Below are 140,418 nucleotides of genomic sequence, written 5' to 3' on the forward strand. Positions count from 1 at the left end.
CAGCTCCTGTCCTAGATCTTGTTTTCCTTGGTTTCCATCCTAATTTAGTAGAGCACACCTCTCTTACACCTCCTAAAAAATATGAGAAAGACACTGCAAGACCCCACATGTAGAGACATGCCTTGATTCTACCCTCACACTTGTTTACCAGTTAGCTGGAGAAAGAGTTATAGGTTGGAAATCCTTTTTCCTCTGGATTTGGAAAGCATTGCTCTGTTGTCTTTGGCATCAATGTTTCTGTGGAAAAGCCCACTTCTGTCAATAATCTAATCTTGATTCCTTGTCTATGGCATGTTTTTTCCACCCCACTTTGGAAGCCTTTTATTCAGTGTTTTGAAATGTCATGACTCAGCGACTTAACGTGGCTCTTTTTCATGCATTTTGTTGAGTACTCAGGAAGCCCTCTAAGTCTGGAAACCCATGTCCTTTAGTTCTGAGAAATGTCCTTTATTCATTTCTTCGATGATCTCCTCTGTCTTTTCCCTCTTCTCTCTTATAAAACAGATATAGAGCTTCCCTATTGAGCCTTTCATTTTATCTTCTCTCCCTCTTCCTATTTTTCTTCTTTTGAGATTTCCTCAATTTTATCATCTAACCTTCCTTTTAAATTTTTATTTCTGCTATCAAAACCTCAATTTCCTGCAATTCTTATATTCTAGTATTCATTTTTCTAAATCTGTTCTTGTTTCATGACTACAGTAGCTTCCACTAACACTTTATTTTCTTCTTTCCTTGCATTGTTTCTGTTGCTCCAGTTTTTTTTCTTTATGTTTGTTTTTATCATTAACGTTTATCCTCAGATATCTTTAGTATGGTGCTAAAAATTTTAGCTCAGCAGCAGCTGGGTGCGTGGTCAGCAAACTCTGACTGACTGATAGATTTCACTACAAATTAAACTAGTGGGGCCATTTTGTGTGGGTAACTCCCAGCTGTCACTATGTTTGGGGCTGGTCATTTTCACTAAAGTGGGATCCTTCAATTTGCTGCCTAAGAAATATGATCCTGGCTGCCAGCATTCACAGAACCGGCTGGAAGAAAGGAGAATCTCATACAGATTTTCAGTGAGCCCTCCGGTTTGCAGCCCACCTGCACCTCCACTTACAGAGGTCACTTGGGCCCTTGATGCCTGAGCCTCGGGGGCTCTGTGGTGCCCATTAACCTGCTCTGGGCTTCTCCCTCTGCCGTTGTCTACTTTCTAGTTACCACTTGTCTAGCTACTTTCCAACGTTCACATTTTTTTTTTGTTACTCTCACCTTCTCCTCTTTTTGTTCTTGTATGGTTATCCCATCATTGTCGTTTTAATTTTAGTGGGATTTCAGGAGGGAGCAGTAGGGTGTGTGTGTGTGCCATGTTTAGCAGAGTCTCAACACACTCTTTGTTCTTCAGAAATACATCTGTTCCTGAGGTAACAGCTGTATCAGGAACTGAATAACAAAAGAAAACGTGGTGACTCTGCCCTTCCCACATTTACCAAAACTCAAGAAGTCATTTCAGTTGAAGAATAACCCTTATGCTGCTTCTCTTTATTGGCATAAGGTTCCATCCAGAAGTACTTGGTATTTTAATTATAATGTTTCCTTTGGTAACAGATTGGTCTCTTATTTGTAATATGGTGATACAAACTGCAGTTTGTTTTGTTTTGTGGTTTTTTGTTGTTTTGGGGTTTTTTTTTTTAAATAAACATCTCATGTCTTCTAAAATGTTTAAGGGGAGAAGTGTATAATAAAAATAATAGTTTATAAGATGAATAGCCCTTTCAGTTTTTTTAATATAAAAAAATTAATTTGTATTTCAGTTTATCAGTGGTTTTTTACCCCACTCCTTTTCATTCATCATTTTTATGTTGTTTTGTGTCTTTGATAAGTCACTAATTCTATATGATATCTTTGGAGAAATACTTAATAATCTTGATCTGATTATTAATTAGCATTACTCAGCAGCCCATTAGGTAACTTTTTGGTTTTATGTTAAAGGAAAGTTTTAAGGGTTAATATTCAAATTATTTCCTTCTTTCATGAGTGTCACAATTCTACTTAACGGAAGTTTTACTTAGTCCTTTTAGAAACACAAAGAACACTTTTGTAGATGGTTTTATCATCTTAGGTAAATATTTTACTAGGATAAGGAAAAGCATTAAGTGTTTTTAAAAAAAATAGTTTTCATATTGAATTATCCAAACACTTGGGATTTAAACTAGTTGCATAATGGATGGTGGTGGTATTGTAGCCAAGAAAACAAAACTCCCAAATTCAGATTGTCTGGAATCAGGGAAATCAGATAGAAGTGGATTTTAGGCATTTTCTTGTTTGTGCTCATATCTTAAAACCAAGCCTGGGAAGTCTGAAGTGTGTTCCATGCAGTCTAGAAAGTGGGGTGTTTCATGTCTCAAGAATGAAAGCAAAACAGTGAAAGACTTCAGTGCTTTTCGAGACAAGTAAAAGCATGAAGTGCAGCATAGGCAGTGGTGCTTCTCTTTCTGAGTTTAATGCCAGTGAAAGGAAGCAACTGGTTGAGAGAATTTTGTAAAAATCCAGGAAAACTTCGAAGTCAGGATTCAAAAATGTTAAGGAAAGCAGATTCGACGAAAACGAAAGGGCTGAAGAGGAGCTTTTTAAGAAAGAGTCTTTCCTAGGTAGAAGGAAGGCTGAGCTGGGAATTCAGGCTAGAGATGATTTTAAGTGTATGTTAAAATGAGACAACGTATCTAATTCCTATGTATATATGTAGTTATACCCACGAGGCCTTTCAGGCCAGCCTAAACTGGCTTTTCACTTCCACCAGCTGCCAGTACTGTATTGGCCAGGACGGCATTGGGGAGGGGAAGAGGGAAGGCAGGCCACAGGGACCCCGTACTTAGAAAAGAAACCTTGATTCTTTGGCGGTAGAAGAATGTAATCAGGCAGCTCTAAAGTGACTGAGAACATTCTCTCCTAGTGCTTCTCAGGGTTCTGTTTTACCAGCTCTCTGAATCTGTTGAAAATGCGATCAGTTCTGTTTCTTGAGCTAGTTAAGGCTGGGATTTGAAAACCATCAATCTTGAACATTTCCAGGATTAAATTTTCTCTTGGAGCCCAGGAGGCCATTTCTACCTCTGAGAGTTTCTGAGTTGTGACAGAGACGCCATATTTCTCATTTATATGTTATGCAGTGACACGCGATGTTATATTATCTGCCTTGAAGCTCCTGAACTACTTTGCTTTTATTTGACCTTATGTTTATCTGGCCTTCACTTTTACAATATAAGCTTTTATATCTGCTGTGTAAGCTTCTTTAAAATATGCCAAGGTAGAGATTTAATTACACTCTATTTGTCTTTTTAAAAATAAACAGCAATGTATTTTCTATTTCAGGGCATTTGATGTAGAACTGCTTTACATAGCACAGTTCTTTAAGATCCCAATAGCAGAAATTGCTGTCAACTGGACTGAAATTGAAGGTGAGTATATTGTTTACACTACAGCTGATCTTAAGTGGGGGAAGACGTCAGACCATACAGTTGTCCAGTGAAGTCAGCTGGCTTTACTGTCACCCCAGCTCAGCTGTCCTAACTCAGAGGCAGTTTCATAGACAGTAAGCACTGCCTACTAATCCTTGCCACCCTCCTCCAGCTGGCTTACTGCCTTCTGTAAGCCCATAATTCATTCTGTAAATGCCTTCTTCTCTTAAGAAGAAGAAGTCTCTTCTTAGGGTCTTCATTAGGCCTACTGGCTTGCCTAAGCAATTTGATAAAAACTTGTACAGTAGACAGGATCATGGTGATTTCAGGCTAGAAGCAAGGTGAATAGTCTTCAGATAAACTTTATTGTTTGTAATACCAATTTTTTTTTTAGTATTATTTCATTACTCAGTGAGTTTTGAGTACCTACAAACCACTGTGCAAAGCTAAATGAGGAGTTAGTTGTTTTTACTCCAAATGTCCATAATCCATTCACAGCTGATTTTTAACTGGCATCTGTACGTATATCCAAAAATGTAAAGATTTCTAAGATTTAAAATGTGATATCTATCATACTTCCGAATAATTTCTATTCAGAAAAGCTTAGACAGCGCTCACTGTTTAGAATTTAAAATATATTCTATTTTTCTCCTTTGCTTACCTTAGAATGATCCTAAATTAATTCACAGTGTAGGAGCAGTTAACTGGAGACTTTTTAAAGTCACCTCTCCCCCAGGTAAGCATGGCCTCCTCTTGAAAAGTCACTGTTGAAGTAAGCAACTTCACATGTTTAGGGACAGAAAAAGGTTAAGAACCCATCTGGAAATCATACAAGCTACGTAGACCTCTTGGAGTCTTGCTGAATCATATTGAGTTTACAGCAGTTTGACTAATCTCCACAGTAGCAGCCTAGATCAAAGGGGATGGGAAGCAGGTGAAAGGATGCCTCAGACTCGTTAGGATCAGCTCGGTGGATGTGTCTGTGTTGATCTGTGCCCAGCATAGACTCTATGGGAAGCTGAAGTGGGGAAAAGTAAAAATATGTTTCATTTTATATCAGTTGCTCACTTGCATTTCTCAGAGAGTTGAGTGTTAAATCTCGATAACCAGCACTTAGCAGTTTTTCTGTTAATCATCCCCAAACCCTCAGCCATATACGATCGGTGCCTCCCCACTAGAGCAGGGCCATCTGAAATTCTCACGGTTTAGATCCTCCCAAGTTTTATTTCACTTCAAGGTGTTTTGTTTTTGTTGTTTTTAGAGAAACCACTCACTTTGGCTTTGAAGATATTTAAATCTCTTATCCATGATTTAAATTAATTACGGTGGATGTGTTAACTTCATTGTGGTAATCATTTCACAGTGTATACAGCTATCAAATCATCACGTTGTACACTTTAAATACATTTCAATTTTATTTGCCAATTACACCTCAGTAAAGCTTGTGGTGGGGGGGAGGGGTGGGAAGAAAGGAACAGAGAAAGAAGCTAGAGCATTTGGGCTTCAATCTGGAAATTGTCAGTGATCGTCCTGTGGTCTTTACCACTTCCCTCTACCATCCAGCATGCCAGTTACCTGAGATTGGAGGGCAGGGCAGGTCTGCTTCTGACTTACCAAAAAAACAATTCCAAGGGGTAAAATCAAGGAATATAAGCTTTTAAGACATGCTCAAGGAGGCAGATCTCATGCAGTCAACTGCACTTGGCATGTTGCCATTTGACAACCACTGGACAAGAAGATGGCCTATAGCTAAGGTGTATTTATTTTATCTGATTGAGAGCCTTTGGTAGAATTAGAATAAAAGTTGGGTTTTTGTCTTGGCTTTCTTATCTCAGATTATTAATCTGTACTTATGTATAGAGGTGTATCTGATTCTCTGTAGTACATGAGATTGAAAAGCAGTGTGTAAAACATGAAGATTTGCCCCCGAAAATCATTTTTAAATGTACAAAGGAATTGTTTAACAGACATACATATATAATATAAATAATGTAAGTTAAATTAAGGTGACTAGAAGCTCACAAAGGTCGTGACTTCTAAAATACAATTTTAAACTGTTATGTTTCCTGAAAATATATTTATTTTTAAATTGCAGGTTCTAAATTAGTTCCATTTTGGAGCTGGCTACAGATGGGCAAGGACCTACTTCTTATACGACTTCGATATTTGACTGGTGCCTGGAGGCTTGAACAAACCAGGAAAGTGAATTAGGTTATTTGCCATCTTTGGTTGTATTCTTATCCATCAGTGTCACATTATTTCACTTGAAATTAAAATTTTAAATAAAGCTGGAATAAAACTGTTCCATTGTATGCCTTTTGATAATTTTAAAGAATTTACTCCAGCAGTACAAATCTTTATACCTCTTTTGGACACAAAAATTTTTAAGGTGTTTGTAACAAAAGTCAGATTTTCTTTTGCTTTAGCAATTTTATTCATTTAGATTAGTTATCATTATGATTCTGAGAAATACAATTTTTAAACAGAAGACAGAAGCTATTATTCTTACTCTAAAGTGCCTTATTCTCATGAACTTAAATATAAACCACAATCATATAGGTGTTCAGGGATTTAAAAATAAATGTTTAAATATATATAAATTTATCAATATTAAACCCATAAAACTTTTTCATTCTGTAAAAGTCTAGGAAATTATGTTAAAGAAAGGATATAGGCTTGCTCACAAAGGTATCCACTTTCTCATACAGTCTTATTTATCTCCTTCCAAATTTTTCTTACCTCCTGGCAACGCTAACCTCTTGAGTTCATGTTAATAAAAATTGGAAATTCTTTATTAAAAAGAGAAAGTTTTGCGATATTAATAAATGTATTTACTTAATAACATCAGAAGCCTGTGTTTTTGAGAAACTAAAGACTAAAGAATAGCAATTATAAAACAATGAACTCCTAAAAATAAGAATTAGATTGTTTCTGATGTTTTAGAGAAAATAATAATACCTAACATTTACTGAGCGTTGACTGTCTGCCCACCACCGTTCTAAGCACTTAGTATATAATGACTCACCTAACTTTTACAATAGGAGAGGGAACTCAAGGCACAAAGCAGTCACTTGCCCAAGGTCACAGAGGTAGGAAACTGTAGAGTTGTGACCCTAGCCCACATAGTCCGGATCCAGGGCTTACACTCTTTAATGAGTATGCTACTTGAGTTTCTGACAGTATGATAACTGGGGACATGTAAGTAGAAAGTTTCAGAAGCACGTGAAATACAACATTTTAAAGACAAGACTTACGTGGAAAAGTAAATAAGCTAAAGATGACTCCTCTCCAGTAGTTTAAACAACAGTGACGCTGTCACATCTGCACTAAACAAGCGCCTTGAAAACAGAAAGCATTTCTTACTCAAATTAGTATTCCCAGTACAGTGCTTAGCGTAAACACTTAATATCGATCAAGTAAATAAACAAACTTCATTCACTACCAGGTTTTGAGAGCCTTTAAGTCACTTAAATGAACAGAACAAAACAAGGCTTATGCAAGTAGAAATGAGAGAAAACAAATAGTAAAATGACCGTGAGCATTAACAGAATTTAAAGTTACAAGCCTTGAGCCAAAAATAAGATCCTTAATGAAACTATAATAAGACAATAAAATAATTTATTGTTCTTTGTAAGCTAGTGATAAAAATGTATGTTTGAAGCATGAGAGGAATTTTTAGGAAAAGGGTCAATAGTTTCTTATGTAGTTCACCCATGAGCCCTATTAAGAAAGGTTTCTGATATCCTTGATGCCAGTTTATCTTCCTAGGCACAGGTTCACCTAAGCTAACAGCGTAGTACAGACTCGGGGGCACTCTGTAAGAGAAAACGTCGTTTAACTTGTTGACATTATAGAGCCTGCTAACAAAAAGAGGCAAGCAGCCATAGCAAAAGCAAAAATATCAGCTACTATCATTTTACTATGTGCAAGGAACTGTGATAAGAATTTCATGTGCATTACTTAGCTTAATCCGATGAAACAACTCTATCATACAGGTATGACTACCCACATTTCAGAAACGAAGAAATAGTGTTAGACAAGCGATTTGCCCAAGATCACACAAGTAGCCAGTGTCATGCTTCTACTGAAATAAAAGCAGGAAATAGGATCATGGGCCATGATTAAAACTGAGGGTACAATCTCATCACAATCAGACAACATGACCATTTACAGTACTTTCTACCTTCTGACTTGTTCTTATAGAATATGTACACATGGAGTTTATTTGACTCAAGATTATGTCTGGATGATGACATGTTTCTTGACATCTGTAATTCTATGTCTCCATGTAGTTGTGTATTTCCACAATTCACAGTTGATTCTCCAGTTCTGTTTTCCACTTTTTTTATTGTTATAATTTCCTCAAGAGCAGAAACCTTGCCTTTTATTTGTGTGTCTCCATAGCATCCTAAATTGTGATTGTTCAATAAAGGTTTCCCAAATAGTTAGATAATGCCAGCATTACAATTCATTTGTCCAAGAAAAAAATTACATGAATGAGGTTATCCATTTTATCGACAGCTAAATGTCCTGAAGAAGCAGTCTAATGGGTTGCTTTGTTTTTATGCAAACTCAAAGGCACCAAATCTACAAACTAATGATTTTATTATGTCCATCCAATATAGGACTTATTTGGAATTCACTGATTTTGAAGTAAAACTCATTAGTATTTTGATGGTCACAAAAAGCAATACCTTCCCAGATTTGATCCTCTAGACAACTACTGCCCTTCTACAACCAAACACTACAGGAAAGAATGGTGACCTCACACCTGCTGACAAGAGCCCAGGCTGAGTGGGGAGCCAAGATGCACACCCTCACAAGGCTGGAATCAGGTACCTAGACATCCTCACCCGGGCGATGTCAGAGACACCCAGCAGGGAGCAGGACTTTCCTCCCGCAAAGCCAATCCTGAGTCCGCACCAGGGGAAGCTGGCCTTGCACTCCCCTCTGCAGTAACAGCAGCTCCACCCCCTCCCAGGGATGGAGTCAGAGGAGGCACTTCCTCTGGTGGCCTCGAAGTGATGAGGCCACCCCGCTGCGGTGACAATGAAGACCATGTAGTGAGCCAGAACTCCTACCCCTGCCCAAGTATAATAAATAAATAGTCCCCCTTCCTTTGGGTGTCAATGGGGGCCAAGGGGAGAACCTGTACTTACACCTCCCCTGGCAATATAACAAGACGGTGCTCCCCCTTCTCAACCAGAGGAGTGTCAGGTAAAACAAGAGTTGTGAATAAGATCCAGAGTCTCAGAACATAATAAAAAAAAATGTCCAGGTTTCACAAGAAAATCACTCGTTAAAGCAAGAACCAGAAAAACCTCAACTTGAATGAAAAAAGACAATCAAGAGATGCCAACACTGAGATCACAGAGATGTTAGGATTATCTGACAAGGATTTTAAAGCAGCCATGACAAAAATGCTTCCAAGGAATTACAAACATGCTTGAAATTAATGAAAAAAGTAGAAAGCCTCAGCAAAGAAACAGAAAGTCTCAGCAAAGGACAATATCAAGAACCAAATGGAAATTTTATTTATTTATTATTATCCTTAATTTTTTTATTTCGGCCTCGCCATGCAGCATGTGGGATCTTAGTTCCCCGACCAGGGATACAGCCTGTGTCCCCCAGCAGTGGAAGCATGGAGTCTTAACCATTGGACTACCAGGGAAGTCCCCCAAATGGAAATTTTAGAACTGAAAAATACAATCACTAAATAAAAAGCTTGGTGGATAAGCTCAACAGCAGAATGGGGGTGGCAAAGGAAAGAATCAGTAAACTCAAAGATAGCACAATAGAAATTATTCTGATTAAGAGAGAAAAAACAGAAGGAAAAAAAAAAGGCTCAGTGAAACTATAAAAAGATCTAACAGTATCATCAGAGTCCCTGGAAGGGTGGAAAACATCCTTGAAGAAATACTGGCTGAAAACTCCTCAAACTTGGCAAGAGGCATAAATCTACAGAATCAGATTCTGTATAGGATAAACCCAAAGAAATCCATACCAAGACACATCACAATTAAACTTTTGAAAACTAAAAACAGAAAAAATCTTGAAAGCCGCAAAAAAAAAAAAAAAAAACCTGACACCTTACCTATAGTGAGGAAACAATCAGAATGACTGAATTTACCATCAGAAACTATGCCAGTCAGAAGGATGTGGCACAATATTTTTTAAATACTAAACGTAAGAAACTGTCAACACAGAATCTCATACTCAGCAAAAAACAAATCTTCAAGTATGAAGGGGAAATAAAGACAACCTCAGATGAAGGAAAGCTTAGAGAACTGGACACCCACAGACCTACCCTAAAACGATGGCTAAATAAAATTCTCTAAACAGAAAGAAAACATCAAAAGGAAACTTGGGACGTTAGGAAGGAAGAAAATACATGGTAAGCAGAATATTGACAAATACAAAAGACTTTATCTTCAAGAGTTTTATATTATGTTTGATGGTGGAAGCAAATACTAAAACAGTCTGATGTGGTTCTAAATATATGTAGTGGAATATATAAGACAATTTATTACAAATGAGGGAGGGAAAAGGGGCAAAAACAGAGGTAACAGGCCTTGCAATCCCCTAGGCAATCTTCTGACATCGCAGTTGGGGAGCTGTGACCCACAGTTGGAGAATCAATAAGCTAAGTATGCAACTAGTGCCCAATCTGTCTTTTTTAAGATAAAAGAAGTATTAGCAGGATCTGCCCAAAGCAAGCCCTATTCAGAAGGTGACAGATTCTCATACTAAAGTAGGTGGGGTAAGAGTTTGACCCATTAATGTTTCCAACTATGATTACTTTTCTCTTTCCACAGCCCAATTATTTAAAGAGAAATAAATTGAGATTTTAAAATTTAAAATCCTCAGTTTAATCAAGTCCCACAGTTTTTTGAATTTCTCGAATACCTGTACACTCACCATTTCTGATGATCAATCAGTGCATGACAGCTGAGTTTTACCTGCAATTTTATCACACTTTTCAAAAATAATCATTTCAGAAAAAAACACTTCCAACAAAAATAGAACCTTATTTGTATTTCTTTTCTTTTTTCTTAAATTTTTTTAACATCTTTATTGGAGTATAATTGCGTTACGGTGGTGTGTTCGTTTCTGCTTTATCACAGAGGAATCAGCTATATGTATACATATACCCCCATATCCCCTCCCTCTTGTGTCTCCCTCCCACCCTCCCTATCCCACCCCTCTAGGTGGTCACAAAGCACCAAGCTGATCTCCCTGTGCTATGCGGCTGCTTCCCACTAGCTATCTACCTTACATTTGGAGGTGTATATATGTCCATGCCACTCTCTCACTTCGTCCGAGCTTACCCTTCCCCCTCGCCATGTCCTCAAATCCATTCTCTACGTCTGCATCTTTATTCCTGTCCTGCCCCTAGGTAGAACCTTATTTATATTTCTTATAGGAAATATATGTTAGAAATTTAAATTTCAGACTTCCCTGGTGGTCCAGTGGCTAAGACTCTGTGAGTCCACTGCAGGGGGCACGGGTTCAATCCCTGGTAGGAGAAGATCCTGCATGCTGTGCGGCGCAGCCAAAAAATAATATATATATATGTGTGTGTGTGTGTGTGTGTGTGTGTGTGTGGTACGCAGGCCTCTCACTGCCGTGGCCTCTCCCGTTGCGGAGCACAGGCTCCGGACACGCAGGCTTAGCGGCCACGGTTCACAGGCCCAGCCGCTCCGCGGCATGTGGGATCTTCCCGGACCGGGGCACGAACATGTGTCCCCTGCATCGGCAGGCGGACTCTCAACCACTGCGCCACCAGGGAAGCCCTAAAAAATATTTTTAAAAAAAGAAGTTTACATTTCATTAAAAATGTGGTTTCTTGGACATCATTCTTCCCTCTGAATAGGCAACTGATGTGGAAGGATACTGTTTGGGTGAGTCAGGAGACTTTTTTCCAGTGATGAAAGCTGCGTGCATCTCAGTTTTCTTATCTATAAAACAGTAATACAGAGATAACACATGAGCTGCTGAATGAAATGAAATATACAAGCCTAAGCTTTAAAAACAAGAATTTTATGAAAATGTAAGATAACACATATGCTTATATCAGGGAGAATATTTTATATTTGGTAAATGCAGAATATTATCTTTTATTGGTTTACAACCTACCTTATTCTAAAGGTAACTATTCTAAAAGACTATTTCTCCACCCAAACTTCTCTCTTAAATAGGAGAGCAAAAAGTAATGGATTAAACTAACATACCATTGTAAAGCAATTATACTCCAATAAAGATGTTAAAAAAAAAAGTAATGGATTGGCTTTCTTCTATGCTTAACTATTTTCAATAGAGGCCTTAAAGCAGATCTAAGGCTCACTAAACAATATGTGATAATGATACAAGCACATCATGAAGACTCTTTATGAATCTTAAGATTCTGTATGAACATGAAACATTTGTACAGAAAATGCTTTTAGAGATGTTCTTTTATTCTCATTTAAAGTGTTCTGAATATTTCTTTAATTTCTCCTAGAATTCATTCTTTCAGAAGTCATCTATAAATTAAAGAGCAATGTGTGGATGAAAGAGTATAAAGTTTATTAAGCCCTTATAAAATAATGCCACAGAGAATGGCAAAAAGTCAACATACTGATCGCTAACAAATACCAGGGAGAAACTTGCATCTTCCTGCCAGGCAGCTAGTAGGCAGGGATCTTGGACTTCCAGCTTCTAGAACTGTGAGAAATAAATTTCTGTTGGTTAAGACACCCAGTCTATGGTATCTTGTTGCAGATACCTGAACTAAGACACCCATTCTTAGTAGTAAAGCTCAACCATAATTCTGTGATACCTTAGGATGTTGCCTTTTATCCCAGAATGTATTGCAAAGTTCCCATATCAAAATTAAACTTATCTTCATCTTAAAAACAAATTTCTGCTATTCAAAAGGAATGGGAACCCATTCAGTCCTGTGGGGATCAGATACCACAAAGTCAAGTACCCCCTACAACCCACAAAAATTATATTGAAATAAGTGGATAAAATTTAAATTAAAAAGTCATTATAACTGGGTTAGGGTTTGTGTTACATATACCATCAAATAATTAAATCCCACATGAAAATAAGAATAAACCTTAAACTTACCCTTACTGTTAAGGTAAGTTTTGTGGACCATACGACTCTCCAGGTCCTTTAACGTGTCTCCCGCTTCCCCAGAATGACTATGAATCACCCCTAACTTCACCCCACCTCAAAACACACACACAAACACACACACACACACACACACACACACACACACTTCTAGTTTTTCAAAAAGAAGACCAGAGGCAGGTGTTGCTTTCTCCTGCACTGCTAAGCCCTTGGCACACCAAAAGCCTGGTACGAATCCAAGCCCAGGATCCGTTACTCTATTCTCTTCCTCTATTCCTAATACACCTCCATACATTTAACAAGTATTTGATGAGCACTTACTATATGCCAGGCCCTTTTTAGGTGTTGGGAATAAACAAGAACAAAATCAGACACACTCCCCATTCTTTTAGATATTACAGATAATTAAAGGAGACAGACGGTAATCAAGTAATTAAATATAAGTCAATTTGGAACAATGGTGTTGGTTATGAATGAGAAATACATGGTCCTACAAGATAATAAACCAGAGAGTCTAACCATATCAAAGATGCCCAAGAAGGCTTCTCTGAGATGTGACACTTGAGCTGAGATCTGTAAGTAGGTGTTAATGAGACAAGGAGGGGAAGGAAAAGCCCAATACAATGGAGCCCAAGGGAAATGTGAATTGGGAGTTAACAATGGTTGAATAATTCCTGCCATTTAATTAAGTAGAATGTTTTCTTCTCTCTTCCTTTTATGTGTTGCATTCATTCATTTATATTTATTTATTTATTTTTGACTGTGTTGGGTCTTTGTTGCTGCGCACAGGCTTTCTCTAGTCATGGCGAAGTGGGCTACTCTTCATTGTGGTGTGCGGGCTTCTCACTGCGGTGGCTTCTCTTGTCGTGGAGCACAGGATCTAGGCACGCGGGCTCAGTAGTCATGGCTCGTGGGCTCTAGAGTGCAGGCTCCGTAGTTGTGGCACACAGGCTTTGTTGCTCCGCAGCATGTAGGATCTTCCCAGACCAGGGCTCGAACCCGTGTCCCCTGCCTTCGCAGGCAGATTCTTAACCACTGCGCCACCAGGGAAGTCTATATTCATTCACTTATTCATTTAATTTGTTAAAAAACTGTGGGTTTCTTAAAAGTAGTAGAGGCATCAAAGAATGAGGATCAAACATGACAGCAGAAGTATAGGCAACAAACGTAAAAACAGACAAATGGGATTACATCAAACTTTAAAACTTCTGGGCATCAAAGGAAACAATCAACAGAGTATAAAGGCAACATACAGAATGGGAGAAAATACTTGCAAATCACATATCTGATAAGGGGTTAATATCCATAATATATAAGGAGCTCCTACAACTCAACAACAAAACCAAATAATCAGATTTTTTAAATGGGCAAAGGACTTGAATAAAAAATTCTCCAAAGAAGATACACAAATGGCCAACAAGTATATGAAAAGATGTTCAACATCACTAATAGTAAGAGCAATGCAAACCAAAACCACAATGAGATGTCAACTCACACCCATTAGGATGGTCACTATCAAAAGAACAGAAAGTAAAAAGGGTTGGTGAGGATGCAGAGAAATTGGAACCCTTGTGCACTTAACATTCTGGTGGGAATGTAAAATAATGCAGCCATATGGAAAACAATATTGAGGTTCTTTACCAACTTGAAAATAGAACTGCCATGTGATCTATCAGTCCCACTGTTGGGTATATATCCAAAATAATTCAAAGCAGGATCTCAAAAAGATAGTTGCACACTCATGTTCACTACAGCATTATTCACAAAAACCAAGAGGTAGAAGCAAACCAAAGGTCCACTGACTGATGAATGGATTAAAAAAAAAATGTGGCCTATACGTACAATGGCAAATTATAAAGCCTTAATAAAGAGGGAAATCCTGCCACATGCTACAACATAGATGAACCTAGAGGACGTTACGCTACGTGAAATAAGCCAGTCCCAGAAAGAGAAGCACAGTATGACACCATGCATATGAAGTTTCTAAAAGAGTCAAAATCCGGGGCTTCCCTGGTGGCGCAGTGGTTGAGAATCTGCCTGCTGATGCAGGGGACACGGGTTCAAGCCCTGGTCTGGGAAGATCCCACATGCCGCGGAGCAACTGGGCCGGTGAGCCACAACTACTGAGCCTGCGTGTCCGGAGCCTGTGCTCTGCAGCAAGAGAGGCTGTGATAGTGAGAGGCCCGCGCACCGTGATGAGGAGTGGCCCCCGCTTGCCACAACTAGAGAAAGCCCTCGCGCAGAAATGAAGACCCAACTCAGCCCAAAAATAAGTAAATAAATAAATTTAAAAGAGTCAAAATCCTAGAAACATGAAGTAGAAAAGTGGTTGCCAAGAGCTGTGGAGAAGGAGGCGGGGGAATTACTTTTTAATGGATATGGAATTTCAGTTTTCTAAAGTGAAAAAGTTGTAGACATCTGCTGTATAACAATGTGAATATACTTAACACTTCTGAACTGGACACTTTAAAATGATTAAGATGATTAAAAAAAAAAAGTCAGGGACTTCCCTGGTGGTGCAGTGGTTAAGAATCCGCCTGCCAATGCAGGGGACACAGGTTCCATCCCTGGTCCAGGAAGATCGCACATGCCGCGGAGCAACTACGCCCATGCGCCACAACTACTGAAGCCCGCGCACCTTAAGCCTGTGCTCCGCAACGAGAGAAGCCCCCGCTCACTACAACTAGAGAAAGCCCGAACGCAGCAACGAAGACCCAACGCAGCCAAAAATAAATACAATTAAAAAAAGAAAGTCAGTCTCACCTAGTCCCTAAATAGCATGCTACCAAGCACCAATTTGAATGAATTCCAATATTAACATAAATTCAATTAAAATAATAAAGCTGTATCTCAAAACTTTTTAAAAATGAGGATCAAGAAAACTCACTGAATTACTGAAGTGTCATTGTTGACCTCTAAGAATGTTGGAACAGCACTGAAATCAAATAGTTTGACAATTCTCTACAAAAACTGAGATTTTCATACTCAAAACCTCATGGAATTCAGCACATTCTAGGCATTCTCGGCTGTCATTAAGATCGTGCAAGTTGTGTCTGCATCCAAGTGTCTGGCCAAGGTGGCTGGATGAAATCCAGGCTGCACTCTGACTCAAAGCCAGCACCCACAGGGCTGCATCCACCGAGGTGGGCGGGCGCACCGTGTGGTTCTTTGGCTATCTGGCTGGTAGGCATTCATACTCATTTCTCAAGGTGTAGCTGAATTTCACCTCTGTGGGGACCTCCCTGACACCTTCCATGTCCGTGGCCCTAAGCAACACATGAAGTTGTATGACAATCATCGGCATGTGGGTCTCTCTAGTGAGACTGAGTTTACTGAGGGCCTCTGTTCTGTGTCCATATGGTTAGTCCAGGCACCTGGTACTCAGGAAAGTGTTCATTGATGGTTATGGAGTTAAGATGGCTCTTGAAGGAAAATTCAAGGGGGAGGCAGGAAAAGTGGAGAGCTACAGATGAAATGTAGGAAGGAGACTGGAAGTGGGAGAGGTGTACAGGCAGCAACTCCAATGGCTCTGAGTGGAACCATTATAATGCTGGATCAAACATAAGGTACAACAGATGTACAAAGCAGGATCTTTGCATCGATGGACTACTGAAGACTTTCTCACAACCTTGTTCTATGTTGGGCACATGACAAGTGAAAAGAACCAACCTTCTCATGGGTAAGGAGGCTGCCCTTCCTACCACCTCTTTATGGGCTGCAGGAGCCCATGTTCAGCCAAGTTCTTGTAATTCAGAAAATTCAGCTTCGTTTTGCCATGGTTTTCAGGTCTTAAACCAAAATTTTACTGGTGTTTCTACCAAATCACAACCTGTGACTGAGTCTCAGCTCTCACATCATTCCCATTATGTACTTTTTTGGTGGAAGTTCTAACAAGCAATAAAACTGCAGCCGATCAAGAAATCAAGAGGGAAAAATAAAGCAAAGAGTCTGGATTTCCTATTCCAAGGATATTCAGCTTCTGAAAAATGGAGTGTCAGCTCTGAGCCTTCCTTCCCAGAGTGGGTATTTTCTCCTTGGAACTCAGATCTTACTGTTCCTGGGTATAAAGGATTAACCTGCTATACTAGGTTTGAGGGATAAGTGATAGGCATTGTATAAGTGACAGGCTAACTTCTCGATGCCAAAATTTCATGGTATGTAAATGAGAATGTACAGAAAAAGAAGACTACACACAAAGAATCTGCAAATCCAAGTCCTGCCAAGAGCCCAGAGAATTCTGTGAACTTAAAAAGACTGTGGCAGAAGCACCAGCCAGTACTGCAGAGGTTATAATTTCTTGCTCTGCGTTGTGTCCTCTGCATTGTCTAATGCACGTAAGCAAAGGAAACAGATAGTGGCTGGGCCATTTCTTTTCTTAATAACATTAATAAAAAGAAAAAGTAAGCCACATATAATCAATTGTGTGACCTCATTAGTTTACCTGCAATAAAGTGCCCAGGAAGTGCAACCTGTAGTTCTTAGCAGTCCAGAGGTTTCCTGGAGTTTCACACCCAGAACAATCTCCAACTTAACACCTAGCCTGGAGCAGAGGAAAATGGGCCAGGTGTAGAAAGATGATTTAAATTCTACTATAAATGCTGTTTTACACAAGGTCACTGCTCAACTGACAACACTATGATAATGCAAACATGGCATCTGCTACAGGAAGAAACCTCAGTGCTTTGAGAAGGAGAAAAAGCAGTTAAATTCATGGCTTTGCATTTCAGGGGTATCAGGACCTTCTGGAGGACTCATTTTTCTACACACAAGAGCAAGCTGAATACTGTCCCGTGCGGCTTTCTTCTACTTTCATCTCTACAGTAAATGCCTTTTCTATGAAGAGCTGCTGGCTGATGGGGAATCAGAGGCCATCAGTATGTTGGTGGCATTTCCTAAACAAATTCTGAGCTAGTTGGAGGAGTCCACAGTGACCTCCAAAGGCAGGCTATCCAGGGGGGGAGCCAGGCCATGAGCAAGGAAGGCTGTCCATTAACGTTGTTCACGGCCCATAAGGTTGTACCTTTATTAGATTAGACAAGAGTATATATTATATATGCTAGGCTGTTAAGCAAATAAATACGGGTAAGGAAATGACAACCCACACAATTATATGGCTTGTTTTAACCACCACTCACCACTCAGAGTGAGTAGCTTTTCTTCTGCTTATGCCAGGGCAAACCAGCTACTCTGGCGCTGTCGGTGGGAGTAATGACCCCCTTTACTCTGCAAAGCAAGTAAGAAACAAACAGCAAATAACAGCAACCCTCAGGGGCCAGAGACACGTCAGAAAGAGTCACTCGGGGGCGGGGGGGGGGAGTCCAAACCGATTTGTTGGCCCCGTATCTCTAGTTCTGGTAACGGCCCTCCGGCCTTGGGCTCCAGGTGGAGGCAGGAAGTCTCAGCGTAGCGGGGAAGAGACGCTAGCTGCCCCGGGCTAGAGGGAGCCTCGCCGCCGAGGGAGCTTGATCGCGGACCGAGTGGAGTCCAGGGTCTCGCGGGAGGACGCAGACGCAGCCCGGGGCTGGGAGCTCCCTCGCGCGGGCCTCGACGAGGCGCCCCCGCCGCGGGTTTTCGCGCACGTGGCTGCGGGCCGTGCTGCACTCCCCCTCCTCTTGGGCTCCCGGAGCGGCCCGGGCGCTCGGCGGCGGCGGCGTGCGGCGAGCGGCGAGAGGCGGGCGGCGGGCGGGCCTGCGAGCAGGGCTTCTGGCGGCTTTCCAGGTCGGCGCACTAATACGGGCGATGAGGCTTCACGGCTCCAGTCTGACTGACGCCGACTGGGGCCGCCGCTGCCGCCGCCGCTGCGGCCGCTGTCTCGGTCCCCGCCGCCGCCGCCGCCGCCGCCGCCGCCGCCGGGCCCTGCCGGCGCTGGACGCGTTCAGCCAGGCGGTGAGTGCGCGGCTTTCGGAGCGGGCGGCCGGGGCACTCACCGCGGGGGAGGGACGCGGCCGGACCTGGGTGGGGGGGGGGGGTAGGGATGAGCGGCACCGCGGGGAACAGGTAAGAGCTGCCCTCCCCGGCGCGCGCTGGGCGTGTGCGTGTGTGGACGCGGGTGCGGCGAAGTTTTTCTTCCACAGGGAAGTCTTGGAGGCTCTTTGGTGTGTGGCTTGGCTCTTTGTACTCTCCATCCCTGTATTTCTTGGTGGGGCCTGTTTGGGGTGGGTCGGGGTGGGCGAGAGGCCGGAGGGGGCAGCTCCCGGGAGACGGCCGCGCGCCTTCCTCTCGGCTGCGGCCGCGGGAGCCACCGGCACCTGGGACCTGTCAGAGGATGCTTGGCCCGCGGCGAGGGGCAGGGATGGGCGCTCGCCGTCAGCCCCCAGGCTGGGTACCGCGAGGGGCCGAGCACCGAGGACAGGCGCCGTGGAGACCCCGATTTGCCGCTGAGTAACTGTTTGCTGTGGCCGGAGGGGGAGGACAGTGGAGAAATCGGGGTGCGGGGTAGTATATGTGACTCCGCTGGCCTCCCAGGCCTTGTATCTCGTAGGGTTTTTTTACTCTGCTTACCTTTGAGACACGCGAAGTGAGCAAAAAGAAAAGTTAGGAATGTTGTTCAAGTGTCTCTGCGCTAGCGCTTGGATTGTGTTGGGAGCTGGGGCGTTTGTCTTTTCCTTCGCCTGCTGTTCGGTGCCAACTCTCCGCGGAGGGGAGGGGGGCGAGGTGGGGAACAGATACAGGAGACTTACTGACGCCAGCATTGTGATCGGAAGGAGCAGCGAGCGTGGGGCGGCGGCGGGGGGACGGGACACATTTTTATGGATGGCTAATCGCTGACAAGTCTTCCCGGTACTATGCCTTCCTCCTCCCACTCTTGACAGTGGAAATTTGAAATGATAGTTTAGAAATACTCCGTTGACTTGTTTCTGGGCTGGAACTGGTACGCGTGAGAAATATCGTACAAATGATGTAAATCGACTTTGGGAATAAAATTGCACGTAAATCCTTTGCCCAGTAATTCACAGTCGGATACACACCCACAGGACACTGTGGATTGCTTTTAATGGATCCAATTTACAAGTACCGTTTCAGTGGCTTGCCAGATTTCTCGGATAATCTTTTGGAAGCGTTGTTGAACAGGAATAATAGAGAATAGCTGTAAAGTCATAAGGCATTTAATAATCAGTGTCAGGGAATACCAATGGATGTTTACATTTTAGAAATAGTGGTCTATATTTAAAAAGGAAGTAAAAATAAAATCCAAACACATTCTCCTAACTCTAAATAGACAGTTCAATAAGTAAGTATCCCTATATTTGTAGGAAAACATGAGCAGGATTTTGGACCGCTCTCAAGTTTGTGGTTATCCAAGAAGGATACTGCAGATAAGAAAATGATGTAATCATTTATAAATAAGGAGCATTTAAAATATATTATGATAGAAGCTTCAAATAATATATCAGAAAAATAACTTTTAGTGGCAATGATCGCCTTCATTGATGGCAAGACTGCTGTCTTTAGCAGACAGCCTTCAGCTTGTTAATCTATTCTGACACAACCAACTCCCGTTTTTATGCTTCACTGGCTATCTTTGCCAAAGCTGTTTTTTGCTTGAACTCTGTGGTTTCAAGCTATGTTTAAGAGAATGCCAACGTATTCTTGATCTGAGCAAATTCATTTTTATCACTACAGTGTTTGCTAAAAGTCAAAGACATAAACAAATCTTAGGTTAAACCTCAAAGTACTTTGCCCTTCTCACATCTTTGTCATCAGTCTTATAAAGTCAGCATGAGCTATTTGACTTTTCTCCTTTTAAAATCTTTTTCCTTTTCTTATATATCCCCAGTTAATGAGTAATCAGAAAATATTCACAGACGTCAACTACTATATCTCTGATTGCCCAAGACCATGGAATGAGAAAGAGGAGGGGTTTTTGTTGTTAATGAAACATTGCTAAGGATTCTAGAAGTAATAAACAACTGGTAAATTTGTTTATCCTTTCTAATCATGTGGTCAGTTGGAGGAGAAAAAAAAAATCTGTCAAGAAATTATTTCATAAAGATTAAAATATTCAATTTCAATTTTACAAATAGTTTAATTCTTTTTAATGAGAGCTCAATTTCCTTTGCCACATTTGGAGAGTTGGTGTTTAATAAGTGGTCACTATAGCACTTAGACAACTAACTAGTTTATGTCTGACATTCCCTCTGCAATAAATAAAACAGCAATTTCATCATGTTTGGCTTTAATATGTTGGAAATAATATTTGTCCACAAAATATACTCTGACACAAGGCAAGCTAAAAGTTATGAAAATGAAGAAGTTTGTTTTTTTAATTCGCAAAACATACTACCTTGAATTTTAAAGTTCTAATGAAGCTTAGTGCAGATTTTCTGCTCATCACTTCTAACATTTAATGAGGAATTCAGAAACAGGGAATAGTCCAGAATAAAACAGTAAATGTAGCAGTACATTGAAAGCATGAATCTCTTCAAATAGTTGTAATTCTAGGCTGTTGGATTTATATTTCCTTGGTTACTGTTGCCAGTGAGTTGAAAAGTTATTCTGAAGGGGGAAAAAGAAAAAGCAAACAGTAAATTTGTAAGTAGTTATAACAGTATGAGCACCTTAGAATATTTTCTTTTCTGTTAACCTAGTAAATGTTCATGTCATGAGTAGGGGCATAACAAAAAATAAACAAATACCCCTTGGCCATAAACTAACATTTTCAAATAAATATTCTGATAAATGATGTCTCTTAAGAAACGTGAGCTAACTAAAGTTAAGATTTTAAGATGTTTGTTAACGTTAGAAGCCATCAGACCCGTGGAAGTTGGACGTTCTTCTTGCCAGTGGACCTCGGCTTGACACTTCCTACCCCAAACCATTCTGAACACCACCCACTACTCTCTTTTTGCATCAGCCTTGAGCTGACCCTAGACCACGTTTCCAGGCTTATCTTCCCACCCCTTCCATATTTTATGCTGCAATTAAAATAAAGAATTGTGATTTTCCCTGCATACCCTGGCTTTCCTCTCCTCTGCATGTTTCCTCATGCTAAGGCCTAGAATGCCTTCCCCTGCTTCCCGACCTCTCACCAAATCCACAGACCTATCAGCATCTTCCTCATCTTTAATGACCCTGTCCAGGTGTGTCCTCCTCTGATGCCCCTGGTCTCAGGTGTGTCCTCCTTTGAGCACCTGTGGCTCTTGACATTTTGCACTCTTGCCCATCTTGTCTGCTATTGAATTACTCATATACTAATTTGTTTCTTCTCCTCAGACAATCCTTTCAAGATCTGTGAAGGAACAGACTGTGTTTTTATCTATCGTTTGCATTCCCTTCTTGCCCACCACAGTGCCCTGCCTAGTGCTCAGTCAATAAATATTAATTAATTGACACGTCTTTCACTGAACCCATGGTCTCGTCTGGAATAAAATCTGCAAAGGAGTTTCCCCTAAACGATAGGTCTTAACGGTCCATCTTTCAAGAAGCCAGCGTTGAACTTGAGCTGAGGACGTGTTAAGAGGCTGTGGAGAATAAGCCCTCACCCCAGCCCAGCTGAGCCTCTTTCTCCTGAATATTGTGGCTGAGCATTACAGTCAGGAAAGCTTATATGATACTCTTATTGCATTAGCAATTTTCCATATCAGATTCACTAAATACACAATGGAAACCCTTTAGCAAAAAAAAAAAAAAAAAAGACCAGATTTTTAATGTGATATGGCTACCACAATGAAACTCTAATTCGATTCCACAGAAAATTGCTAACACGATATGCTGACCCCCTTTCCCCCAGCAATAGCCACAGAAAAATTGATACTGTTTTTATTGTACATGTTTCAAACTGTGCTCACCAAAGAAAAAGCCGACTGCTGCTGAGATGAGCTTCTGCTCTGGTCAGACTGGATGTATAAAGAATCTTGTTATCAGTCTTGTCAGAGAGCTGAATCTCCCTTCTGTGCCTTGTTCATTACATTACCAAACCATACTAACTCCCATGGTAACGTGCATCGTATTCTGTTCAGTGGTTCAGAGTGAATAGAGTTAATATAATGTAAAAAATATAATTTGTATATAAATATCATGCCTATATAATATAGTCCATTATACAGTTTTAGTTGGGAAATCTAATCAACTCAAACCAGTTTTTTAAGAACCAGAGAGACTATGACATAAAATTTAAATGCAAAACTTAAAATGAAAATGCATAAATAGAGACAAATTATAAATGTGTGTATACAAAGCTGTAGCACTTCAGAAGTCCTAAACACTGATGAAATGTTGGTTCTCCCCTTTCATTCCCTAAACCGTATTTAATTCAAAGATGAAAATTTAACCCATGAAATCAGTGTAAAGGAGTCCTACAAAGTTCTGATTTTTCCAAAAGGGCAGTTTTGATTTTCTTTTTCAGGGGGAAATACTAAATATCAAAGTCCCTCTCTTTCTCTCTCTCTCTGCGTCTCTCTTGATTATCTGATATCACTGGTGGGGATTATTTTTATATATGAATTTTCCCTTAGGGAAATTTAATATTTCATATCTGACCACTTCCTTTCCCCTTTTTCACATTTAACTTTGAGGGACTGTACGTAGGAAACGTGTATTCCTCAATCATGAAATGGGTTTAGGGCTGCGGTAGTGCAAAGCTGTCTTTGTTTACAAACACTGGGATCATCAGGGTGGCCATCCAGTTTTCTAGCCACTGGACAGATAATCTGCAGAGTTCATATGTTCCCTGGGGGCCACCCAGATGTGTTGATGGCCTTGGGGATTCGTTCTGAAACAACTTAGGGTTTGGAAGTGGTGGAGGTGTGAACATTCTGTGAGGGAGCAGCAGTTTCACCTGGCCGACTCCGAGAGCACATCCCCAGATAGAGGGGGCCACGTGCTCTCACAAACCCTTCTTAACCCATGGGGTATCTTCTTCCATGTGGCCTAATATTTTTCTTTTTTAATCTGTTAAACTGCTTAGAAGCTGGTCAAATGTAGGTTTGCTTTAGTTAACATGTGTGTGTCAGTTTGTTTTTACAAAATGCAGTTCATTGTGAAATAGGTAGTTGAGGCAATTTATCAAAAGCCTTTGAAGGATTTTGTCCCGAGCACTTAGGGGCTTTGGAAGGTTTAGAGCAGGTGTGCAGATTTTTTTTTTTTAAGGAGAGTTTGATGGATGGTAGAGTTCTGTGCTGTGAGTTGCTTTCTGAGTACTTGTATGTAATTTAATTGACTTGGTGGTAACACATTTCAGAAAATAACTCAGAAAAAAATGACAGATTCCATCAGGGTTCTCCATCTCTTGGTAGAATATTTTATATCTCCTATTATTCACACTTGATTATAAATCTATTCATTCATCTTGCTTTTTTTCTTTGCTAAGAATCACACATGAGAGAATTGGAGTTTGGTAGGAGGAGAAAGGAGAAAGAGTAGGTCATTTAAAAGTTGGTGCATTAGGACAGTTGTGAGGATTGGAGGTGCCTGAGCTCGGGCAGAGGGTGCGGCAGAAAGCAGGTCAGCAGGTGCCGAAGGTGGACGTCACCTATTTGGGCTGGTTTTAGCAGTATTAGAGGCTACCTGTACTAGGAGTGGAGAGAGTCTTGGTGGGCTGGCCAGGGAATTTATCAGCACTTGCAACATTGTTTCTGCGAGGAAATGAATTCCACTTTCCCGATGACCACACTGAAATGCACACTTTTTCATAAAGTGGGACCACCAGGGATTAATGATGTGAGTGATTATTATTAATGATATGAGTGACTATTAGAAGCCAATAAATGTGAAAAATGAGAAAATGTTATAAACTAAAAAGATTTTAGGTCCCAAGTGCTTTTCTTTCACTTGTTGATGCCTTTATATTATTCTTGCCTGAGTTCGTAGGGGTAGTAGGATTTCATTTTTAGGAGCGGAAGTTGGATCAGATGTTTGTCAGAGACAAACCCTTGTGTACATAAATGCTTCCCTTAGGATTTATTAGTTATTATGTGTTTACACAAAGCAGTCGTTAGGAGTTGGATGTTTGCAAACAATGGCAAGTTGGTATCTGGGTGTTATTTCAAAGGATGACACCTTCTTTGTGTCATCATTGATCTAAATTGATTGCAAATATTCATTTTAAAAAGTTTTAAAAAATACTGTATTGATTATGTTTTGGGGTCATGAAATGTGATTTTGTGGATGTAGTAGTTGCTTTAGAAAGTGGGACTGATACACTTGGCCATTCATTCAACATTATTTACTCTGTGCCTTTTGTACCTACACTGCCTGTGAGGCCCCAAACCAGGCCGTCTGGACTATATAAAAAGGTAACCATGGGCTTCCCTGGTGGCGCAGTGGTTAAGAATCCGCCTGCCAATGCAGGGGACACGGGTTCGAGCCCTGGTCCAGGAAGATCCCACATGCTGTGGAGCAACTAAGCCCATGCACCACAGCTACTGAAGCCTGCACTTTAGAGCCCGCGAGCCACAACTACTGAGCCCATGTGCCACAACTACTGAAGCTCGCGCGCCAAGAGCCCATGTTCCACAACAAGAGAAGCCACTGCAATGAGAAGCCCACGTAATGCAAAACGAAGAGTAGCCCCTGCTCGCCGCAACTAGAGAAAGCCCGGGCACAGCAACAAAGACCCAAAGCAGCCAAAGATAAATAAATAAATAAATTTTATTTAAATAAAAGGTAACCACATAAAGTAGCATAACAAAATTAAATCCCGGTATCCAGGATTTCTTAGCCTAATTAGAGAGAGAGAGAGGTCAGGAAAGTAGATATCAAATTGTTTATCCAATAGTTAAGTTTTTTATACAAAAAATTGACCTATTTGGATTTCTCTAATTTTTCCTGGTTAGAATTCCATTTTAGCTGTGTGTGAATTTTGAGTCACTCCTGACAAGGATAATTAGGACAGTATTATATGGGGTTCAGGACTCTAACCAGAGGTGAAATAGAAGGCATAATGGGAATAGAGATTCTGGTAGTAAGTCCCTGTGAGAATTTAAGGATGCTGAGGGCATCCCTGGGCCTGGAATTTAAGGATGCTGAGGGCATCCCTGGACCTTTACCGTTCTGATTTTCCCAGTTACCCTTTATTGGCTGAGGGAGTTTGCATGGCCCCTCCTACAGGAAACCTTCCCCAGCCTTTTTTTTTTGCTGTACGCGGGCCTCCCACTGTTGTGGCCTCTCCCGTTGCGGAGCACAGGCTCCGGACGCACAGGCTCAGCGGCCATGGCTCACGGGCCCAGCCTCTCTGCAGCATGTGGGATCTTCCTGGACCAGGGCACGAACCCACGTCCCCTGCATTGGCAGGTGGACTCTCAACCACTGTGCCACCAGGGAAGCCCCTCAGCCCTTTTAATAACAGTTATAATAATGCACCTGTCACCTGTCTGGTAATAATGTGTTTAGATTTCTGTTTCCTCCTGTAGACTGTAACAGGAAAGGGACTGTATTTTATCTTGAAATACCCAGTGCCTAGCACCATGTCTGGTTCATCATTGCTACTTGATAAATTTAGTCCTTCCTTCAACCATGTCCTTTTCTCTTCCCCTAGGATAGGTTGGTGTTTCATAGGGTAAGGAGGAAGGAAGGAGAAGCCATTTGGATTTTAATCTGTAGGCACAGGAGAGCGATTCCATTTTGAACTGTGGTCAAAAAAGAAACACTAAAGGATTTGAACAGGCAAATCACATAATCAAAGGGGTGTTTGAAGGAAGGTGAAGACCAGTTGAAGTGACACAGTGCATCTGAATGCCCACATTCGCATCCGGCGAGGATGGTGAGATGGTTGATACACCATGAATGCCTTTGGCCAGTAAAAATCTGCGCTTACCCAAACAGCAATGCATTACACAGCTCATTAGTGATCCTCCTCTATTGGTTTTTAATCTCATCCTTCAGGCAGCCTGTGGCCAGGAAACTCAACCTCCCACAATACATGCACATCAATAAAACATTTTAAATTGCCCACATCATTTTTAAAAACATTTTAAATTTTCTTCACAGCCATTGAACACTTTGCAGGTATTCAAGTACAGGTTGGTGTTCTCTGTAACGTCACCTTCAGTAGATAGATCGTTACATGCACAGGAAGGAGGGAGCACATTATGTAATTCTGCCCTTCAGAAGAATTTATCGTATCACGTCAGCAAATAATGGGTTTCAGGTCAGCAGTTAGACTGATTACATAGGGCTTGATAATAAAATAGTTCATGTTACTGATAAAACTGGATTTTACGTTTATTCATGCAACATTTGTTGTAGTCCAGACCTGGTGTTAGGCTGTACTGACCACCCCGTGGCACAGCCTGTGCCCTTTAGAAGGAGCTTGACATCTCTGGGGAAAGCAAGTAACAAATACAAGGAGTCAGGAGTGATGGTGCTACCGTGAAGGTCTGTGCCAGGGGCTGGGGAATCCCAGAGGAGCTGTGGAGGCCGATTCATGCTGCTATCTGGGGCCGCAGAGAAGGTTTCCAGGAAGCTGCCTTCCAGCTTGGTCCTGAAGGAGGGGCAGGAGGTGGCTGCACACAGGCCTCCTGGGCAGAGGGGAGGGAGTCAAGGGCAAAGGGGGCGAGAACTAGTGAGGCTGGGAATGTAGTTGGGGAGGCCAGGTTGTGAAGAGCCTGGTTTGAAATTGAACGCCAAAAGCATCAAATCATACCCCACCCCGCAATGATATTTACTGTTGTTTTCTATATAAAATATGCAAATACATACCCAGAGTAGAAATTTGGATAAAAATAATTTAAAGCACAAACAAAGCACATTTAATCCCCACCCCTGGAAATAGATACTGTCCGTTTGGCTGCAGACTCACAGCCAGGTGTCACTCAGGACTCGGAATGACATCGCGTGAGGACCCAACAGGGAGGGTGCTTTCTGGGGGGTGGGCTGCTGAGGGGGGAGGCACAGTTGAAGACAGCTGCCTGGAGTGATCCAGACTCACTGAGGACGTCCAGGGTGGGACATGGCTAAGAAATGTGTGGCAGGGCCCATCGCAGGATTCGGTGACCTGTGGGGTATGGGATGGAGGGAGAGGAAGGAATAGAATTTCCGTGGGATTGTTCTGGGTCAGGCGTAGCTCCTGGTTTCTAGCTTGGACTAGTGGTTAGAGGGTGGTGCTACCAGCACGAGGGGAACACAGGGAGAAAAAACGGTGCTTTAAGAGACGTAACAGGATCTATTTCTTTCTCTTCTTTTAAATTAGTAAACTTTATTTTTTAGAGCGGTTTTAGGTTCACAGCAAAATTGAGTGAAAAGTACAAGAGATTTCCCGTATACCTTCTGACCCCACACGTGCACAGCCTTCCCTGCTACTGAGAGCCTGCACCAGAGCGTTGGGCTCACACTGTCACCCCAAGACCAAATTTTACAGTAGGGTTCACTCCTAGTGTTGTGCGTCCTGTGGGTTTGGACAAGGTTATAATGACCTGTCTCCACCACTGTACTCTCTTGCTGAATGGTTTCACTGCCCTAAAAATCCTCTGTGTTCTGGGCTTCCCTGGTGGCGCAGTGGTTGAGAGTCCGCCTGCCGATGCAGGGGACGCGGGTTCGTGCCGCGGAGCGGCTGGGCCTGTGAGCCATGGCCGCTGAGCCTGTGCGTCCGGAGCCTGTGCTCCGCAACGGGAGAGGCCACAGCAGTGAGAGGCCCACGTACCGCAAAAAAAAAAAAAAATCCTCTGTGTTCTGCCTCTTCATCACTCCCTCTCCCCAACGCCTGGAATAGATCCCATTTCTACATTCGGATATACTGCTTTGAAGGATTCTGGAGTTAGTAGTAGTCAAATAATTTAAAAATCGTTTTAACCAGCAGACCCTTTCATCGAGGAAGCCTCAGGAAGTAAAGCCGAGTGAAGCAGGGCTGCTCTGGTGGACGGTGGTATCCACAGGGAGACAGAGTCCTGGGCCCCCCTCCCCTGGTGTCCGTCTCCCCCCGCCGTCCCTTGTTGCTGTGCCCGAGGCTCCCTCCAGTCTCCAGGATCCTGAGCAGACCCCTTTGGAAACTGCACATAAGCAGCTCTGGAGCTCAGAGGAGGGCATGGGAGTTACCAGATGCAGTGACCTCAAACTCTTGGGCTTTCGGAGATTTGGTGACTGATTCATAATAGATTTTTTTTTTTTTTTGATTTCCACTTGTTTGTTTGCTTGTTTGTTTTGGTCCCCTTCCTTGGCATCAGGCTGCCAGCTTTGATTTCACTTTGCTGTCCTACCTGCTAGTAGCACCTCCTCTTCCCTGTCTGTTTGCTGCTCTGATTTGCTGTAAGCTTGGGAATCCTAGAAACATGCTTGTTGTTTAAACTGGGTTGAAAATAGTTGCAAATAGATCCTGTGTGATCTTTGTTGTACAGGCTTGATAACACAATTGTTTTGGCAGGTAGAACTCTTTTTTGTTTGTTGCTTGTTCTCAATTATCAGCAATTGTACAGAGGCAATTGCTGGATAGTCAAATTTTATGCAGTTTTCATTCCATCTCTGTCAAGGTCCATCTATCTTCTCACCTTCCCTCTCTTTCTGTCTGATCCTGGAATTCTGGACTTACATAGAAAGTATATTATGGGCTCAGGAATTTCTTTTTTTAAAAATAGGTGTAGCATGGATATTTATTTATTTGGCCACACGGTGCAGCACGCAGGATCTTACTTCCCTGACCAGGGATCGAACCTGGGCCCCTCAGTGGGAGCAGGGAGAATTCATCACTGGGCTACAGGGAAGTCCCTGGGCTCAGAAATTTCTATCCATCAGCTCTACTGGGTGAATAGTAGCAGTTGAAGCTGGTTAGGAAGAAAAATATGTCATATTTTTAATTCCTAATGAAATGCTGATATGTTGAGATAGTTGAGACACTGTTTTTTTCCTTTGATGTGAACATTTATCCTCCCCTCCCTTTTTTCTCTTTCTTTGCCTCTGATCCATTCTTAGATTGTTTTTCTTTCTTTTTTTTCCCTTTTTTGGGTGGGGATACATTTTATTTGTACAGTGAGGTATGCATAAGGAATAAGCAGAAGTATAACTGTTAATAATAAAAAAAGAGTGTCCTTACATAGTTTACAGTTTTCAAATTGTTTTTGTAGAGTGTCCTTACATAGTTTACAGTTTTCAAATTGTTTTTGTACACATCCTCTCCGTATGAAAGGTAATGATTATTGTTTCAGTTTTACAGAGGAGAAAACAGGATTGAAGTGTTTAATTTGAAGGTCTCAGTTAATTAGCAGTGGAGCTAACATTCAGACTCAAGTCTTCTTCCTCCAGTTCCTGTGTTTTCAATCCATTACATTATGTAGTCTATTGTTCATGGAATCAGTAGTTAAATTGTGGGCCCTTCCAAACTTGAATAATAAAATATCACACTTGTGGGGTGGTATACAGTATTTCCGAGCATTTGCTGACAGTGTAAAGGATATAGATTGGAATGCTAGAAGCTTATGCCGTAATCTTCCCAAGGTAGTGTTGACATTCTCTTATAAGTGTTATGAATTGCTTCCTCTTACACAATGTTTAATCTTGCTCTTAATATTCAGAATACTACATGGAAAAAATATGTAGCATTCTAAGTCTACCTTAAAAGTGACCCACACGATTCCTCAGTCAATCTTTAAAACAAAAACGTGGGGCTTCCCTGGTGGCGCAGTGGTTGAGAGTCTGCCTGCCGATGCAGGGGACACGGGTTCGTGCCCCGGTCCGGGAGGATCCCACATGCCGTGGAGTGGCTGGGCCCGTGAGCCATGGCCACTGAGCCTGCGCGTCCGGAGCCTGTGCTCCGCAACGGGAGGGGCCACAACACTGAGAGGCCCGCGTACCGCCAAAAAAAAAAAAAAAAAAAAAAAAATGTTTCTTGTCTCTCTATTTTAAGAAATAATTCTAAATCTCCAGTAATTCTAATTCCAGAATAATTCTGAATCAGAAATTTAATAAATGATGTCTAACCAACATTGACATTCTAGCTGAAAAATCAAACTATATGAATGCCAAGAGAACTGTGTCTCAGGGATTTAAGTGAACATAGATTAAGACTTCTCACAGGCTTATTAAGCATAAGTTCCAATGATATCAGCTTACTTTAGCACTTCATATTATGAACACAAGGCTGCCTAGTAAACCATGTCTTGGTTTAGGCATAATATATCACTTGTAGTTAGGGCCTTTATTTTATGTGAAATTCAGTATTAATATAAAAAGAAACCAATCTGCTGTTGGAGGAGTTCTGTTTTAAAGTGAGATTGAGTGTGTGCTTTATGCATTATGAAGGTTTTGATATACCTTTGAGCTTTTTTTTTTTTTTTTCTTTTGCGGTACGCGGGCCTCTTACTGTTGTGGCCTCCCCCGTTGCAGAGCACAGGCTCCGGACGCGCAGGCTCAGCGTCCATGGCTCACAGGCCCAGCCGCTCCGCGGCATGTGGGATCTTCCCAGACCGGGGCACGAACCCGCGTCCCCTGAATTGGCAGGCGGGCTCTCAACCACTGCGCCACCAGGGAAGCCCTGTCTGTGAGCCTTTATCAGATGAGAATCAAATGATCATATGTCACTTCCTCTGGGCCACAGTATAACCAAATCCAGGAGTGATGATAAAAAATATATTTAAAAACTAACTGCAAATATTGTACTTAGTTGTGTAGTATAAGGTAAGGTTGTTTAACCCAATAATATTCCCATGCAGTAGATTCTATTATAGTTCTATTATAGTCCTATTATAGTCCTATATATAGATTCTGTTATATTCCAGGAAGGATTATAAAGTCAATTTTATGGAAGAATGAATTTCAAATTGTGTGGACCTTCCAATAGATTTGAAGTCCTAGAGATTCTGGAATATTAGTAGGTTTTAACACAACTTTAAATATCGTATGTGATAGTGCATGAAAAGGAATTTATATTTCTGCTTTCTTTCAAAATGCTCACAGCTGATGAATCTGTGGATGTTTGTTTAATTTAGTTATTTGTTTTGTATGAGAATAAGTGATTCCAAGAAAATAAAGCTCAATAATATCAATTAGCAGTATATAGACTTGCTCTTGGTTGGTTCTGAGATAGAAAGTAGATCTCATTTTTAAAAATAATCTCTCTAGAAATGGACTTGAGGATGTGGGGAGGGGGAAGGGTAAACTGTGACAAAGTGAGAGAGAGGCATGGACATATATACACTACCAAACGTAAGGCAGATAGTTAGTGGGAAGCAGCCGCATAGCACAGGGAGATCAGCTTGGTGCTTTGTGACCGCCTGGAGGGGTGGGATAGGGAGGGTTGGAGGGAGGGAGACGCAAGCGGGAAGAGATATGGGAACATATGTATATATATAACTGATTCATTTTGTTGTGAAGCAGAAACTAACACACCATTGTAAAGCAATTATACTCCAATAAAGATGTTAAAAAAATAAAATAAAAATAATTTCTCTAGAGATTGTTCCATATTTTCCCCTTTTTCTTCGTGTAGAAGGAAATGTTATTTTTAAAACAGTACTCCCCTCTTCCCCAGCCGCCCCAAACTACCACTGTCAGAGAAAATTGATATGTTTATATGATTCGGCATTAAGTGGAAGAAAAGATCTGAAAGGCAGGCAGAATGCCCGGACTGCACAAAACTATGATGGTCCTGCAGTGAGTGTGGGCCATTGAAAGGTGAGTAACCTACATAATTGGGCCTGGGCTGTGTGCGAAGATTTCCCAGCATTTTATGTTATTAGGGATTTTAGTTTCTTTCAAGACTTCCATGTACCAATGGCACATTATTTTCCATCTCAAAATTAGAGTTTTAAAAAACCCTCTGATTTTGGCAGAAGGAGACTTTATTTGTAAAATCCCTTGAAGGTAGTGATGAAGCAAATTATCATAACATTTGGAATAAGATTTTTCTTGTGGTAAAATATACATAAAAGTTACCATTTTTAAGTGTACAATTCAATGGCATTAAGTATATTCATGTTGCTATGCTTCCGCCACCACTATCCATCTCCAGAACTTTTCCATCCTCTCACTTGTAACTCTGTACCCATTAAACAAAAACGCCCCCTTCCCTTTCCTCTCAGTCCTGGTAGCTTCTATTATACTTTCCGTTGCTATGAATTTGCCTGTTTTATTTACTTCATGTAAGTGGAATCATACTTTTGTGTTTAGCTCATTTCATTAGCATTAACGTCTTCAAGTTTCATCCGTGTTGTAGTATGTGTCAGAACTCCCTTCTTTTTAAGGTTGAATAATAGTTCATTGTATGTATGACCCATTTTGTTTATCCATTCTTCTGTTGATGGACACGTAGGTTGTTTCCATCTTTTGGATATTGTGAATAATGCTGCTCTGAGCATTGGTATATGAGCACCAATCAGTGTCTGTGTACCTGTTTTCCTTTGTGTATATACCTAGGAGTGCAATTATTGGGTCATGTGGAAATTCTACATTTAATTTTTGAGGAGCTGCCAAACTGTTTTCCACAGCTGCTGAGCCATTTTACCTTCCTACCAACAGTGCACAAAGGTTCTAATTTTTCCACATTCTTGTCAATGCTTGTTAGTTTCTGTTTTGTTGATAACAGCCATTCTAAAGGGTATGAAGTGTTATCCCATTGTGGTTTTGATTTGAATTTCCCCAATGACTAATGATGTTGAGCACCTTATCACAGGCTTATTGGCCACTTGTATATCTTCTCTGGAGAAATGTCTATTCAAGTGCTTTGCCCACTTTTCAACTGAGTTGTTTGGATTTTTTTTGTTGTTGAGTTCTTTATACATTCTGGATATGAATCCCTTATCAGATATATGATTTGCGTGGAATGTGATTTTTAATGGAAAGAGTCTAAAAAACTACTATATGTATATATGTATTTTCCACCTATTTGTGTATATTACTTTTCACATTTAAGAATTCTGTGGAGTTTCATAACATACAGTCATATAAGTAAAAGAAAGCAGACATTTAAAAAGATTCTTTGTTTCTAAAACCCCACCAATCTTAGGTCACATTAATTTTAAACAAATCATGGTTAGATTAGAGGATATCTAGCCAGCAAAAGAGATGAGTCCAGTGTGTGATATAACATTCAGTGACACAGCAGTTGTTCTGCAAATGAAATTAGAAGGGCCATTTGGTCTTTGTAGCTCTAGAAAGTTGGATCACTGAAGAAAAATTAGCTGCCGTCCCCTAGAGTCTGTTTTTGGCCCCTCAGTGTCCTTCTCATTTAAAAGCTTTCGTTTGAGTTAAGAGAGTTGTAATGCAGGTAGATTAGAAATAAGAATTTTTAAAACTTGGTTCTAGTTCTGCTTTTGACATATTAATATGGTGATAGTATTATTGAAAATCCAGCAGCAACTCTTAACTGAAAAACAAAGATATTTTAAAAAGTGTAAGACCTTTTGAACAGGATAAGGACAATAAATATTTTTAGTCTCATTTATGTGTGGTATCAAAAAACAAAAACAAAAAAACCCCAAAAAAGCCAACCTCATAGATACACAGAACAGATTGGTGGTTGCCAGAGGTGTGTGTGGGGGAGGGAGCAGAAGAGTTGAAGGGGGTCAAAAGGTATAATTTATAACATAAATGAGTCATGGGAATGTGATGTACAGCATGGTGACACGTGATCATACTGTATAGTGCTGCATATTTGAAAGTTGCTGAGAGAGTAGATCTTAGAAGTTCTCATCACAAGAAAAAAATTTATGTAACTAGGTATGATGACAGATGGTAACTAGACTTACTATGTTGATTATTTTGCAATATGGACAAATATCAAATCATTGTCTTGCACACCTGAAACTAATATAATGTTATATATCAATTATACCTCAATTAGAAGAAAGGATTTTTCAGAAGAATAGATTAGAGGAGAGAAAGAGTAGGAATAGAGTAGAATGACCAGGAGTCAATTTCAAGAAATGAAAGCCTAGGTCAGCATTTCTCAGCTTTGACTCTACTGGTGTTCGGGGTTGAGTAATTGTGGGGTGCTGTCCTCTGAGTTGTAGGAGGTTTAACATTATCCCTGGCCTCTACCTGCTAGATGCCAGTGGCACCCACTCCCTCCAGCCCAGTTGTGGCAACCAAAAATGCCTCCAGAGTTGCCAAGTGACCCAAGGGGGGTAAAATTACCCCTCCTCCTTCCTTGAAAACCACTGGTCTAGGATGGTAAGAGCCTGAGTTGAGTTCCAACAGCAAGATGTCATAAAAAGGGGAAAACAAGTGCAATTTTGAGTAAAGAAAATTTCTGGTAATTAATACTTATTAAGCAGCTACCATTTCCCAGGCACCAGCACTAGGTGACGTAGTGCCGTCACACAAGTAATCATAAATATTTATTAAATGCAGATTTTATGGGAGGGATTGGAGCTACAGAGATGAATAAGATAGTTTCTGTCCTTAAAGACTGTCGTTTAATAGAGGAGAGACAGATGAACAAATAAATTACGATCCAAAGTGAAAATAGTAATGTGTATAAGCTACTGACTGAGAAGAGAATTCATCTGGGAAAGTCACGTGAGCTGGATTTGAGGGATGAACAGCAGTATTGCCTCCCGGAGTGGGTTTTGCAGATGAGGTGGTGAATTCTCTATGGTCTTTTAGTCGCTAAGTTGAAGACCAAGTTGAGGCAAAGCTCTCTCCAGACTGTCACCTCTGTCCAGGGAATAAAACTCCCAGAATATAATTAAACCTGGGATGACTCCCCGGGGAAATTGTACATTTTCCCTGACGGTTTGAGTGGAGCGATTAGCACCTGGCAAATCCCAGAGCTGTGCCATTTTAGTGACAGCTTATATACTTCACATATTGTTTTAAATCATTATCAGATGAGGAGATGCATATCTCACTCCCTTAATAAATCAGACTCTCTGCCAAACTACATCAACAACACCTTGTTGATTTTGAAAAAGTTAAGTGAGAGGCCTATTTGCATCCTCTGGTTAACAGGTTCTTCATTAGCAAGTAGGTGTGCTGTCTTGGAACCTAGAAACAGATGGGGCCATATGGCTTAATTTGTGGAGTGGCAATAGATTACTTCATCTCACAGCAGCAGTGTTTGCTGTTATGTAGGAAAAATGCAATTATTCAGTGGCAGTTTACATAATATACATTCAACAGTAGTGGTGCTCTTCATACTTCCTTAATTATTTACATTTTAAAAATTTTACATGGTAAAAGGAAGCAATGAGCATCAAAGAAAATTGCCAAAGCATTTATCTTAAACTACACCACATATTCTAGCGCTGCTTTTTCTTCACTGGCTTCTGTCCCATTAGTAACAATAGTGTTCAGGCTTGCTTATGTCACTGCTCACTCATTTAATTTAACTAAATGTGATAAATGTGTTTAATGAAGATTTCGTTTGGAACTTTTTTAGAAGGTCAGTATGGTACTTTTGCACTGCAGGGTATGTTTTCTGATATGATTGTAAAACTACATAAACTTATCAAAAATAATTATTTATGTATCCTAAAAGCTATGGAGACACTTGAGATAAGATGCAAAAGCTCTTTTCCCTCTCAGTTCAGAGAAGACAATTTATGGTTATTCAGCTTCATCTCATCTGATGGTTTGTTTTTGAAAAATATAAAATGTTCAATGTGATAGTAACGAAATGACTTTTAGCTTTAGTATGTGTGAATTACTAAACACTGACACACACCAGAATGGCTCCAGCTGCTCCTGCCCCACTGACAATATGACTTTGAAAGGGTCCCTTGGCACCAGAGCCCAAGCCTAAACCACCTGCCTTCCTGCCATTTCAACTCTTCTCTGACAGGAATTGCTCAACCATGGTATTATCTTCCTCTCTTTTCCTTTTCTCCTCTCACCCCCACCACTTTCTCTGAGCTGTGGACAACTCTGTCTTCTCAGGACCTCATTCATTCGTTTAGCAAATATAAGCACCTACTATATGCTAAACCCTATTCTAGGAGCCTGGGGTACAGTGGTGAACAAAATGGACAAAAATCCACGTCCTAATTGAGCCTATGTCATGGTGGGGGAAAAGAGACAATAAACCATAAAAATAAATAAAATACAAAACAATCTTGAAAAAGGAGAACAAAGTTGGAAGGCTCACACTTCCTGGTTTCAAACTTACTACAAAGCTACAGAAATCAAAAGAGTGTGGTATTGGCGTAAGGCTAATTAGATCAATGGAATAGAATTGAAAGCCCAGAAATAAAACCAACCATCTGTGGATCTGTGGCTGATTGAGTTTTGACAAAGGTGTTAAGAACACTCCATGGGGAAAGAATAATCTCTTCAACAAATGGTGCTGGGATAACTGGGTATCCACATGCAAAAAAATGAAATGAGACTCCTATCTCACACTATACACAGAATTAACTGAAAATGATCAAAGACCTAAATAAAAGCGCTAAAACCATAAAACTCTTAGAAAAAGACATAGGGGTAAATTAATTATGACCTTGAATTTGGCAATGAGTTCTTAGATAGGACTCCAGAAGCACAAGTGACAAAAAGTAAATAAATTGGACGTCATCAAAATTAAAAATTTCTGTGCATCAAAGAGCATTATCATGAAAGTAAAAATACAACATATAGAAAGGGGAAAATATTTGCAAATCATGTATCTCAGAATCTCTATATCCAGAATGTATAAAGAACTCTTACAGTGCAACACAAAAAGACTAACAATGCAGTTTTAAAATGGGCAGAGGACTTGAGCAGACTTTTCTCCAAAGAAGATATACACATCACCAAGAAGCATGTGAAAAGATGCTCAGCATCATTAATCATTAGGGAAATGCCAATCAAACTACAGTGAGATACCATTTCACATCCTCTCAAGATACCCCACATTCCTTAAGTTGATGCCAGTTTTCAAGCAGGTAAACATAAATATATTTTATCAGTAGATTTCCCACTCTGGTAGATTCCTTTGAATGGCAGGTTGGGCTTAAGCAGAAAAGGGCTTTGTCATAATATGGAATACTACATGCAGCATTTTAAAAGAATAAAGTAGATTTATATAATACTAACATAGAAAATACCCTCAGGCAAGTTGCAGAATGATTAAATATTTTTTAAAATTCAAACTAATACTATATTTTTTTGGTGAGGACCTATCTATATGTGAATATGAAGAGGAAAATATCTAAAAATAAGCCCAAAGAGGTAGTTATACCAGGAAGGACATGAGGATTTGGGAACTGTGGTTGATGATCAAATGAAATTTAATCTTATCTGTGTTTTAACTTTTGTAAGAATAATAGCTTAATGAGCAACTTACATAATTAGAATTGTAAAATGCTTTGACTGATTTAGATATGACTAGAGGCAAAATGCCTCTGGGTTTATTTTGGTTTTGTTTTAGCAATTAGTCTGAAACTGTTGACAACCAACTGTAAAATCTGTACAGGGAGTGCTCAAAATCTGTTTTTTTTTTTTAAATTATGGCACAAGAAAGTATTGTAAGTGAAATAAAAATGCAACTTAGAGTTAAAATTGAAAGCTGAATATTACTCTGACTATCACAAAACTTTAAAAACAAAATACTAACGTGAAAATGCTTACAATATTTCATTCATTGAAATAGGCAGAATATAAGACATATCTGTGAACTAACCCTATTTTACAATATTTTTATTTAGAAGAAAGAGTTTTAAGTTCATAAAAATGTTAACAATGGTTAGCACTTCTGTGTGAATGAACAGTCATTTTGGGACTCTCTTTTTAAGAAATTTTCCATATTTTTCTAGGTTTGTTTTTTTTTTCTTTCTTTCATGAACACAAAATGCTTTTAAAATCAAGGGGAGAAAATGCCCTCACTATTTTAATTAAAGAAAAAAGGAAGGGAGAGAGAAAGGAGGAAAGACTGGGCAGGGCAAGGCAGGAAAGATGGGGAATTCTTGTGCTACTCTTCTGCCTCAAGTATTAACAGCTTGAATTGTGTGTTTTCATTGCTTTGATCTTTAAAATATAATTTGATAACATGTATGTATCTCTGTGATATTTAATTTTTGTTTATCTGTTTTTAAACTTTATAAAAATGATTTCATACTCTGTATAGTCTTCTAGGCTCTACTTTGTTTTTCATTTAACATTTTATCTCTAAGATCAACCCTCAGTATAGTTAGTTATGATATTTCACTGTGAGATTATTCCATCATTTATCTGTTCATTCTCTAGTTGATGGATGGGTTATTTCCAAATTTGTGCTATTTTGAATAATGCTGCTATATAAGTATTACCGTATATGCAGTAGTGTCATTTAGGGCAGTGCCTTTCACATGGTTTTAACTATAACCCAACAGGACATATACACAAATCACTCTCTCTCTCTCTCTCTCCCCCCCCCCCTCTCTCTCTCTCTCGCTCTCGCTCTCGCTCTCGCTCTCTCTCTCTCTCTCTCTCTCTCTATATATATATATATCACTTCAAAAACTTCAAGATATAATACTTTTCCCTACTCTGAGCAATGACGCTGATAAAACCCAGTCTATTTTTTAAAATACTGATAGAGATCCAATAAGTTGGATTTTATTAACCATTTTTTTTTTTTTGCGGTACGCTGGCCTCTCACTGTTGTGGCCTCTCCCGTTGCGGAGCACAGGCTCCGGACGCCAGGCACAGCGGCCATGGCTCACCAGCCCAGCCACTCTGCAGCATGTGGGATCTTCCCGGACCAGGGCACGAACCCGTGTCCCCTGCATCGGCAGGCGGACTCTCAACCACTGTGCCACCAGGGAAGCCCCTATTAACCATTTCTACCTGAGGTTTGAAAACTAGTCGAGGACATACATCCGGTTGTGGAGTTGCTAAGTCTAAAGATATGCAAATTTCAACTTCACAAGATAACAAATTGTTTGCAAAGTACTGATCCACCTATTTCTATCAATTTTTGTTAATCACATTCTTATCAACACTTGGTATTTCAGACAAAGTTAGGTTTTCAACAAGAAGTCTATTAATTTAATAAATCAAGTGAGGACATATTAATGATTTTTACTTACATTCTACTCTTACAACTAAAAATTTCTAGCCAAATAAAGTGCCAGGATTTCCAGAAGACTGGAGAACACTGAGTTGTTCTGTATTCTGCTTGAAATCTTGCTTGGCAAATGTCTTCACATATTCTTTGTTTGAAACTACATCTCACTTATTACTCTGTTTGCTTTGCTGCTCAAGTATGCAAATAGTGATCTACCTCAGTTGTGGCTTCATGCTTGATTTTAAAGTTAAGCATCGCTGAGATATTATCTGCTGAGTAACAGTTTAACCAACTGAGAAAACAGGTACGTTGTCCCTGATGTGGTATGACACGGGTCATTCTAAAAAGACTGGAATTTTTATGGGCAGTGGTGATGTCAATTTTAAAGCTCAAAGGATCCGTTAAGTATAAGCAGGCTGTTTGATGAAAAGTTTTGGTTGATTTTGTCAAAATGTGTCCTTTTGTAGAACCAGCCTGACATCTAAGGCTTCATAGTAAGAACTCAGTTTAGCTAGTTTGTGGGTCTTGTCATCGTTTGTAAGGTTGAGAATGTCTTTCCTGCTGTTTTTACACTTGCCGGGGAGGGGAGTGCCTTTGTATGCTGGGGCACTTCCTCTTGCCTCTTGCTGTGTTTCATGGCTCCTTAGCACATAAAAATCTACTTGTTAGTCTAGATTCAGTGACTAAATCTACAATGGAAGAATTTTTGCTCTGCACAATGATTGACTTCATTATTCACAGCTATCCTCTTGGTTAATGGGCCATCAGCCATAATCTTATAAGACTCCTTCCTTATGTCTGTCTGGCCTGGGTGACTCCAATAGGAGGTGAACTTCCGTCCAGCTTAATCTTTCAAGTCAGTGGTACAATTAAGCCTAGTCACCCAATAATGCCATGTTGTATTTATTTCAATGATATTATCATCATAATTGACAAAAATTTTCCCAACACTGCCTTGCACCCTTTCATCCTTCTGGGTGTGAGTTTTTCTAGCTTGAAAATGTACAGAGCTCATTACAATGGGTGAGCTCACTTTGACTCCAGCACAGATTCCGTTTTTCGTTTTGTTTTGTTTTTAGTTTCTGGAATTCTTTCTCAAGGGCGAGAATCCTAACCATAGGTCTAAAGAAGTACTTGCTTGCACGGTGGGACAGTAGCAGTTAACAGATGCCCAGTGGAGCGGCAGGAGTAGATAAATTTACAGCACAAAAATGTTAGGACTCTAAATGGTGTCGTTTCCTCAGTTATATCGCATCTACGTTTTTAGAGATTCTACCTGGAGAAAAACCTAACAAGTTGGAGCAGCTCAAGTTCATGTCTCACGGTCCATCCACAGGTCTAGGGAACAGGGAAACTGTCCTGAGGGGTGCCAGTTACAGATTGGGCCTCACTGGGCCTGGCACAGTGAAGAAAATAGATTGCTTCTGGGCTGGCCCAGAGTTTTAGACTCTCTATGATGAAATCACTTGTTGCCACCTATGTTTAAAATAAAAATAAAATAAAACAAAGCAACACTTCCCCATAAACCATTTGGCAAAGCCAAAAATATCCCCCCAAATATCCCTCATTGCATGTTTAAGACTCTAAATATTTTGAAGCAGTTTAATGGCCTTGTGTCCTGACTTAGATTCTTTTAATTCCTTAGGTAATGAAGACTTTGAATCTGGGAAGCTGTTGTATAGTTTTAGCACACAGCACAGCACCTAACGCATGGTAGAGACTCAAAGGTTTGTTGACTGAATCAAAGAATGAATGAAAATGTACAAACTACCAGTCATAAAATAAATCACAGGGGTGTAAAGTACAGCACAGGGAATATAGTCAATGATATTATAACAACTTAGTATGGTGTGTAATCTATAAAAATGTTGAATCGCTATGTTGCACACCTGGAACTAATAAGTCACTTGTACCTCATAGAAAGAAAGAAGGAAGGGAGGGAGGGAGGAAATGAAGAAAGAAAGAAAGAAAGGAGGGAGGGAGAGGAAGAAGGAAGGAGAAGAAAGAAAGAAAGCAAGAAAGAGAGAGAGAGAGAAAGAAAAGGAAAGAAAATGTGGAGAATTACTTCAGGATGGCTTTGCAGGGTAATTTAGAGGCTGTGTAGAAATAACCCCTACTACTAGGAGTGCACCTAAGCACAAGGGAAGGTAACAAGATTCTTTGGTCATGCCAAGCAAATGGCCATTCACTCTGCTGTAGATCTGCATTTCTCAGAGGAACAAAGTGGAAAGGGGAAAAGTGAAAGATCACTTGTGTTTACCATAATTACAGGCTGGAGTTACAGAAATAAATTTAAAAAATCTTTTTTTGAGTAAGCCCCCTGCGCATTACTTGTGTGTTGATGTATGAGAAGTTCTGAATGAAAAATAGGGAGATTTGAAAAAACATGTTTCTGTCCTCTGCGTGGTGTGGCTGTCATGCTGTGTCACCACAGCACATTCCCCATATTTGGGCTGAACAGCATTTATTGAGAAACGTGGGTGCGGGGGCGGGGAGACAGAGAGAGAAGGAGGATGTACTTGTTGGAGGCAAACTCATTTCTATTGTTCCTAAACACTCATCAGGGTTAAAAAATGACATCCAAGGTGTCCTGGGGTGACTTTATAACAATGAGAAGGTGGAAATATACCTCCTTACCTACAAAAACAATTTCAAAACATCTATTTAGAATAAGGGAAATATCCCTTTTCTGAATTTGAGCTAAGCTATTCTACATGGATATCATCTGATATTTAGAATAATACAGTTTTCCGAAGGACACACTGGGAGCATTTTTTAAAAGTGGTTTATTGACTACATCAGTAAAATAATACCGTATTGCTTACAAAAAAGCTGGCAGGTTTGTAAAATTCTTAAAGTTTTAAGGATGTTTGGTGTTTTGATGGGCAAAGAGTTTAGAAGATAAAGCGTCCCCAAAGCTAATTTGATTTGCTCTGCAGTTTGCTAACAATGGGGTTCTTTACTGCCTAACGAAAATGTTTAGATGATAAGATGGCCAGAATACGTTTTTTTTTTTTGGTTTTTTTTTTTTTTTTGCAGTACGCGGGCCTCTCACTGCTGTGGGATCTTCCCGGACCGGGGCACGAACCCGTGTCCCCTGCATCGGCAGGAGGACTCTCAACCACTGTGCCACCAGGGAAGCCCTCCAGAATATGTTTTTAAAGTTAGAGTTGTATTTTAGAAGTAGCCATATAATGTGAACTCTCTTAATTCTACTAAGGAGTCTAGATTGTTTCTATTAGATATACCTTTAGAAGCAAAATATGTAAAGTTTAACAGTTAACTAAAGGAACTGCAACATAGACAACTTGGTAAATATTTATTGAATGAAAGGGTATTTATTCCTGAAAAAGCTGAATCAGATTTTTGTAAATTGCAGCATACTTTTACATTTATAATGAGTCATTTTGTAAGACAAATAATCTCTCCCAAATTTACATTTGTGGAAAAGCCAGATTTTCATAGATCAGAATTGCTTCGAGTAAGGGCACCTTTAAGATGCCTTGTGTTGTATCTTTTTGTGGTTGCTAAGGTACAGAAAGTTTGGGTTTTTTTAAGGGCAACAGTTATTCAGTTTATAAACAATTCAGTAAAAATAGATTTCTGAGGATCTTCAATTTGTAATTGATAAATCATCCATGCTGAAATAGTTGGCCTTGATTCTATTTTCCTTAAGAATGTGGAATGTTTTATAAACACACTAAGAGTTACAAATATAGGAGGGAGGAAAGAAAGAATTGCACTGTCTAATGTGATGATATACATTTGTGCATACATGAAATTTCAGTCAAAACATTCTAATACAAACAGTAAAGCATGTTAGAATTTGGTCTAAATTAAGAAAAGTCTCTAAGTAACACATAATCTCCTTTGTTGCAATCCTATTTGAGTCCTGCTGTGAGTTAAAGACCTATATTTTTTTCTGTTATCTTGTCTCTCTGCTGAGTTTTGGTGATATAATTCAAGTTTTAAGATAAGTAAGAGCTCCTGTTGAATGGGTTGTCTCTTTGTAAGATGTTCACTACCTATTGTCTAACTGGGAATGCAAGACTTATCTTGGGAATAAAGAAACATGGAGCCACATTTTAAATAGCACACTACTTTTTGAATGGATACTGGAAATCCAGTCTTCTTGTCATTTTAACGAGAGCTGAACCAAGATCTGTAGGCCTCTCAGAGAGAGTAATCATATGGTTCTGCTTCAAAATCTGTTGAGGAAAGGTGGGGGAAAAATCAATCTTTGGTAATAAAAGGTTTATACAGAAAGAAATTGAAGTATGAAGCAGAATCGATGCTTGGAAAAATAATGGGCAAAACATTTCCTAATTTTTGCAGTTCTTCTAGGTTTTTTATTGGGATTTTTCTGACTCTGGAGGTGTTTTTCAGTTGATACAGAATTCAAAAAGTACAGAAGTAACATGTCTTTCACCCTTCTCCCCAGCCACCATTTTCTTTCCAGAAGCATCTAATGTCGTCAGTTTCTTGTGCATCCTTTCAGAGTCATGAAAGTATTTACCCTCAGTCCCTGCCTTGAAACTATTATATTAAAGATTCAAAAGGCAATCAAGTAAATCACTCCTTTCTATAAGGAACATGAATCCTCTGTATTACCACTTCAGAGTTTCCTCTGACTTGCTAATTTCCAGGTGCTGGGTGGCATGATCATCACAAAAAAATATTTAGAAGTGTTATTTTTTCACACTTGAGGGCATTGCCTACTTTACTAGGAATGTGACCAACTTATATTTTGAGAGTGTGTTGTGATATTTTTGTGATTCATATAGATAAGTACCCAAGTACCATCTTGGCTGCCCTGCTTCTTTATCCAGCTCTGATCACCTCCTCGTATCATACAGGGAAAAGAGCCCACTGGTAGAGGGCCCAGGTTTCAGTCTGAGCAGTGAGCAATGCTTCCTTTCCGAGAGTAGGTTGACTTTTTCTGAAGCTCCTTGGAGTGGGACCCTACAACGGCTTTGTTGTCTGTCAGCCGTGCTGGCTAAGTGGCCCCTGTAGGAGATTGCCTTTTGTTTTGTATCTGTATTTCAGAACACACTCCTGTTTTCCCACCCTCTCCCTACTTCCCACCTTTTCCTTGCTCCTGAAGTCTGTCATCCCTCCTCCTCCCAGTCTTAACTCAAGCTTCAATCAAGACATTAGACTTTTTCAGAGGTAATGCTCCCATTCTTCCAGTGACCAGATGGACAAACCTACCTGAATCTGCCCTCATTCTCCCCTCTTCCCTTCTGTGGCCCCACTTCCTCTATCTTTTGCAACATGAATCTCTCCTTTTTTTACTGATTAATTTCTCTCAATGCGTAAGATGGTCTCTAGAATCCCCATCTTAAAAACACAAAACAACACTCCACTGATCCTACCTTCCTCAACAGCTACCGCCCTGTTAGGTCTCCCATGGTCTCTCACCTGTACTGTAGTGTGTTCTAGTTGGTCTCCCTGCTTTTTTACCATCCTGTTTTTCTCCACATAAGCAGCCAGTGTGATCATTTAAAAATGCATCAGGTCATTTAACTTCTTTGTTTTTTAAACCCATTCAAAGGCTCCCCTTTACACTTAAAATAAAATCCATTTTCCACACATTGCCTTCAAAGTCCATCGTGAGCTGCCTCCAGCCCACCCCTCCCACCTCACCTCCTTGCCCACTCCTCCTTGGCCACACAGGCTTTCCTTCAGCTACCCAAACTCGCCAAATTCTCCCCACCCTTACACCACCCTCTTAGAACTTCTGCCTGGAATTCTCATTCCACAGCTTCTGGAGAAGCTGGCACTATCGCCTCTTTGTTTGTTACCAAACCAGACTTTGGTCCACTCACCCAGTGTGCAGCAAAGCCAATCTACTGACACTAGGTTATGGTGAAGGAAAGTACAGTGTTTCTTGCAGGGCCAAGCAAAGAGAATGGGTAACTCATGCTCAAAAGACCCGAATTTCAGGGTCCCTTGAGATTCTGTATGAATTTTTCTATTCTGCCAAAAAATTGGGATTTTTTTGGGTAGTGTTGACATCTTAACAATATTAAGTCTTTCAATCCATGAACATGGGATGTGTTTCCATTTACTTACGTCTTTCATTTCTTTCAGCAGTGTTTTATAGTTTTCATTATACAAGTCTTTCACCACTTTGGTTAATTCCTGAGTATTTTATTTGTTTTGATGCTATTGTAAATGGGATTGTTTTGTAATTTCTTTTTCAGATTGTTCACTGTTAGTGTATAGAAATGCAACTGATTTTTGCATGTTGACTTTGTATCCTTGTGCTTTGCTGAATTTGGTTATTAGTTCTAACAGATTTTGTGTGTGTGGACTCATTAGGGTTTTCTACATATAAGATCATATCATCTGCAAACAGAGATAAATTTACTTCTTCCTTTCCAATTTGAATGCCTTTTATTTCTCTTTCTTGCCTAATTGTTCTGGGTAGAACTTCCAGTATTATGTTGAATAGAAGTGACAAAAGCAGGCATCCTTGCCTTGTTCCTTATTTTAGAGGAAAAGCTTTCAGTCTTTCACGATTGAGTATGATGTTTGCTGTGGGTTTTTTAATATATGGTTTTTATTATGTTGAGATAGTGTCCTTCTATTTGTAGTATGTTGGCATTTTCTCATGAATGGATGTTGAATGTTTTCAAATGCCTTTTCTGCCTCAGTTGAGATGACATGTGTTTTTTTTCCCTTCCTTCTGTTCATATGGTATATTACATTGATTGATTTTTATATGTCTAACCATCCTGCGTTCCAGGAATAAATCCCACTGGGTCATGGTGTATAATCCTTTTAATATGCTGCTAAATTCAGTTTGTTCGTATTTTGCTGAGGATATTTGCATTCATGTTCATAAGGGACATCGGTATGGTTTTCTTTTCTTGTAGTGCCTTTGTTGGCGTTGGTTTCAGGATAATTCTGGCCTCATGGGAGTGAGTTAGGAAATGTTCCCTCTTCTTCAATCTTTTGGAAAAGTTTGAGAACGATTGGTATTAGTTCTTTAAATGTTTGGTAGAATTAGCAAGGTCCCAGTGAATTAGCAAGTTCCGGATTCTTTGTCAGGAGATTTTTCGATTACTTGTTCAATCTCCTTCTAGTGATAGATCTATTCAGATTTTCTGTTTCTTCTCCAGTTCATCTAGGTTATCTAATTTGTTGGAGTACCGTTGTTCATGTTACTCTTTTATAACAGTTACATGTTATAAACTATAACATGTTACAGTTGTTCATACTACTCTTTTATAACATTTATTTCTGTAGAATCAGTAGTTTGGTTTCATTGATTTTTTTCTATTGGTTTTCTGTTCTCTGTTTCATTTATCTCTGCTCTAATCTTTATTATTGTCTTCCCTCTGCTAGCTTGGGGTTAGGCTTGTTCTTCATTCTCTAATTCCTTAAGTTGTCCTAGTCTTTAATGTCTGGCTTCCAAAAGGAAAAAAGAGAAACTTAAAAGGGGGTGAGGTGGAGAAAAAGTATCAGTCCTTTAAAGCCCCTGGAAGTCACTTCAGCCAGAGGGGAAGGGGCTTGCACCAGTGGGAGGTGCAAGATCAACACTTCCCTCCAGTTTGTCTGCATCTCTGTGATTGGATCAGCAGTCGGTGATCAGAGCACAAGTACCTGATGTTTGGAGGACCCAGTCCTTTTTGCCTACCTTGGCTCCCTGCGGAAGCCGTGCAGGCTGCTGCCAAGGGATATGGACTAGGTAACTGCTTCTTGTGCTAAGAACTGAAATCGGCCCAGATAAGCCACAATTTACCATCCAAGCCTTCCCCTGAAGTTGCCAGCCTTCAAATGACTCCAGAGTTCCAAAATAGTCACATTAGATTCTGATAGTGTAGTAATTGTCTAGGTGGGAAGACAGATTCCTGGTGCTTCATACTCTGCCATCTTCTTAGAATTCTCTTCCTAGTCTTTTTTAAAGACCCTTCCCCAGCACCCAATTTAGTTAGAATAGTCAGCTATTCTCTTCAGTCTCTTCAGCTTCTTCCCCTTCTCTCTCATACTTTCTCCTTTTCCTCTTCTAATTCAGTGGGTCTTTTTTGTCTTTTTTTAATCTTCTGGTGGTCACAAGTTCTTTTAAGAATTTGAAGGCAAATACCTATGAATTATCTCCCTAGAAAAATCTATATATGCACAATCACCCAAAATGAGCAGACAGTTCAGAGGTCCGTAGGTGCTCTGAAGTTCCACCATGGGGGCCCCTATTATAAGGACACATGTCTGTCATCTTCCTTTGACACTGTGGGCAGGAAGTATTCTACTCCTGCAACAAGACACTCTCTAGGAGATTGGTGAATGCGAACTGCCCCCTCACAGATTTGTAGGAAGTCTCTGATTACAGCTAGAAAAGCCTCTTTCCTGGCATATGAAATCATGACGCCATTTCCATGTTTATGCACCAACTGGCATGTTTATCCAATGACATTAAACTGGTATGTGTATGAGGTAGTTACTTACACCTTACAATACAAACTTGTGATTGCCACTTATTTGGAACATGTAGAGATGACAGGCTAGTTTAAGTGAGGACAAAGTTGAATTAATCAAATATACATCTGTGTATTTGTTTGTGTGTGTTTAATTAATTTTTTAATTTATTTTATTTATTTTTGGCTGCGTTGGGTGTTCATTGCTGCACACGGGCTTTCTCTAGTTGTGGCGAGCGGGGGCTACTCTTCATTGGGGTTCCGGCTTCTCATTGTGGTGGCTTCTCTTGTTGCGGAGCACAGACTCCAGGTGCACAGGCTTCAGTAGTTGTGGCACGCAGCTCGGTAGTTGTGGCTCGTGGGCTTAGTTGCTCCATGGCATGTGGGATCTTCCTGGACCAGGGCTCGAACCCGTTTTCCCCTTCGTTAGCAGGTGGATTCTTAACCACTGCACCACCAGGGAAGACCCTGTGTGTGTGTTTCAAGCCTGGTTTCTCTTCAAGCGTGTACAGTAATAAGACATGATATACATGTGCCAACAGTGATAATAATAGCCAGCTATTTTCTAGATAGCATTCTTTTGGGTCTCTTTTTACACTTTAAAAGCCATATCAATTACTGGTGTACAAGAAGTGCTGTAGAAGTAGTCAAGGAAACAGTCTCTTCTTTTAAGGAGGTTAAATGTTCTTTTGGCGGGGATTCCCTGGCAGTCCAGTGGTTGGGTTCGATCCCTAGTCGGGGAACTACAATCCTGCAGACCACGCAGCACAGCCAAAAAAAGTTCTTTTGGCAAGTGTGTTCAAATTCTAAATTTCCGTAGTAAACTGTTTTATGGAGGGGATACCAAGATATACTTAATGCTGGCCGTGGATTAGAGGGTCAAAATTGATAAGGTTGAAAATTTTTAAAACAAAACAAATAATGAAATAACAGTGTTCTGTCATGAATGTTTCTGGAGTGGCCCTTGCAACCATGGACACCCCGGGCTGACTGGGGTACACTGCCTGGTAGGTGATGTAGATTTTTCTTGGCCACATTGACCAAGAAGCAGTGCCCATGAGGGGTTGTTCAGTGGTTCCATATGCTCCTGAGCAGACAACCAATGTATGCATCTTAAACAGTATTTTTTGAATTATGTTTTCTTCAGGATTGAATTCACCAGTTGAATCTTCCAGTGAGGCCAAGTAAGTGGAAATAAGATTGAGTAACTGCTAACAGGAGTTGGATTTAAACAGACAACTTAAAAAATAGAAGGCTCATATCTCCCAAACTTTTATCCAGCCTGGCAAATTGGATTTTAGTGTGGAATCATGCACAGTTAGATCATGGAGTGTGCATGTGGCCAGTGCTGCTTTCTTTTAAGTGGTCCTGTTTATTTAAAAAACTTGAAAATGAGAAGTTGTTTTGCTCGCTCAGTTAGGGTTTATTGTAAAACTCAGATGCCAGAAAAAGAGAGTACAGTATTGTTTTTGTGCTGTGAGAGTGTGAAGTGGACCACGAGTGAACCGGAGAAGTCATGGTCGTGGTGCTTTCTTCCTTCTGCCCAAAGAAGGAAAGCTCTAATGGTCAACACATGGTGTTTGTGGATGTCTGGCGTTAACACTCATGGATGTCTGGCCGCATCAAGGCCTTGATGAAGGCGCTGAAAATGGTGGCAGACACAGTCACGCCAAGTGTACATTTTCACTCTTATTCCCCAGGGGTGATAAAAATAATGCTAGAAAGAAACAAAAAGGTGGAGAGAAAAGTGGGCGCTGTGCTGTGTTGGTAGATGGCATTTGTCATAAAAAGGGCCAGTTTGATAGCCTCGGAAAGAAGTTGTTCTGCCTGGCTCCGTGTAGTGTAGCTTCATGGGTGAAGGTGCTAACTTTCAATCTTCCCAGGAGTAGCAACGTAGCACCAACAGCTGAGGGAATACAGCTATTTTCCTTTTCCATTCTTGTGTTCCCCTGAAATAGAGGTCGAACAGATATTTTAAAGGTGCAAAATGCTATCAGAAACTACTATTTGAAATGAACATTACAGGAATATCTTGGCATAATGGCCGCAGAACACTCTATCGCTTGGCAGGAAACAGGTATAGAGGAAAGTAGCACATTAGCATTGCTTGTTTCACCCAGTAAAAGCAAGCGCAGTGTACAAAGAAGTGTATCCTGAATGTGTTATTTGCATTCATTTAGCACAAACAAATCATTTGGTTTCACTTCAAAGTGGAAAAAAAAATCCCATGTGTGGGAGGACACGTGGTTGTTGTGTAATCACATGTGACACGACAGACACAGAGTCATGGACCCATCGCCCAGACAGACCCTCCCAGTGAGACCGAGCCCCTTCTTGATCTACAGAGGAGGAAATGAGGTGCCCCGGAGAGATCACAGGACTCGGCCGAGATCACACAGTTGATCCATGACAGCAATACGCAATTTTCTTACAAAAGTGAGAATTTAACCACAAAAAACTTTAAAAAATTACCCTTATCTGCCAGGTGAGTTTATCTTTTAACTGTGACTTACATCCTTCTAAGTGCAGCTCAGTGATCATCTTTGGAACCCTTCCAGAACCCCGCAGGTTGGACCGAGGGCTCTTCCTGCTATACCACCTCCTGCCTCTCTCTTCCATAGCTTTTGTTATATTTTGTAGAAATCATCTGGTCGTGTTTTTGTGTATGAATCCACAATGTACATTCATCTTTATAGTTTATTTTGTTTCATTCTTCTTTGTGCTTTATAGAAATGGAGTAATGACCAGCATGAGTAACACCACCCCCCTTCCTATTTTTGTGAGTTTTACAATGACCCCCCCCCCAGGGGGTGCTCTGTGCTAATTATTACGGTGAGCCCTGGCCAGTGGTGTTTTCAGAACGTCATGCTAGGTTAGAGCACATAGTCTACGGGAACCTAAATTATCTGAGGATGGAAAGCCATTCCGAACCAGGTGGACACGACTGAACAAACAGGCGAGGTGGGGGCCCTACACTGTCGCTGTCAGTGTGATGACCGGCTGACGATAAACAGGGACCCTTTGTTCTACTAGTGGCTAAAACATTATAGGAATGTTTGATACTATGTATAAAATAGACAACTGATGGGAGCATACCATATAGCACAGGGAACTCTACCTAATGCACTGTGGTGACCTAAATGTGAGGGAAGTCCAAAAGGGAGGGGATATCTGTATCTATATGGCTGATTCATTTTGTTGCGCAGTGGAGGCTAGCACAACGTTGTAAAGCAACCATGCGCCAATAAAAATTAATAATAATAATAATAAACATTATAGTAATGAGAATGGGAGGATAACCTTTGTGAACCTTAAACCGCACCCCTGGACAAATAAGAACTATTAACATTGACGAGAACCGGAAGCCTTAGTGTCAGTGAGATTCCAAGTTTGATGCTTTTTTTTTTTTTACATTTAGTTTTTCTATTAAAAAATATATCAAACAAGTGTAGAGAATCATATTTTGAACATCTGTGGATCCAGTCAGCTTTACTAAACCTTAACTTTTTTTTATAGGACCTAAATATATGCATTTGTAATTTACTTTGTGTTTTTATTAAAATTTTTTATTAAAGTATATTTGATTTACAATATTGTGTTAGTTTCAGGTATACAGCAAAGTGATTCACTTATATATATGCACACTATATATATTACTTTATATGTACTATGTATATTTTCCAGATTCTTTTGCAGTATAGGTTTTAACAAGATATTAAATTTAATTCCTTAAGACTGTAACTTTTTTTTTTCTTTTTGCGGTACGCGGACCTCTCACTGTTGTGGCCTCTCCCGTTGTGGAGCACAGGCTCCGGATGTGCAAGCTCAGCGGCCATGGCTCACGGGCCCAGCCGCTCCGCAGCATGTGGGATCTTCCCAGACCGGGGCACGAACCTGTGTCCCCTGCATCGGCAGGCGGACTCTCAACCACTGCGCCACCAGGGAAGCCCAAGACTGTAACTTTTTGATATTTTGTATTCTTTTCCTTCCCTATCCAGTGGTCACTATTACAAATTTGACTTATTACTCTGAGATTCTAAATTTGACTCTCTGGGGCCTCCCCAATGCAAGGGCTCTGTGTAATGGGACAGGAGCTGTGTCTTGTAGCAGTAAAATCATAGTTTAGGAGCCACGGTGAGGCTCATAAAGATTTGAAATGTGGCAGAGAGATCAAACTGCAGAGCCAGGGTTCCCAGATCCTAGATTCTTGACTAGTTAAGATTTCCCCAGGGGACGAGGAGGGACAGTGGCCCCTGAAAGTCACTCATCAGGGTGAACCTCAAACAGACATGGTTTGAAGAAATGTATGGTTTAGGGATAATGCTTTTCAAACATTTTTTGACTGTAACCCACAACAACAAACAAACTTTGCTTGGTGACCCTCGACACATGCACATGTACACACACAAACACACACTCACACACAGACACACACAGAACACCTACCTCTGAATGAAACATTTAAATGGAATAATGCCTTTTCTTTCTTTGTCAGCTGCCCTGCAATATGGTCTACTTTGTTGTTTTTACAAAAGCTATGCGTTCCAGTAAGTTGATTTCCCAGGCCATTAATAGATAGGAACCCACAGTTAAAATGACAACAGCAGCAGCAAACCCTGGTTTAGAGAACTGTGATTTGTTTCATGGAGCAAAAGTTTTTTAAAGGATATATTTCGTTTAACTCTGCTGAACATCTTTATAAATAGCTGTTTTCTACTGCTGACCTGAGTTTACAGATTTATGCCACAATTTACTAATAACAAATCCTATGTAAAACTAAGCAGAATTCAAAGCTCTTTGGGGGGTCAGATTATTCTGTGTTGTGTTACTTCTCCTCTTTAGAGCTCCTGACCCTCTTCAACCATTGCTTTAATGCAGCCTGTCTCGATTAAGTAAACAGAGCTTGAACACAGTGTCTTAACTATATTTTATAAATTCATGATTGTTAAGCCACAGAATCAACCTTTCCAAATAAAACTGAGTGTAAGTCAAACTGCCAAGCGAAAAAGAACAGCTATCAAGCACTTAACGTCTCCTTTTCTTTACCTTTCTCCATACAGTGCTAACTAAAGTCTATACAAGGAATAAAGCGATGTATGTGTTGCTTCGTATTTATAGAATGTCACCAATTTTTGTGTAACCACCATCTTCTTCACAGAGCTGCCTGATGGCTATCACAAGAGCAGGCATTGTGATACCGCCTTTGTTCAAGATGTGCATGTAATTGTACTCAGAAAGGTGCAGCTTTCCCCCCAGGGAAGCAAAGGAGAAAATTATGTTTAATTCATATTAAATGAGCTATTGTTGGAGATTCTGAGCTAGATTGATTCCAAAATGCTAAAATGAGTCAGCTTTCTCCAAAATATTACCAGCAGCTACTTTAAACATTAACAAGGGAGCTGGTTTCTAAAATCTGGAAGAAGGAGAGAGTTTTGTTTAAGCCAGCTATTTCACAGAAGAGGAAGTGCAGTTCTACCTCAGGAAATTTAAATGGGACTGTTGAATAACTGGGAAAGAATGTCTCCTTTGGATGAGAGGGCAAAGAAGAATTCAGCTGATTTTCAGGGAGAATAACAAATGTGACAGCAGTACTTTTTTGTGTACATGTTTATGTATGTGACTATGTGTAACTTCTAGAACTTTCTGGTCTTATGACCCCTTTCTATTTTTTTTTTTTAAAAAGATTTATTTATTTAGGCTGTGCTGGGTCGTTGTGGCACGAGGGGTCTTAGTTGCGGCATGCATGTGAGATCTAGTTCCCCTACCAGGGATCAAACCTGGGCCCCCTGCATTGGGAGTGCAGAGTCTTACCCACTGGACCATAAGGGAAGTCCCATAACCCTTTCTACTTTTAAGAATTATTGAGAACTCCAAAGAACCTTTGCTGATGTGGCTCATACCTTTTTTTTTTTTTTTTTTACCATTTTAGTAATTAAAACTGAGAAGCTTATAAAATTTACTGACTCATTAAAGACAACAATAAACTCATTATATAGTAACATAAACTTTTTTTTGAAAAAACTAGATTTTACCCCCAAATAGTGAAAAGAGTGCTATTGTTTTATATTTCTGCACATCTGTTTAATGCCTGGTTTACTATACAACACTTGGATTCTCACATCTTCTCCTGAATACAGTCTGTTGTGATCTGTTGTTTGGGTCGAAGTACATGGGGAAAATCTAGCGCACACAGATGTGTAGTTGGAAAAGAGAGGGCTTCACAGCCCACTGAAAGGGACTCTGGGACTCCCAGGGGTCCTTGGGTCCCATTTTGAGAACCACTATCCTATAAATAGTTTGGAAGAATATATGAGTGGTGAGATGATCAGTGGTCCTCTAATTTTTTATTTTTCATTTTTATATCTTTTGTACAGTGAAGATGGATCACTTGTGCAAACTATAAATTCGAAAAGAAGAGGCATGAGCATGTTGAGAAAAGACCCTAGAAACCCAAGCAGAGACATTTATACTTGGGAAACCATGGAGCCACTGTAATTTCTCAAGTAGGAAAATGGCATGTTAAAAATTGTATTTGGTAGTACATGGATTAGAATTGGAAGAGAGGAGCTCCTTCAGAGGTGTTGCAGTGATCAAGGTGGGTGGTGAGGCGGGGCAGGGCTCAGATATGCGGAAATGGAGAGAAAGCTTCAAAATCTGAAAGACATTTCGAAGGCAGAATTACCAAGACTTGGATATAGGGAATAAAGGAGAGGGAAGAGTCAAAGGTGACTGAGAGTTTTCAAGTCTAGAACATTTGAAGAATATTTTCCCTCTTACATCCAACCTTTAACCTTTTCTGAAAATTATCCTGATTAAGTTCACTGAAGTCTTATTTTGTGTTTTTCAGAGTTGGCCAGCCCATCCCAGGGCTTAGGAGAAAGTCAACCCCCTTTCCAGCCTGCACTGGTCACAGTTACTTCCAGAAGAAAGGGAAGACCGATGACGTCCCTGGAGAGTTGGTACCTATGACATCCCGGGAGGTGTCCTTGCTCACTTCACTCGGGCCCTGCAGGCAGTGAAGGGCCTTGGGTCCAGCTCCTCTTTGCACTGGACGCCTGTGGTCCCTCTCTTATGCACTCCAGCACCCCCATCAGCTCCCTCTTCTCCTTCACCAGCCCAGCAGTGAAGAGACTGCTCGGCTGGAAGCAAGGAGATGAAGAGGAAAAGTGGGCGGAGAAGGCGGTGGACTCATTAGTGAAGAAGTTAAAGAAGAAGAAAGGAGCCATGGATGAGCTGGAGAGGGCGCTCAGCTGCCCAGGGCAACCCAGCAAGTGTGTGACGATTCCCCGCTCCCTGGACGGGCGGCTGCAGGTGTCCCACCGCAAGGGTTTGCCCCACGTCATTTACTGCCGAGTGTGGCGTTGGCCCGATCTCCAGTCTCACCATGAATTGAAGCCACTGGAGTGCTGTGAGTTCCCATTTGGCTCCAAGCAGAAAGAGGTGTGCATTAACCCCTACCACTACCGCCGTGTGGAGACGCCAGGTGGGTTTCCTTCATGGTTCATTGTAAGAGGTAAGAGGGTGTGTCTCAATTGGTGGAGTACATGGGGCACTGGCAGGAGAAGGACCCCCCTTCCCGCGAGAGAGGGAGAGAAGAGAGGGAGGTTCGATTTGCAGGAACTGATCCAAATTTTGTAGTCAGAACAATCTAGACAGAAGATATTTTCATTTCAGTATACGTGTAAGCTTTGTGTGATTTTGAAAAATGCAGTTTTATTTTGATGCATTTTGGAGTCATCATCCAGTTCTTGAAAGCTCTTAATATGGCCTCGACATGATCAACTGGAAGAAAATAAACATCCTCCTCCCCATCCCCCTTTCCTGCACTCAACTGTGCTGAGCTAAACGGGCTGCACTTTCCCCAAAGCTCAAGTAAGTGGACATATCTCCTGCCTGGGTCTGAAAACAGCCAGTGAAAGAGTTGCTGGAAACCCTTCCAAGACTGAACATAGTGGCGGTTAGGGGAGATTGGTGGCTGTTCTTAAATATGGCTTTAAATATAGGAAGGTGTTGTTCCTAAAACTCTTCACACACACACATGTGTATGTGTGTACCTATATTTCACACACACACACACACACACACACACACACACACACACACACACACACACACACACACACACCCTTTTGGAGAAGTCTGGTGTTGCTCTTCATTCCTTCACACTGGCTGTAACAATTTGACTACGTTTCTCTTTGGATGGAGTGTTCCTATGGCTTGATGGATGCAGTTTTTGCGGGAGCTTCCTCTCCCTGACTGGCCATCTGCCCCATTCCAGGAGACCAAAGGGCTGGCACGTGCACTCTGGGAACTGGCCCATGTCCATTACGAGGCAGTTCTAGGTAGGAAGGCAGGTAGTGGGGGGAGTCCAGCCTGCCTCCTGGCCCCCTCCCAGGCTCAGTTAACCTTGCAGCCGTCCTGGCTAAGTCATGCCCAGCCTATAGCAGTCTTAGTGAGGTGACCTTTCAGGCTCCCAAATCCCACTATCATACTGTTAAACTGTTGTCAAGGAAGTCACCTGCCTGAACGTGGATGCTTCTCAGGGTCACATCACCCTGGATACAGGGTGAGACTGTGATGAGAAAGGCCAACATTCCTGGTGAATGTGGTGTGCTTTCCCCTGGATCGTGTAGGTCTTTGCTTTCTCCTCTTCTTTCCTGCTTCTCTCTGAGCTCTTTGCCTACTTTAAAAAAAATGTCGTCAATGAGTTTATGACAGAAATGACTTGATTTCTCTTTTGTTTCTAAGATTTGAATTATATTAAGCATTCAGAATACATCCCATGAAAAATATTTATCAAGAAATCATTTTTCTCTTCCTGAGTAATGTAGTTATAAAATGTGTCTTGTAAGAAGTATCTTGTAAAATGTATCTGGCTTTCCTTTTGAACACTTGAAACCCTAATTTTAAAGGATTATTTCATGTTTTCATATTATGTGAGGTTCTTTCAGGAATGATAGTGTGAATGTTTTTACATATGGCAGGTAGATTTCATATCATCATGTTTTAGGTTTGAGTTTCCAAAATGAAAGATGGGCAAAGATTGTATTGATTTTAAGGTAATGTTTAAGCTATACCTTTTTTTTCTTAATTCCTAACTTTGATCTTTTAATAGAAAAAGGCATATTTTACATCTACCTTTCTGGCCGTGCTTAAAGTCAGTATTTGGAGAACAATGAAGATGCTAATGTGCACCAAGTTTGCTGGGTCCCTGATTATCATAAAGCTGAAGTTTTGCCTTTGAAATCTCTCATCTTTTGACCACCTGTTTTAGGAACCTTGAAGGCTGAATTCTGATTTTCTTTACACTCACACAACCACTTAAATAATCAATTTTAGTGCTTTTCAAACTATCTGTAGTGAAGGACCAGTTTTTAAAAAAATTTCCAATCCCTCAAATATCAGTATTTTTACAATACAAATGAATTACTAGGCAGATGAAACTTTTGAAAGACTTACAAAATACAAGCTCAATATTTTTTACTATTCATTTCAACAGATATAAAATTACTCTGTCAAGTGGCTATTAAAGTTTCTAAACACAGACTCTCAGTTTCAGTACTTGTATTTCCACAGACTGTTACCCAGCAGCTGGTAAAATCTCACCAGTCCTCAGACCTCACTTTGTGTGGCTTGCGTCTGGTAGAAGCCGTGCAAAAATGTTTTCATGGCTCATAATGATTTTTCTTCATGCAACTGGAGGTTATTTCAGGAGTATAGTTTCTCCTCCGTGTAAAATGCCCACACTCTATCAGAACCACATGACTTTTGAAAAAGATACAAAAGCTTTTCTCAGCTTTGCTCTGCAGTTCCTCATAAGCAGTAACTCCTTCCATTGTCTGCCCCCAGGGTAATGCTTAGATAGTGTGGTATTTAAAAGGTGGCCTCACATTGAGACCAGTGTCTGTAGGCTCACTAGGTCATATTTGCAAGCAGCAGTTGTGATGCAGAAATAGAATTGAGTAATTAGAAATAGCTATTACTATAGATTGAATGTCTGTGTCCCCCCAAAATTCATATGTTGAGAACCTCATGCCCAAGGTAATAGTATTAAGAGGCAGGGCCTTTAGATGACTAGGTCATGAGGCTAGACCCCCATGAGTGGGATTAGTGTCCTTATAAAAGAGGCCCCAGAGAGACCCCATTCCCTTCCTACCATGTGAGGACACAGTGGGAAGAAGCCAGCCTGCAACCCAGAAGAGGGCTCTCCCCAGAACCTGACCAGGCTGTACCCCTATCTTGGACTGCCCAGCCTCTGGAACTGTGAGAAATAAATTTCTGTTGTTTATAAGCTTCCCAGTCTATGGTATACCTGCTATAGCAGCCCTAAGGGGCTAAGACAGCTGTGTTTTGAGTGAAAGTATTTACAAATATGATCAGTGCAAACCTAAGGTAAACTGAGCTTGTCAGGCTGAATTACAACCAGGATGATACCATCAATTTTGCTTACAAATCTTCACTGCCTTTGGTTTTACCCAGATGATAGAAATACATTATCAAGATATTTGCCTCAATAAAGAAAAATGCATCCTTTCTTTTCTTTTGGTGCCTCAGACCTGCAGGCCACGGTGGAGTGAAAGTCTCTGCATTCAGATATGAGGGAGTCTGTTTATCAATGTTAAGAATACACTGTAGATATCTTACATTAGAACTGAAGTCACAGTGAGTATCTGAATTCTTCATCCAAAAAAGAAAAATGAGTGTTTATTTGATCTTTGTTAACACTGTGATCAAGAAGCATCACTGGAAAAGAAGTCATATGTCATTTACTATGTCAGCCCCTCACTTTCAGAATATTCATGAGGCAAGGCATTTTTGTATGCCTGTATATTCATGGATTACATAAAAGGAAATTGAATGGCTTATCATCCAGGTTATTTTTGCACGGTGATGTTGAGTATTTGTTCTATCATGTCAAAAGGCATGTACAAATACTGGCTTTTGAAGGAGGAAGAAATCATTGTTTCTCTGCCACCCTCATATCTGTAGTGGTTTCACTTAAAACTTTTCATCTACCTGTTGGAGTTTATATTCTACCTGTAGAACTGAAAATTATTGCTTGTTAAGAAGAGGTAAGTGTATGATAGTGGGTAAATGGTGGACTTCGTGATGGATGTTATTGTTATTGTATTGTAATTGTTGTCTGTTTACTCCAAAACATTTACTTTCTATGAAAGTTTTTATTGATACTTGCATGTGATAACAAATCCATAGTGTGATTTGAAACAAGTGCTACCTCAGCCATTTCCAGAAGCAAGCTCTTTTAATCATTCTGGCTTGGTTCTTTTGCTATTTCTCTGCATTATTACTAAAAAAATATGAAGATAACTCTAGATAATATACATGTTTCCAAATTTATCACTTTTAGCTAATTTCATTGACTCTAACATAAAAGATGAAGATTTAGCTAATTTATATTACCTTTTTCCTTTCTTCCTCTTCTCAACCTATATTTTGGTTTCTATTATATTATTATATAAGTTAATATATTAATTATATTATTCTTTTGGCTATTCTATTAGTTTCCATGGTGGGATTTGGTGATAAGAATTATTCCCCCTTAGAAGAGCATTGATCCATTACCTTCTACTGTCCAGCATCGGTGATGGGAAGTAATAAATCAGTTTCTCATGTCCTTGTAGGTGACTTTGAGGTGATCTTCTGGGAGCTTTTAGAATATTCAGTTCGTCCTTAGATGTTTGAAATTCAAGATGGTATGACTAGGTCTGGATCTTTTTTCATTAATTAGGCTGTATACTCTGTGGCTCTTTTCAATCTGATGACATAGATCCTTCTTTAGCTCCGAGACATTTTTGCCTATTATTTCTTTGATCACTTCGTCCCTCTGTTTTCCCTGCTTCTCTTTCTGGAACTTATGTTGGTGCCAGGTCACCCCTCAACAATACTTCATGGAATAGCTTCTTTCTGCCAAGCCTTGGGACACTTTAGAAGTCAGTAGGAGCTAGGAATGCCTGGACAATGCTTGCCCTTGAGAATTGCATCTGTTCCTGTTTTTGTATAGAATCAGGAGCGAATTGTTCTTTTTAAAGTATGGAACCCAGAAGGAAACATACTAAAATGAACAGACTTTATCTATAAGTTCTCTATTACTGCTTATCTTCTACTTATTCACTTTTGTTACTACTCACTGTTTATCTTTTACTTTATAACTTTTAGTTACCTTTAAGCCTTTCTGCTAAAGGCAAGTAGAATGTTTTTACTTAAGCAGCCGTACGGAGCCTAAACATTTAGGCTGGTCATCTAAGTAATTCACTGTGGTTTCTGAAGTAAAAATATTCTGGGCATGACTTGGGGTTTCATTGTGAGCAATAGAAAGCGATTTTGCACTAAAAAAACAAACAAACACAAAACCGCTTTATTGGCAGAATCAAAGGAAGCAGTGAACAGTCAGGTCTCCAGAAGGCCAGGTAATAGGGCAGCTCTGGTCATTTCTGCGATGGGAATGAGTAGGCAATTTTTAGAGCGCTGACATCAGAACGATTCTCTGCTAAACTTTTCGTTAATTGGCTGCGAGGAGAGAGACCATTGCTTCAGCTTGATTCCCAAGCTGTCTTTTGAGGAGGAGATGGGACCTTCGTGGACAGTGTCACGATGAGCACACAGAATGGTGGACAGGTGGTTCCCAAAGGAAAAACAGGAGTTTATCACCCAAAAATGGATAGACGAAAAGCAGCCCGCCTCCACTCTCCTTTGGGCGGGTGAGCCGAGGTTCTAACGTACTGGTTCCTTCCTCCCCCCAGTTCTGCCTCCCGTGCTCGTGCCCAGACACAGCGAGTACAACCCGCAGCTGAGCCTCCTGGCCAAGTTCCGCAGCGCGTCCCTGCACAGCGAGCCGCTCATGCCGCACAACGCCACCTACCCCGACTCCTTCCAGCAGCCTCCGTGCCCGGCCTTCCCTCCGTCGCCCGGGCCCCCGTTCCCGCAGTCCCCGTGCACAGCCGGCTACCCTCACTCCCCGGGAAGCCCTTCCGAGCCGGAGAGCCCCTTCCAGCACTCAGGTCAGTGGAAGCCGCGGTCTCCCGGGATACGAGTACCCTACACGGTTGTGTAGGCGGGGCCATCGTAAAAACCAGCGCTGCCACTTGCAGTTCACACAGCAGTTTCCTGCGGGCCGTTGGACCCTGCCCACCCTCTAACCAGATCAGGACTCTACCCATTTTGGAGCAGTTATCAATTTCTTTCTTTTTTTAAAAAATTTTTATTGGGGTATAATTGATTTACAGTGTTGTGTTAGTTTCAGTTGTACAGCAAAGTGAATCAGTTATACATGTACATATATCCACTCTTTTTTTAGATTCTTTTCCCATATAGGCCATTACAGAGTATGGAGTAGCATTCCCTGTGCTATACAGGAGGTCCCTATTAGTTACCTGTTTTATATATAGTAGTGTGTATATGTCAATCCCAATCTTCCAATTTATCCCTGTACAATCCAGTGGCATCAAGTACATTGACACTGTTGTGCAACCATCACCACGATCTATTTACAAAATTTTTTCATCACCCCAAACAGAAACTCTGTGCCTGTTAAGCAGTAGGTCCCCATTATGTCTTCCTCTAGCCCCTGGTAAGCTTTTATCTACTTTCTGCCTCTATGGATTTGCCTATTTTAGGTACCTTATATAAATGGAACCTTACAATATTTGTGGGGTTTTTTTGTGTCTGACTTATTTCACTTAGCACGGTGTTTTTCACAGTCCATCCAGATTGTAGCAGTATCAGTTACTCCATTTTTGTAACTGAACAATAGTCCATTGTATGGATATACCACATTTTAAAAATATCCATTCATTGGTTGATGGATATTTGGGTTGTTTCTACCTTTGGCTCTTGTGAGTAATGTTGCTATGAACATTGATGTTCAAGTATTTGTTCGAGTCCCTGCTTTTACTTCCTTTGGGTACATACCTAGGAATGGAACTGATGGGTCATATGAACTCTACGTTCAGCCCCTTAATTTTGTAGATAGATTGACTCAAGGACTTACAAAAGGGTCCCCTTTATAACTTTTGCACCAGGGTTTTAGTTCATTTTCTCTTAGGGAAATGCCTTATCACTGGCACTGCGGTGTGGTCCATGGACCACGTGCATTAAAATCATCAGCAATGCCTGTTAAAACCTGCATGGCTGCATCCAGCCACTGATCTATTGACTCACAATTTCGGGGGGTGGGCCCAGGAATCTGCATTTTAACAGGTTCCACTGACGATTTTTATGCCCACTTAAGTGTGAGAACTACTTGGATGGACGATTCAGTTCAACAAAGGCAGACTGCCCACTTAAGTGTGAGAACTACTTGGATGGACAATTCAGTTCAACAAAAGCAGTGGAGTTAATGCCATTGAACTCCACTGCTAACATAACAAGACCATTTTGAACCGACATGAGGAATGTGAACAGAAGGAATCATTTGTTCTGAGGTCCTTGATAAAGAGTTTTCTCTCTGCCTCAGGAGTTTTTATTGTTTTGAATTAATTTCTGATAACATGTTATCAACTGAATGCATACCATTTGCCTAATTATGATCATCTGATCATAAAACTGATATCTGGGGAGAAGAGCCCTTCTTAGCATGCCTTGGGCACAAGCTTATAATCAGGTTTCAGCCATTCTGTGTTTTGGGGGCCATATTTTGAACTGTGTTGAGTCAGAGTTTCCCTTTGGCCATTGTACAATCCATGGCACCAGAGGAACTGAAAATTAAATTCACTTCAAAGAATGTTTAGCGTTCTCTGTTTTGAAAGCCAGGTAACAGACTATAGAGAAAAGCTAGGAGAATAGCTCCTAGATTTGAAGGTCCCATCATGAAGTCATTTGAACCCAATAATAACTCATAAGTCAGAGGGACAGCGAATCAACCCTCTAGTGAGGGCCTCAGGACAACCAGTTTCTCCTGGAGGACTGTCCCAGTGTCACCGTAGAATGGCCCCCTTACATTACTGGTCTCTCTGTAGCAGTGACACTGTCCACCAAAGCCAGGAGTTTAGCGGCAGAAAGGGTTGACTCAAGCTGTCCTTGTGTAGTCTATCAGTTTGATGTTCCTTTGTTTTACTGCTTTCTTTTAGTTGACACACCACCCCCACCTTATAAAGCCGCCAAAGCCCCAGCGACCCAGAATGCCTGACCTATAGATGCCACAGCTGAGAGTCACTTAGTACTGTCAGTGCCTAACGGAGGTCACTTGGCAGATGAACAGCCAAATGTAGCTGTTTTCCAAGAGTACTTCCTATTACCACCTCCCTTCTGGGAAACAAAGAAAAAAGCAAAAGAAAACAAAACGTGCCAGCCTGCTGTTTCATAAGTGTTGTCAAGGGCAGATAGCATGGTTTCGCATTTTGACTTTGGCATTCCTCAGTCCCATAGAGTGAATGTTTTGTGTGTTATCCTAGTTAGTAGAACAAGTAAATTTTAAATTTTAACCGAACATTTACGAGTCTGTAGTTCTGGATGTTTTAGTATGGAATTAGGTATTTAAGAAGTTAGTAATTTTGTCCCGTTTGTGTTTCTTTACTATAATAAGTTTATAGTAATGTCTTTCATTTGGCTTAGAGGAGTGCTCTTCAAAATATGTATATAGCTTTTACATAATTTTATTTGTGTCCTGTAATAGGCTAGATAAATATTGCTCCACTTTAATGTTCATACAGACCACGTGGCGATCTTGTATAAATGCAGATTTTGATTCCCTATATCTGGGGTACTTTCCAAGAATCTGCATTCCTAACAAGCTCCCAGGTGATGCAGTGGCTGCAGTTCCAGGAACCATGCCGAGCAGGGAGGGTCAAAGCGCTTTACTATCTAAAGTGTCTCAGAGGGAATTCTTTCATAAGTGAAGGTCCATTTGGAAATCAAATAATAACCCCCTAATTTATCTGTTTTGTGAGTTCATATTTTAGTGCATATAGGAACACACTCTAGACACAAGAATTACTAGAATATTCAAAGAAAAGAAAGATACTATAATCAATAGAAAGGCAGAGAAAGAGTGTGAGGGACGAAGAAAAAAAACCCGCCAAATTTGGGTTAGTGGCAACTTAACTTTGAAAAATTTGGGGTGAAAACATAACGTTCATGGATTTCCTAATGAAATAGACCTCTCCCTTTAAAATATTTTTATGCCATAATTATCCCATATGTACACAAAGGAGAATGTGAGTCTATGTGGGCATTGTTTTTTCTTTCTTAAATAAAATCCTATGCAGTGTTTTTGGTTTGATTTTTACATATTCGAACAAATTTTTTTCAGCTTTAGGTCGTTAGAAAAGGGTACTCTTTGCCACGGGGATTCAGTTTGGCACTGCAACAGTAAGATGCTGTCATCTGTAAAGATGAGGTGACCTGGCAGCTTCCTTTTAGCTGTGTTTCCTTTCGGGGGGATGAAGTTTACATGGATCCACTCATATCGCTGTTGCCTGGCCCCTCAATTCTAGTAAACACGTTTACAAAGCCTCCATCCATGGGAGAATCACAAGGACGGTGGCCCCTGTGCACAGGTACATGGACCAGATGAGCTACCTGCCAACAGCTTCCGTGGAAGAGGCAGGTTTGTAAAGATCACACAGCAGCCTCCTGGGTCTTGCAGCTGACTTTCTGGTGAACAGCGGTAACCGCAGTTTCCTGGTGGAGTCGTGAGCTGGGAGGCATGAGCGTGGCGGTAGTGATGTCCTGTCTGGTCCGTTTTCTTTCAGATTTTCGGCCGGTTTGCTACGAGGAGCCGCAGCACTGGTGCTCAGTCGCCTACTATGAACTGAACAACCGTGTTGGGGAGACGTTCCAGGCTTCCTCCCGAAGTGTGCTTATTGATGGATTCACAGACCCTTCAAATAACAGGAACAGATTCTGTCTCGGACTTCTTTCTAATGTAAACAGAAACTCAACGATAGAAAATACCAGAAGACACATAGGAAAGGGTAAAAGCAAATATGTAGTTCCTTCCTATATTCTTCTGAGCTAAAACGTGGAAATAGAAACAAGCCATGGATTGGCTGCATGACCTAGTGGGATGATCCCAGGGCTGGGATCTGGGAGACCATTCTGGGGATATTGTTGGGAAAAGCATGGGAGGTCTTGTAACCTTAGTGTCTGTACCTCTGAGGTCGGCACAGCATCTTCTGGGGGGTGGCGTAGGGTGGGTATTAGGAAGACGAACAGGATGATAAATATGAAAACAGGATGAAATTATTATTTTTATTCATTTATTTATTTGGCTGCGCCGGGTCTTAGTTGCAGCGTGCTGGCTTCTCACTAGAGGTGGCATGCGGGTTTTTTCTAATTGTGGCATGCAGGCTCCAGGGCACGTGGGCTCTGTAGTTGTGGCACGCAGGCTTAGTTGCCCCACGGCATGTGGGATCTTAGTTCCCCGACCAGGGATCGAACCTGCATCCCCTGCATTGGAAGGCAGATTCTTTACCACTGGACCACCAGGGAAGTCCCAGGATGATATTATTGAAGAGAAGTATTATGAATTATTTTTGAATTGCCTGAAATGCTAAATAGGATAACTTCTGAAGAAGAGGAGTTCTGGCTGGATGATTATTTATATCAGGTGAAGTTACCTTTAGAGACTGAGAAGCCAGGCAGTTTAAAAAATCGTTGAGTTATTAATCTCAGGAAGCCTTTGGTAGGTGATTGGGGTTCTCTTGTGTCCAGGCTTTGTTACAACAGCCGAATAAGCACAGGCCTCACTGGGGTCTGGCTGTGATGCTTTTGGAGCCTGTCTCATTGGCATGATCAATCCCAGCTGAGCATGAGGCCTTGTTGAGGATTTTAAGTTCTTTTCTTTTCTATTCGAATAGTTGGCAGTGTCTGAATGGTGCCTGGTTGTCCAGTATTCTACTCTGGAATCACAGGTGTAAAGAACCTTCAGAGTCATTTGATCTTTTTTCTCCCCATCTAGCACTTATACCACCTTGGGAAGTAGCCACGAGCCTTTTATTTCAAATTTCCAGGGGAGAGTCATTATTTCACTTATGATGCTTCCTGTATTCTTCCTAACATACCTCCTAAATGTCTCCTGTTGTAAACCTACAGACCACTGACTAGAGACAGGCTGAGTTCCTTCACTGATGTTGACTCTTAATGGCAAAAGTTACTTTCTGTTTATTTTATCCTGTATCTTTCCATAGTAGCTTTGAGGTGGCTTACAAAAAACCTTTACAGTGAAATGATAAATGAAAAATAGAAAATCAGGAGCTGGGGGTGAGTGGGAGAGAAGAATACAGGTATATCATCTCCAAGAGTTACCATTGTAATTGTAACCATTGTGATTGTGATTAAACTTTTCCTCTGGAGGTCAGAAAAAGGAAACTTAATCTGTAATGTAACTTTTATCCCAAAGGAGGAAACATAGTCATTCCTCAAAGGAAGTAATATTTTGACTGAAATCATAAATATCTCAGGTATGGTTTTACTTTTAAATGATTTTTATAAGAATCTTCAGGTGAAATCTAAAGGTAGAACGTTAAAACGTAATGTTGTAGAGCTGTTTGCTAAAGGGCTTTACAGATTGGTCTGCATATTAGACTTCTACTTATGCCACTTGATCTAAAAATAGAATTAAAATATGCAAGGACTGTTAAATACCTTCTGGGAAACTTTCTGCAAGTAGTTTGTTCTAGGTGCTGCTGATGTGGATGGACAGATGTGGAAGGTTGGTGTCATGTTAGTAACTGAGAGATAATCCATAGGGTTAAAAAAAAAACATAGGAGCAAGAGCCAGGACTGGTGACCTGTTACAAAACCCAGCAAGCCTAGGAAATGCTCACCTGGATGGAAGGGTACTCCACCCTCAACATGGTCCCCAAGGCAAAGGCACAATTTTCTCAGAAAGCTGCTTTGGAATTGTCCTAAGGTGAAAAGATAATTTTTTTAAGGGGCTACAAGCCATGCCATAAAGCATGGCATGGAATATTTCAAAGCAAGAGCTACTGGTTTCTGTGAGGTCAGGGGACTCTCTATCAGGGGCCCCCATGGATTATCTGGTTCTGAGCTGTGTGGCTTCCTGGAGCACCAGCCTGAGTAAGTTTGCAGCCAAATGCACCATGAGGTTAGTGAATAAGTTAACGTGTTCTGTGGAGCTAGTTGCTAGAGACAGTCAGACTTCACAGCTATGCATTCATCTCACAAATATTTATTGAGCATTTAATCTTAGCCAGACGGTTCTGCCACTAGGGATGCAGCAGTGGAAAACAAACAAGACAAAACAAAAATCCCTGGCTTCGTGGATTACCTACAACTAAGGAAAGACAAACAAGAAATAATACACGCACGTGCACACACACACACACACGTCAAATGATAATTGTACAGAGAAAAACAAAGGAGGGGAAGGGAATGGGGAGGGTAGCCAGGGCAGGCTTCCTAAGGAGGTGACATTTGAGCAGAGAGCTAAAGAGGGAATCGACAGTGTCGGTAGCAGCGGGGAAAGCTTTCCAAGCAAAGGGAAACAGCAGGTACAAAGGCCCTGAAGCCTGCCTGGCATAGTGAGGAAAAGCAGGGATGTCAGAGTGAGTGGAACAGTGAGCAAGGGAGTGAGGAAGTCATAGAAGAGGGGACAGGACCAGGTCTCAGGGCCTAGAAGCCATGGAGAGTGCTTTAACTTTGCCTCTGTGACATAGGAAGATGGAGTTAAGTTGGAGTTTATAGATCTGAGTTTTCACTTCAGAAGGATCCCCTGGCTGTTACATCGAGATGAGACTATGGTGGTGGTGGGGGGGGCAAAGGTGGAAGGTATCTACAAAAAAAAAAATCTTTTTATTATGGTTAATTATGGGCCATTTCTCCCCTCAGTAGTTATCAGTTGCTTTGAGGTCACTTCCGGTTTGTGTTCCTTGCCACTTAAGTTAGGGAAGATGGCTGGTCCCCTAAAGGAAGTTCATGCCACCACCGGTCAGCAGTGTATGTACTTTGAGTTGTTTTCTGTGGCGGTGATGGTTTATGCTGACTCACCCGTGCTCTTTCATCCTGCTTTCCATCTAATGCAATGCACTGTGAGGCAGCAGGCTTGGTACCAAGCCTTTATTTGTGTCCTTACAACAGTAACAAATCTATTGCTTTGACCTCTCTAGCCAAGTGCTTTAAATAGCCGTAGGCTAGTTAGCACTAGAATAGCGGGGTGGGGGTGGGGGTCTGCTGCTTCAGTGTCAGAGGCAGGGCTTCAAAGAACCTGGAAGAGTGCATTCTACAGGAAGTCTGTCCATATTCTTCCTTGAAGACCACTTGAACCCTTTCAAATGACTGATAGCTGCCCCCACTGATTTTCCCTAATGTGTGTGAGGCACCCTGGCAGACTCTTACTCATATTATTTTTATTGTCATGCTACAAGTTAGGATTTCTTAGTCCCATTTTATGGATGAGGCAATGGAAGCTCAGAGAATTCAGTGGCGTACCCATGGTCCCACGAGTGATGTGGGTTTGCACCCATGGCTGTCTGTAAGGTCCAGTCGCTCCCTTCTGCTGGAGGGGAGGGACCCTGCTGCTTTTTCATCTCGGCACCCCTCTTAGTTCAGCACTTGAGGAGTTGAATCTTTCGATATGGAATGAAAATACTTATGCTGCAGGCATGATATGTCAGAATCACCTCTGAGATCTTGAAATAAGGCCCTCATAGTACTAAAGTGATGACATTTTACAATGATCTGCTTTAAAAATGTAAATCAGAAGATTTTGTGTTTTCCCCACAAGAATATTCTAGAAAAGGAGTACCTCACTGAGTTACACAGAGCTCCATCGGCGGATTATAAGGATCTTTACAGAAAAAAAGATGAAGAACTGCTGACATATCATACCTATCTGTGACTGCGCAAAATAAAGCAAAGGTTATTTTTTGATGTTTTGGAAGTGATGGAATAGCCAATTTGGATCACTGGAGTATAAAACGTGCCTGCTTTTTTAGAGTGGCTTTTAGGATGGCCCCGATTTCCAAATAATGAGGAAAACCGCAGTTTTGAATGGACTGCATGGACATATGTGTGCTGCTCTCAAGGTCACTGAGGTTGGATTACATTTCTTAGAAATGCACAACTTAATATAATCCTAATCAATAGGACTGTCATTTCTGAGCACCTACGATTTGTGCTGTAACTGAAGTCAGAGCTGTTGACCTTGGTAATGAGCCTGTGCCGGGGTCTTGGTGTGAAAGGACACTTGGAGCAGGACAGGCAGGTTTCTCCTTTGCAGCTGCAGACATGCTGTGTGTGTCCTGGCTGCTGGCTGTTCTTCCCCTCATGGGAGAAGGAGTGGGTGATTATAATTCCTGAGGCATTAGCCCCAGGGATTAAACTTACTGAGGCAAACCAAGACCTTCCCCGAACATAATTATCATAGATTCCAAATCACTGAATTGCTTTTGGAATTAGTTTTTCACCTTTTAATGAATCTTTATTTTCTTGCACATCTCAGCTTATTCTGTAGAATCCTAGTAATGCTTCCATGTTTTATGAAAGGAATTATCCTGAGGCAAGGGTTTGGTTTGTCAGTTCCTTAGAAGGGGGGTCTGCACCTCAGGGTGATTTTTTTTTTTAAATAAATTTATTTATTTTTGGCTGCATTGGGTCTTCCTTGCTGTGCACGGGCTTTCTCTAGTTGCAGCGAGCGGGGGCTACTCTTTGTTGTGGTGCGCGGGCTTCTCATTGTGGTGGCTTCTCTTTCTTGCCAAGCATGGGCTCTAAGCGCGCAGGCTTCAGTAGTTGTGGCTCGCAGGCTCTAGAGCGCAGGCTCAGTAGTTGTGGCGCACGGGCTTAGTTGCTCCGCGGCATGTGGGATCTTCCCAGACCAGGGCTCGAACCCGTGTTCCCTGCATTGGCAGGCGGATTCTTAACCACTGCGCCACCAGGGAAGTCCTCAGGGTGATTTTTGGATTGCTTCTTTCCCAATGGATTTAGTTTCCCAGTCTCAAAATGTCCTTTCCATTCTGCCTTTGAATGTGTATAAGGTTTCTCATCCCTGAAAAAGCAAATCCTAAAAAATTTTAACACAGAATGTCATACTGTTGCAGTTATTACACAGGGCATTGAAGAGTACTTCATATCATGAGAAAATGTTCACACTATTTTTTTTTTTTTTTGCGGTACGTGGGCGTCTCACCACTGTGGCCTCTCCCGTTGCGGAGCACAGGCTCCTGACGCACAGGCTCAGCGGCCATGGCTCACAGGCCCAGCCGCTCTGCGGCATGTGGGATCCTCCTGGACCAGGGCACGAACCCGTGTCCCCTGCATCGGCAGGCGAACTCTCAACCACTGCGCCACCAGGGAAGCCCCACACTATTTTAATATGTGAAAAAAAGGTTATAAAAGATCCTGTAGAGGATGATCCTAATTTTGTTTAAAATGTGCACATAAAAGACTGAAAGGTATATGACAAATATTAGCTTTGAATATTTCTGGGCTGTGGATTTGTGGCCGATCTTTATTCTTTGCTTCTCTGTATTTTATAAATTTCCTCTAGTGGGTTTTGTTGCTCCTGTGAAGATGGGGTGGGACCGGGCATGTCCAGGCATGCTGGGGTCGCTGAAGTAGTGGTGAGAGAGAAAGCATCACAGTTCTCCCACCCCGGCAGAGTCGCCGAGTGTGTGAGGCACAGTGGGCATTCAGTGTAGGTCAGTTGGGACCAAAGCTGCTTGTTCATCATATTGTCCAGAGAGACTTAAAAGTCTTCAAGTATAGCTTTAGGGAACTGATTTTGCTACCAGCCCAGAAGTGGCTTTGTGTGAATTGGAAGGAACCCATTTCTCAAGAGAAGTTACTGCCATCTGCTGGAGGAGTCTTCTAATAACTGTACAAATCTTGGAAGACTGAGGCACACCCTGGGTTTGTGCAGTGCACAGCTGCAGGCACTGTCCTGGGCGGGCCTACCTCCATCCTCTGGACCAAAGCCCCGGTGTAGATCTGGAAATTTTTACTTTTATATTATTTTTTGATCATACATTAAAAAATTTTTTTTATTTTGGAAAATTTCAAGCTTACACAAAAGTAGAGTCATGTAACAAATTTTCATATGACCATCTCCAGCTTCAATAATGAGTCAACATTCTGTACCATTCTTTTCCCCCGTCTCATCACAGTATTTTTACAAGAGTATTTTGAAGCAAATCTCAGACGTCGTATCCTTTCTCCCATATATTTAAGTATATGTCTAACTACATAAGGAATTTCTGAAAGTATCATCATTAATCACCCTCAGAAATATGCACTTTCTTCAAGCTCCAGAGGGTCCTGACAGTCAGCCAGATTTTCAAATAGTTGTGCATCTTTGATGGGGAGTAAAGACTGGTGAGGCCCTCTGCCTTTGGGTTTCTCTGAAATCTTGATCTTACCTTAGATGGCCTGGACTCAAAAGAATGTCACCCTGCCTTTCATAGCGTCTCTAAGTCAGTATGATTACACTTCTTCACAGCAACTAGTTGGATAATTCACTTGTATTTCAATAAATAGTGCATTTTTTAATGGGAAAAAAATAAAATAGTTGTGCAAAAGAGAGGGCAGCAAAGCCAAGGGGAATATCAATTACAAACTGCAGGGAAGGTGTTGAGTTTGTGCTCATAAGTTCAGGGTGTTTTCCAAGCAGAGTGGAGAGGCATCAGGGTTCTCTGAGCTGGGCTGTGGGGTGATGAGATCTACTTTCTGCAGGGATATCCTTTCCCCAACCGCACTCCCACTCTGGAGGGGATCCATTCATATTCCTTCCACTTTGGGACGTCCCCCTCTGACTGTTAGTGGGTTCCACAGCATTGGAGCCCACTCACAAGCCTAACTGAGCCGCTGTCCTCCCCGCCTCCCCTCCATCATCTCTGTCACTCAAGGCTGCAGAAGATGCCAGAAGGGACCGACCTGCAGCCTGACTCAGCAGATCCAAATCAAGCCCACAGAGTCCTAATTAACCACCACCCAGGACTCCAGACTCCCTAGTCTCCTACAGGGTGGGTGCAGGCACACACAGATGGAAAACTCAGAGGAAGAAAGATGCAGCCCCGGAAGAGAGGTCGTCCGAGGTGTGGGTGCAACTTGCCCGAGGACCCCGTGGCCTGGCTTCTCTCTCACCTCAGGTAGCGCCTTCTTTGGGCATTTACCCTTACTGCTCACTGTTCTCTATGGTGATCTAGCATCTCACACATGTGGTTTGAAGCCACTCTTCTGGCCTGTCAAATGGATGCAAATAAAATCCCTTGCTTACTTGACTCCTTCGATACTGCTGTCTCTAGCCCAAATCCAGCCTCCTTCGCAGTGGGGTTGAATTCCCCCCGGTCCCCGTACTGAGGCCGGTCTTGGGCTTCTGCGGGTGCATCCCGTCGGCTCTGCCCCCTCTTCTCTCTCAGGATGCTAAACTACTGCCTCCTTGTTCGGTCTCTTCTCTGCTTTCCATGCTCTGCCAGCATGTCTGTGGCTGCGGATAAGACTTTAACAGGACTGAAAATCCTCCCCTAAATAAACACCAGAGTCAGATGACAAAAATCTGTTCTCCTTACTAGGTTCTGGGAGGATTGTATATTTGAAGGTCATTCAATTCAAAGACATACTAAACACTTAGCAGCCTCATGTTCTGGCTCGTTTACCACCTGCTCGCTCTCACTTTGAAAAAACTCACAGCTACCCCAGAGGCAGGCCTTCCTCCTGGGAGTTTTTAAAGGAAGTCGCTTGGATTTGCCCCTGCCTAACCTCCAACATGTCGCTGCAGCCAAGTAACTATGTCCCAGCTAATTAGGACAGTCCTTCTGCCTTCTCCTCACGGCCAGGGCCACGAGGTGTCAGACCCCGGGCCGTTCAAGGGAAAAAATGATGGAGATGAGGAAGAAAAGGGAGAGGAAGGCTGAGCAGAGGAGGGGAGCTGCTCTGATCTAGGTGCTGAGAGGGGAGCCTTGGCCTGAATATCAAGAGCTGTGCTTTATCATTGTGACCCTGGGTCCATTTCTTCAGACTGTGTTGGAGTCTATGGTTGGGATACATAATACTGAAAACCACTCTTCTCTAAAACTGTATTAAGGGAAAGGAGATGGGAAAAGGAAGCCATAAAGCTGGCGGGAAGTATAATGCAGAAGTGCCTCCATTGCTGCGGCTGTGTCCGAAATGTTTCCTAAATGCAGAGTTACGCACACCAGGGTCTGAGAACCCCTGGAGGTCAATTCTATTACTTTTAAATGTTTTATTTTTAAAAGATCCAAAAGCTATCTCTGTAAGTACATTCAGGATCATTTCTACAAACCCCTTGCCACTGCACAGTGATTGTATTTACAATCATGTTGACACTTTGTGCTGGACCATTTTGTTTCTGCTAAAAGGTTGGGGAACAATTGTTCTAGTCTTTAATACTCACTAGACTAGAACATCTTCATCTCATCTAACCCCAGTCCCTTGTTATAAATTTACGTGGAATCTTAAACCCAGACATTTGGAGGGAAAGCAACAACTGAAATTTACTTTGAGCAGCAGCCTTCTCAGGATGCTTTGCCTTTCAGCTCTTAGAATGTGAGATAAAGTAGCATAAACTACATTTTGATTGTGTTTTTATATTTTATCTGAAAACGTGGCACAAAGTTCACTGTTTGTAGGTAAAAAGAGGCATTGTTTCTGTGACCTATGACTGTAGGTGATAAGCTTTAAAATAAAATGGGTGTCTTTGAGGTATTTATTAAGAGAAATGGATTTATAATTGTTGGTGAAATAAAATTTAAAGTTCATTTATTGTTCCCTCTGAAGTAGGTTTAGTGTATGCACCTAAGTATTACCATGGCACTGTGTCCAGTTCTTTTTTTTTTTTTGATGTGTTCTGAATTATGTATTTATTTCGCATCTAATATTATGAGATCTTCCTTTTAGAAGGAACAAGCGTGAGATTGAGCAAGTGATGGGAGTAGGACACGAGAGCCTACTTCTGTGCTCTTGGTGCTGATCGTAAACCTGGGTTGCAGTCCACTTTTAAATGGACTCATGAAAAAAATATAGATGATAATTAAAGCAAGTCAGCCTTTGGGGCACGTGTGGTACTAATCAATGATTGGTGATATTAAAATTAACCTCACAGTTGATAGTCACATCTCTTGAGGTTACAGAGGTGGATGAGAAGGGAAGGGTGATAAATCCAAGCGAAAGTCGGTGCTGGTGTTGGAAGACTGTTTTTGCCTCGCAGGCGTGCATCTGTACTACGTGGGGGGAGAGGTCTATGCCGAGTGCGTGAGTGACAGCAGCATCTTTGTGCAGAGCCGGAACTGCAACTATCAGCACGGCTTTCACCCGGCCACCGTCTGCAAGATCCCCAGCGGCTGCAGCCTCAAGATCTTCAACAACCAGCTGTTCGCTCAGCTGCTTGCCCAGTCTGTCCATCACGGATTTGAAGTCGTTTATGAGTTGACTAAGATGTGCACCATCCGGATGAGTTTTGTCAAGGTAAGGAGTGCTTGCTTCCCAATTGTAAGATGAAAAATAAAAGCAAAAGCACTCTTTGGTTGATGTGGCAGTTAGACAGCCAGGGTAAGTAGACAGCAGTTTGCCGGGGGGCGGAGGGGGGCACTCTCTTTAATTGTTTTTTTTTTGTTTTTTTTTAAAGTAAATACAAATTTAATTTAAATTTTTATTATAAATTTTACAGTAAAAGTAAAACGAACAATATCCTAGAAGTCAAAATTCTACCTACAGGTAATGGCAAGAGTAGGGAAACTAGAGAGTCCAAATTTTACTAAACAATGTACAACTTGCCTGATCAGGAGCTTAACTGGGAAAAGCATGAGCTCTGTAAGCAAACAGATTTCAAATCAAATCCCTGCTCTCCTAACTAACAACTGATCAAACAAGGTAGCTATGCTATCTTTTTTTTTTTTAACATCTTTATTGGAGTATAATTGCCTTACAACGGTGTGTTAGTTTCTGCTGTACAACAAAGTGAATCAGCTATACGTATACATATATCCCCATATCCCCTCCCTCTTGAGTCTCCCTCCCACCCTCCCTATCCCACCCCTCTAGATGGTCACACAGCACCGAGCTGATCTCCCTGTGCTATGCGGCTGCTTCCTACTAGCTATCTATTTTACATTTGGTAGCGTACATATGTCAGTTGTTTTTTTGGAAGAGCTCCTCCACGAGTATGAAATCTCTTGTTTAGCAATTTTAAGAAAATTCTTAAGCATATTACTTTTGGAGGAAAACCAAGTTAAGATAGTTATCTGATTTTTTTTTAACACATAAGATAAAGTGACAATGATAATTGTATAGAACTTAATGCTACAGAGATTCTTCCATCCCTCAAACTGCTGACCACCTATGGTCACTCAGTAAATGTTGGTGAATTTACCTGAATCAAATAAGACACTCTCCTTACTCTTACAAAGCATACAGGTAAATGGAGCAGTCATATTTATAAATAAGCTACAAAACAGACAGAACTGACTCTAATACAAGATAGTATGAATTAAGTGCTGTTTATAAAGGTATAAACAAATTGGAATAGAAACATTATGGGGCTTGTGATTAATTCTGAGACAGCAGTAGATGTTCTGTTTATGAATATTTGTTGAATTTATCAAATTAGATCTTATTAAAATTGATGTGAAGGTTGGAGAACGGAGGAAAAGTTACTTAGCAGGAAGGAAAAAACTGGATTTGCACGTTGAAGCTAAAGACCTCACTTTCATCGTCTGCTATTTCATCCCTCGCAAAGCACTTGCAAATAATTCTAATATTTCCAAATCTGAGCTTGTTTATCAAACTGAGTATATGTTTTCCCATTGTCATATATTCATCCAAGGAATCAGTATGGCTTGTTGCAGGTTTTTTCAAAGTAAAATTTATTTATTAATCCTTTAAAATTATCTTGAAAAATGTGTCCTGTTTTTCTATACTTTTAAAAAAATTTTTATTTATTTATTTTTGGCTGTGTTGGGTCTTTGTTGCTGCACGCAGGTTTTCTCTAGTTGCGGCGAGCAGGGCTACTCTTCGTTGTGTTGCGCGGGCTTCTCATTGCGGTGGCTTCTCTTGTTGCAGAGCACGGGCTCTAGGCGCGCGGGTTTCAGTAGTTGTGGCACGCGGGCTCAGTAGTTGGGGCTTGCGAGCTCTAGAGCACAGGCTCAGTAGTTGTGGTGCATGGGCTTAGTTGCTCTGCAGCATGTGGGATCTTTTCAGACCAGGGCTCGAACGTGTGGTGTCCCCTGCATTGGCAGGAGGATTCTTAACCACTGCACCACTAGGGAAGTCCATTATGTCTTTATTGTATATATAATTTTAGTAATTATTTAAAAAATAAGAATAGAGTTTCCAATTGAAAAACTGACTTCTTGAATCCATTTCTTTCATGGTGACAAAGCAGTTTTATTCAAATTTACTGTTAAGCTTTAAAAGTATTTTCACACAGTCAGGCAATTAAATACCTGAAAATCTTTTCAAACGTTCTGATGCTTCAGAGCCAGCAGAGGGCGTAAAATTGCCATTAACAAACAACCATTTGACTTGCGGTTACTTTTGTCTAGGCCTGTGTTTTTCAAATTAGGGTGAAATGCCAATATCTCAGACGTAATTATTTCACTGTAACATAAGCTTGCACAGAAATCTTATTTTCCTAAGATCAGCAAGATGTATTTCTCAGATATGCAACCTTTAAATTCATAAAACTACACAATTCACAGAAAATAAACTGTTATTATATTGCAGGGACTTTTAAAAACATAAATCCCTAGCAAATATAACTACAGGTGATCGGTGTAAAAGAAATGTACAAGTTCTCATCACAAGAAAAAATTGCAGCCATGTGAGGTGATGGATGTTGACTAAACTTATTATCTCTATTTTTACTCTCTCCTATGGATGGTCACAAATGGCAAATTGCCAGAAGTGAGCCAGTGGGGGAGAGGAGAAACAAGCTTTGTTCATCAATCCTGAATAACCAAGAGCACCCTCAGCCCTCGCTTTACAACGTTCAGATGCAGTCATTGGTCTGTAGTGAGCAACCATCTTGTACAAAACATGGGTCTTCAGCATTAGGGGGTGAACATGAGTTCAAGCTCCTTTCCCTGTGGAAGAGGAAGTGATTTGCCAGGGTCTCCGGCATGGCTAGAACCCAGGCCCTCTCTAGGTCCATGAATTTAGTTGTGAACCCAGGAGGAAACCATGGATGGGAACTCAGGGTATCTGGTTGATGCAAAAGTCATCCTGTACTTGCAGGAACGTAGAGTTCACGTTCTCAGGTCCCAGGAGCTGCCCCGGGTTGGGTGGGCTGTGTCCACCGGGCCTGCTGGGGCCTCTGAAGGCTGCCTGTGAAGTCTGGCACAATCACTCCGCTCCGTTTTTGCTTTTCAGGGTTGGGGAGCCGAGTATCATCGCCAGGATGTCACAAGCACGCCCTGCTGGATTGAGATTCACCTTCATGGACCACTGCAGTGGTTGGACAAAGTTCTGACTCAAATGGGCTCTCCACACAACCCGATTTCTTCAGTGTCTTAACAGTCTTGTCTTCATCCACATTTCTATAGGATAGATGCTATTGCAGGCAGTGGCTTATATCATTTCAGATTTGCAACTAACTGAAGTTTCTAAGTACATGTGTAAATACATATAATATATACTATTCACATTTTGTATCACCATTTGTTTTGTGCTTTCTAGTTAACCTGATGCCAGTACAGTGCAATTAGAAAAGCAGGCTTTTTGTGCCTACGCTCTAATAAGCAGCAGCTTCTTCTGTGGGAGAGAACAAATGAGAGGCAACTGTAGGAACAGTATTTGAAGGGTGTTGGTAGAATAAAGGCAGCTTTAGTCCACCATGTCATGTAAGGCATGTTGTGTGGCCAATCTGGAAAAATATTAAAACTGTTTACGTAGCAAAAATCAGGTACTAGCAGCACTAGAGCAAATAACACTTTAGGACAAAACAAAGCTACCAAACCCATAAAATTGAAATAACCTGTTAGTGCTACTGGCCAAAAAAAAAAAAAAAAAAATCAAGCTTTTAAAATCAGTTATGTAAGATAAGTCACATAAACTTTATTTCTGAAGTTGCAATGCCTATAGCTGGACTACTGTGCTGATATGAACGGTACATTTTAAACAGATTAAACTGCGATGGGAAAAGAAAGAAACTGTGAGGCTGAGAGTCATGTTGCCTCATTATCTACCACTGTAAAAAAGAAAAAAGAAGAGTCTAATATGGGAAGATACATATGAAAATAGCATGAAATGAGCTATATCCCCCAATTGCAAAATAAGACCAGAACTTAGTCTGAGAATCACCCACGGAGATGCCTGCTTTCCACATAGGAAATCTCGGGTTCCTGTTTTCCTGTTGATTCGTGTCAGGCAGCTCTGCAGATTTCTGAGTCTGCACAGTGAGCTCTACGGCCATGTATGTCAGTCAGTCCTGTGTGCGGAAGCAGTAAACTAAGAGCACTGGACAAAAGCACCCTGTTTACTTATACCTTCTCACATCCCCATGTTCAAAGTCTCTAGGTGAGGGCGTGCCTTTTGCCACATTTTCCTCACATGTTGGCAAATATTAACTATTCACAGATGACTCAAACAGTGGTGAAGCCTTTGAGAAAATCTAGACACACTGCTGGGATCAAATTTGAGTTATTTAACTTAGTGTCTGTATTGATTAAATGATCTGCTGGTCATATGTGGTAGCCTCTTCTAAAACTAAAGCTTCATACCTGGAAATAACTTCCCAAGTAAGATAATAATTTCACAATCCCTATCATTTCTGAGGAACAGTGGTCCTGAATAACAGGACATTTAAAAAAATGTATCCACAACATCAAAACCTGTTCTTATTTACCCTTGGGTGATAGAGAGAGGAAAATTTCCCAAATTCCTAGGTACTTTCATATATATATAATTCCCACCCACTAAACACTGCATTGCTTGGAAAAATATTTCACACCCTTTATAAAATGTGTAATTTAAGAAGGTAATTATGCTTGTAACAGACGGTACTTCAGTGATCCAGGAGGTTTCTTCATTTATACATTCTGTCTCAACTCTTTCTAGCATTAGTGCATAGTAGTTGTTTCTCATTAAATTGTATTCAAGGTAGGAATGATCATGTGAAAAAGATGTATGTGTGAGCTACTGCTGTCACCTCTTGTAATGACTAGTGTTACCTAATAGAAGCTTCTCTATATACAATAGAAAATATTACATTTTACATTAAAGCTAGGTGGTCCATTTAGTGTTTAGCAAACTCTGTAGTATATTGGTTCATCAACTATGTATGTGCCTGGCACAATGTTAGGTACTGTGGAATCGAATGTAAACAAGAGACCCGTCCCAGCCCTCTGGGGCTGAGAGTCTTAAGAGTAAATCTGTTTGTAGAATCATCTTCATGTTTGAAGAACTTTTAAAACAAACCATGCAATCTTTCTTATGCTTGAAAAAAAGTATAATTTTCTTAATTATCTCTATTTTGAAGCTGATTTCCCTTCTCTTCTGAGCAATCAAGTAATGGTTGAAGACTTCCTTGGATAAATGCTACTCTTCTTCTGTGTCTCAAAATTGAGTTTTTCGCCTTCTGCTTCCCTATTTTCCAATAATTTCCCCATCTCCCCTTTTCTTGGAAAAGGCATTAATATGGTGAAGTCATCCTCATACAAGTACTGTTGCATGAAAGAGCATTAGGTACACTTGGTTTGGGCTCCAGAGAGCAAACACAGTTTTCTGAATCTCTCCATCAGTGGTCAAACTCCTCCTCTGGTAATCTTATACCTTTACAGGATTAATCGGTACTAGTTGCTTATAAATGACATGAAAAAATACATTGAATTTTCATGCAGCTTTGGGAAACCAGGCCAGAATATTCCAGTGAATCCAAATTATTTCTTCAAAAAATAAATGATTGAAGTGGTACATATGCGTCATTACCAGTCCTATCTCACCAAAAGCCTTTATTAAGATACTGTGAAATTCAGAGAATTTAGAATTGATGAGAAGTTAATCCTTCAGTCACTGTAAGTCACATTTTAAATCAGCCTTTTAACATTTTTGCTGGCAAGAATTGTTAAAAATAGTAATGCAGTATTTGATTTCAAACTTCTAAATGTGCTCATTTAGCATTCATTCCTTGAGACAGACAATCCAAAAAATGTCATAGCATTCTTTTATAGGATAGTGAGCAAAGTGGACATGCTAAGCCATTAATTGCATCAGCCAAACATGTTTAAGGTTGCCATAGACAAGGATTGTGCAATAGAGAATAACAACATCTGGCCTGCTCACAAGACCCAGAACATTTATGGTGTTGTTCAAGCCTGTTTTTTGTGTTTTTTTTGTTAAAAATTTGAGATGTGAAAAGTTTGTTTTAGTTAGATGATATTTTAATACCTGCCAGTGCTTTGGAACTATTAAGATGTCACTTCTCAATACATTTATGTTTTGTTATTCTTTTTTTTACACTCAGTATAAATCAGGAAAAGTTGTACAACAACCTAGCATTTAGAATTTCCTTTTCATTGTCTTCTTAGGAACTGAATACCCCCATCACAGCAACAAAAGCATTTTATAAGTACCACTTGCTAGACTTTAAGCACCTGCTTAACTTTGAGTATGTCCTGAATATTTGGTATATATAGTCAACAAATAAAGCAAAATATAACATGCATTCCAAATTTCGTCTTTTCCTATTAAGGATTTAACAGCTGAACTATATGACAAGATTAGGTGATCCTGGCATATGTTAAATTCAAATTAATGTAAAACAAACCAACAAAAAAGAAACTATTTCTATTTAAGTAACGTTTTTGTTTACTGTAGCTAGGCTTCAGTTATCCTTCAAATGCACACTTACACTGTTACCTGATTGTTTATAATAAAGAATACTGTACCTATGTGTCTTTTGCCTCATTTTTCCCTGCAGACGTCATAGAAGGATTTCTTGCATATGAGTCCTTAAGATGATCTTAAACCGTCCTATTTTGAAAATAGGATGTTTTTGAAATCCAACATCCTATAGAGAAATCAGGTAACAGTTTTGAATTAAACACCTCAGAATAACTGGCATTAAATATAGAACCTTGCAGGGAGGGATAAATTAGGAGGTTGGGATTAACATATACACATTTATATATAAAATAGAAAAACATATATTCATATATAAAATAGAAAAGAATATAGAACTTTGAAGATACTTTGCAGTAGTTTTAGAAAGGATATGCATAGAAGCTTTTTTTCTGGATATTAGCAAATATTAAGTGATATTACAGTATATAGGAGAGAATGAACAATTTTATTACTGCATACATCTGTACATTGCTATATATTACCTATTAGAAAGGTGCTAAAGAAGGCAACTGAGGAAAAACTAAGATGAAATCCAGGAGGAATATGAACATATCTAAAAATGTAAATGTTCTATTCCCTCCATTTAAATTTCCTTCCAGTCTATAAATGGAGGGGGTTAAATATGTAAATATTTTGAGAAAACTTAGCTGCCTTAACTTGATCAAAGTTTTCCTTTTTTAAAGAAATGGAGCCCTTTAGTCAAAAGAAATATTTTGTGGAGTTCCAAAATGTAAACAGATGAAAGACAAGCTATTCTGGTTCGATACAGGTGAGGATTATGAAGCTGTAAGTTTATGGAAAGCAGTGTTTGTGTCTTGCTTGTCTTTGCATCTCCCATGGTTCCTGACCCTGTTCTCGCAACCAAAATTTGGTATTGGCACTTCAACCACTAACTAGTACAGATTTTTAAATATATCACTGTATAGTCATAAAATATTGTCTTTAAACGTCAGCCCATCTAAGAGAAGGAATATTTTCATCATCCTAGGAACTTCCACATATTCGTTTATTAGACGATTCTTGTGCATCAGCTACTACCAGGCAGGCACCATAGATGGCAATGACGACACAGTTTCTGCCTTAAAGAAGCTTATCATCCGTGGAGGAAATGAACAAGTAAACCAATAAAGGTCAGTGTGCTCTCAGTTGTGACAGGCTGCAGGGGACCAAGCAATGACACCTCTGTCGGGCCCTGGATGGGTACCCAGGAAAGCTTCTGGGCTGACCCACCTTGCCTTCCTTCCCATCAGTTCCCTTAGCAAGTCTCCCAGACATTTCTAAACCAGCCTAGGTGCCTGATCTCTGTGCTCCCATCATAATTTGTGCTCATCGACAGTCAGTTATCAATTCCTGCACCATACTGTTTTCTTGTCCATCCATCTCTATGAAGCTGGGAGCTTTTTAAGGGCAAGGATTGTATCTATTCCTGTTCAGCATTTTCCAGCTGTTGTTTGTTTAGAAAGGCATTTGGGGTTCACATTATAAAGGCAGAAATGGTATTTGTCTCATTCTCCTTTTTTAAAATCAGCAATTATTTAATCTCTTCAAAATAAAAATAATTGCAAGCCTTCAATTACATGTCCAGTGACCATGCTGCAGCTGGTGGGGATGGGAGAAGCATGCTTATGATTTAGTTTGCAAATATTCAGCTGCACAGCAGTAGCAAGGGAAGATAGCTTTGACAGTTAAAACTGTTAAAATTGTTTTTATTCTAAGCACTTATTTTCAAAATGTGAATTTGAGCAAAGACAAGATGCATAGGAATTCTGATGTAACAAGTTAACAAGGAGCATAAAAAAGGTAACAGTTCTGAAAGTTTATCTCTGTATGATCACTGATGATTCCATTATTTGCACGCATCTGATAAAAATGTTATGTATGGCCTCAGATTTACTCCAGTAATCTGAAAGATGATGTTAAATGGAGTAAATATAATGAAAATTATATTCAGGTTTGTTTTTTTTAAGCCAGAAATTACTCACACCTGCAGTATATAATTTGGAGATAATGTTTGCAAGTGACAGGCTAAATTTTCTCTAACCTCATCATTTAGAAAGAAGAAAACTAAACATTCTAAAAATAACCCACTGATGTTTAATGAAGATGCCTGTGGAGAGAGGCTCAGGAGTAGCGGTAAGAAGACTTTTTCTATCAAGGGGCAGACAGTAAATATTTTCAGCTTTGCAGGCCATGTGGCCTTTGTGACTGTTATAACTACGCAGCTCTGCCAGTGCAGTGCAAAAGCCACCCTAAACAATATGTAAGTGGATGGTCATGGCTGTGTTCCAATGAAACCTTATAGACATTGAAATTTGAATTTCATATAATTTTCACATCATGAGGTGATTTTCTTTTGATTTGTTTTCAACCATTTAAGACTGTAAAAACTATTATTAGCCTGCGGCAGTACAGAAATGAGCTGTGGGTTGGATCTGGCCTGGGGTGGGGTGTCCCAGTTTGCTGAGCCCTGCTCTGGAGGATGAGAAGCTGTCTTGAATGTACCAACCACAGCCATACTCCCATCTGAATGCAGCCTCAGGAGACACCCCAAGCCCGACCACGAGAACCCCTCAGCTAAGCTCAGCCAACCCTTAACATTGTGGGTTGGGCAGGGAGGTGATTATGGGAAGCCACTCTGCTTAGGGGTGGTGTGCTAGATAACTAGTCATAAACGTGTGGAATGTTGATGAAACTTTTTCTTTGCTTCATCCAGAAGCCTCAGGTGGGAGTAGCTTCTCATCACAAAGCACAGGCATGCCTGTTTGGAAGCACCTACAATTTTTTTTTTTTTAAACATGTTTATTGGAGTATGATTGCTTTACAATGGTGTGTTAGTTTCTGCTGTATAACAAAGTGAATCAGCTATACATATACATATATTCCCATATCCCCTCCCTCTTGCGTTTCCCTCCCACCCTCCCTATCCCACCCCTCTAGGTGGACACAAAGCACCGAGCTGATCTCCCTGTGCTATGCGGCTGCTTCCCACTAGCTAGCTATTTTACATCCAGTAGTGTATATATGTCCATGCCACTCTCTCACTTCGTCTCAGCTTACCCTTCCCCCTCCCCGTGTCCTCAAGTCCATTGTCTACGTCTGTGTCTTTATTCCTGTCCTGCCATAGGTTCTTCAGAACCATTTCCTTTTAGATTCCATATATATGTGTTAGCATATGGTATTTGTTTTCCTCTTTTGACTTACTTCACTCTGTATGACAGTCTCTAGATCCATCCACCTCACTACAAATAACTCAATTTCATTTCTTTTTATGGCTGAGTAATATTCCATTGTATATATGTGCCACATCTTCTTTATCCATTCATCTGTCGATGGACACTTAGGTTGCTTCCTAAGTGCTCAGTGCCCTGTTTTCAGGCTCCTGTCATATTTGCAGAGCTGGCCTTTTCTTTCTAAAATAGCCTTCAGGACCGGGACACCTTGCCTTTTGTGCCAGTGCGTGGACCCTTGTGGCCTGGGATCTGCCTGTCCAAGAAAAGCCAAGCGTTCCTCTCTTATCCTGTCCTGGCTATTGTAAATAGTGCTGCAATGAACATTGGGGTGCATGTGTCTTTCTGAATTATGGTTTTCTCAGGGTATATGCCCAGTAGTGGGATTCCTGGGTCGTATGGTAGCTCTATTTTCATTTTTTTTAAGGAACCTCCATACTGTTCTCCATAGTGGCTGTATCAATTTACATTCCCACCAACAGTGCAAGAGGGTTCCCTTTTCTCCACATCCTCTCCAGCATTTGTTGTTTGTAGATTTTCTGATGATGGCCGTCCTGACCAGTGGAAGCACCTACAATTTATGATATGGTAGCTACTCTGGTTCTGAACAGTACCCCGGCTCCATTTGCTCTGCCAGTGAAACCGCTGTTTAAGAGATCTCTGTTCAAAATACTTCTCTTTCCCAGACCATGTGGGAAGACTTGCCAGTTTGGTTGCTACAGGTAAAGCATTCAATTCCCACCTCCTATTAACACCAGAGGCGAGCTATGACATTCCCCAGCGAGGGTACAGTGCAGCCAGTAAGGCAGCGCTGGCCTCTGAGGATACTGCTGTTCCCACCACTGCTGTGGTGATCCCAGCCTCTGACCTTCATCTTGTGGCCAGAGAAGAGTCCAGAGAGCCTAGAGTTCTGCTGGTCAGAAAGCACCCCGCCTTCCTCTCCAAACTGGGTACCTGAGAATTAACTCTGTGCATCTCTGTTTTAAATTCTCATTGCCCTTCGGAATGGGCAGTGCCTGGCCTGGGCAGAGGATGTGGTCATTTTCCAATTGCTAACAAAGCAGGAAGTGTTCAATAAAGTGAGGTCCTGGATGGACTTTAAACCCCATTTAAAGGTAGCAAATGTCTGGGACTGGGAAGCAAAGGGCAATGCTGATTGTTGCTGGCACTGGAGAGGTGAATAAGAAATAGAAGAGACACAGGAAACACGGTCACATAGCATTTGAACGTAAGAAGAGAGACAGGTACCTGGATAAGAGAGGAACGCTTGGCTATTCTTGGACAGGCAGATCCCAGGCCACAAGGGTCCACGCACTGGCACAAAAGGCAAGGTGTCCCGGTCCTGAAGGCTATTTTAGAAAGAAAAGGCCAGCTCTGCAAATATGACAGGAGCCTGAAAACAGGGTCTCTGAGCACAACACTGCTTAAGTTTCCATACTGGCAGACAACTTTTGGTGATCTTAGAAAAATACCGATTTCTCTAAGACTCAGGGTCCCTCATTTTCTGAAAAGAAATAATGCTGTCACAATTACCCGTCACCCCCGCAGATGGTTCTAATCAACATGATGAAGTACAGGTGCATATGTGTATTTTAATATGATATATTACCATAATAAATAGTAATAAATTTTTGTGCAATATATTTGATGTTATTATATCCTGCTCCTTATTAGATTTTCAAAGGCAACCGGTGTAAAATCTTATTAGTGGACAGTGGTCTCCAACTGAGGACAGTATATGACACAAGTTGCAATTATTTATAAGAGAGGAAAACAAACAGAAAATCTCACTACTCATAACTATCTTTTCTGGTTGTTTTCCTTAGCTCTCTGTTGTTGTTTTCCTGCTGCATATACTCCTGGGCCCTTTTAAGCCCAAACTACAAATAGCTCATGAAAATCAGTATCTGTGCTCAGTAAATACACCTTATGAAAGGCTACATGCATTTCAGTATTACTAGGGTAAAGCTATGAAGAGAAAAGATCTATTTAGTTTGCTGCAGTACATAATAATAAAAAAAAGCTTATCTCCGATGCATTAGAATAGTACAAACGATTATTTAGAGGGTGGAGTAATACATGTTAAGGATAATAGGGAAGGTTAGAAGATGAGATCAACTCACCTAATTAGTAAACACGTCAAGTATTCTCACTAAAATATTTTGCAAATATTAACTGTAAACTCAATAAAGGCAGTATTTTGATCAGTTTTTTTTCCTATAGTGAGGCACGTCTGCTAAACAAATGAAAGTTCAGCCTGTCACCAAATAAACTGCTCTCTGAATACAGGTCCTATGTATGTACCATTCAACAGCATCTGCAGTCATGATTATAACACTCATTTTCATAGTTAAAGAAAGCTAGAAACTGAGGGGGTGATGATGATAAGAACACTAAAATTTCCATGTCAATTAGTTACACAAAGGAAATCAGGACTACTTGCCAATATCCATATTAATTATATTTTCCAATTCTAGAAAAAGAAACAGGAAGTTGTAAATCAACAATCATTTGAAAGATCCCAAATTGAGACCTTTTAAACCAAGACTGGGAACCTAGAAGTCATAAAAGAAGTGTCAGATATGTTCAAATATTCAAGAAATACATGGCAAGAAATACCATAAAAAGGTAAAGAGACCAATTTTAGAAGTGGAAAAAAATAAATAAAAACGACATAGGGTTAATTTTTATAATAGTCACCAGAGTTTTGCACACTGAGTAGAAAAAAGGAGCCTAATGGGAAAACAGACAAAAGACACAACGAGGCAGTTCACAGAAGAGTAAATCTAAGTAGCCAGCAAGCATGTGAAAAGGTGTTCAAGTTTACCAGCGTTCAGGGAAACGCTAATAAGTGTAACAGTAGCAGTACATAGCTATCAGAAAGGCAAGAGTTACAAAAGAACAGTAACTCCTGCTGCTGGCAGAGGAAAAGAAATTCTCCCTTGTTACTGATGGATGTGTGAAGTGATATAGCCTTTTGAGGGGAAAGGAATATAACGGTATCTATTTGAAGGAAACATGTATCTATAGATCTCCCTCCACCCAACAATCCCATTCCTGAGAATCCCCCCCAAGGCCAGAGAACCAGCAGTAAACACCACTACATAGGGACACACCACAAGGACGTTTTGCTCATAGTGGCAGAAAACCAGACACCAACAGTGCGATGATTGAATATGATGGTACGTTCACATCATGAGATGCTCTGCAGCCACTGAAGCAATGAATTCGAGCTACACAAGTGACTCAGGGACCTTCTACACGGTACTGGTGGGTAAAAAAGCAGTATACTGACATGTGTATAATACACCCACGTTTTTATGTAACAGTGACAGTTGCAAAATGTGTATATATGTGTATCTGTAGAAGATTACACAAACATAAAAAAAAGAAGACTCCCTGCTGACATTACATGGAAGACAGTGGGGGAAACACAAAAAGGACCAAAAGGGGAAAGCCAAAAAAAAAACCACCCCTCCATATATACGATATGATTACACTGCTGTATTTATATAAAATTATATACGCGTGCATACAGCAAGTTTTTAAAAAATTTAGCCTTGGGCTTCCCTGGTGGCACAGTGGTTGAGAATCTGCCTGCCAATGCAGGGGACACGGGTTCAATCCCTGGTCTGGGAAGATCCCACATACCGCGGAGCAACTAGGCCCGTGAGCCACAACTACTGAGCCTGCGCGTCTGGAGCCTGAGCTCTGCAAGAGAGGCCGTGATAGTGAGAGGCCCGCACACCGCGATGAAGAGTGACCCCTGCTTGCCGCAACTGAAGAAAGCCCTCACACAGAAACGAAGACCCAACACAGCCAAAAATAAATAAAATAAATTAATTGAAAATCACAGCCGAATTAAAAAAAAAAAAAAAAACTTAAAAAAAAAAAATTTAGCCTTTACTGAAGCACCTACTGGGTTCGAAACTAGGTACTTAAAAGTGATAGCTGCTGATTTAGCAACAACATTCTACTGCGGCAAGAGCATCATTTTCGGAGACAGAAGATTTAGCTTCAAATTTTAACTCTGCCTCTAATAGTAAGACCTGTTATTTATGTCACTTCTCTCTTTCCTCATCCAAAAACAGGGACAATACTTGTCATGCCATGTTTTGAGGTTCAAAGGAATGAGCACATAGGAAAGTACCTTCTAAATTGTGTTCTGAAGTAACACAATTAGGCTTGGTTTAAATAAAATCTGTCATTTAACACATTCTAAAACTCAAGGCTTAATATACAAAGGCTTTATTCTCATGGCCCAGTGACAGTGCATCCACTGGTAAAAGTAAAGTTCACGTTCAAACTGCACTGGCCTCATCACGATCATGTACGTGGATCACACTGCTTACTAGATTTAAGTCCAAGAGCCGTGTGATCGTGAGCAAGCAGCTTAACCTCTGCAAGCCTGCTTCTGTATCTATAAAATAATAATTGTTGTGCATACGTTATGGAATTGTGAAGAGCAAGTATGTATGCACAATTGTTTTGAAAGTTATAAAGTGCTAGAAAATCTGTATCATCTGGTCATGTTTTTATATTATGTACCTCCAGTAAGGAAGTATACGTTTTGGGCCTCAGAAAAGACGGTAAGAAACTCCAGGAGGGGAAATCTCACTACAAATAAGTGCTACGTATATGGAAATAAAGATTCATTAGTAAAAATGTATTTCTTCCTATAAGCTGAAATAGAAAGCAAAGGAAAAAGCATATCCTGTCTACTGTTTTCAACCTGTAATAGGATTTCAGTTTGTAATAAGAAAAACATTTTTGAAAGGGTCATCTGTGCATGGTGAAAATTCAAGCAGTACAAAGGGTTATTTTGAGAAAAGATATTGTCTCCCAACCACTGAAGCTCCTATTCTTCTACCCCATGCTACCAGTGCCCCAATTTTCCTTTGCAACTTCCAATTTTGTATATAAGCATACATGTGCGTATAATTATATCTTTACATATAATTTTTGGTAACATTACTTATGACCCTTTGTATTTCCCTATTCATAACTAACTAACTGTAGTCCACTTAAAATTTTTGGCCGATATCATCATTGATGGACACCTCTTTTGAGGACTATCTTGTTGGTTGTCTCCTTTTTCTCCATAGTCATTTGGATTAACTACTACTGAAGCAAAACATCTATCTTATAGTTTTCTTTCTTTCCGTTTCCTTTTCTGATCGCTTTCTAGCAAGGTTTGGTAGTACTCTAGGGCTGCTGGTTGATGAGCTGAAGCAAATCCCCCTGGGTTTCCTCCCTGAAGTGGGCCAATCCTGAGTAATTTTCCTTCCATTAAATCCTACTGACTTGTTTATTCAATCCCTCCAAATCCCACTCTTCAAGTGGAAGCCTGGGAATGGTCTTAAAACCAAGGAGTTGAAGGAGCTTGAGTTACTGATATACCCGCTGTTACAGAGTAGTGTAATAAAGATCGGGGCAGTTGCTCATTCATTGTCATGAATACTGCTAGTTTCCTGGCTGAAGTACCTCGTGCTCTCTGATTCTTCCTACACTTGCTCTGCAATGTCATAGAAAACTACATTCCCTGTTGGCCTCATTTCTTCTCTGTTCAGCGAGAACTCTAGCTTCTATTCCTGAGAGTAAAGCATCCTAACTTCCGCCACTTATTCCACTAAATGAATCTGAGCTCAAGCTTGCAATCTATCTTTCCTCCTCTATGGCTGGTGGAGCCCTGAGATATACTGTCACCTGACTGCAGACTGCCATTTCAGGCTCCTGGTTTCCAGGCCAAACCTTTAATGCCCAACTCATCAATCCCTTTACACATAGTATTACTGAGGATATAGACCTGGCTGGATATAACAGAGACACCTTACTAGCCATGACAGACACAAGAAATTCCATCTCTCTTTGATGTAGTAGTCCAAAAAAAGGAGGTCCCTAGTCCAAAACAGGTTATAGGATAGTAGCTCTGCTGCCCAAGGCCATCCAAGGACACAGGTTCTTTTTCTCTTGTTCTGGCTTTCCCAGTGAATTACCTTCATTTGGTCTACAGATGATGTGCTGCTTTGTCCACATTCCACGCAGCAGGATGGAGGAGGAGAAATGGGCTGCTTGTCTCCTGCTTCAGGGCACTGTCTGGAAGTTGCACACATCTTCTCTGTTCATAGCCCATTGGCCGTAACTTACATGGCCACACCCAACTGCAAGGGCAGCTGAAAAATAGTCTTAAAACTGAAATAAAAAATATATACTGAAAAGTACAAAAATCATGCATGTATAGCTTGCTGAACTTTCATTAACAGAACACACAGGCATAACCAGCATCCAGGACAGAACGAGAGCATCACCAGAACCCCTGAAGCTTCCTCATGCTTCCTTCTAGGCTCTATCCCCACCCAAAGGGAAACCACTCCTCTGTGTTCTAACAATAATAGTTTCACCTGCTTCTGTACTTTATACAAATTGAATCATCCACACATCATTTGTGTCTGGATTCTTTCGCATGACATTATGTGAAAATTGGCTGTATTGCTGGGTGGGTACATTCCCAACCAAAACTTCTATTATTATGAAAGAAGGAAAAAAGTTATCAGGGGACTATTAGCAGGCTACTAGCTACTAGCCATCTTTCTCACTGACTTCAATGTCTTTCTAATTTTTCCTTTTCCTACAGCCTCTTATCAACTCCCCCGCTCCATATTAGCAGATGACTTCTCTCTGCTCATTTCCCCAAGTCACAATAGCAGATGACTTTGCTGGAAAATGCAAGCTGTGAATGCCTTTACGTTATTACTGCAAATACACTATATCCCCACTTACTATATCTCCTTTCCTCTAGACTCAAATCAACTAGCATTAACATCACTTTGTCATGTGGTTAGAGCAGTCACAGGGCCTGCTCAAATTCAAGGGGGCAGAAAAATAAAATCTAGTTCTTAATGGGCCACATCACGTAAGAGCATGTGGGATGGGAGATTTTGTTGTGGCCATCTTTGGAAAGTGCAGTCTACCACACCTACCTTGAAGACTTTTGCAGAGTTATTTAAAACCACAGTAATCATATACAGAACTGTGAGAAATAATAATAAACTGTTGTTTTCAAGCCACTAAATTTTGGGATGATTTGTTACACAGAAACAACTATACAGTTAGGTGTATCAGTTACCTACTGTTTCAAGAATGCTGCATAACAAACCATCCCACAACTCTGTGGCTTACAATCGTAACTATTCTTGCCCACAAGTCTGCAGGTCAGCGGGGTGGTTCTGCCAGTCTGGACCAGATCAAATGCACCTGCAGTCAGCTGGCAGGCTGGCTGGGGCATAGCTAGTCTAGCACAGCCTCACTCACATATCTGGCTGTTTACTGGCTATTGGCTGGTACAACAGAGGTGACTGGGCCATGTGTCTGATTATCCTGCAGGCTGTGCTGGTCTGGGTTTGTTACCATGGCAGCTGGGTAGCATTATAAAAGGACTAGCCGAAGTGTTCAAAACCTTTGGAAGTCTGTCTACTCAGAGCTGCCATGTTATTATTTCCTCTGTATTCTATTGGCCAAAACAAGTCACAGGGCCAGTCCTTCAGATTTAAGGGGTAAATAAACTCAACCTCTCCGTGGGAGGAACAGCAAAGTCACATGACAAGAGTTATAAATATATGCAGGGATAAAAAAGTTGGGGACACATTGCACTAAATCTACCCTAAATATGTAAAAACCTTATTGTTTTCTATAATATATATTATGTATATAATATATATATAAATAAATTCAATTCGTTTTCTTTTAATTCAGCTCTCACTGGCCTATTACTTTCCCTCCTTTCCTAATCCTCGTGTTCCATTTGAAGAAGGATAAGCTGGGTTTTTTTGTTTTCTTTTTACTACAAAAGTTAACTTATACTCTAGGGATTCAATAAAGCTTCTAACACCATAAGTAAGAAAACTCTAGGGATTCAATAAAGCTCCCAACGCCATAAGTAAGAAAACAAGCTAACAGTTAATAACAAAAGGAAATGAATTCCTCTGCATCCGGTGCGGAGCAACTGAAGAATAGAATAAGTGACTCAGACAACTCAAAGGTCAATAACTGGACTTTAATGAATAATTCTGGTAAAAGCATTTTTGCACAGATATGCAGGTATAAAACACATATAAAAAATGAACATAAAGATTCCTTCTCTCCTTAAGTACATCTTAGAACAGCCATGACTAAGTTTAACTTGATATATATTTCAGAGCTTAAAACCCAAGAAACTAACAAATTTTTGCAGTTTAGCCTGAGGCACATGCATTTATTGTCCTAACACTGGAAATACTTTCTTGACATTTGATTTGATACTCTTATTGGTAAGCTCTGCCTTTTAAAAGTTTTCCTAGGAGAACATACAAGAAAAAAGTATCTATCCAGATTACCCATCACTCTTTGAACAATACTTAGGAATAACACAATCTTAAAATAGCTCAATTTTGAAAAACACTGACAAAATGCTGGAGTGTTATTCTTATATTCAGGATCTCTTTTTTAAAAAGAAATGAGTATAAAAAAGTAATTTTGTCCTGACATTAGTGGGATGAGATACATTTGTACTGTTCACAAATTCAACACACAAGAGTGTCTGTTTTAAATGAGATCAACACTAATAGGTAACAAGAAGTAGAGAAGCCAACTTTAGGAGATGCAGTCATTCCAGGGTACTTGGTTAATCCCTCTCGGGTTTTACCAGCACATCTCTGAAAGGAGATGCACATCCTAATCTCACAGCTATTTAACAATGATCACTTTCCTTATACACAGAAAATATGCTTACCTCTTTGACAGCTCCAGTCTTAACTGCAAAGAAAAGGTTATTACGAGAACCCAGTTCTAGGTGCCCCAACTACATTTTATCATCACAAGTAGCTCTCAGTGTTTCTTAACAGGGGGATTATTGGCATTGCGTGTAACATAATTCTTAGTTGTGGAGGACCATTCCAGACACCTAGCATTCCTGTCCCATTCACTAAAAACCAGCAGTTTTCAAGGTCGCCGTGACAAGCAAAAACATACCCATATGTTTCCAACTGCCCTTTGATGAGAATTACTGAGTTAGATGATTCAAGATTAATATCTATTAACTTCGTGACTTCCACAGAAAGCAACTGCTTCATTACCTTCAGTAACAATGACTGAAGAGAAACATTTTGTTTAAAAAAACATTGTAATTAAATATTACTTTGGAAAGATAAGCTGATTTCTTCAAATCCACAGTGATCTGAAAGGATCAGATGCACAATGTGCAATACTTATTTGTCCCCAAATGCACACATACAGTCACAGGAAGATGACTGTTTACCTTCTACTGGCAAATCTTACCCCATTTATCTTTAGTATAAAAATATGTCCATCCACTACAATACGATAAAAAACGTGTAGGACTTCTTGATAAATTCGCTCACACTGATGTTCCTGGAAACTGCTGTTGTCTTTGCTCCAAAACTTGCTGATTTAATAGCTGTTGTTGTTTCTGTAAAAACTGCACCACTTCTGGACTTCTTAGTAATGACTTAAAAAGGAAAAATAAAAAACATATTTATTAATAGCATTATTTTTATGGGATTAGATCATATTCATGCTATAAAATTACTCTTCTATATCCTTACACAAGATACAATATGCTTACGAAATGAAACATGCCTAAATTGAATTCACTTCTGCATCTGATGTACTGCAATTAAACTGCAAACTAATAATAATAAAATTTGATGTCATATATCAAATACTAAAACCTAAAACTCACTGGTGAAGCCTGATCTTATTGGTGATTTTGCACACAAAGGAAATGCTTTTATGATATGCCAGCATGTATACCCTTTACGAAACATAAGAGCCAAAAACAGCACTGGATTACAGCAAGAAAAAAAAGGAAAAGGCATACCACGTGAACATGGTTAAATGCCAGTTTAGAAACACATACATGTATGACTAGTACTGGAACTCAAGTTCCTCCCACTAGTTTACTAAGTCTTTCTGAGAAATTAAAAATGGTGTGTATAGGTATGTGTGTGTGTATATATAGGTATACATGTATAATAGAAGTAATATTAGCACATTACCAAAATTTCAGAAAAGAAATACAACTGCTCTGAAACAACCAACACAGTTTTATACACTCACCATTTTTAAATATAGTTATACTCATATGACAAATATAATAGACTATGGCTAATATGTTTTTATTAAAATACTTATATAAATTGATGAAGGTAAAAAAACCTTGAACCTAATAAAGTGAACAAGATAAACCAAATAAGGTGGAAACATTATCATTAAAAACTGATTTTTAAAATGTAATATTACAGCATAGTATATTTCCTATTTATTACTTTTCTTTAAAATTTATTGGTAAAGACTGCCCAACACTTATTAAGTAAATGTACTAAAGTCTACTTAGCTGTTATGAGACTGTTGGACATTGAGGCTGTTTAAACTACCATTTTACTATTTGTGATAAATACATTTCTGGAAAATATCCTTATGCTTAATTTATCCATATTTAGGATTTGTTTCCTGAGAATGTCTTCACAGTAAGTATGATTTCTGAGTGAGGGGATACAGACTGCCCAGCTGCTTTCTAAAGTGCTGTACTAATACAAGATGTCATCAGCAGAATGAGTCCCTTTCATGGAACCCTCAACATCACTGTGTGTTATCATTTAAATAATTTTCACTTATTGTACTGTTTATTGTGTGATTTTAACTGATATGAAATATCTTTCCATATCATATAAGGGAAGCATTCTGCTTTTTTCTGTTTATATTTTTTGCAATGTATTGAGGTCAAAATTTTTTCCTCCCCTATCTGTGTGATAAAAATGTCAACCATACCAACCACAGTCTTTTACATATTTGTTGCAAATGTTTTTCCTGTATGTTATTTTCAAGTTTGCATTTTTATTTTTACCACCATTTTTAACTACAATATTCATTTTTATGCAGTGAAATTATACTTTCTTTGTATTTTGTCTTTATGAGATTCCAACGTGTACTGGCAGAGGCACAATTCTATTCTGATTACCAGTTTAACAAATTTTAAGATCTCAAAAGCTAAATAGTTCCATTTATAACAAACAACTTTTGTTAGATTTGTAACTACAAACAGATATTTACCAGTCTTTTCTGATTTAACACTTGTTCTAAAAGAGTAGGTCTTGCAGGTCGATCCCCAAAAGATCCTGTTCTCTGTTTAACAATGGAGAGTATATTATCTGCACTTTCCTGGGATAAAAGATAAAAATGCAAATAGGATTAAATGTTGATATAGTAATCCATGATTAGAGGCATTTCAATGATGTAATGAACAGGTCTTTGCTTCTCTTCCTTCTTGCCCAGTTCCTGGGAGCCTTTAAAGTCCCTCTTTAAGTCATTAGGCAAAGTGTTGGCAGTTAATTTTATATAACATGCCTCACTCCCTCTCCCTCCAGGACTTCCAACCTGGGATCTTCTGTCTCCAGAAGGTCTCAAAAATCAATAGTGGAGCAGGGTAGGGGAAGGGAACCTATTTTAATATTTGTGAGTGATTTTCAATATTACAAAAAAGTGCCAAGTGTAAACTGAACATTCTCCTCAGATAAAGCTATCCAGGCCAAACCAAAGTTTGCCTGCCTTTGAATATATGAACTCAAAGGCCATTCATGTAGTGCTAATAAAACACTCTTGATAGTTTTTTGCCCAACAAAACAACAAACAAATTAACAACAGCAAAAAAAATGGGGAAGGGGAGTAAAATATTACTCAAAGAAGCAATTGATACACAAAGATTTCAAAATTTGGAAGTCACCAGGAGAAAAATGACAAACTGGCTTTGAAAAGACTGGAAAGCACTGGTATAAGTAATCTCCTGCCACTGGTGTAGACAAAACAGGCAAGTCCTAAAATGACACCATACTCTTTGAGACATCGTTCCTCAAACAAAATCAGCAGCACTTACTACCAACTATGTATCCCCACTGACCTGATAAAATCTTAAATACAATTTTCCTGGCTAACAAAATGTTAGTTCACTGAAACGTTCTGACTCTTATAAAACCATGATACAATACTGACCACATCCAAAAATTCTGACCAAATATAAAGTCACATAAGCTATGCCACGTATGAATTCACTCTTATTCTGCTCTTCATTTTGGTTATTATTGAAGCTGTTTTTTTCTCTTGACCTTCTTTCTAATGTCCTCTGAGTTGCCTATTAGAATACTCCCTTTCTTTATCTCTTTCACTATGAGAAGTTTATCAATCTGATGTTAAAAAAAATGTTCAATCCCTTAACATTTTAAGCCTCACAATATAATAAACTGTAAAAAGAGGAATCTAATACCCAGAGAAAACAAAAATAATTTTTTCCTCCCTCTCTCCCCATAGGATTAACTACTTATGGGACTGTGCTTCATTTTTATTGCACAAGAAATGGGATGCCGAAATTGATGGAGTACCCTGCATTCTCACAACCTCACACACAGCACTGTGTACATTCTGAATGTTAATAACACAAAATCATAGAAGCTTGTAGTGAAAATAAACTTGAGTCATCTAGTTCAAACTTCTACAAGTGTTGGAATTCCCTTTTCAAAAATTTTCAACACTTTTTGTCCTAAGGAGTTACCAACTTTTGAGGCATCCTATTTGGTTTTGAATATCTAACATGTAGGGAGCGTTTACTTAGGTTGAGCTGAAACACATAACCCCTGTGATTTTCACCTAAGAGTCCTAGTTACTTCAGAACTATGCAAAATAAGTCTACTGCTTCTTCCAAATGATAGCCTTTTAGATATCTAATGATAATGATCAATCCCACAGGTCAGTTCTTTCATCCCTGGTTCCTTTATGTGTCTCTCACACAGCATAATTTTTAGATACATCGACAAAATATTATATACGTTTGTTTCTCATTTAACCTTGATTTGTGTAAGAAATACTGATTTTTAAATATCTTAATTTCTAATCTTGCTGCTCACACTATGGCAGAAGACCCCATCACCACCTACCAGTCCTACTATAATCATCTCCTAAAACATCTCTAAATCTATAGGCTCTTGACTTTAATCCACCCCATCAGAGTTGGAGCCCCGGTTACTTCCTAACTAGGAACTTTCTTTTGAAGACTCCGAATTCAAAATCCATTGCCTGGCATTCAACATCATACAAAAATTGGCTTCAAACTCTTAAATTTATCTTTTGTGAATTTTCCACATAAATATTCTGCTTTAGCTAGAATGGTCCCCTTGCTGCCTTCCCAGAAGTGCCTTCTGTATTCCCACTTCCCTTCCTTTATAAAGTGTATTCTCTTTCTTTTTATCACCAAAATTCTAGGGAAGCAGTATAGTGTGGGGATAAGAATGAAGGCTCTAGAACCAGACTGCTTGGGTTTGAGTACTTGCTGGCTGCATGACCTAGGCCAAGTTACTTAACCTCTCTGTGCCTCAGTTCCACATATGTAAAATATAGTACTTATCTCATTGCTGAAGGGTGTGAGGCTCCATTTACAGTTTAGCCTGTAAGATAAATGGCTATTATTTGTTGCTTATAGCAATTAATTATCTTCCCTAAAAAAATCATGCAAATTATTTTAGAATAGGAAAATTATTAAGGTTCTTTGGGGGGGGTGGAGGGAGAGATTCGAATTCAGTATCTATTTGCCTTTTGTACATTTTCCTCAAACTGTAGATGTAAATGCTGAGCAATTAAAAAGAGAAAGTTGCTACAGGTAAAATACTTCCTTCTTGAAAAGAAGTATATTATCTCCTCTCTCTGTAAAGAATTCTGAAGTGAATGGGTACGTTTGGGACAAACAGAGGGACAAATGACTATTTCATTCTGTAATAAGTGGCTTATTTACTGATAATTGGGATACTAAGAACAAAATCAACTGAGGACACTGAGAACACAGTAGTACTAAGCACAGAGTACTAAGAACAGAGAACTGAGAATAGGTTTAACTGAGAAAATAACACTACGAACACTAAAAGAGTGCTCTTAATAGGGGTACTGAGAACAGGGTACTAAGAATACGTATACTAAGAAAAGGATACCGAAAATAGGGTAGTGATAACAGGAAGAGATTATCTTCTCCAAAGTACCAATTTCACGCAGGTTCCTAAGTCTCTTTGCCTGCTCCTCTAGTGATGAATCAGGTCAATCATTTACTATCTGCCCTTCCAGCCCATATCCCAGACCTTTGAAACGACAGCTTTGCTGACATGTCACATCATTTTCATTGAGATTTATTCATCTCTTACAAGGATGCACCAGAACCTCACAAGGATGCATATGTTTGTATAAACTGTAGTTGAGGGCAAGCACTCATTAACTCTCAGCCACAAGTCCTGCCACAGCAACCTGGCCCATTTGGGAGGCGGTAGGCAGGCGCTGGAGACGCGGTCTGCGGCCAGAGTGGGGTTTCTTTTTCCACCTCCCACTCCCCCAGACCCCAGTCGATACCTCAAGTTTGACATTTCCTGCGCTGCCAGCCTGGGCGGCCCCACCGCAGTTCAGGGCCTGGTCGCTTTTCTTCTTCTTGTATTTATCCTTGTACATCTTGTTGCGGTGTTTCTTGCACATCCACGGCTTGCGCTGCTTGGCCACCTGGCTCGTGGTCTCGCTGCAGCCCTCGTAGGTGCAGGTCTTGCTCATGCTGCCCCCGCCGCTGCCCCGTCTCCGGGCTCCACCGCTGCCGCCCTCTCCCCCAGAGTGGGTCTCCTCGTCCTCCAGATCCTCCAAACTAGCCGTGCTCTCGCCTCCCCCCGGGGGGTCCGAAGTGTCCAGCAGGTCTGTCTCGTCTTCCCCCGCCTCCTCCTCGCCATCCCCCGCCACTTCGCACAGGTACCGAACGGGCTTGCCCGCCCCGGCGCTGCCCCCTAGGGCCGGAGCCTGCCGCAGGACGCCCTCGGCCGCAGCCTCGTCCGGCCCTCCACAGGGGCGCATCACCAGCAGGGTGAACTGCGAGGCCGCGGCTGGGACGGGGGTTGGAGCCCGGGCCTGGCCGGAGGCAGGGGCGGGGGCCCCGGGGCGGAGCGCACCGCTAGCGGCGCCCGGCCCCGCGCCCTCGGCGACAGCCTGCACCTCCGTGCTGCTGAGACCTGGCGGGGGTCCACGACCCCAACCCTTCAGCACCTGCCGGGCCCAACTGCACTTAGCAAACCAACGACCCGGGACCCGCGAGAGGAAAAGTGGCTGGCTCAGCAACCGCGCCCCGACTGCGCCTGCGCGGCTGCGGCCCGCGCTTGAGCGTCTCTACGCTCTGTCCCTTTCAGGGAACCCGGCGTCTCCGAGGGGCGGAGCTGAGCGGCCGCCGGAGGGTCTGACTGCGCATGTGCTGTGGACTCTGGCGGGAGATGCTGCGCCGCGCGGTCACCGCCGGCGACCGCCGGTTTGCTGAGCGCACTTGAGGTACTGAGGTGCTGGGCGGGACAGCGCTTTTGCCCGGAACCTACTCTGCCTAAAACGTTTCAAAGCACTTTTGTACTGGAACTCCACAATGTAAATTCAGATTTTTCCTGAGCAATCTTATGTGGCGTCAGGACGCTCATTAAAATATTTCTGACTGAAAAGCTGACTGAAAAGGGAGATGTGATGCTGGGATGTGGCAGTGTCACAACCGGGCCCCAGTAGTTAGCAGTCAAGGAAGGCAGAGGCGGCCGATTTGAAAATGGTACCGTGGAGGAGTGGACCAGACCGGGGGCCAAGGAGTATTTGTGTGGAGAACTAAATGATTTACTCCTGGAACCTTTTTCTCTCTTGGAAACATTTGATTTTTAATACTTGGCCTTTGCTGTGACCTCCAAGGTAAGTCTTAAATAACGTTTTCAGTAACTATAGTGAAAATGTGTGAAAAGGAATACTGAATGACAAACGTTAAAAAAAAAAACCAAAAAAAAAACACACAGTGATCTATCATTTCTACCAGTTGTCACACGATGGCTGATTGCTGAATCTGGACTCAGCCAAGTCTCGGGAAGGGCCGCATCCTGCCATGTCCTGAGCAAAACTGTCGGGTAGATTTGCTCTTTCGTTTTATTTTTTCCTCCTGCCCTGGTCAGAGTTCCCATTCCACCTATTGGAAAGGAAAGCAATGGTTATCCAACAAATGACCAATCCATTGACGTTAGTGTTTGGGTGTTGATGTGTGGGTCGGTCACCAGCTACATTTGAAGGAGAGGCACGGTGGATGGGAGAAGGTTTGGAATTAGACCGACCTGGGTGGCACCATGCTGTGTGACCAGGGCTAGTTAGTGACTGCCTCTCTGAGCTTCAGTTTTCTCACTGGTAAAACGGGCAGTCGGTTGGTTGTGTGCTAGAGCCAGTTGATGAGTGCCCACTGTTAAGATTTCACGAATTCATTTAAAAATTAAATTCCATAAATTTACAGCTAAATTATGTTAGAAACAAAGGCTAAAAAACTTGAAACTCATCTCTTTCTAATTGTTTTACTCTTAGCTCTGCTGATAAGATTATTTATGTCTATTGTATCTGTATGTGGAAATACTGTTTAGTGGTATGATACTGCATATTTCTTCCCAACTCTGCATTCAGTGGTATGTTGGTAGCTTGAAACCAGCCATGGTGGGACTGTTTACACCATGGAAATTGTCAAATGCTACAAAGCAGCGTTTGAATTATTGTTGGTTGTTTCCAGACATAAGAAAGTAATAGTAAAAATGTTAATGAAGATTAAACTTAAAATGTTTCATGTCTGGGGCTGTCACATTGTCAATACCCGCTCCCCCCAACTGAGGAAATATTCTTTCATTTTTTGACAGCTATCATTATTTCAGCAAAAAGTTGCTTACGTCATTGAAAAACAAGTGAAGTTTTGGCATATGTCTTCATTGTTTCATTTTTGTCCTTAATGTAAACAAAGTCTCCGCCAACATTCATGTCAGAACTACACTCTTGGTCAATAACGTGAGCAACTTCCTTGCTGTATTAGAGAGAAATCAAGCATTTATTTATTGTTTGAATTTGTGACACTATTGTTGGTGAAATAATTTTAAAAACTGATAGTGGATTTTGCAAGAAATGGCAAGTCGTACTGAAGTATAATAAATAAAGAGTCATATATTGTATCATTAATTGTAAATTGTGTGCTAAACATTCTTTATATCAGTTAACTTGTTTTAAAAAATTTACGAGCATATCACTGAGGGTAGTACTGTTTAAATCCTAGTACAAATTCCTGTTATATAGTATTTAATAAATGACAGCAGGTTTTTTTTTTTTAAGTTTTATTGAGATAATTTACAGGCCATAAAACTATCCATTGTAAGTGAACAACTTAATGATTTTTAGTGAATTTATTGAGTTGTGCAACCATCACCACACTCCAGTTTTAGAACATTTTCATCACCCTGTATAAGATCCTTCCTGTCCATTCTCAGCCAACCCCTGCTCCTATTCCAAGCCCCAGGAAACCACTAATCTACTTTCTGTCACTGCAGATTTGCCTTTTGTGGGCATTTTATATAAATGTAATCATATAAACATGGTCTTTTGCACCTGGCTTCTTTCACTTAGCAGAGTGTTTTTAAGATTTGTCTACTTTGTTGATTGTATCAGTAGTTTATTTCTTTTTATTGTAGAATATTATTTCATTGTATTGCTTATCTGCTCACCAGTTGGTGGACATTTGGATTCTTTCCAGCAATGTTCCATAACGGCAGCAGGTGTTATTATCTAGGGCTGAACACATAATGCACTCTCAAAATATTTCCTGAATGAATATATTAACAAACGAATGAGTCAGGGTGAAAGAAGGAGCGTGGATGGACATAGACTTTTAAGTTCTAGGCCTGGCTCAGTTCCTAAGTGTCAGTGCAACTGACCAGGTGGGGACCAGGAGTCTCTGGGCTTTAGTTTCTCAGTTATAAAATGATGGAGTTGGTCTAAATGATCTGTAAGCTCTTTCCTAAGTTTAGAATATAATATACTGTAATGATCTTTTACTGTGCTTAGGCCTACTCCTTGGGATTCTGATTCCAGTGGTCTGGCGTGGGCCTGGGCATGTATATTTTTAGAAAGCTCTCTAAGTAATTCTAATATGTAATCAGGGCTGAGAACCATTGACTTATCTGTTATAGCTAAAATGTAATCTAGTAGACTTATATATACAAACAGATAACCTAGCTTTGGCCTTCATTAATATAGTGTATTTGTCACCAGCCAATAAGATTTTGCATATATAGTTTTTTTGTTTGTTTGTTTCTTTGCGGTGCGTGGGCCTCTCACTGTTGCGGCCTCTCCCGTTGTGGAGCACAGGCTCTGGACGCGCAGGCTTAGCGGCCATGGCTCACGGGCCCAGCCGCTCCGCGGCATGTGGGATTTTCCCGGACCGAGGCACGAACCCATGTCCCCTGCATCGGCAGGCGGACTCTCAACCACTGTGCCACCAGGGAAGCCCTGTGAGAGGCTCTTTGATGTCCAGCGTCTCCTTACGTGTGCCCTCAGCCCATCTTACTGGCTGACTTTGTTCTCAGTGCTCAGAATGCAGTAAACAGGAAACAGTAGTTCATTTCTTCTAGAACAGAATCTCCAGTGCTTTATGGACACTTTACAGATTGGTATTCTTAATTCATTTCTAAAACTTTAGTGTACAACTTCTGAATAAACTTTTTCTTAAATCAGGGAATAGTACCTCTATTCCTAGCCAAAAAAGGTTTGACCTGCTTCTCCACATGAGGTTATTTTAGATTTGCAAGTCTGAGCCTGGTTGACATTTAGGGAGGATTTCATGTCGACCAGGGTCAGTGAAAGTCTACTTATTCTATACGTCTGTTTACTCCCCTCCTGTGTGGTTTACTTCAGCTTCTGTCTCAGGAGGACCATCTAGACCCGTCGTAATGCAGCCCCAGGGAACAGGACTTTCTTAAAAACATGTTGAATCAATCAAGGAGTCATGCAAATAAAGTTAAAAAAATAAGGAGAATTGTTGTTAGAAGTACTTTTTCAAATAAGGTAAACAAAAAAGAACCTAGGTTTCACACCATCTGTATTATGTGTACTCACCACTGCTTTTTATGAACTGTTGTCTCACATTGTCAGACAAGGAGAAAAGAATATACTAAGTTCAAGGCTCTGGAAGAGCAAGAAAAATACTTTTGAGTTGAGAATATACTTTAGGTGCTACTGAAATTCAGCAGAAGAATTAAGTCAAAGTGCCAGGTTTATTAACCAATTATTAATAACAGAAGTACTTAATTTTTCCCAAAGGAAAAAAAGAGGGGGAAAGTAATTGTCAAGTAACTTCTAGCTGGACAGTAACTCCAAGGTGATGTTTAATGTTCAACACCATACATTCGTACATCTGTATTTTCTCAATATGATAAAAAGCTATCTTGGATTTTTCTTTTCTTTAACAAAGTAACTAAATATGAAAATTTGACTCTACAAACTAGTATACATAAAATAGATAAGCAACAAGGATTTACTGTATAGCACAGGGAACTGTATTCAATATCTTGTAATAGTCCATAAGGGAAAAAAATGTGAAAAAAAATATAACTAGATCACTTTGCTGTATACCTGAAACTAACACAACACTGTGCTTCAATTAAAAAAACTGAACAATGTTTAAAATCTTTTTCCATTCCAGTAGTCTTTTTAGAAATATATTTAGGATGAATAAGGGTATACTAATGGTATGTCAAAATGGCAAATGGCCAAGCTGGAAAGGCACCAAGCCTTCTGGAACAATGTCAAGCTGGGCATGGGGGGCAATAGTATTTGTGTCAAACCACTGTTGCCCATTGCCTTCTAAGGGCCATTTGTTAGACTCTGGGAGAGGAATCCAACCAAGACGCTTAGGCTATGGAGCTTTAAACTGCAAGCATAGGATAGCATCAGCCCCTCCCCTGGCATAGTAAGGAATTAAGGTCCGAGGTAGTGTGACTCTGCAGAACCTTGGCTCCAGCCCTAATCTTCCAGCTCAGCTAGGGAAGCACCAGCTCCTTCCCAGGTGAGATCAGGTGCCAGGATCCAATCCTTGAGACTGACCAGGGTTTATTTCTTATGTAGTTGGCTGAAACTGGTTTCTATGAAGCTCTGCCTGCAAGGGATCCACCCTGGACACGTTATCCCTTACCTCTTAGGTATTTGTTGTTTAATTGAGCTTAATGTAAGTTACCAATATAGGAAGAAACAAGTCAATATTTCCCTTCTCTTGAATTTACACTATGCTGCTGAGTTGGTGTATTGAATAAAGTTTGTCCTGATGTTTAAAATACAGTAGTAATTTATATTTTGCTTTGGATATAAAATGTATTTGTATGTCTAATATTCTGAGAAGACCTAGAATTTCAAATGAAAGTGTAAAATCATAATTGGCTGAACATTTGATAAAGTCCTATGATTTGTCAAGGACGGGGACTATGAGTTTAAGATTTATTCAATCAATCAATCATTCTTTTTTAAAAAACCTTATTGGGATATTTCTATATCATAAAGTTCACCCACTTAAAGTATACAATTCAGTGTTTTTAAATATATTTATGGAGTTGTGCAACCATCACCATTATCTAATTTTGGAGCATATTCATACAAAATACTATGGAGAGATTGTGCTAGGCCTCTGGGGACTCCAAGTATCAGAATTAAACAGGAAAAAAAAAAGTAACCAAAAAATAAATACATAGTTTCAAATGTAAATTTCATAACATAATATCTTATCATACTACTTAGAAATTTTTAGATTATATAAAAATATGAAATATTTGAAAACAGTACCTTTCTTTAAAATTCAAGGACATGTCTGTGTTTCCGATGTCTGTTTTAATATTTTGTACTGTCTATTTATGTTAGTTTAAAATGTCCTGTAGACTTTTATAGTAAGTGCACGGACTGAAACCATTCTCAGCTATATAGGTAGTAGAAAATGCTGCCACAACTTAGCTTCTTTTTAGACAAGTGGGTGTGAAAGTCTTAGCTGGATCCCAAACCTTTTAAATTAGACTGATTAAATCATGCTTTGTCCTCAAACTTCTTTTGAAGCTCAACTAATTTTTCTTGAAAATTCTGGGTAACATGTTCCACATCTGCTTAAAACCACCCCATCTGGTGTTGTAAAATGTTAACTGATCTTTAAATCTAATCATCATAGCATCCACATGAGAGCAATCTGTTTCTGAGTCAGTATCCTTTCATCTATCCTCATGTTAGATAGATTATGCTGCAAAGCTGGAAAATACAAAAATCATCAGTGAACAAGGTTATTTTAAAATATTCGATTTGTCGAAAAAGCCAAGATAATTCCCTGCACTGTAATGAGATCGATCCCCTTTCCTTTAAGTTTAAGAGGGACCTCATTTACACTGTAAATATGCATTTACATTGGAGAGATCTGACTGCCCCTTCTAACCCAGGTAATTGCATTAGTAATAGGGGTAGAGTCGACCTCTCCGATCTCCTGTGAGCAAATAGGAAGAAGTATCAGCATCACATAGGATGTATTCTGGCCAAAAATGTTTAACATGAATCGAATGAAACCTATAATTTCCTGTTTATAGGGGAGGGAGGGAGGAATAAGTTAAACCACACAATGAGGAGACAATCAGAAACATCTAGAATGTGGAAATTCTAAAAGATGACTGGTCTGGTGGAAAAAGTCAATGTAAAGAAAAAAATTTTTTAAAGTTAGGGTCGACAAATTTTTTGGATTAAAAGAGACTGAATACAACAAACAAATGCAATATGTGAAACTTGATTAGAGTCCCCCTTAAAAACAATAACAAAAAAACAATAATAAAAGGTGTCTAGGGGACAATTGGAGACATTTGAAAATGGACTATTAGGTTACATTAGATAATTATTCCAAAATTTTTTTGATGTGGTAATTACATAGTGGTTATGTAAGAGAATATCCTTATGTTTAGGAGATTTATGCTTGAGAATACAGGGATGAAGTGGCATGATAATGTATATTTTATTTTGATATGTTTTAGCTAAAATATACATACATATAGGAAGCAATTATGGCAAAATAAATTATTGAACCTAGGTAGTGAGGATAAGTATGTTTATTGTCCTAGTCTTTCAATTTTTCTGTATATTAAAAAATATGCATATTATATACAAAATATAAATTAAAATATTTATAAATTGAATAAAGAGAAAGACCTTTGCAAATATAGCTTAGAAGATATACCTTATTGTTTTGCAGTATTTCAAATTTGGTATTTATTTTTTTCATTGATTGCATCAAAAATTCCACATAAGTCCATAATGTGAGCCAAATCTTTTTTTTTTTTTTTTTTGCGGTATGCGGGCCTCTCACTGTTGTGGCCTCTCCCGTTGTGGAGCACAGGCTCCAGACGCGCAGGCTCAGCAGCCATGGCTCACGGGCCCAGCCGCTCCACGGCATGTGGGATCTTCCCGGACCGGGGCACGAACCCGTGTCGCCTGCATCAGCAGGCGGACTCTCAACCACTGCGCCACCAGGGAAGCCCAAGCCAAATCTTTAAAAGAAAAAAATTCCTTGGAGAACCATCTTATTTGGACAAGACATTCAAACTCTTCATTGACATTTGATAAATTATGGGTAATCTGTCATTGAAGGGATTACTTTTAAACATTCATTGATCTGTGGCCTCTTTCTCTAAGATTCTTGGTAATTAAGTATTGCTAATGAATAATGAAATGACTTCGTAAAAATATTTGGTGGTTCTTTTTTAAATTGGCTCTGAACTAACATTACTGACTCTCCATCTGTTAAATAAGTAATGATGTTGGAAAAGTTTTTTTTTTCTTTTAAGTAATTTTGAGGGTTTCAAATATTGACAGTTCTTTTGTATTCATTGTCAGTCATTTTGAAAATGACATTTTTGCTACAATTTTTTCAGGCCTTGGAAACTTTACATATGCAAATGGTAAAGCTTGTTTATCATAAAGGATGCTTTCATCTACTCGTTTACATCATGCAGCTGATTTCAGTGTCTTTTGTAACCCTCTTAAAGCAGCATTGCAATGGAATAGAGGAAATGATTTAATATGATCTTTTCTTCCCCTTTGTAGTTATCTTTTATACAGCTAAGGTTAATTTTTCTTGAATATTGTGTGGCATGCCATATTTTGTGATCATTTACGTTGTTCTGTAAAAAACAATGAGACCTGTCTCCTTCTGCATAGAACATAGTCAAACGTTCCAGGGACAGTATTGCAGTTTTTAGTATTCTTTAAATATAGAAATATATATCTCTTCCAATCAACATGTTCCTTTGTAAAATGCTCGCTTAATCTTGATGTGTTTGTTGGCTTAATGAGAAAAAGCATGCTGGCAGAGTAGGCACATTCGTGACTGTTCATTTGTACAAAAAGCTGTAAAACCCAGCTTCTAATATTTAACTGAATACTTGTCCATATTTAAAATCTATATTTGACATTTTGAAAGAAGAGCTAAATGAGGAAATTTGTACATTTGCTTAGAATCACCATGATTCTATAGCTACAAACGCAGACCAATGCAGTTGTGTTGTTTTGGTGACTCAAATATCACCCATGTTGCTACCCTTGGTGACCTGGCTTTCTGTAATGGGAACAGCTCTTGGTAAAATTCTGAACAAAAACCAATGCATTCTTTCCTCAGTATATATGGTAGTTACATTCCTGTGAGTTCAATATACATTAACACCATGAACTCATACTTTTGGTTATATATAAACCAGAATTTGAATCTCAACTCAGACAATTATTGATAAGTTTTTCACCTACATGGAAGCCCAGAAGAACATTCAGAAGTTGGACATCATGCCTACAGTTCCTTTTTGGTACCGGCCTGTCTGCATATTGCAGGCATCTCGCATCCCTGGCCCTACACACTGAACATATGTAGAGTTCCCCAAAGCTCCAATTTTATGACAACCAAAAATGCTCCTTGCATTTGCAAAATGCCTTCTAGGGGCCTACATCACATCGTTTGAGAACCACTCACTTAGAATTTAATAAGCACTGACAAAATATTAAGAAAAATAAAATGTTATAGGTGCTATGAATGCATGGGTAATTCTACCTGGAAGACTTAAGAGCTTCAGAGAAGAAGTGATAAGATACCTTAAGTTGAGCCATGCAAGATCTACATGGGCTAAGATAAAAGGGCATGACAGACAGAAGAAACATATGATAAAGTTTATAAAGCTCAGAGGCCTACAGCTGGAAGGTACAACTGGCATCCAGGTTGCAGAGGTACCTGCATGGTATCAAGAAACCATTCAGGGGGCTTCCCTGGTGGCGCAGTGGTTGAGAGTCTGCCTGCCGTTGCAGGGGACGTGGGTTCGTGTCCCGGTCCGGGAGGATCCTACGTGCTGTGGAGCGGCTGGGCCTGTGAGCCATGGCCACTGAGGCTGCGTGTCCGGAGCCTGTGCTCTGCAACGGGAGAGGCCACAACAGTGAGAGGCCTGTGTACCGCAAAAAAAAAAAAAAAAAAAAAAGAAGAAACCATTCAGGGAAGTACACAGAAACCAGGTTTTGGAAAGGCTTGTCTTCCATGCTGAGGAGTTTGCATGCTGGAAAGTCCAAGATCAAGGTGCCAATAAGATAGATTTTCTTCTGAGGCCTTTTCTCTTGGCTTATAGGTGGCTGCCGTCTCACTGTGTGCTTATATGGCCTCCTCTTTGTGCTAGTGGAGAGAGAGAGAGAGAGCGAGCACAAGAGCACAAGCCTTTTCCTGTCTTCTTATAAGGATACTAATTCGTATTGGATCAAGTCCCCACCCACCCTTATGACCTCATTTAACCTTAATTACTTCCTTAGAGGCCCCATCTCTGAATATAGTCACATTGGAGGTTCAGGCTTCAACCTTTGTATATAAATTTTGGAGGGACACAAATATTCAGCCTGTAACAGGCTGCCATGACAAAATACCATGGACTGGGTAGCTTAAACAATAAGCATTTATTTCCTCATCATTCTGGAGGCTGACAAGTCCAATATCAAGGTATTGGCAGATTTGGTTTTTCCTGAGGCCTCTCTCCTTGCTTGCAAATGTCTGTCTTCTTGCTCTGTCCTCACATGGGCTTTTCTCTGTGCACATGGAGCTAGAAGGATCCCTGGTGTCTTTTCATCTTCTTATATGGATACCAGGACTATTGGATTAGGGACTCAGCCTTAGGACCTCATTTAGCCTTAATTACCTCTTTAAAGACCTCTCTAAATACAGTCACATTGGAGGTTAGGTCTTCAACATGTAAATTGTAGGGGAACACAATTCAGTACTTAACAGATCTTGGCAGGATAATTTTGAAATTTTTGATTTACTGTTTCTAATCTAGTAGCAACCAAATATATTCCCTCTATCTAAAACCTTCTTTAATACCAGTTAGAACCTTAGTGTGTTTTTCTTTTCCTTTTATATCTAAAGGTCTTTGAGGTCTCATTTTAGTTTAATTTCTGTTTAATATATCTCCTAAGATTTTAACCTTACTCCTAAGAAATATTCTTCCAGCTTAATCTGTCTCTTCCTTTCTTTTATTTTAATTTTCCCTCTGCTCATGTTCTGATATGAAGACTGACATATTTTTCATTCCAGTTTTTCTGTGAGATTTTGAGCAATCATGTCCCCCTAGAGACAGTATTTTTAAATGATCAGCATTTTTATTTGTCGTTGGGTCAGCAATAATTTATTTCAGTTATTTCTCTAGTATAATCTAAGAAGATGACATTTTTTTTCAATACAGATGCCCATTTGTTCTTTTTTTTTTTTTTTTTTGCGGTATGCGGGCCTCACTGCTGTGGCCTCTCCCGTTGTGGAGCACAGGCTCAGTGGCCATGGCTCACGGGCCCAGCCGCTCCGCGGCACACGGGATCCTCCCGGACCGGGGCACGAACCCGTGTCCCCTGCATCGGCAGGCAGACTCTCAACCACTGCGCCACCAGGGAAGCCCGCCCATTTGTTCTTATTGTAAATATACCATCCTTTTATGGTTGAGCCTATGATTTCAGTCTGAAATCAAAAGCCTTGGCTTGAACTCATGAAATGAACAAATTTGGGCCATCTTGAGTTTGCATAGTTGGGGGTGACTCAAGACTGTTGACAAGTCACATAAATTTAAGACTAATTCCTCTGGCTCTGAGTATAGAATAGAATTTGGGCAGTAAGATCTGGTACTACCTATCTGAGCTTAATGTTAACAATTTAAAGCTAGAATCTCATATGCTATTGCTCAGTGACCCATGTGGAACTTAACTATCTTTACCGACCTGGCTGAAAACCACAGGTAGACACAACATCCTAAATCAACTATACTTCAGTTAAAAAAAAAAACAATTAAAATTAAAAAAACACAGCAGAAGCAGGAAAGTACGCTGCTGAAACTCTGCCTCTTTCAAGGCAAGACTTCACTGGGACTCAAAGGCTCTCTCCTGATGGTTAAATCCCTATATCAGCCCTATCTTCAGGCATAGACCTACCTGGGCATGTATTGTTCAAGGTCATCTGCAGCTTCTCTACGGCAAGCTTATGTCAAGTCTAAGAGGGGCCCAGAGTGCATGTTCTCAGCAGGCAGGCACACCCAGGAGAGGGAGGAGGGAGGAACCATTGAGCTACAGCTCCCACATCTGCCACTAGCATTATTCACTCTTCCTCCCCCTCCATGAGTGAGAGGCCAGGGGTATCTGGGACCTGGAAAGAAACATGAAGAAAGAAAAGTAGACACCCCCCTCACCTCACCCACATGTGCACTCAGTTTAGGAGATTCTAAAAGTGTTTGTAGCTTTTTTTATAGTATAATATACTAAGAGGAAATCTTTAAAGCCAGAATGAAAGGTTTGAACTTAATTTATCAGCTCTGGTGCATCCTCAGAGTTTTAAAACAGAAAAGTAAAAATAATCAATTTAATATGGGAATAGTGCATAGTCAGAAGGTGTGAAGAAACTGGCTAGGAGGCTAATGGAATTTTTAAGCAAGAAGAAAAGATTAAACTCATAGCAACTAGGAATGAAAAGGAGGGGACTGATGTAAAAATTTCTTCACATGCAGACAATCTGATTGTGAGCAACAAAGGAAAGGTAGGGGGAAGAGTCATTGCTAGTTGATGAGGTCTGAAAGCTAGTTATGGGAGAATGGATGGCACCATTAGTAAGTGAGGAAGACAGGAAAGTGTTTTTTTCTTTTATTTTCCACATCTTTATTGGAGTATAATTGCTTCACAATGCTGTGTCAGTTCCTGCTGTACAACAAAGTAAATCAGCTATATGTATACATATATCCCCATATCCCCTCCCTCTTGAGCCTCCCTCACACCCTCCCTATCCCACCCCTCTAGGTGGACACAAAGCACGGAGCTGATCTTCCTGTGCTATGCAGCTGCTTCCCACTAGCTAGCTATTTTATGGTTTCCTTTGCTGTGCAAAAGCTTTTCAGTTTCCTTAGGTCCCATTTGTTTATTTTTGTTTTCATTTCCATTACTCTAGGAGGTGGGTCGAAAAGGATCTTGCTGTGATTTAGGTCATAGAGTGGGGAAAATGGTTTTGACTGAGGATATGGGGCTGATGAGTTGTTTGGTTATTTTGTCATTTTAAGGTATTTTAGACACCTTACCAAAAAAGGATATACACAGCATAACAATAAAATAAGTATAGATAGTAAAAGTCAGGATCAGGGAAAAGAAAGCCACAAATGACAAGAGTCCATATTATTGCTATGAATGAGATTTAAATTTGGCTCTGAGCCAAATGACCAGTTCCCTCATTCTCATGAGTGGATAGCATAGAGCATATCAATTATTTGGAGGGGTAGGGAACACAGTTTTTCAGCATAAAATTTTTTTTCACTATTCTGATACTTTGGCTCTCTTGGCTGGTCCCCAGCGTCAGTTACCAAAATCCACTGATCCTAAGTTGATTTCCTCTCTTGAGTCCTCATGTGCTCCTCCACCACTCAGAGCTGTTACTTAGGTTTGGGCCATTCCTGTTATACAGGAATCTCTGCAACTGTCTTCAATTAGTCTCCCTCCAATTCTGTCTCCACATTGCAGTGTCAAAGATCAACAAAACCAGACACTAGGTAAAGATGGATTTTATTGGAATAAAGGAGAGACCCCAGGGTATCCCGAGTTCAACTCTAATCTGTGCCTAGGTGACTGGGTGTTTTAAAGGGAGAGTGAGGGAGTAGGGAGAGGGAGTGAGTGGGGGCTGGAGCAGAGTCAGGGATGTGAAAAAATTACAAAAAGCAAGTAAGTGGTTCCTGTCTGGGTGATTAGGCCATGAGTGCCTGCTAACACATTTACTGAAGTTAGTATACCATCCCACAGAGGGTGGGAGACAGGCCCTGTCCTTAGGATTACATTTCAGAGGAACAGCTTAGAGGTCATTAAAGACACTCTTGGGCTATGGGAGGTACAGGCAGAATTTTCTGTAGGACGTAAGAAGGATTTACAATTGAAGCTTTTAAAATAAATACTCTCAGAAAAAGGAGGTCAGGGGCCTCTCTCAGCTGTTGGCTGGAACAAAGGGTAAGTTCTTTTGGTAACCTGGAGCTTTTCCAGGCAAAAATTCATCACTGTTCCAAACATGCGACCTTAGGCTGCTGGAAACCACACCAGTTTGGTGCATGGGTTTGCATGTTCTTAGCAGCCAGAGCCATCTTTCTAAAATCTAAATGGAATCTGTTACTCTCCTGTTCCAAACCTTTCATGTATTTCCCATTTTCATCTGGAAAATGGACACACTTCTCAGCATGACTTACAAGGCCCTTTGTGATCTGGCTTCCACTCCCCTCACCAGCCCAGGTCGCATCATCCCTGAGGGAGGGAACAGTTACTGTTTTTTGAGCGCTGACACCCACCCTCTTCCTGTTGAGTCTTGGGTTTCCTGAACCTCTTCTGGCTGGTGAGCTGTCTCTGTGGGACCATCACGGAAAGTCCTGTCTTCCTCCAGCCAGCAGCAGGCAGCTTCAACCAGGCTCTCTCTTTGGGGACCTCGAGTCCAGGGCAGAAGGACACAAGGGCAGACACCTGTTTAGGGCGCCTGCATCCCAGAGCAGTGCTCTGATACCAGTGCAGATGACCTTGGTGACCAGGCCCGAGCACTGCCTGTTTCTCTTTCCGAATCTGGCACTCCTGCCCTTTCACTGCTTCTATGAAATCCTGATATCCTTCCCATAAACTGCTGTTTACCTCAGCCAGAGTGGATGGGCTTCTGCTGTGGCCACCAGAAAACCCACCGTTCTTCTGGCCAACTCCTGCTTTTCTTTCAGGCCTTGGTGTAGATGTTGGCATTTTTCTTCCTTCATCGTGCAAGAGGCAATTTCATCTGCCTTTATTTCCATCATTTTTTTCTCCTACTTCCCGGGCTTTGTATCATTAATCAGAGGGGTGGATCCCTCTTACTTACTCATTCTCTAACCCTGTTTCCTTATTTTCAATAGTTTTGTTTTTATAATGAATTTTGCGATCATATTTACAGCAGTTATTTATGCCTGAGTCCCGGTACTTAACTGATTTTGGTTTTCCTATTCTTTAGTTCTTGATTTTGAATCTCCTAAGTCAGCAGGGTATCCACAAGGTGTTTAATTTCTAGATCTTTGTCTTTGCATAAGAACACACTTGGGCTGGGAATAGAATTCTTAATTACATTTCCTCCCTCTAAATCTTTACAAATTTGCCATTATCTTTAGGAACTCAGTGTTGCAGGGAAGTCTGGGGAAAGCATCTTAATTTTGGTCCTTTTAAGGAAAGCTGCTTTTCCTGCTCTCTACTTGGATATTTATAGGATTTTTCATTTTTATTTTTATTTTTTTTGATAAGGCATATCTAGGTATGGGCATTTAGAATTAATTTAGAATTTGCTTGGGCTATAATGAAGCAATTTTCCATATTGACTGTTTTTTGTTGTTGTTGTTAGCATTTAAAGTTTATACTGTTCTATCTCCTGTATCAGTCAGGGTAGGACCAGAGAGGCAAAACCAGGGGGGTATTATTTCTTTTAGGGAATTGACTATACGGTAGCCAGGCTTCAAGGTAGCTCACCCAGTGATCGCTGGTATTTGTGCCTTTGTGTAGACCCCTCCCACAATGTATTAATCTTGGTCTGTATGACCAACAGAACATAACGGAAGTGATAATGTGTGACTTATGAGGCCATAAGGACATTGCTGCTTCTGCCTGTTCTCTTGGATCGCTCACTCGGGGAAGCTGGCCACTGTGTTTTGGGGACACTTGAGCAGGAGAGATGAGGGACTATCTCCCGCTAATAGCCAGCATCAGATTGCCGAGTGAGCCATTTTAAGAACAGATGCCCCCGCCACAGTTAAACCTTTAGATTGGGGATTGGCAGATTGACTCACCACGTCAACCAGCCTGCTGCCTATTTTTGTAAATAAAGTTCTGTTGGGGCACAGCTGCAAACATTTGTAAATGCATTAGCCATGGCTGCTTTTGCCCCTTCACAGCAGAGCTGAGTAGTTGCAACAGAGACTGTATGGCCCACAAAATCGACAGTATTTGTTATCTGGCCTTCAGAGAAAAAGTTTGCAGACCGCTGCTGGCATTTTTTTTTTTCATTAATTAATTTATTTATTTTTGGCTGCGTTGGGTCTTCATTGCTGCGCACGGGCTTTCTCTAGTTGCGGCGAGCGGGGGCTACTCTTCGTTGTGGTGCACGGGCTTCTCATTGCGGTGGCTTCTCTTCTTGTGGAGCACCGGCACTAGGCATATGGGCTTCAGTAGTTGTGGAGCGCGGGCTCTAGAGCACAGGCTCAGTAGTTGTGGTGCACAGGCTTAGTTGCTACGCGGCATGTGGGATCTTCCCAGACCAGGGCTCGAACCCTGCATTGGCAGGTGGATTCTTAACCACTGTGCCACCAGGGAACTCTCTGATGCTGGCATGTTGACTGCAACCTCATAGGACAAAAGTACCCACTAAGCCACTTGCAGATTGCTGACCCACAAAAACTGTGTGAAACAGTAAATATTTCTATTGTTTTGAGGTAATTTGTTGTGCAGCTATAGGTAACAAACACATTGACCTTATATCATTGTGGGAGTTGATTAGAAAGTCTATGTGAGTCGGTATTGTTTCTGTATCTGGTGCTGGGGCCTGACATGCTTGGGACAGATGGTTGGGAAAGGAAGACGGATGTGAACTGGAGCTTGCAAGGCTGAACTGAAGCACCCGGGGAAGGACTAGAATGCACACTGGTCACTTAGCCTCCACCCGTGATGATGAGGCTGTCCTGTAGGAGGTGCTGGCGCCCTTTGTCCGGGAAGTAAACGTGTACCTGACTTGAAAGTTGGAGAAGCTAAGGAAGGATCCTGTAGGAGCTGAACAGTCGTGGGCCCCCCTACCGCCCTCATCAGCTGGGTGAGCTGATATGCCTGAGTGCCTTGTGCCCTGCCCTAAACTTTTGAGCATAAAAAGATGGCCCCTATTTCACTTCTGCCTTGTGAATCTCTAGCAAAATGTCTCTCGTTGCCTATGCTAACACAAAGCAAGGCATGAAAGTGAATCTAGGAAATAACAGCTCCAGCATACCTATCCACTGTACTTTCTTATCCTCAAAGGGTCAAACACTTTTATTTAATTAGCATCATTATTAGGTGATGTATCTTTCCACCCTCTCCATTCCTAATTACAAGTGGTTTGAGAAATTGCTCTCAAGAGGTCTGACCCAGTCTGCAGATCGTTACAGGCTTCAGAAAACACACAGTCCCTCTACGCAGTGGCTCTGGCATAACTATGTGAGGGCCTACTGTGTAGAGAGATTGAAATGTTTTCAATATTGCTAGGCTGTCTCTACCTTTACAGAATGAAGGATAGAATGCTAGAGGCAGCTGTGTGCCAAGATCTTTGGTCCAAATCCTGCAGAACCCCAGGCATCTGAGCCAACATCGTGGGATCTGTGTTGCACAAGGTAGTAGAATGTTGCAGCAGTGACCCTCAAATTGCTCACAGTTCCCTTTGTCCACACCTTTGGGTTGTTTCCTCCCACACTGACTCTGACCTTGGCTGTGCAACTTGCTATCCCCAGTGAGACAATAGCAAACATGACACAATCATAGACTTGAAAAGTGCTTGTGAACTAGCTTTTTATATTGCTGAGAAAATACTGCCAGGTTATAATGTTAAGCAAACAAGGCAAAGCAAAGATGAGTATGTATAGAAGGTTACTAATTGCATAACAAGGAGGGCAAATACTGTACTAATTTGTTTACAAAAATGCACAAGTAAGTTTAAAAACAAATATTTATCAAACCATTTCTTCTTGCATCTCATATTCTCTCTTTTTGAAGTTTACCCTTTATAAGTTTTTTAGTGAGAGTAGGTCGAAAACCTTCTTGGTTGTTGTTTGTCTGAAATGTCCTTGTTTCAATCTCATTCTTAAGGTATGATTTAGTTGGGTATATGTTTTAGATTGGCAATTATTTTCCATCAGAACTTTGAAGGTATTATTCCACTGTTTTCTGGATTCTGTTATTGCTGTTGAGAAGTCAGTTGTCAACCTAGCTATAGTCTTTTTGTAAGTAATTTGTCTTCTCTCTCCAGCTGCTTTTAAAACTTTTTCCTTGCCCTTGGTGTTCTTCAGTTTCCCTGTGAAATGTCTGGGTGTATATTTCCTTGATTTGTCTTGCTTGAGGATCATTGTGCTTCCCAAACCTAAGGATTCATATCTTGCATCAACTGTGGAAAAGTCTCAGTCATAATCCTTCAAATACATACTTACCTCACATAATGTATGCTCAGTTAATAACTCTTGAAAAATTCTGCCACTTTTTGGACAATTACTCCTTTTTTTTCTAGCTTAATGTCTTTTTTTTTTTTTTTACCCAAAAACACACTAAATAAATATATTACAGTTATATTTTAAGTTTCCATTTCAGGCAAAAACACACTCATCAATTGACTTGACACACAGTTCCTAGTCAGAGAATATCAAAGGAACAAGTGTGAATTGCACAGTTTTGCTGAATCCAGACTGTTCTCTGTAAGAGAATTGAGGTGGAAGGATCTTGCTTTACATGTGCAGTATTTTCACATTTTGAAGCACTACTATGTTTACCCATAATTTTGCACTAAGGATATTTTCCTGTGCTATATTCAATGCAAGATAATCACAAACTCTCTGAAAGGTGAAGAGAATGATGCAGAAAGAGTAATGCACCATCCAAAGTGTGCCTTTCATGCACTCCTCTGCCATCAACTACCACCTCCTCAAAAGTCTTCTCCCATTAGCAAATATAAACACAAATAGTTTATGAGCAGATTGTTTTTGTTTCTTCTTAAATTACAGTTTATCATGTATATATAGATGCCAGGTAAGAGCAGCTTGTGTCTTTTCCTCTGAAATCTCTGCCTCTAAGTACTATGTAAGTGGAGAGTAGGTGGTGAGCATTCTTGGTACATGAGAAAAGCCTGTCTGAGGGTGAAGCTACACACGGAGGAAAGCAGGGCTGAGGAAGGAGAGACAGAGTCCAGATAACATTGTTTGAACTCCTGAATCCACCCTGCCAGATGTGCCTCTTGACTTTTTATTTTTGTGAGCCAATAAAGTCGATTTTTTAAAAATAAATTTATTTATTTATTTATGGCTGTGTTGGGTCTTGCTGCGAGCAGGCTTTCTCTAGTTGCGGTGGTGAGCAGGAGCTACTCTTTGTTGCGGTGCGCGGGCTTCTCATTGCGATGGCTTCTCTTGCTGCGGAGCACGGGCTCTAGGCGCGTGGGCTTCAGTAGTTGTGGCACACAGGCTCAGTAGTTGTGGCGCATGGGCTTAGTTGCTCTGCAGCATGTGGGATCTTCCCGGACCAGGGCTCGAACCCGTGTCCTCTGCATTGGCAGGTGGATTCTTAACCACTGCACCACAAGGGAAGGCCATAAAGTCGATTTTTGTTTAAGCTAGTTTGTTACGTTAAATCCAGTGGAGTCCTGACTAGTACTTAATTTGACTTCTTTCCTGATGTCAGTCATGTTTTAGTGAAGGTCCACGGTGTGCACTCAGAGGGCTGGGAATTGGGAATATAGTTGATAGGGGCTTTTCCATTTCTTCAACAATTTCATAAGGTTTCTCATAGTTTCCAAGCCCAAACTATGTGACAGCAATACCTGTCCATAAGAGGAAGGCCATCTTCACTCTTTAGACAAACTCTCCATGCTAATATTTATATCATTTTAACTAGATCTTTTTTAAAAATTACCCTTTCAAAAAAAAGTTAATGGGCCAAATGTTGACCATATCAAAATATAAAAACCAAAATATTAAATATATATATTTTAATCCTTTATATATAAATATAAAATATTTTAAAATATGGGTTTGCACTATAGGAAGCAAATCACCACCATCATTTCAGGCATTTAAATGTTCCAAATATGAAATAACTAGAAACAGTCGGGAAGTTGCTGTATGCAAGCTTTATGTTTTTGAGGGGTGGAGATGCTTCTAGTTTGCTCGCAATTCATTTTATTTCCTAGCTTGATCTGTCCTTCCAAGAGAACATCTCTTAGAGGAGAAATAGGATGATACTTTCAAGGTTCTGAGGGCCTCCTTGTAACCTGAGTCAGGTGTGCATGGCCACTGTGGGAGTTGCGATAGAAATTCCAGAGCTGAGCAAAGCAAGTGCGGATGGGAGGGCTGAAATGTGCTGAGCACAGTTCCTACTCACCCCAGGCGCTAAATTTCCAGAGCAGCGACCTATTGTAGGGAAAGAGCATGCTTGAAATTTCAGGGTGTTTGTTGTAGCAATAATCTTTCTCCAAGACGTACAACACCAGAAAACATGAGAACATTAAGCATTCAGCTGTTTGATGATGCACATCAATAAAAAGATGGTGTAAGTGGAGGACGACATGGGCTTCCACATCGTGTTAGGGGTTCATCCCCTATGAGTCATAGGGCTTTGTGTGTACCATTGTCATTTTTAGCAGGTTTTAATTCATCTAGAATATGATCCACATGTGACTAAGAAGAAAAGGCTAAAACTAAATGAAACTGTCCAGAAGAGAACTGCCTGATTGAAAATGTGATTTATAACTATGGCAGCATGAATAGTCCTATTTTTATTGTGTTTTCTGATCACCTTCTCCAGAGACAGAAGCATCCATATTAATGGCCAGATCATCAGACTTTTGCACTTTCATAATAGCAGAGTAAGGACGCAGTCTCTCAACAACTTTTGTGTATATGTGCTTATTCTAGAACACAACAAGATTGTTCTTCCTTCCATAGAGCATTCAGATATATCAAGTTTAGGAGATTTATACTGTCAGCACACTGAGAAGCATCCACGTGCTCTAAGGGAGTTCTTACTTTTGAAAGCCAGATATTTTGCTGAATATTAAAAAATGAGACATATTAAAAATGACAGAACTAGAAACTCACCATGCTCTAATTACTACTGTCGTAACTGATTCAGGCAAGAATCATCATTGGAGGCTAAAACTACTGGGAGAAAAGTTGTTGGAAAACAAGATATTCAGTCTCAAAATATCATCCCACAAATTGCTTTAAAAAAAAAAGAATGAGGTATGACTGACATACAAAAAGCTGTACATGTTTGAGATATACAACTTGATGAGTTTGGAGATAAGTATACATCCATGAAACCACCACTGCAATCTATGCCATAAACCTATCCATCACCTCCAAAAGCTTCCTCCCACCTCTTTGTTTATTATTACTATTATTATTTTAATGTATGTATGATAAAAACACAACATAAGATCTGCCCTCTCAGCACATTTTTCAGTATACAATACACTATGGTTAACTATAGGCTCTACCGTAGATCTCTAGGATTTACTGATTTTTCATAATTGGAACTTCGTGCCCTTTGACTAATACCTCCCAGTACGTTCCTCCTCCTCCCAGCCTCTGGCAACCACCATTACTCTCTGCTTCTAGGAGTTTGACAATTTTGTATTTACCAATTCTGAGGTAATTTTTTAACTTAATGTGTTACTGTTACAAAGATGTGCAGATCTTTAATCATTCACTATGTTAATACTGTAATATCAAAATACTGTTGCATTCTTTAAACATTTCAAATTAGATACATTAAAAGGAAGTTTTTTTAAAAAAATGGTACAGTTGCTGTGGAAAACAGGTTGGTGGTGCCTCAAACCCATAGGGCTGTTGTGAGGATTAAGTGAATTAATAAGGGTATAGTGGCAACCACTGTACTTACTACACAGCAAATATTCAATACATGTTAGCAATTGTTTGCCTCATTTAAATAAATACAAATCCTTCATAAGTTGCTTTAAGAGTAATGTCTGCTTATGCTGTTATCTATGCAATTCATTTTACTTCATACCTCAAAATCTTATATTAATGATTTCTCACATAAAGGTGTTTTTAAAGACATTCACATTTTCTGACAGATTTTGTGTCTGTGTTTTTGCACCCATTATTCACATGTACGAATAAGGAGTGCCTAAGTAATTCAGATAAAATGCCTTTCTTGGACTGGAATCAGCATTCCTTTTCAAAAAATTGAAACAAAAGTTCAGATTATAAAATAGTAATGGAGTTGGCTTTTACTCACAAGTGTGAAAACTTGCTGCAATTCAAAAATTATTCATGCATTCAAATTTGGGGGTTGGAAGGAACTTTAGAATGGTATAAGGGGTTTTAAGGTAGCAATACATGAAAAAAAGTTCAACTTTCACTCACAGTGACATTTATGTTGTCACCATCAGAGGTTCTTTGAGGCTAAAGATATACAAGATTTTCCTATCTCTATGGGAAGTTTCTGTTTATCTATCCCATGATTCAATACATAAAATTATTTATTTGAATCTTGCCTAATTTAAGCCATTTACTAGGAATAAAGAATAAGTATTTGTGACTTACAACTTTAGCTTACAAAATACCACCGAGCAGACTGATGGCCTACTTTACCTGAGAAGAAATTCTGAGATTGTTTACGTGGAGCTGTGATTTGTATCTTGTAAATAGTAAAAGCATAAGGAAAGTATCAGCAGTCACGTGAGGTGGTGGTGTGCTCTCTCCTGTGAATATTATCCAAACCACTCTATTGGGACCTTTCTCGCTCCACTTACCACATTCCATCCTATGGGGTTTTATAATTTCCGAAGTACTTTGACATATTTCATTTAATTGTTATAAAATTTTTCTGAAGTAGGTATTACTATCTCCATTGGATAGGTAATCAGGTTAGGTGTCTTTTCCAAAATCATAAAATTACTAATGGAATAGCTAGGGCTCACACCCAGCCCTTCTTAGTCCATCTCCAGGGCTCTCTCTCCCTGTTGCCTCTCAGCTGTCATTGTCCCTTTACACTAAGGACATTTTGATATGCTCCCTTCAGCGACAAACTCAGGGCTTTGCCCAAGCAAATGTACTCAGTGAATATGGAGGAGTGCATGAAGGAAGGGTCATAGTGGAGGAGACTTTTGAGGGTTCTGAAAGAAGGGGAACTTGATGAGAAAGAGGAAAAGGGACGCTAAGAGTAGTGAGAATTCTTTCTTGACCCTTGTTGCACTGTTGCAAATAAAAAAAAATGGAATGAAGGAAAAAAGCAAGCACCTCCTCTATTGATGACATCTCCCCATCTAGGCCACCCTCTTAGGCATTCACTGACCTCCCCTTCTCCCTCTCCACCCCTAACAATTACTGTTCCTTGGCTCCTGGGCATCAAAATGGGATAGTCGATCTATCTTCAAAGAAGCCAAGTTGGCAAAGGAAAACAGCTTTATAAAAAGGTGCCATGATAGTGATTCATGGGGAAAAAAGTAACCCTGAGGGGATAGAAAGGATGTGCAAATGCTGAGACGGACTGCTGGTATCTGTTTATAGCATTCTTCACTTAACCATCTGTTGACTTAAAAAAAACTCACTGTGAGTTGAGTTTACTCAGTGTCTTACTGAGGACTGTAGCCAGGGAGACAGCCTCTCAGAGAGCTCTGAGGAACTCTTCCAGCAGGTAAGGGGGGAGGTCAGTATACATATATATATATGATTTTGGCGAAGGGGGTATATGTAACCAAGCACACATCTTGGTAGACAGTTACTGCTAGTCACCAAGAAACAGTAATCTTAGTTAATGGTTTTAGTGCTTTTCTAAGAATGGGAAGATCAAAAATACAGGTTCATAAAAAATTTCTTCTGAAAATACGTAACTATCTGAAGGCCTGTTGTGCCAGTTTTCTCAGAGCACAGAGTATCTTATCCTGATCTTCACCCTGACCTCCTTTCAGGGTGTATTAAAGGTCAGCAGCTACAGTGGCTTATGACTCAATCCTTGTAGAGCAGGATGGCAAGCAACATTTTTTAGTTGTCACATTCTAAGGACAAAACTCTCTCAATTGCCAAATCTCACTTCTCCTTCTAACCCTTTTCTCTGAGGAAGCAAAGAAACTCAGCCAGGAAACTAGGAGGTGCAACCCATCCATCCCACCTCAGTGAGGTCTATGTGGGATGCCAAGTCCATTCAGACACCCAAACCACCTGTGCCTGAGTCTGGGTATTGGGGTCAACCAGTTCCATCCTTGCATCCTCCTCATCTCATCCCCATCACCTCCCATCTCTTCCATGTGTACCCTCTACTCTTTAGCTCAGTGCCCTTCCCTCTGACTCTCACACTTTATTGGCCCACAGTCCTTATGACTAGGTATTTGGGAATCAAATTCTATTTTAAGGAACCCCCTCTTTTGCTTTAACACCTTCATAGAACATTCACTTCACCCTTCCTTCCTACAAGATGCCATATCTTTTTCAGCTCTTTCTGACAAGAAGGACTTGTTCTCTGACACCTGATATTTCAGGCCTGCTGCTGCTGGTGGAGAGTGGGGTTATTCAGTATCAACCAGGCTCCCCGTTTGCTGATTCCCATTATTTTACCCATCCCCTCATGGCAGTACCTGTCCTCATTTAATGCTTAGAAACTGACCACACCACCCTCTATCCCTCCCTCCTAACTCTTTTAATTGGTGGGCCAGCTATCTGCAGCATCCCCGGGAGATTTTGGTACTTCATTCAGTGATCCCCAGCTACACAAAGAGCCATCCTGGGATATTTCAACCACACATCTGGTTTTATGTTCTGTGACCTTAACTCTATTGATCTTTACTTTCCGTTTTAACGCCCTGCTCCTTAGACATGCCCCTCTCCCCACTGGATTTTATCATCATTGGAATTTTCCATTTCAAATATCTTAAACTCTTAACTTTCCACACACTCTATCAATCTGCCCTCAGTTAGTTTCCCAATGACTTCTTAATTGCTAAATTCAAAGGATTCTTTTCAGTCCTTTGCTTATCAGTCCTCTCTGTGGAATGTGAGTTTCTTCTAGAAATTCTATTTTCCCTCAGACAACTTAGTTGGTTTTTATAATATCTTTGGCCTCCTTTACCACTGCTGTTGTGGGCCTTTCCATGGTATTCCCCAGAAGTCCGTTCATGACCTTCCTCTTGTCTCAGGTCCATACTCTCTGGTTGCTGTCTTCTGCTCTCCTAGCTCTAATAATATACACTCGGATTCTGGCGACTCCAAATACCTTCAGCTCAGATAGACCTTTCTTTTTTTTTTTTTTTTAATTAATTTTTATTGGAGTATAGTTGATTTACAATGTTGTGTTAGTTTCTGCTGTACAGCAAAGTGAATCAGTTATACGTATACATATATCCACTCTTTTTAAAATTCTTTTCCCATATAGGTCATTACAGAGTATTGAGTAGAGTTCCCTGTGCTATACAGTAGGTTCTTATTAGTTATCTATTTTATATATAGTAGTGTTTATATGTCAATCCCAATCTCCCAATTTATCCCTCCCTTCCCCTTCCCCCCTTGGTAACCATAAGTTTGTTTTCTACATCTGTGACTCTATTTCTGTTTTGTAAATAAGTTCATTTGTGCCATTTTTTTAGATTCCACATATAAGCAACATCATGTGATATTTGTCTTTCTGTGTCTGACTTACCTCAGTCAGTATGATAGTCTCTAGGTCCATCCATGTTGCTGAAAATGATGTTATTTCATTCTTTTTTAATGGCTAACTAATATTCCATTGTATATATGTACCATATCTTCTTTATCCATTCATCTGTCGATGGACATTTAGGTTGCTTCCATGTCCTGGCTATTGTAAATAGTGCTTTAATGAACATTGGGGGAGACCTTTCCTTTATATATCAGCCTCATACACCCTACTGTCACATCTACATCCCTCCATGGATATCCCACAGCCACTCAAGCATATTCCAAACTAAATTCTTTATCTTACCCTATGAACTCATTTTTGCTCTTTATTCCATATCTCAGTTGTTAGCAAATACCTCATCCATGGAACTAAAAACCTGGAAATCATCATTCTGTTCCCTTTTCCTTCTTTCTCACTCCCATAAACAATAAATCACAAAGCCATACTTTTCATCAATTCTCTACACTGTGCCTCCTATACCTCTATCCCCCCAACCCCAGACTAAATGTTCCCTGCACTTTCCCTCTTTTCCTTAGCCCATAGTGCAGTTCTTGGTCCATAGCTGCCTACTATCTGCTTCATCTGCTCTGTCCAGGAAAGAGAGCTTAGCTCTTGCTCGTGATCTAGCCCATTACTTCAGCACCCACTTCCTCAGAGACCAGGACCAGCCCTGACTCCTTGGATTTGTTTCATCTCATCTTGTTCATTCCTATGAAGCTCAGAAATGATGCCAAGCAAGGGGTCTAGCTTTTGATCTGGGCTCTTATTAAGAAACTTGGAGACGCTAGACATAGAAGCAGGGACTTTGGGGAGTGGGAGGAGGTAAGTGACCACAAACTACTTTATCACAACAGACAATTAGTTACTGATGGTGGGTGATTTGGTCTTGATAATGATGTACTAGAATGGTACAGACACACCTCTAGATTAATAGTCCATCCTCCTTTGAACATACCTCTTCTTCAAAGCTTAATTGGTAGCCCTTGCAATCTAATCAGAGATATACTAAGGATCCCTTTTGGGTTAGGGAGCTCAGGCTAGACATCAGTATATTCAAAAGGAGTGACAAGACACCAAAGAATTGGAACTGAACAAATGAACCATGTGAGCATTTCAATAGAGATTAAAGAAATAGAAATGTCCTCCTCCTCATACTGCATCATTTAGAGTATGGGAAGATGCTCATCATTGTCTCCAAGCTTTGTGGTGGGAGGTGTAAAATCAACGTACAAACAGACAGCTAGAAGTTCTGAATAGGATAGAACAAAAGGATGCATTATAATGAACATGTTGGTGGGATGATGTATCAGACAACATAATACTTTTTTATATCAAATTTCTAGTCTTCATTATGTGTGCTTATATTTTCTGTTCCTTTAGCTCAGGAGTTGGCAGATCTATTTTGTCTTAAAAAATATGACATGTGCAATCACAACTTTCCATCAAGTGTGTTGTGCTAAACATCCCACAGGACACACTCAGAATATTCAAATCAATAACAAATTTTTCCACTTAGTAAGACCCCTAAATTTATGGCTCATTCTTTCCTCAGATTTTTCATACTGAGAAATGACTTTGTTAGTGGTCAAGGTCTTGAAATTTTCAGCCCAAGTTTGATACTAAGGAGTTTAAAAAATCATACCAGAAATTGGTCACATATTTTCCCTTCAAATGTAAATTTCAATGCTTTTCCCCTGACAGGTGACCTTGACCCTGGCAGGATGACTTTTTACTAGGAATAATTTGCTTTTCGAGGCAATGATGCCTCTGAGGGCCCAATCCTTGCCTCTTACTGCATCCTTATATTTCATACTATGGCCAGCCTTGTGCCTTATATATAGTAGATAAAAATTGTAAGTGTTGGACGTAGTCATGTTTCATCATTATGATGTCATAATGTCATGTAGTCATAAAGTCATAAAGTCATAAAGTCATGTAGTCATCGTTTCATCCAACCCCTTCATTTTGGAGAAACAAGTCCCCAAAAGGTGCCTTCACTTATGAAGAGCTAATTTGGTGAAGAGCTACATGTAGAATCCAGAACTCCTGTGTCAGGACCTCCAGTCTAGTGCTCCATCCACCAGTATGATAGATATCTGCTCAATGAAGCACTAAAACTGCCCTTGGCAGAGGTCACAAAGGACCTTCCAATCACCAAACCCAATAGCATTTTTTCATTTCTAATATGCTTCAGTCTACATCCCTGGGAAACAGAAGAAATATTCCAGCTGGAGCCACTTCAACTTCCTAATTTCTGATCGATAAAGTTATTTTCCCCAGCCTGCTGCCTTCTCAACCTGCCCAAGATCAACCCTTTTACCTGGGCTCAGTCTCATCCCCTCCAGCTCCTTCAGGAACTTTTCACTGTCAAGTGTATTCCTTCATCCACAGTTAAAATTATTTGCATCTTTAAACTCTCCCCTGGGCTGGCTATTTACCTGTAAAGTGTAAACACACTCAAGTCTCACAGCTCACAAAGTGCCTCTGATCCTTGGTCCCCTCCCCTTCCACTATCTTTCTCTCATTACCATCAATGATAACCTTAAAAGAACCATTTATTCTTTCTGTGCCCATCTCCTTTCTTCCCATTCACACCTCTGCTCCCTGTGGCTGGCCGTTTCATGTCAGTCCTGGCACTGATCTTGCCAGCAGTTCCCGTGATTTCTGATGATCAAATCCAGTGGATACCTTTCAGTCTTTATTTCACTTTTCTTTGACATTTGACATCGTTGACCTGTTGTGGACATTCGTCATCTGTTTTGGTGGCCCAGCATTGAAACCCACTTCCTTTGAGGAAATTTTCAACCTCATGGGGCAGATTGAGGCACTCGTCTGTCTCCCAAATGCTGGATACCTGTTCCCTCTGTGTCTTTTCTTCACCACCCTCTCCTGCAATGTAGATATTCTACAAGGATCTGATTTTAGCCACTTGAATATCTATATCAGTGGTTCTCAACCTTTTTTTATATCCTAGCACACACAGAAAAATGATATTATGGCACACTGGGGATAAACAAGAGGGAATTTTAGGATGACTATGTCGACTAAAAAAATATATAGCCTAAAAGTTGAGAATTATGTTTTATTTGGCAGACAAAACTGAGGACTTAAGCCCAGACACAGCCTCTCAGATAGCTCTGAGGGATGGCTCCAAAGAGGTAATGGAGGAGCCAGGATACATAGGAGTTTTTGCAACAAAGACCAGGTAGTAGGAACTTCAAAAGGTTACTGTTAATTAAAGAAAACTAGGTATCTCAAGTTAAGGAATTTAGCACTTTTCTATGTATGGGAAGATGCAAGAGTCTGGGCTCACTGAAATCATTCCTCTGATATGCATCTCAGCTATCTGGGGCCAGGAGCCTGTGCTTTCTCCTTCTGAGTCTCCTCAGGGTGCACCTTTTGGGGTGGCTGCAGCAGTTGACTGCTTGATGGCAGGCTTCCTGTTTCTCTCCTGAGTCCCCTCAGGGCTCACTGTGGGGTGGCTGTAATGTGATGGCTTGATAGCTGCAGCATCCTTTGTTTACTGATATGGCAGGCAACATTTTTTTCACTGACAAGTACATGGGAGGTTTGGTGGAAAAAACTTGTTATAGTTTCTTTATATTGTATAAGTCTGATAAGAGAAATAGAATGAAAACCTCCAAAAACATTTTTTAAAAAACTTTTCGTTGAGAAACTGGAGTTTGTTTCTGTGAATATAACTTCTTTTTAACAGATTTTATGCTTGAATGACTTGCATTCAATTCTTAACCAAGACTTTTGAAATGATGATCTCTTCAAGTTCTTGATGGCCACCATGGAACAGTGTGGGTTCCACAGGGAACTTCATCAGATCCCACTCTGCTTTAGCCACTCTTCAAGGAACTTCACATTGAAGCTGCTCATGGCTGGAGGTGACTAAGGAACTCTGACCCCTCAAGAACTTACCAGCAGTACTGAAGCTTGCGGGATCAGTTTCTTGTAGCAGACCTGCAGCCCACTGAAGGCACAGTGCTGTGGGAATGCTGGTTGGGAAGCTGGGTCTATACCATTTCCTCTCAGCCTTGTTTCTCCTCAACACACCTGAGGGCCGCATTAGTGACATGGTGACTCACAAGGGCGTATCTTTGAAAAATCCTTCTGAGTAATTCTGTAATAGTCCCCAAGGACTATTGCCCTTCCTAGTCTGTAATTTCTTTGAGGGAAAACTGCACCACAGGTTTCTGTGGCTGCTATAACAAATGACCACAAACTTGGTGGCTTAAAACAACAGAATTTATTCTCTCACAGTTTTGGAGGCTAGAGGTCTGAAATCAAAGTGTTGGCAAGGCCACGCCCCCTCTGGAGACTCTAGGGAAGAACACTATCATGCCTCTTCTGGCTTCTGGTGGCAGCCAGCATTCCTTGGCTCATGGCTGCATCACTCCAGTCTCTGCTCCATCTTTACATTGCTTTTTCCTCCTTGTGTCTGTCTCTGATCTCTCTCTTATAAGGATCCATTTAAAGCATTTAAGGTATCTTATTGGGATGTGATGGCATTTAGTGCCCAGCTGGATAGTCCAGGATAACCTTCGCATCTTAAAGTCCTTAACTTAATCATACATTTTTTTTTTCCTAAATAAGGTGACATTCATAAGTTCCAGGGATTAGGACTTGGATATCTCTTAGGAAGCCATTTTTCAACCTACCACAACATCTTTGAGTAAGTGTTCTCAAGAGCCATGAGTGATGTTTTCAATTAGAAATATTTTAGTTTGCCTCAGGATTGGTAATATAGAAAGAGAGAACTAGTGTTAAATCAGTGTATATAAAGCAAAGATCATACCTAATTCAATGTTCTGTTCACTAACTTGTATAGAGATATGGTGTCAGACAAACCAGCCCAGACACTGCCTGTATGTTGAGAGCAGAATCAAACCCAACCTGCTTCTTTTAGCGCAATTTGTTTGCATTATCCCAGGATCAGGACACACTCATCCCATTACTCTGGGGGCCATCTTTCTAAGCCACAGTGAATCAAAATTTCTGACACATTTAACACCAATTAATTCTATCTTTAGCAGAAGAAATGTTCTGATTTTTGCTTCATTTTGTTTTTAAAAAAATTAAGTTCTTGTCAGTGTCAAGCATATTGATTTATTCAATTCACCAAGTATTTATGAAGTGCTTAGCACTATGATAGATTAAATGGGCAGACAAAAATGAATTATGTATATATATATATATAAAATTCAAACCACTTCTATCGCTAGACGAAACTATGAAGTGAAATCTTTAGGGGTACAGTTTTATTTTTCCAAACAATTTGACCCTTTAGATATCTAGTGCCTTCAGATTTGGGTGAATATATATGAGTCAAATGTTATTTTAATATAAAGCATTATATTACATAAGGCCACACCTGACAGACTTCTCCAAGAAGACAGGTCTTATCTTAGACTCCAGCTCTCAATTTTTCAGGCTTTCAGAATAAGTGGGAGTGGTATTATTTTTGAGAAGGGAAGCACACCCTATAGGTGGTCACAACAAATAGATGATTACTTTATGCATAAATGCAGCCATGATTACCATAATCCATATAAATAGTAAGTTAAGACATGTCTTAAATTTGACTTGGAAACTATATTAAACTGGAGAAGGAAAGAAAACAGAATGAGGAACTAGAAAGTAAACCTCCCAGTTTATGATTTCAGAAAATTATTGCACTTTTTTTTCTTCCCTCTTACTAATTGGAAGTTTTAGCGCAGAGTCTTTCCATTGTACTCGAGCAGAGAAGCGGGAAAATCCATTAGCAGTTCGATAGTGGTGTTAGCAGGCCGTTGAGAGCGCAACTCTGGGGACTGCCCAAGTGCATGGATGGAGCTGCGTAGTTATGGAGTCACGGATGGTTGGTGATATTAGCTCATTTGCAGAGCAATATCCCAGTTCCTAAATCCTGAACCCCGAATACCCAATCGGATCTGTATGTTCAGCTTCATAAGGCATAAATGTACCACTCTACAATGGTTTGATATTTATTTGGAATCATTATTTTTCCTTCCCCTAAAAAAAAAACAATACTGAAAAAAAAAATCAGCTTCTTGCTAATTAGTCCTCAAGTGTCAAGAAAGGGAATCTAGTAGTAATGGAAAAGTAGAATCGTTAGAAGAGTGAGTCATCCGTGGGTGGAAGAATATATGTGTGTAGATTTTATGCTGTAGGATGTTTATATGTCTAATATAGTTAAAAATAAAACTGAAATTTTTTCTTTACTGTAAATGGTTAGGGTTTTGGCCAGTTCCTTGGTGATTCAAAGAGGCTGCATATAATGTATCACATGGAAAACCAGGAGTTGAATAGCAGTGTTCTTTAGCATCCTGTTGACATTAAACTCCTCCCTTCCCCCTCCCCATCACTTCTGTTAGGTGAAAACTCGTCATTCATCCATCCCTTTCTTCAACAAATATTTATAGGGCACCTGTGATGCAGAAGGCCTGTGAAAGACGGAAGTGAACAATTGGGAGAACGGAGGCACCAAAGCACAGGCACCAGGAATGCAGACCCCAGGGTGGGCAGAGAAGCCTTTCCCAGGGTGGCCGGCAGTTCTGCAGCAGGGGCATAACTGCAAAGGCCCAGAGAGAGCAGAGCACCTTCTAGGGGCTGAACTGGGAAGAAGTATGGGAAGAAGCTGCAGATTTAGGCAGGAGCCATATTTACAGGCCCAAATCAGAATTTGGTGTTAAAATACCCTGAAGTATTTTAACTTGCTGACAGATTTTGAATAGAGAAGTAATATGAGAATTGATTTCCACTATGGAGTTAGAGCTAAGAAGGGCTTGGGCTGCCTTTTCTGACGCAAATGGAGAGGGAAGCTTTGAGGAAAAAAGCTGCCAAAAATTTTGGAAAACACTGCTTTTTAGATCCCCTTCTTGGAGTTTCTCTATTCATATTAGCATATTAAGGGACTCTGAAAAACTGGGAGCAAAGAAACCATTCTAATTTTCTTTCAGCCAGGGTCTTTCACACATTTTGATTACAGATTTTGTTTTGCTTGTAGGATCTATTAACATTCTTTGTAATTCTCAAGAGACAGACTTTGGAAAGGATTGGCCAGTATAACAGTCTCTGCTGTATAGAAATAGATTCTGAACAGAATACTCCAGGTGAGGAAAATATCAGTCTGCATTTGCTGAGTATATGTTGGAAGAAGGGCACCCCGTCTTATATTGAATTGCTGCAAGGCACTTATTTCCTTGAGAACAGCTCTCATTTTTACTTTCAACTCTCCCCACCCCCATAAAGATTACTGTGAAAACTAAATACTTGCCGGGGAGGGGGAAGGGTAAGCTGGGACAAAGTGAGAGAGTGGCATGGACATATATACACTACCAAACGTAAAATAGCTAGTGGGAAGCAGCCGCATAGCACAGGGAGATCAGCTCGATGCTTTGTGACCACCTAGAGGGGTGGGATAGGGAGGGTGGGAGGGAGGGAGACGCAAGAGGGAAGAGATACAGGGACATATGTATATGTATAATTGATTCACTTTGTTATAAAGCAGAAACTAACACACCATTGTAAAGCAATTATACTCCAATAAAGATGTATAAAAAATCTATTGATATATACTCTTGACATTAAACTACCTTTTCATTCATCAAAACAAAACAAAACAAAACAAAAGCTAAATACTTACAACATAGAAGAGGGAAATACCATTGTATTCTTCCCTGATACCTGAACTCTATGCTTATTTTCATGACTGAATTAGCAAATCCTGCAGATGGGTTTGATTCATCTGCTGCTGATAAATCTCAACATTAGCTCTACTAAAACTGAAGAAATGGCAGAAGAACAGACATTGCTTTTCTACCATATACACTGACCAGTGCTTTCTAACTAGATCATCACTTTTTGTAACACATTTAAAAACAAATACAATGTTCCTCTTTTCTGGATCTAAGTATTATTTGCGTTTTACAATTTTTTTTCCTCTCTAACATGTTTTTGAGCAAACATGGAAAGTTATTTAATTTTTTTTCGGTAACATAAAAGTTGTTTAGTCTTTTTAGAAAGTCTTGGAATGTAACTGAACATTACCCAAAAAACTGTAGTTGGAAAAACAATCCTAATTTTATGAAACATTATTTTTATCTTGGTGTATAGCAGTGCATCTCCTTTAAGTTCGATAGTATGGTATACATTCGGTGTAGAAAAGAAATATTTAAGATTGTATTCAGTTCTTTGGTATTGAAAGTTAGTACTGAAAAGGACCCTAGAGAACATTAATTCAGAGTGGATGAATCGAATTGTGAAAACGGTGGTGAATCCTCAGATCAGGTAAGGATGAGTCTTCCTGTATCCCCCTCTTCTTCCTTGCTTTTTCAGCATCTGCTCCCACTTCTGTTGAAGTTTTCCCTCTTCCATTCTTCCTAGTGGGTGAGGAGATCTGGGGCCCCCATCTGCCACTTTGCTATTTACTACTTTAGCTTTGGGCAATGACTAGAGAAGAGCTTGATATCATAGTATAAAGGGTCAGGCTCCACTCGGCTCTCTAAGCTTAAGTGATTTTAGCACAAATTTCAGGGGAGAGGAATGAAAAGACTAGTCTACCTTTAGACTCTGCATGTTCCAAGCATGTCATTCTAGTGAGATGGAGTTTCAGTTCTGTAAGTAAACAAATTTGTGGCCTATTTTGGTAATTTCCCTTTGAAATACAGTTAATAGATGCCTAACTTTGTTCTTTTATTTATACATTTAAAAAATATTTACAAAATACCTACCGAGTGCCAGCCATTGTTGAAAGGTTCTAAGGATATAGAAATGAGCAAAAATGATGTGGTCCCTGCCATATGCTCTTGTAGAGAGGAGACTTTAATGGTAAAACAAGGATTCTTCAACCCCATATTCCCATGACATTTTATTTCCTCCCTATGCGTTTAAATCTTGTATCCAAGCTAGCAGAGTTGCTGACTTCATTTTTTTTTGTAAAAGAAAATGCATTAATATTTATATAAGAATGTACTGTCAGAATATCATTTTTTTAATGGAAGAATTCCACTAACTTTTATATCTGAAGATTAACACTGGTTTTTCAGTGTTTAAACATTGGGATACCACAGATTCTAACAGCAGCCTTTTGATGTTCCTTTTTCTTTGTAGATTTATCATTACACATACTAAATATTATATTATTTTATTAAAAGTCTCCTTTTAATAAAAGGAGACTGTTGTCTTTGACACTTGCCCTAGGCATAGAATGAAATTTTAAGCTGAAAGCATTATAGGGTTTTAAATTTCATTATCTTTTAGAAGAATTACCCCATATTGTATGTCATACTGTTAATAGCATTTAATTCCAAAGATTTCAATTAGAATAAGGTCCCAAACATAGACTTTGGGGGAAGAAAACTGAGCAGGCAAAGTTTGTGTATGGTAATTCATCATAACTAGGCTCCAGATCTTGGATCAGCAAACTTACTTCATTGAACCTGACAGTCATTCCTGCGTGGTGTTAGGCACATGGATAGACTTTTCTTTTCTTCTGCATGTAAGTTCCATGGGAGAATTTTGCCTGAATGTCGCTCCTTTTGCATGCTTAGGAACCCCGGCACAGAGTTCTCCTACCATATTCACTGCAGCGTGCTTATCAGTTATCACAAGTTCCACTTAGCATTTGCAAATCTGACAGCTGCTGTGAAGTTGAAAACACTGTGAGAACAGAATTTGGAAAGGAGGAGAAGGGCAGGATAGATGTTGAGAAAAGTCTCTATGTACTAAGGGAATATATTGCTGGTATCACTCAAGGTGCCCAATAGTTGTTTCCTTCAAAGAGATACACAGGAAATAAGCCTCCACGCCTTATTTCCAAGACAGACTTCTTTCCTCCCTTTCTTCCTTCCACAAGAATTAATTGAACATATGTTGTGCTGAGGATAAAGAAGCCTCCATCATCTACCCTTACTGTCTATCTATCATTCAGATATACGTACATTTTGATCATGGACTCTTTTTTTATTTTTGTATTGTGGTAAAATGTACATAACATAAAAGTTATCATTTTAAGTGTACAGTTCAGTGACTTTAAGAACATTCATATTGTGGTGCAGCCACCTCTTCCCAAACTGAAACACTGTCCCCATTAAACAATAACTTCCCATTCTCCCCTTCTCCAGCCCCTGGCAACCACCATTCTACTTTCTGTCTCTATGAATTTGACTGCTCTAGGTACCTCAAATAAGTGGACTCTTACAATATTTGTCCTTCTGTGTCTGGCTTATTTCATTTTGCATAATGCCTTCAAGGTTCATTCATATTGCAGCATGTCTCAGAATATCCTTCCATGTTAAGCCTGAATAATATTCCATTGTATATATATATCATATTTGTTTATCTGTTCATCTGTCAGTGGACATTTGGGTTATTTCTACCTTTTGGCTTATTGTGAATAATGCTGCTGTGAACATTGGTGTACAGGTTTTGTTCAAGTCCCTGCTTTCAATTTCTTTGGGTATATACCTTGAAATGAAATTGCTGTATCATATGATAATTCTATATTTAACTTTCTGAGGAACTGCCATACTGTTTTCCACAGTGGTTGCACCATTTTACATTCCGATCAGCAATATATGAGGGTTCCAATTTCTCCACATTCTCACCAACACCTGTTATTTTCTTTCTTTTTTTTTAAAGAATAGTCATCTTAATGGATATGAAGCAGTATCTCATTGTGGTTTTGATTTACATTTCCCTAAAGACTAGTGATGTTGAGCATCTTTTCATGTGCTTATTGACCATTTGTATATCTTCTTTGGAGAAATGTTTATCCAAGTACTTGGCCCATTTTTAAATTGAGTTGTTTATTTTTGAGTTGCAGCAGTTTAAAAAAATATATTCTGGCTATTAATCCCTTATCAGATTTGCAAATATTCTTTCCCATTCTATACGTTGCCTTTTCACTCTTTTGATATTGTCTTTTTTTTTTTTTTTTGGCTGTGCTGTGCAGCTTGCAGGATCTTAGTTCCCTGGCCAGGAATTGAACCCCAGGCCCACAGCAGTGAAAGTACCTAATCCTAATCACTGGACCACCAGGGAACTCCCTTGATATTGTCTTTTGATGGACAAAAGTTTGTTATTTTGAGGAAGTCCAATTTATCTATTTTTCTTTTGTTCCCTGTGCTTTTGGTGTCATATCCAAGAAATCGTTGCCAAGTAGTCATGTATTTTTATTTATTATATACATGAATTATGTACCAAACAGAAAACAAATGAAATTCTTAAAGGACAAGACAAAGATGAAATAAGCAATTATATTAAAAAATTTTCACTGCATATCCCTGTGATTGAATATGCTACATTGTTTTTGAAAAACATGATTTTAACTTCTATAATAATTATTCTATAATAAGTTCAGTTTCTTTCCATAGTTGGATCTAATGGTGGTCCTAGTGAAAAAGATACCTCACAAAGATACGTATATCCAAATTGGAGATGTTCATGGTTGGTTGTGCCTGCTGGGTCGTGATGCTGGTTTTCAATTCCATTCACTGATTATGCAAAGATTTTAGTTGAAAATTGCCCACCAGATGTCCATCTTCCCTGATATCAGTCAACTGTTTGTTCAGAGTCATCAAAAGGTCCTGAATTTTTTGTATTTTTATAAATAGATATAGTTTCACTGAAATCTCACATGTGGATGATTTAAAAATGGGTTTGAAATATTTATTTTCAACTTTTTAAAAGTGAGCACATAAGAGAGTTGTTACAGACAGCACACATTGTTTTCAGTTGTCTCATCAGGTAATTATGTAAATAATTTCAAACATTCATTTTTCAAAATATTCTCCCCAGAGTATGTTTCTTTCAAGAAGCAGTTATTTTCTCAACTCATTATTAAAATCAAAATTATCAAAATGGCAGCTCTACCTTGAAGGAAGTGATTAAGGGTGTTTATGTCTTTGAAAATATCTTCCAAACAGCATATCCTGACAGCCACTTGTCATCCCAGAGAAAGATAGCAAATTTGTAGCATGGTGTTTGTATAATAGAGATGTATAATACCTTGATAGTCAACAAGTCTTTTATGTATTTTGCCACAAATAGCCCCCCAGAGTCCTCTATGTATTTCAAAAGATTATCATGGTTATTCCCCACATCATTACAAAGTATTGTGAAAGAGTCTATTTTAAGGGTCTTGTCTTCATAGAAAGTAACTATATTTTTGACATCTCTAGCACTTGATACACTTCTGGCTTCAACTTCTTTGCTGTAACATCTTGACTATGAATGAAGCAGTGCAGGGTTTCATACGTGGAAATGTCTCTGTGACTTTATCCCAGAATATTTTTTATTCCACTTTAAGTAGCTATTCCATTAAGCATATTTTTCCATAATTCTTTGTTTTTATTAAAGACGTTACTGTTGAGAATACACCTTCTTTGGTACATGTTTTCCTTTAGTTGCCCATAAGAAAATGAATTATTTTTGTATTTCTTTTTTGAACCCGACTAGAAATCTTATACACTGACTTGTTAGGAATATCTTTACTCTTTTCTATATATACAGAAAACCTGCTGTAATGTACAATTTAACATTTATCTCTTTACATTTTAAGCAGTGTTTGCTGAGAATCTTTCAATAATATTTGCTGATAAATGAATGTGTTTTGGATTGTCTCCATATTTGTTTCCTTGTATTTCAAGTATTTTTACCATAATAGGAAGAGTTAGTATTTATCCAATCATATGTGGCTTTTTGTCTTTTTAATCTTTCAATATTAAGTAAGGAGACTCAAAAGAGGCTTCTAAATATTCTCATTCATTTTAATGATATTTTGTGAAGCACTGGATTGACTGTTGTCCAACTTGATTCATGGCATGGTTGGAAGTTCACAGAGGGAGTGGCTAGGGGAGCACTGTCCAGGCAGAAGAAAGAGCAGTTGCAGATGCTGTGAAAAAGGGGGCAGCTCAGAAACCTGTCAGTTAGTCTGCTTGGTTTACCAAAGGATGAGATCTGGGGACCATCATGTGATGAGACTGGAAATGTCAGCGGAGCCGTATCTGAGGATTTCTTTAGGTAGGGTAAGCAGTGAAATGAGACTTAGCCCAGGCTCTTTACCAAACAGAACCCGAGGCAAGGATTAAATGCGAATGCTGTCCTGGGAAGGGTAATGTCAGGGAGTGTGATAGAGGGAAAGTGAAATGAGTCATGGACGGATGGGAGCTAACACAACGTCTTAAGTTATGGAGCTGGCTGTTGCTTCATGAAGAAACAGCCAGTTTCTCAGCCACATGAAACCCCCCCAAATAGGCTATACAGAAAAACTGTGTCTCAAAGCTGTCCATCAGAGGGTGTATGGAGAGGGAGTTCATCTGCTAGCACCCTCTTGTCTCCCATTGAACAGAGTTCACCTGCAGAATGTTAACTCCCTGGACTTCTGGCTTGCATCATCCAGCACCTTCTGGAGAGCCAGGCTCCGTGCCTCATAGTGTGGTGCTTCATCTGAGTCTAGGAATAGGAAGAGGGACCAGAGACTCCAGGTGTCTGCCTTAGCAGCAGGACTGCGTGAGCCCACATGGAACTCGTCATTGTGGCAGAACAAATGGCCAATATAGGATGTGCCCTATATAGATGACCTCTTGTGCTCCTCAGATCTGCTTGTGACCTTCCATTGTATGTGGCTCCCTCATACACTACAGGGCTTCCATTGTTGTGAGAGCAGGCTGTGCTCACTGCTTCCCCAAGTCAAACAGTCACAGAGCTGCCTTCAAGATGGTGACTAGTTGTGATTTGCAGAGACACTTAAGGCAAGTGGGTTGGTGGAATAAGCTACAGTGGGCTGGTCCTGAGGCTCTAATTGACATTTATCATCTCTCACCTCTATCAGACATTCTGTATTTCCCTACCTACGGCCAACTATCAGCTGGTCTAAGTTGCTTTCCTGCTGGAGTGACCCAGAACTTCAAGTGGACTGACCCTTTATTTGTCCTGTACTTTTTGCGTTATTGTTGCTGTATTTTCCATTAACCATTATCAGTGGGCATGGCAGTGCTGAGAGAGACCTAGTGAATCCCTTGGGTTTCAGATATTATCCCCTATGACCCCATTTTGTGGAGGGTCAACACCAACTCCTTAATTACATCAATCAGACAGTAAATAATTTCCTTGCCTGTTGAACTATTGGCATGAAAGCCCCAAGTGGTCAGGTAGTCGTTAACTTTAAGTTCAGTGAAACTCATTATTCACACAGGCAGAAATGCTCCTTCCCTGGGAACTGGGACCTCTAATTGGGTATGACCTTAGATTATAGGGAATAAAAGCACAAATATTTCAAATGGACCCCTGTGTGTTGAGGAGGCTACTTCTACTTCACTTGGTTCTTGGACCCATATATTCTTACTGTTGGAGGCATAGTACTATATATCAGCTATTGATTTGGCCAGTATATCACTTCCTAGAAGACAGCAACCAAACCCTGCAAGATACTAGACCCATAGCTAAGCCTTCAACAGGCTGCTTATCATTCTGTTGGTCTGGCTGCTTTTAGATGGTGGGGTACCTGGTATTATCAGTGAGTCCCCTGGTGACAAGCCCATTTCTGCACCTCCTTTGCTGTAGAAAAGGTCCCGTGTTGGAGTGAACATTGTGTGGAAAACACGTTGAGAGATAAAGTGTTCTGTAAACGCTTTGGTGGTGGTGATGATAAAGGAAAGGCAACCCCACATCCAGAATTTGTATCAGTATTGGTATGGAGTAATAATTACTCTCTCCTCCAATGTGGAAAAGCTCTGATGTCATTGACTTGCCACTAGGTAGGCTGTAGGATGACACCTCAAAGGATGGTGATGTGTTGAGGGCGCAGCTTCAGTCTCTGTTGCTGGCACACTGGCCACTCAAAAGTGGCTATAACCAGATTGGCCATAAGACAAGAAGCCCTTGTTATTAGGCTCATGCATGGTCTTCATCCCTGCTACCCTGGTCACACCTGGTCTGGTCATGGGCCTATTGCACAAGCACTGGCTGGACAAGGTCAGTCATCCACATCAGACCATCTTTCAGGGTTACTGACAATTGGGGCTATCATGTGACAACTGTCCAATTCCAGCTCCACCAACACAGCATAATGATACATCTGTGAGCCAGTCCTGTCTTTTCTTCCTCTGAGAGTTGGTCAGTGGAAATACATGGGTTGAAGGAGAGGCATTGATATGGTAGAAGTAGGTAGCATGGCAGTCTGGACCAGAAGTTACTGGTACTTTACTCATAGTTTTGGACCTGCTCCAGCCCCATCCCAAATGTGCCACTTCCATCATACATTGGGTTGCTTCTACGTCTGTCCAACAGTACTGCTTGGTGGGTCTGAAAATATGCTGTGCTGTACAGAGGCCACACTTCCTTCTCTGCCCCAGTGACTGATCATAGCAGAAATATTAAGACAGATCTATTCCTGGGAGACAGGGGACTCCTCTCACAGGAGATTTAGCTTGAGAACTTCCCAGTGGCCCTGCCAAAATTTCTTTAGAACTGCACTGCAGTCTAGGACACTTCCATCCACACTTTCATCCTTCTCTCCTTCTGTCAGGATCAGATCTTCATTGCATGTCTATTCGCATCTTGGCATTTGCTTCTCAGAGGACCTGGACTAACACGTGGTGCTTCCTCTGAGTCTGGAAGCGGTGGAGGGGAGTTAGAAGCTCCAGGCCCTGGGTTCAGGAAGATCTCCACAGGCATGTGCTGAGGGGTTGGAAGTGGCTATGGTTGAGGAGACAGGGAGGCTGAAAAATCTGGGAGGGTGCATAAGTTTATGTCCAGTAGAGAGGGTTTCAACAACAGATTGAAGCTTGCAACTTTAGCAGATCACCCTGGTGGGAGTAAAGTGAATGGGCTGGAAGGGAGCAAATATAATGACAGGAAGACTGGTTAGGAGGCAGTATTCCAGCCAGGGGATAATGAGTTTGTGAACTACAGCGGTGACAATGAGAATGGAGAGAGGGGGCAGGTAAGATGGAGGGAAATCCATGGGACTCAGTGATATTGAGGCTAGACTTTGGGGAAGAGAGAGGAGACAAAGCTGATCTCTTGGTTACTGTTTAGAGCAACTGAGAGGATAAGAAATACAGAAGGAAACCCTTTTTTTTTTTCTTTTTTCTTTTTTTTTTTTTTAATAAAGCCTTTCTGGTCACATTGAGTTTGAGGTGTCTGGAACATCTATGTGAGGATGGATGAAGAAGGAGTTTGAACAGCACATAACAGATTTTGGGATTCTCAGCCTTGTGGGGAGGCTGTGGGTGTGAAGAGAAGGGGCCCTGTAATGAAGTTTGGGGCTCACCAATGTTTAATGGGAGGATCAACAAAGAGGAGATGGGGGCAGAAGGTGGAAGTGAGATGCAGCAGGAGAAGTGGGGTCCTGGAGGCCAAGGGAGTACAGAAACTCTGGAAGAGAGGGAGTTATCAGTGAAGCTGGGTGCCCTGGAGACGGCCAACCAGGTGAGGACTAAGACATTGCCACCTTGCTGCTGTTGGTGATCTTACCAAGGGGAATTTCACAGCCGAATTCAGGCAGAAGCCAGGCTAGAACGGCTTTGATAATGAAAGGGAGGATATGGAATTGCACCACTCTTTCAGTGAGTTGAGAGTGAGAAACTTGTTGCCAAGTGGGTAGGCAGAATTCAAAGAGGACTTCCTTTGTTTTGTTAATTCCTTTTTTGAGATGGGAGACACATGTGTGCAGATTTAGGCTCATGGGAAAGAGCCAGCTGGAAGGGAGAGGTGGAAGTTACAGGAGAGAGAAGGAGTGAGGCAGGGGAAGGCTCAGGTCA

General features: G+C 40.4%; 3 protein-coding genes across 7 annotated transcripts in view; 2 read left to right on the top strand and 1 right to left on the bottom strand.

Annotated features, from left to right (window-relative positions):
• ALG5 (ALG5 dolichyl-phosphate beta-glucosyltransferase) overlaps positions 1 to 5,740 on the top strand; it is a 33,352-nt gene extending 27,612 nt beyond the window's left edge. For 2 of the 3 annotated variants that reach the window (XM_029210342.1, XM_029210343.1), the window contains 2 exons: positions 3,352 to 3,437; positions 5,533 to 5,740. In XM_029210342.1, the coding sequence (XP_029066175.1) occupies positions 3,352 to 3,437; positions 5,533 to 5,648 (202 nt within the window). In that variant the 3' untranslated portion in view covers positions 5,649 to 5,740. Of the gene's footprint in view, positions 1 to 3,351; positions 3,438 to 4,103; positions 4,174 to 5,532 lie in introns of all 3 variants that reach the window. The other variant, XR_003791748.1, reaches the window with a different exon arrangement.
• Positions 5,741 to 54,648: 48,908 nt separating this feature from the next.
• On the top strand, positions 54,649 to 96,222 carry SMAD9 (SMAD family member 9). 3 transcript variants are annotated; one of them, XR_003791762.1, is made up of 7 exons: positions 54,711 to 55,284; positions 60,563 to 60,820; positions 64,511 to 64,732; positions 73,942 to 74,198; positions 81,559 to 81,700; positions 82,624 to 82,703; positions 96,155 to 96,222. XR_003791762.1 is itself a non-coding variant. In XM_029210444.1 (5 exons), the coding sequence occupies exons 1-5, from the start codon at positions 54,873 to 54,875 to the stop codon at positions 77,241 to 77,243; spliced, it is 1,293 nt and encodes a 430-aa protein (XP_029066277.1). In that variant the 5' UTR covers positions 54,649 to 54,872; the 3' UTR covers positions 77,244 to 77,740. The 3 variants fall into 3 exon arrangements, 1 of the variants encoding a protein (XP_029066277.1); XR_003791761.1 differs by lacking the exon at positions 96,155 to 96,222 and having other exon boundaries at positions 82,624 to 82,741; XM_029210444.1 differs by lacking the exons at positions 81,559 to 81,700; positions 82,624 to 82,703; positions 96,155 to 96,222 and adding an exon at positions 77,100 to 77,740 and having other exon boundaries at positions 54,649 to 55,284.
• On the bottom strand, positions 91,841 to 112,987 carry RFXAP (regulatory factor X associated protein). The gene is made up of 5 exons (XM_029209959.1): positions 112,555 to 112,987; positions 99,095 to 99,227; positions 98,231 to 98,999; positions 94,904 to 95,011; positions 91,841 to 93,299 (listed from the first exon to the last, which is right to left on the bottom strand). The coding sequence occupies exons 1-5, from the start codon at positions 112,985 to 112,987 to the stop codon at positions 93,189 to 93,191; spliced, it is 1,554 nt and encodes a 517-aa protein (XP_029065792.1). The 3' UTR covers positions 91,841 to 93,188.
• Positions 112,988 to 140,418: the final 27,431 nt, after the last annotated feature.

This window comes from Monodon monoceros, unplaced genomic scaffold, assembly GCF_005190385.1.
Source record: "Monodon monoceros isolate NGI ecotype Baffin Bay Population unplaced genomic scaffold, NGI_Narwhal_1 Super_Scaffold_8, whole genome shotgun sequence".
Classification (NCBI taxonomy): Eukaryota; Metazoa; Chordata; class Mammalia; order Artiodactyla; family Monodontidae; genus Monodon; species Monodon monoceros.

Excerpts from the sequence above, each read along its gene's own strand:
- SMAD9 (XM_029210444.1), top strand. The coding sequence starts at position 54,873 with ATGCACTCCAGCACCCCCATCAGCTCCCTCTTCTCCTTCACCAGCCCA. Across the intron at positions 55,285-60,562 it reads CCGCCGTGTGGAGACGCCAG|TTCTGCCTCCCGTGCTCGTG; the intron begins GTGGGTTTCCTT and ends TCCTCCCCCCAG. Across the intron at positions 60,821-64,510 it reads GAGCCCCTTCCAGCACTCAG|ATTTTCGGCCGGTTTGCTAC; the intron begins GTCAGTGGAAGC and ends GTTTTCTTTCAG.
- RFXAP (XM_029209959.1), bottom strand. The coding sequence starts at position 112,987 with ATGCCAACATCTACACCAAGGCCTGAAAGAAAAGCAGGAGTTGGCCAG. Across the intron at positions 99,000-99,094 it reads GAGTCCACAGCACATGCGCA|CCGCGCAGGCGCAGTCGGGG; the intron begins GTCAGACCCTCC and ends CGCGGGCCGCAG. Across the intron at positions 93,300-94,903 it reads TGTTAAATCAGAAAAGACTG|TCATTACTAAGAAGTCCAGA; the intron begins GTAAATATCTGT and ends TTCCTTTTTAAG.